This window comes from Coturnix japonica, chromosome 2 (assembly GCF_054131305.1).
Source record: "Coturnix japonica strain WE chromosome 2, WE-NBRP24, whole genome shotgun sequence".
Taxonomy (NCBI): domain Eukaryota; kingdom Metazoa; phylum Chordata; class Aves; order Galliformes; family Phasianidae; genus Coturnix; species Coturnix japonica.
This window is the reverse complement of record NC_140664.1, coordinates 18,847,669-18,969,564: the sequence shown is the minus strand read 5'-3', so window position 1 is coordinate 18,969,564 and position 121,896 is coordinate 18,847,669. Positions and strand designations below refer to the sequence as shown.

Below are 121,896 nucleotides of genomic sequence, written 5' to 3'. Positions count from 1 at the left end.
GCCTTTTAAAGAATATAGTTAAATTGTTCTTTATTCTCCTAGACTTCAGAACACACAACATACCATATTCCCAAATTCTCACTCCAGACCGCATCTGATAGACTTACACTAATAAATGTTGCCTCTCCGATAGCACTTGAAGTGTCTTGCATAGGAATATTTGCTCCATCCCAATTTTGTTCTTTATGAAGTTAATGTTTCCCCTTTCTTGTTCACTAAAGCCATCAGCACATCAATTAAACGTGAACAAAATGCATACCAAAAGATTTTCTCCCGTTAATTTAGAATAAGATAACTGGAGGACACACTTGTAAACTGCTCATTTTGTAAAACTATTCTAGATTGTATTACAAAAAACATTGTCTATATTTGAAAGGTAGTTTGCAGAAAGCCCAGAACGTACCATTGTTGAAACTATTGGTTTTCACATACCTCAACTGTGACACTTAATGGGGCAGATTTTGCAGGCAGCACCAGGCTGCTATAGAGACTGCAGGATGACTGAAGTCTGTATGGATGAGAGAGGAACTGGGGCTGTTCAGGTCAATCTTACCCACTTGCTATAGGCCCTGGCTGTGTACACACCACAGCTTCCTTCTTCAAAGGCGGCACTGAAGAAGCAATCCCATCTGAATTTCTTCCCAGGGTGCCACTCTTCTCTTGGCAGTTAAAAGATTTCGGTGTTCATCTCTTGATGGCAGAAATTATGGCCACCACTGCATCAAGCTTATTCAAAACATTTTGTATCCCCAACGTTGAGGTGGTGTGTAAGGGTTAAGGCAAGGAACCGGAAAAAAAAAATTCTTCTGTAACAAAAGTCTTTGGTGCCCCCTTGTGATAATATATCATCATCACCAGAATGCATGTATTTGAAATAGGTCTTTTTTCAGTGACAAAAGCACCTTGACCCTGAACATGAATTCACATTTCAGTTAGTTACTTGCGTAAATCATTTTCTAGAGTTAGTTATCTTGCTATCCGTTCCTTGTTCTATGACATGCTCTATGACAACTACAACTGTTTAAACTAAAGAAGAAATCCAGAACAGGAATTAAAATAATGAATGCACTAGCAAGCATTTCTGTTCAGAACACAAAACAACATCCATGCCTTGCCCTTCAGAAAATAAATCATGCTTATTGCTTGCCCATTTTGGATTCTAAGACTAGAAATATTATTTGACAAGATCTTCAACAGAAAGGCTAGAGAATAACTGCATCCCGGTGGCGCATTCTGTGCTCTACAAAGTACATAATGATACATATGTGTAGCATCTATTAACCTATGCACCAGGTAAGTGTACCAGATTCAAACCAGAGGAAAATACTTATTTTGGGTCTCAGTGACCAATATATTGGTTATTTAACCACCAAGCACTGCCACAACAGAGCATTTCTAAGAGACATGTTCTTCAGGCCCTAAGTATTTTTTTGCACACACTTAAAGACTTAGGAAACTTTTGTGTGAAACATGAACATGAGATTGGAGTCCTCCATTCAGCAGAAGTTAGAGATCTATTTCCATATGAAGCTCCTAGCATTCAGCACCAAAATCTAAGTTCATTCAGAACTCCATCTCATCCATATTTTCAGAAATAGCTGGCATCTTCTCTCAGTATCCAGTAGCACTCAACTCAATAAAGCCTTACTAACATTTACATTTCCAAGTCTGGGCAGATTCCACTACTGTACAGACTTAACAAAATTCAGAGTAAAGCATTTTATTTTTTCAAAGGAGATTTATTAAACTTTTTTTTTTTAATTTGCAATGAGCAATTCAACTCACTGGAGCTCAAGAAGTCATGGAAAATAAAACAAACTTTCTTTTCATTTAATGTAAGAAATAAAGAAGCAGACAGATCTCGCTGAAGCATCTGACAAGTAATAGCATAACCTGCCATATGTTTTGCATCAAAAAACCCTGTAAAACTCACTATAAAGAATTAACACTTATAGATAATATGAACACAGAAAACACTAAATCACTACAACACTGAAGTAGAGAAAGAAAAATCTTAACAGTAGGAAATATTAGGTTACAACAGGTTAAGCATCATCACTGGGAGTCAAGTGAATGGGGCCAAAGCCTTTTGAGTGGTGTGTAGCAACAAGGGGCAACAGGTAAAAACTGGAACACGAAGTTCCATACAAATCTGGAGAAGGAACTTCTTTATTGCTAGGGTGACACAGCACTGGAGCAGGCTTCCCAGAGAGGATGTGGACTCTCCTTCTGTGGAGATATTCAAGATCCAGGGAAACCTGCTGTAGCAGGGGGTTGGGCTGGCTGATATTCAGAGGCCCCCTTAAACCATTACAATTAGCTTAATATTCAGTAAGAATGTATTGAAGAAACTGATGTTTACAAAAATCAAGAGAGAAGAACATAGAAGTACTATACCTAGTACTACATCTGGTGACTAAATTGCAAGTGGGTATAACCATATAAAAGGAATACTACTCATGTGTGTGAGTCCATCCAAGCATTTCTGGGAGAGAAAGAAAAGCACTAGAATTATTCAAGATCTTGAGGTGGTTTTACCTGGAATACTAGCTGCATAGATTCAAGGAATAGATTCAAAGGGAAACAGTGCAGAATCAGTATGAAAATCAGAGGAAGAGTGGATGCATCTGAAAATTAAATAAATTACAGGGTATTTTGTCAATAACATGAAGGGTGAGAGGATATTTGTCCTATATAATCATAACATTTGGGGAAAAAGCTAGGGAATAGATTTATACAGTAGCTACTTTAATAGCAATGCTGGGGAAAAAAAAAAAGCAAATGGTTAAATAACTAGTAGAGTGACTTGGAATAGATCTTCAGTATAAAGGTAAATAGATAAGGTTCTATCCAGGTTTAAGACAGTGCTTGGTAAATTGATGTAAAAGCTTGTCACCAGACTGCAGGAAGCAGGAGTCCCTTCCTAATCTGTTATTTGTGTTTCTTCATGTGCCTATGGAAATAGAAATTACTTCTTGTAATAAAATTACCCTGAACTGCCTAAAGTGTACTAACAAATAACCAACACTTGGAAAAGGAAAAACAATCTGACAGGTGTTGGTGAGTTCCTTAGTTTAATTTATTAAGATAGAGTTACAGTGATAAAACTTAGTAACATTCTTCATTATATAAAGAACTCAGAAGATTTATAACAGTTTTACCCAAGTTCCATACCTCCAAGGAATGAACGATCAGAGACTTAAGTCATCTCAATTTCCCTCTCACAGACTACTTGAAATTTATGGTTGCTGCTCTGAAATAGAGATTTATGTAGTATAACTGCTGAAGCAAGGCCAGTCAGCAGCAAACAGCCATTTCTAAGAATTCTTCTTTAGAATTTAAACCCACAGCTTCAGCTCAAATCATCACCTTCAGAAATCTAAACACATTTCTACGGATATCCTTTGTAGGCAATACTGCTCCTCCCACTGCAGAACATGCCTGTCTGAAGAGAAATGGGAATGGCAAAAATGAGTTTTTCAGCAGTATATAAATTATATTACACATGAATTTTAACCTCATTTTCCATGTCTTTCCGAGTGAAAGATTCACTCATTTATTTCCCACAACCTTGACAGTAGTAAGAAAAAATTCTGCAGCTGGAGAATAGTCAAAACATTTCAGGAAACTTCCGATAATTATCATCCTATTGCTTCTATGTAAGGACCATATTTGCATCCTTTTTCTCTATGCTGGAAAGGAGTGTTAGCATGTGACAAACCTTAGACATAAAAGCTGCAGCAGTACTGAGCAAACTCCAAGAGTTAATTCAGCCAACAAGGAGAAAGATAATGGGCGTGAATCCCCAGACAACCTGAAACTCTTTTCTTTTACAAAGAAACTACATTCTCCCCTGTTGCTCTATTCAACTTTGGACTTATATAGTTCAGTGGTACCTGATAGAGGCTGATGTAGGAATACGATTTATGTATAAAGAAAAATACATTTTAATAGGATGTCAAGAATTTACTTCCACTCTCCTACCCTGAAGACTTCATATGTGTCAAGAATTTCTTTCACCCAAACTGTTAGAGGTAATTATAACAGGCCTTCTGATCCATAAACATATCCTTTAGCTACACGGTAAGTACATCACTATTACATTTCTCCCTAGTGTCAAGGCATAAATATCATTTCTTTTAAATAATAATAATAATAATAATAATAATAAATTATTGTGGAAAAAGAAGAGCATTTCTCCCTAGTGTCAAGGCATAAATATCATTTCTTTTAAATAATAATAATAATAATAAATTATTGTGGAAAAAGAAGAGCATTACCCTTAGAACAGAAATAGCAAGGAACTCATTTCATCTGAACACAGAGCACTGCAATATTTGTTTATCACGGAATCACAGAATTATCAAGGTTGGAAAAGACCTTGAAGATCATCCAGTCCAACCATCACCAGTACTTCCCAGATAAATCATATCCCTCAGCACAACATCCAAATGTTTCATGAACACCCCCATGGTCAGCAACTCCACCACCTCCCTGGGCAGTGCATTCCAGTGCCTCACCACCCTTTCCGAGAAGTAATATTTCTTAATGTCCAGCCTGAATCTCCCCTGATGCAGCTTGAAACCATTCCCTCTAGTCCATTCAGAAAGGCATTCAGAACCTCTGCCTTGTCCTTATCCTCTGTGATCACATTCCCTGCCTCGTCCAGTAAAGAATGGAGATTCTCCTTTGTCCTCCTCTTATAGTTGATGAATTTGTAAAAGAGTTTCTTGTTTGTTTTCACTCCAGCAGCCAGCTTAGATTCAAGCTGGGCTTTTGCCTCTCTGATTTTCCCTCCACACATCTTAACAGCCTCTTTGTAGTCATTCTGAGTTGCTCTTCCCTCCTTCCACAGGTGGTAGATTCTCTTTTTCTCCCGCAACCTTAAGAACAGTTCCCTATTCATCCATGCCGGTCTTCTTCTCCACCAACTCATTTTGCAGCTCAGGGGGACCGCCCACTTCTGCGCCTTCAAGACTTCCTTCTTGAAGAACGACCAGCCATCTTGGACCCCTTTGTTCGCTAAGACTGAACACCAGGGGACTGCTCCTACTAGTCTTCTGAACAAATCAAAGTCTGCCCTCCGGAAGTCTAAGGTGGCAGTTTTGTTATTCTCCCTCCATGCTCCACCTAGAATTGAGAACTCTACAATTTCATGGTCACTCTGTCCAAGACAGCCCCCAACCTCCACATCTCCCACCAGACCTCCCTGTTCCTCCTCCATCACAAAGGCACAAGACCATGGGTTCTTACAAGCACATCCCTCTCCTGCAAGCACTGGATTGCTACGCACCGACTTTGTGTTAGCGACCCCAGTTACACACCCATCCCCCTTCATACCTAGTGTAAAGCCCTCTGAATGAATCTGCCCAACTCTCAACCTAAGATCCTTTTTAAATGGTGGGAGAAGCCACTCCTATCAGTCTCTAGCCGGTCCAGTCTCCCGCAGACAGAGCGAAGGTCAAAGAACCCAAACTCCTGCCGAGTACACCAGGCTCAGAGCCAGGTATTAATCCACTGGCCCACTATATTAAGTCCCTCATTATTCCCTATAGCTGGAGGGATAGAGGAGAACACAACTTGTGCTCCCGAACCCTTTACCTGTCTCCCCAAGGCTCTGAAACCCTTTTTCAGAGTCCTTAGGGAAGTTCTGCGTAAATTATTACTACCAACCTGAAACAACAACAGAGGATAGTAATCAGCGGGCCGGACTAGGGAAGGAAGTTTCTTCTTTACATCCTTTACTGTCTGGGCCTCCTCAGTATTTCTGGCAGCAGCCTTGGCTAAGCAGAATACTTACCAGCACTGATACAGTAAGTCACGAGCTGCACGGACCCTAACCACTCCTGTCGGTCTCTGGTGGGCAGCGACGCGTCGCTGTCCTCCCTGTGCCCGTTTAAACCTCCCGCCGTTGCCAGGCAGCGCCCACGAGAGCTGCCGGGCCGCTCCTCTACCCGGGGGTTCCCTGCGCGAAGGAGCCGCCCGAGATCCCCCTTGAAGCACGCGGTCAGTCGCTGCTGATCGGTCCGGGACGGCTCCGAGTCAGGCGACTTCGGCGATCAAAAGTTATAAACCTAACTGTACAAGAGGCGTAGATTGCTCTTCTACTGACCTGCACTATGGAGCCTGAGAACAACAGAATTAATATTCTAATTATGCAAACAAACTTCAGACAAGCAACACGGTTTTTTTTTTGAGGTATCACATTTATATAGGCAGTATTTCTATCATATGTACTTCAAGGTACAACCTTTAAAGTAAATCTTTTAAAAATGAGTGAACAATAAATAAATTTCCAAAAACATTCTTTAAAAAAAACATGTTCTTTAATTTGTCATTAAGACAAGAATTGCATTTTTAAACACCTATGAGATGCTGTAAGCTAGACATTAAAAGACTACATTTAAGACACTTTATTGAATAATTAAGATGTTAGTAAGTGCTTAGCTACTATGTGACAGGTAAAACAAGACAAACTGTTTTAAAATATTCACTTTTTTTCAAAGAGGAAAAATATACTGAATTAAGATATATACATGTAAAGTTACCTTGATAAGCAAAACTACATCAAATTAGACTTCCAAGAGGTCAGTACTTAAGAAGAAAGGAGAAAGGAATGCAAGAAAGGACTTGCATGCCTTACAAATCTAGAGTCTCTTTAAATTTCTTTTGCTTTGGGCACTTCCCGGAGGAGCATCTTTTTTGTTCTTCTGTTTTGCTGTTAAACTATTACATTCTTTAGAGCCATGGAAAGCATGAAGACATAAAATACAGAACTCAAACGCACAGGCCTCTCTGCTACATAGCCCCCATTTCTTTACCAACTGATACTTTGCAGGATATTGACATCTTGGACAGGGTTTTAAAGCTTCATCAGTGAACAGAGTTTTAGCAACCTGTAGGAAAATGAAGGAGAGAAAAGTTAGCTCTCATCAATGTGAATTTTCTTAGAATTGAAAGTGATGAATTTCTTGGCTACCTACTTTTATGTATTCTTCCCTTCTACTGGTTGACTGAGGAACAGAATTGCATCTTCTGGGTGTAAGTTCAGTGTAAGACGGTGGTGTTTGCAGTACAGGAGTTCTGGCTTGAGCTTGAACTGGCCTTAGAGCAGATCTGTTGAGAACATTAAGTCTTGTGGCAGCATCTTCAGCTTTCAATAGGTATTCCTGTTAAAGTTGATAATTATAAGGGGGGATGAGAAGGAAGCAAATCAGAGCTTTATTTTTGTTACTTAAGTTTTTTCCCTTACAACAACACATTAGAAACAGAATATGTATAGTGCATGGATTTCCATTAAATGTTTGTTTAATGTAAAGAGGCAAGATAGGAACCACTAAAAACAAAGTCCCATGAATAGGGTAAACAATCCAACAGTCTTTAGAACTTCATTACCCTCTATTGGTCCTTGTGTTTCTGAAACACAATTCATCTCAATGGCAATTGCAAACCTACCAAACAAATTCTGTCTCAGATAAAGCAATATTACACTGAAGCACTGTGTGCACACAGGGAGAACCTCCTGGAAATGTGTTTTAAATTATACATTTAATTTCTAAAAACCTCTTAAGAACCATCTGTTTCTCCCTCTGATGGGCACAAGTACACCACGAAGAAGCTAAGATACTAGCAGTCCCGAAAAATAATTGGGAAGTAGTGCAGAATTCTAATGGACTGCAGACTAGAGTGAAATGAGAAATACCATGATATAGAGGTATCAGAAGGTATTTTAAAGACCCCAAGCTAGAATCACTTGATGAAAATATGCTTAGGGTGTAGGGGGAAGGAAATCACACAGTTTAAACACAACTATTCAAACTAGGACCACATGAAAAGAAAGAAAATCAAAGTGATGATGTTCTCATGTTAGTGTGCTAGAATTGCTGCTATCATACAATCATAGAATTACCCAGGTTGGAAAAGATCTTGAAGATCATCAGGTCCAACCGCAGCCTAACCATAGTACTCTAACTCTAACAACCCTCTGCTAAATCATATCCCTGAGCACCACATCCAAACGGCTCTTAAACACATCCAGGGATGGCAAAAGTCTACTGCCCCCTCTGTCTCAAATACTTGAACACTTGGAAATAAACAAACTACTGAAAACATTACCTTTGAGACAAAGCTTACCTCAGCTTCTTCTTTCAGCTGTTTCATGTATGATTTTCTCCTCCTGTCTGCACTTTTATCTTGTACAATGATTTCACGCCAGTTTTTGCTTACTTTCCAAATGCTGGAACAAACAAATGAAAAATTATCCACTCTCACAACTCTTCAGGGTGTGACAGAAAACAATATATGTACCTTGTTAAGATTTTCACATACTACTTTTGTAATTTTATAGTCTACTGCTGTGTACTACAGAAGACCACAGTATTGTCATAAAACAAGCTTAATAATCTGCACCGTTGCACAGAACACATAGAAGAATCTATTGAATAACTGCAGGATAAACAGCATAGCACATCTTTGGCTTGCCAAGTTAAATAAGTTTCTTCCCATGTAAGCCACTTAATTTTGCTCCTCAGCTTATATTTTTGAGCATTAAGTACTCTGAAAATACCTATGCCCTTACACTCCTACCCATTCCTTTAGTACTAACACATGACATTCTTAATTTCTTTGAATTAAATGACAACTTCTATTGATTTCAATCAAACCCAGAACATTAAGTAATATTTTTTGAGCTCCTCTGTCTTTGTGCTAAGAAATAACTGAGGAAATTAAATACACAAGAAAAATGATTGGGAAAATTGTAATAAGAATAATTGACCTTCTAAGTTGAAAGAAAAAAAGTCTGCTTTAAAACTTACAAGTAGTGTGATAGTTTTAAGTTAGTCTGTCTCCCCTTTTATTTTTACTTCTAATTCCTATATACAAGGTATTATTAGAAATATACATAAATAACCGCTTGATTACTCATGACAATCCCCTTTTAGTTTTCCCTAAATTACACAAAAGAATATATTGACAATTCCCATTATTCCAGAAATTACCCATATTTATATTCAAATATTTTCAAAATTTCATGGGATAGGGAGAGAGAAAGCAGAACAGCTGTAATACCTACCTGCATAGACTTTCCACTGTCAAAGCATCTAAAACAATAGCAAGAACATGTTTTAAATTTCTGTATTTTAATTCAGTTAAAATATCTAATTTTTCAAGGCCCATTTTCTTGCCAATAAGTCCAGCGAGAACATGTTCTAATGCAACTATTTGTGTTCCATCTGTATTCTTTGATACTTGGTCTGATCTTCGTCTTTGCAAGCAAATTTCATGGACTACTTGCAGAGCTGGAGTTCTTGAAAGATCTCCATAATTTACAGCTGAGTCTTCACTCATCTGCTCCTTTAAAGCTAATCCGTGGTCTTCTGCAACAAAGCTTCTTTCTTCCTCTAATGTATGTGCTGAATTAGGACTGCCATGATGGTCTTCTGCCTCCGACTGCGAACCCTGTTCCCGAAGAGTTGACAACCTTCTCACTCGTTCAATTTTTCTTGCCTTTTTTTTGCTATCCAGAGTTTTGGAACCTTCTTTGCGTTTTCGAAAGCTCTCTTGAAAAGAACCTTCATGATCAGACAGTGAGTCTCCCGATTTGTCCAGTTGAAGTGAATTATAGCCGCTATCCTCAGGTGTTGAAATATCTGGGTAACTTGCCAGCTTGACAGAGGGATTGTTTCCATCGGACAGTTCAAAGTTAAAGTTCTCTACAAGACTATCAATAGAAGTCAGGATCTTGCTATCATTGGCCTCGGGTAACACACTGTAAGTAGGAGTCTGAAGCAACCCTTCACTAACACTCACAAGGACACTCTCACTGAATTCATTAGTGTTACTAGCAGTAACATCCTTACCCTCAATTGGAGAAAAGCATTCTGTTTCCAGCAATGAGGGATCCTTGCATTTGGACTCATCTAGTGTAGAAGTCCTTTGTTGTGAAAAGGATAGTCGCCGTTTTGAGCAATCAGGACTAGAGCCCTCAGTTTCTGCGGTGCTATCTCTTAGGGTGTTACGACTTCCATCTTTCAAAGAGTCTGAAGCAGTTTGTGACAGTTTTTCTTCAGAGCTCAGAAAAGAAGAGAATAGTTTTTTCCTGTTGCTCCCTGAAGAACTAGCTTGTTTTTCACTACTTCCTTCAGCTGCACCGGCCTTAGATAAAAGCAGCCTCCTACGTAATGAGGAGCCTTTTCTACCCGTTTTCGGAGTCTCAAGAAAGTATGTACTCCTATTTGCTTCTCTTCTCTCTGATAAAGAGATAGAATTCATTTCATTTTCAATAGATGACACAGAACAGAGTTCGTCTCGATGAATATGGTCAGAATGCTCTTGTAGCAAAGATAAACTTGTTGCTCTCGGTGTTTCTCTATGTTCTACATCAGGATCTTTTAATGACTCACTGCATTTGCTGTCCAGAAATTCTGAAGTGAAGCGAGAGTCTTTAAAACTGGAGCATTTAAAACCACTGCTGGGAGACGTTAACCTATTTCTTTTAATAATATTGAGCGTTACTGAATGACTATCTGACATCTTCTGCTTTGCACTTTAACTCTGTAAATGAAGACAGCAGTGTTATTTCTGAAACAAACAATGGAAGTAATCACCAAAAGACACACAGAATAGTAAAAATCTACTGTGTAAATCTACCAATACATGTTAAAAAATTATTTTCACTAGTCTTAATAGGAACAGTGCTTATATGTGAGTACAAAGATAAACTACAGTCAAGGATGTTGTTAGATAAAATGCAACTTAAAATCATACTTTTAGTTAGCTAACTAATCTGCCAACCTTCATCCAAGGAAAAATGCTTTAAATAAGCAGCACAGTAACAAGAATCACACTTATGCTGAAATCACAGAGAAAACTTCCCTTTCATTCCAACAGGATTGTGGAATTTTTTTGTTATTATTATTATTATTTAATCAGCTTTATGTTACTGGTTCTTGAAATCACTAAAAGCAGCCCTCAAGAACTAGCAGAAGGTCTGATAATAGATTAATTAATAAGAAAATACCTTTTTCATTAAAAAAGATTTGCCCTCTGGGTACAAAAACAAACTATGTATGCTTATCTGCCTTAGTATTTAAATTTTATTTTTAAAGGTATGTGTTTTTGCACAGCTCTGTGGATAAACTAAGTGTTCTGAAGATTTACACTTTGGATATTGTTTATTGATTGTCTATACACCCTCTCACAATGTATGTAGAAAGTTCAGGAAGAACTTTGCAAGTACAAAAGTGTTTAAGAACTACTATATATTCTCCCCCTATCCAAAAATAACAAATGCTGATGCATACACTTAAGTAATAATTGTAAGAATACAGAATGACTGATTTTTGCCATCCAATAACGTGAAGTTTCTTCACCTTGCCCCAAATCACAATAGGTTGCTGCTTTATACACACAAGATATAATAGTCATAAAGGAGACATTGCAGACAATGCTATTATAAGGGTTGTTTCTCACAGGAAGAAAAAAAAGTCAAGAGCCTCAAAGTTTGAAGTGGCTGATTTCAGTGGGGTGTTGTTGGCCTCAAGACCTGGTACCTTGGAACAAAAAACTGGAATTCATCACTGAAAACAAAACTGGAATTTTTATAGGTGGCTTAAACAACAAGCATGAAAATATCACTATTCATATCACTGACACAGTCAGGACCTAAGCCACCAAATACAGCTGAGGCAAACTCAAACTCTTAGGGAAAGAAGGGGGAAAGAAATTATCCTGTGATGATCTAGGGTCAATTTTCAACCTATAATGAAGGCACTCTATAAGAGTTGCAATACAGAACATAACTTCATAGAATCACCAAGGTTGGAAAAAATCTCCAAGATCATCCAGTCCAATCATCAACCTACCACCAGTATTTCCACACTAAACCATGCTCCCCAGTACAACATCTGTACATTTCTTGAACACCTCCAGGGATGGTGACCCAACCACTATCCCAGGTAGCCTTTTTCAGCACCTGATCACTCTTTCAGAGAAGAAATTTTTCCTAATATCTAACTTGAACCTGCACTGGCACAACTTGAGGACATTTCCTCTTTCTTGTTGCTAGCAAAAAGAAAGAATAAGCCAACAACCACCTCACCACATCCTTTCAGGCAGTTGTAGAGAACAATGAGCTCTCCCCAGAACCTCCTCTTCTTCAGACTGAGTAACCCCAGTTCCCTCAGCCACTCCCCATAAGACTTGGGCTGCAGACCCCTCACAGCCTTTTTGCCCCTCTCTGAGCACCCTCCAAGACCTCAGTGTCCTTCTTGTAGTAGGGGGCACAAAACTTGCGTGTAGTACTCGATGTATGGCCTCACCAGTGCTGAGTACAGAGAGAAAAACACCTTCCTGGTCCTTCTGGCAGCACTATTTCTTACATAAGCCAGGATGTCATTGGACTTCTTGGCTACCTGGGCACACACCACTGGCTCATGTTCAGCCAAGTGGCAACTAACACCCCAAGGTCCATCTCCTCTACACAACTATCCAGATATATTGCTTTGTTGTCTACAGTTAGTAGACTGCAATGCCAGTCCAGAGGACCGTGAAACTTGAGAACAGTCTGTGAGACCCTGACATAAAGGTCTGTGGAACCAGACTCATGGCAGTACAAAACAAGATAGGTATAAATCAAAGAATGCACCTAAATGAAAAGAATTTTTGCAGAAAAAATAGAATTAGAAGACAAATTTGGCCTAGTTATTTTCCCTTTCCCATATATCTCTACGAGTACATTATTTTCACCTTACTGTAGTACCTCACCTTTGCACCTGCTTTTCCTCATTGCTTTTTGCTCTTTCCTTGGATACACTCATTTAGCAAAATGAGAATGGAGGAAATTTGAAATACCACAACACAAAGTATATATTACGTTTTTAAGCAGCATAAAATTGCAGGGGAAAAAAAGGTTTTTACTGCTGTTGGGATGATCAGAACGGCAGAGTTAAAGCAGCGTTGAAACCTTAAGCAGAAGTGAAAACTACAATGTCAGTGAGCCAACGTCCAGCAGGAGGAGCCTCCGAGCTTCCTATATGGATTTTGCCTGTATACTAGTTATATTCATAAAAAATACTAGTTATATTCATAAAAGCTACCTCAAAAAACATTTTCAGACTCATTTACTGCTTTATAAGGCACTCTTATTTGATCTACCAGTTTTGATGTATAAAACCAAGAGTTTACTACTTCAGGATCTTGAAGTAATTGCTGGAAGTGTTAGGCTCCTTTTAGGCATCAGGAAACAGACAAGCGAGGAAGAACAGACTAGTCATATAGTAAGGACATATCAAGCTTGCTAGAGAAGAAGGAACAAAAGACATGCCTGTCCCTTCAATTTCTCTAATAGTTTTTTCCAATTCTGTAGTCTTCAAATTGGCCCACAAGTCAACAGCAAACTTTCTGGCAGTTTACAGAACAAAGAATTTCATGTTCATAGAGCCAAACTAAATAAGGGCAGCATTTGGACATTTGATTGAGAATAATATATGACACACCTAAGCTTAGAAAGCATTCTAAAATGGAGGAGGAAAGAATGCTGTTTACTGGAAAGCAATGTGAATGGCTTCTGTACCACAGATGAGTTCTAGAATGGAGCTACCCAAGCTTGATTCTAACTTACATTCCTTGGTAATGCACCCAGTACAAACCTGCCTCTAACAAAATATTTTCTACCCTTATTTGTCACTGTCCATCCTGTTAACCGAACAGATAAAGGTGAAGCTTTGGTAATACAGATCTACTTTATCAGATGTTTCATTAGAAATCATACTTGCAATAAAACTGACTTTATCTGAAGTCTCTAGTCTTAGAGCTCCCAGATCTAATGCCATCGATACCTTAGTTCAATCCTTTTTGTCAAATGGGGTTAACTTACCCTATTTGTGAGGCAACTGAAGATCCTCCACAGCAAATATACTGAATTCAAAGCACTATTTAATCCCTTACCGACAGCCTAAAGTGAGACAGGGCACGAGTAGAAAAGAGAGGTACAAAAGAAACGTTAATAAGAAGTGGGACGACAGCTGAGAAAGCTTCCCCTCTGTCTATACATGCTTTCACTGCCACATCCACCTACCAGCAATGAGGATAACTGATGCTACCTAGGGAGCAGTGTCGGGGTGAGGGGGCTCTCTCAGTCACCTGGACTGCTGGACACGAACACACAGCTTCACCTCCTTATCTAGCACACCGCTGGGCTGAAGAAACCGACCATAGAGGCCCCCACCACCGAGAACAGCCTGAGGAGGTCGGCGGGGCTGCCAAAGGAGATGAAAGGCGAAGCTGCCCTCCCTCCCGGCCAGCTGGCTGGGAAAGGCGGGGATCCTGCCGCCTCCACAGCTCGCCGCCCAGCTTCAGGGCCCGTTGCCCTTAGTGAGAAGCCGCTTCGCTTCTCTCCACCCACACCGGCTTCTCACGTGCGGCTGCAGCCGCTTTCCCTCGCTTGGGTTTGAACTGCCCGCCTTTACCAACCGCTCCGTTCTGCCACCCCAGTAGCGCAGCCCTAATGCGAGAGCAGGGCGGGGGGCGGCCTGAGGAGCGCTGCCTCCAAGGATGCGGACGGCACCATCTGGGCTCCGTGCTCTCATCGTACTTTATACTCCAGCTCCGCGGCTCCCGCCGCTCCCAGCCCTCCATAAAGCGCCCCGGTGCGGCCCCTCTGCCCGTCCCGTTCTGTCTCTCTCAGGAGCCGGGCTGAGGCGTTCCCGCTGCTCACAGCTTCTCAAAGTCGGGCGGGAGGCACCTTCAGCGGGTAGCCCGAGCCCTCACAGGTGGAACGTTATCTGCACCAGGAACTTTAAATCTGAGATGTAAGGGTGCTGATTAATTCATTTTAATTAGCTTATTTGTACCCGACAGCTCAGGAGCTAGATAATCATACAGAATTTCTGTTTTATCTTTCACGGTTTACGCTTATGGCTCCACCAGAAACACTGTGAGATAAAACAGGCTTTAAATCGTTGGGAGTAACTCCGAATGTAACGCCTCCACCCAGGGCAGAAAGATGGAGGTTCTCCGTGGTAACTAAGGCTGAGCAGGGCGGGCTCCATCCCCCGCAGAGCAGGGAAACGGGGCGTCTTGGTGTACGGGTAGTGCGACCGGAGGGTACCTGTAACGGGTAAAAACATTAGGGTTTTCGCGCTGGTTCCTCGTTCCATTTTAGAATGCGAATTAAAGAGTTTAGAAGCGGAATCCAGGGTTTCCTAAAGTGCTTTCGGTAGCAATTTCAACGCCAGTTGGAAGAATTTATCTTCAGGACCGGCGTTTATCAGCCCGTCGGAACGGGGCTATACCCCGAGGGAGGCGGCGTGAGGCACAGAAGTAATGGACGTTTAAAAAGACTCCATCCCACCGGGGAGCAGTTAAATGATGGATATAATCAAGATAATGCATGATTTCCTCGGGACAATCGATATATATTTTTTTCTCATGGGGTATAATTAGTAAGTAGGTTTTAAAGCTTTAATCATTTCGTCAAACCCGTTTTAAAATACAAAACGAATGCGGGGAAAGATTATCGGCTTTACTTTAATTTCAGTGATTAGTTACTTCTGAGGTGTTAATTACTTTGTGTCCATCACTGGAGGAAGGGATCGTTCCGTTTTGGTTGGTTGATTTTTGCTCCCGGCAGCAGCTCCCACCTCGGAGGACCCGGGGCAGCGAACATCACTGCCGTGCACGTCCCGTTATTCTTACATGTGTTTTATTCCGGCACTAAGAAGTTACACTTAACTTTATTTTCGCACAGCAGCAAGACAAAGCCGATGAGCCGCCTAGAAATCCTTAGCACGTTGTTATTACTTCTAGCTTTCCCCAGGAGACGGTTGTTATTCGGCGTTCGGAAAGACGCATTTCCTCACATCAGGGAGATGTTATCTACAGAGCAGTATCTGTTATACGTTCTTACGGACCTGAGGACGTGCCATTACTCACACAGGACGCCCAAGGGGCACCCAGCACTCGCCCAGCTTTAGGGCTGAGCCGGTGACTAACAGCACCACGGCTTGCCAGTTTGTTTCAATGCGGGAATACATGGCACAGCCCGCAGGGTACCGAGATTTAGTTACCAGCGCCAGGCTCAGCTCACTGGCGCTTCCCACTCTCACTCCACCGAGGCTCCGTGAGCCGCTATCCGCTTTAAGCCCCACAGCGCCTTAAGGACGGCGATGCAGACCCGCCCCCTCCGGCTTTGCGTAGTGACGCCATCATTCGGCGCCGAGGTAACGGCGAGGAGTGTGGAGGTTGGTGCCGCTTTCGGCTTATCCCTGCCGGGTTGGCGGTGGTAGATTCGGGGTGAGGGGGGAGTGGGGAAAGGGTCGACCAAGCCCCTGGGGGTCAGTGGAGAGGAGACGTGGCTGGCGCTGAACCGAGGCGGGCTGGGGGGGGGGGGGGAGGATCATTGAATCATAGACTCATAGAATGAGCTGGGTTGGAAGGGACCTCAAAGATCATGTAGTTCCAACCCCCCTGCCTGGCAGGGCCACCAAACATACACCTTTACTAGATCAGGTTGCCCAGGACCCCGTCCAACCTGGTCTTGAACACCTCCAAGGACGGGGCATCCACAACCTCCATGGGCAGCCTGTTCCAGGACCTCACTAGTCTCCTAGTAAAGATCTTCCCCCTAACATCCAACCTAAGTCTACCCTCTTTCAACTTAAATCCATTTCCCCTTGTCCTGGTATTATCAGGAAGGGGGGAAAAAGTGCTTTCTTTCTCTGTATGGTCACAACCTTAAAACGTAGGTCTGCAGTAGTACCTACATGTTAGGTGGGGGTTGCTAAAAAATGAATTGTTTGTGGAGTAGTTGTCTGATATTGTGAAGGAATGTTGGTGAACCTGAAGGCAAAAGGTTAGCGTGCCAGGACAAACAGAAGTCCTTTCCAATGTGTATCATCTTATGTAGCATATATCAAACAGAGCTTGAATATTTTTGTATTTATTTTAAAATAACTTTTTCAATTTCTGTCAACTTTAGATGGAGATATTGAAATATTTGTGTAAGACAACAACAAAAAACATGTATTTTATTTGTTGTTTTTGCTTAGAACATGGATTCACAGAAGGACGTTCAGCCCCCAAAGCAGCAGCCAATGATTTACATTTGTGGAGGTAAAGAAAAGACATTAGTGGTATTCAATGCTCTAATAATGAGGAATGTGCAGTCATAGTGCCACAGAGTACAGAAATCTACATAACTGGGTTGTGGATCCTGATGATGCATTAAGCTTTATGCATTGATGCTCCCATATGCATGGATTACTTATGGTTATTGATGTGGAAGTCGTTCACTAGAACCTCTTGCTGTGTGGGGGTCCTGCATCTCTAGAGGATGATAGCAGAACTTTTATATATTGCATCTTGGAGACAAAGTTTTTTTGGAAATAGTGTTGTCATTCAACTTTCACTAATGCACAGTTGTCAAATTTTCTCTACCTAAACATAAGTTAATAAAGTGAAAATTGGAGCTTTTGAATAGCCACTTTAAAAGCCTCTGAAAAACTTAGGCTTAAGAAAATAAACTTGGTGGCTCGGAGGGGCTGAGAGGAAGGTTTCATTAGTGGAGTGTGGAATGGTACAGTAATGTTTGGATACTTTTTAGCAATCTAAGTTTGCCAATTCTTTTTTTTTTCCTTAACAGTATCTTAATATAATTCAGTTACTTATTAAAATTCACTGCAATTATTTTCTGTTATGCTTTGTTTGCTAGTAAAAGGAATTAGACTATTGTTACATCTGAAAGCTATCTGTGCTTTAGATATGCTGTTTTTGTTCACTCATTGCTATTCTCCTTCTCCGTCATATCAGAATGTCATACAGAAAATGAAATAAAGGCAAGAGATCCAATCAGATGCCGAGAGTGTGGGTACAGAATAATGTACAAGAAAAGAACAAAAAGATGTATCCTTTTACAAAGGCAGTCGAATGCATTTGGGAAGCTGTGGGGCAAGCTGTGTAAGAAAATTGACTTCAGATTTATGCATTCCCTCTTTTTGTTCTCCCTGACCCCTTTCCTCCCCTGGATCTTTCCTTGAACTGCAACGCATTTTTCTTTAACTACACAATTCCAGTGGTGGTTTTTGATGCCCGGTGATTTGACCTGAAGATACATCAATTTTATACTTCAGTTTAGTATTTCTGGCAACTTTCCTCTGTAAATCCATTGGTGTATAAATGCATAGTTTAGTGGTTTAAGATATTGAAATATTAAACTTTCCTGTGATACTACTTGCCATACCATCTCAATTCTGCCTATACTACTTTCAGAAATGGGTTTCTTCCTTAAACTTTAGTCAGAATGTGCAGCATTCTGTTAAATTCATTGGTATTATATTCATTTTTGAGTTAAGTGTTAACCTTGTTTTCACAGCTCACACCTAAGCCTTACCTGTGTTTCAGCTCTTCAGTGTTTTTTGGACTCCTGTGAACTGCATAAGATAATTTTGGTTTGAATAAATCCCAGTGAAGACATATTGAAAGCTACACAAAATCAGGTCTGAAATTTGGATTTGAACTCGACAGGACCCAAATCAGGATAAAAATAAATGTGTAAATAGAGATTCTCAGGCTGTTTTGTGACCTTGCTTGTACTCACTAAAATAAGCAGGTCTACAGTATAAAGAAACCCTGGATAAGGTAAAACTGAAATAACGTCATTTTGCTTTTCGGATGATTTCTCATGAGTCTGTAGTAAGAAGTGGTTGTCGTTTTGTACTGATAAGCCCAAACTTTTTGCATCCATTTTCCTGTTCAGAACATTTATATTCAGAATATTTAATACTAAAATACCCATAGCGCCAATGTGTCTTAAAAAACACTGCTGCTTTGTGTGTGGTGCTAATTTAGCCTGATTAAATGCTTGCAAATCCAAATTTTGCTTCTAGTGCTGATGAGGCTGTTGAAAGACAAACATGTCATTTCACTGTTATCTGTACGGTATGATACCACTATTAGGGGGTGTGCTGGCTGCTGCAGAAAGCAACAGGGATGGGTTTTAGTGAGGGTAACGTAAGGCTGTGGGCAGTGGCGAGGCCCAGGGCACTTGGAAGAACGTCGGACTGGATTTAGACTGGATGAAATACTACACTGAAAGCTGACGTTTTATGGAAGCTCAAACTCAACGGCTGTATTTCTGAAGGGAATACCCTCTCTGAAGTCAAATAATTATAAAGAACCTTTTTATGGAAATTATATTTAATAAAATATAAATTAAAGCAGTGTTATGTGTTCCTAATGGTCAGAACGTTGGAGAGCTGCAGCTCGAGGGACCCCGCGCTGACAGAGCCGGCCGAGCCCCTCAGCTATTCACTCACTACGCGGCGCTCTTTCGCCATCGCTCCGCTGTGCATGCGCGGGCAAGGCGGGCGTCCAAGGCGGAGGTGAAGGCTGTTAGGAGCGCGGTAGGTGTGTGTCAGGGCCGTCGTGTAACTCCGTGTCCTCCACAGAGCCGGCGGGGCTCTGCGGCTCCTCGCATGGGGGTGGCTGTGTGGTTTCTTGCAGCTTCTCCGTCTATTACCTCCCCACAGCGCCGCCGGCCGCCATGTTGTACATAGCAACGGCTGCTATGTTGCCATTGCTGCCTCTCGGTAGATCTCCGTGAAGAACAAATCGTGGCATCAGGTCATCAGGCAGTAGTTCTGCTGCAAGTAGTACCTTGTAGCATTAAAACACGGCTATTCCTTAAATTAGCATTGCTCTAGCCCCCAGAGATTGATTTTTCTTTTAATGTTTAGTGATGAGTGATGCGTCAATAATGTATTTGCTGGACCAAGGAACTACTAAAACATATCAAATACCTATTGGTCATCTCGACTACAAGTTCATTGAAAAATGTACGGATGTTCCATACCTGGAAAAGATTCTCAAGGTGCTAAGGTAAACGTTATCTTTAATGAACTTCATTACTAATTGTATTCCCATTCTATCTCTCTTGAACCTCTTTGTAGTTTTTGTATTTAAAACCTTGAAATTAAAATGCACTGTGAAAGTAATTGTGGTAAAAGCGTCCAGATGATTAAATGAAGAGTTAGAAATTCAAGTCCACAGTGGATCTGTGTCTGTATGTCTGCTGGAAAGTGGTTAACTGAGATTTTCTGATCAAAATCAAGAGGTGATAGATTTCAGTTAGAACAGGAAAATAACACTCTATAGTCACTGCATACAGACAAGTATGGATGTTTGTGGGGAATGCAGCATAATTTAGTTCCCTTGTGTAACTTGCTTATGTGTTCATTTTAAAGGTCTGGTGAAGAGGGATGTTATCCTGACCTGATGTTGTTTTGTGAAAAGCGTATCGAGCATTTAGCTCCAGGGAGCAGAGTTCTCAGAAAGGATAAGCCAGCAGCCACAGCAGCTGATTTTACAGCTGAGGAATGGGAAACAATTAATGGTGAACTGATGGTACTGTATGACTCTAGTTCATTGTGGTCAGTAATGTAACCTCTTTGTTTGGTCAGTCTTGACTGATTGTTCAACCTCATTTTGTGCTTAAGTAGAACACGATTATTTGATTAAATGAGGAAATGATAGGAGGGTTCTGTTGTGGTTTTCTTTGTTAATATTTATTGAGATGATGCTAATGACTCTTTAATACCCATCATAATTCTACAGAACATATTTGTATATTATTATTCATTTGGAAAAGCTCAAAACAATTGCAAACTGCGTATAGAGAATGCACTTTTCACAATCTTTTCATGAAAGAGCAGATCATTTTTCCATACTGTTCAGTATGGAACATACTGAAGATCTCTTTGCAACTGAAAATATTGAAGAAGTCTAAGTGGGCATAAGCATTTTAGATTATATTACTTTAGCCAAGAAAACAGAATCTCTAGTAGTGTCATTCCTTAGTAGCACCCCTTGCCTGTGATAAAAAATCCAGATGTGTATATAACAGAAACACAGAATCACAGAACTGTAGGGGCTAGAAGGGACCATCAGAGATCATCAGGTCCAGCCCACATGCCAAAGCTACAGGCTGCAAAGGTAGGTGTTCAGACAGGACTTGAATATCTCCAGAGGAGGAGAATCCACAACCTCCCTAGGCAGCCTGTTCCTGTGCTCCATCAGCCTCACTGTGAAGAATTTGTTTTGCATGTTGGTGTAGAACTTTTATGCTCCAGTTTGTGGCTATCTGCCCTTGTCCTGTCCCCGCAGACCACTGAAAAGAGGTTGGCCATGTCCCTTTGACTCCCACACTTAAGATATTTATGAACATTAGTAAGATCAACTCTGAGTCTTCTTTTCTCAAGGCTGAACAGACACAGGCTGCTCAGCCTTTCCTCATTGGGGAAATCCTCCAGGCCAGTTATCTTTGTAGCCCTCTGCTAGACTCTCTCTAGGAGATCCCTGTCTTTTTTGTACTGCAGAGCCCAGACCTGGACAGAGTATTCCAGGTGAGGCGTGATCAGGGCAGAGTAGAGGGGGAGATTCACCTCCCTTGACCTGCTGGCCATGCTCCTTTAATAATGAAGTGATGCTTTTTATGGCCCAGAAATGAACATGCTATGAATTGAATTATGTAGGAAAAGATAAAGCAGCAAAACTAATCTTATTAGAAACTAAGCATATCTATTTTTAATTAGAATCTATGAAAAAACAGGTGAATGCTTTTTGTTGCTTTGTAAATCTAGGTCAGTTGGAGGCAATTTTGTTTATAGCATGTTCTAATCAAATCATTCTCTTTCTTGAGACTAATTGTTTCCTGTCTTTTAAGGGTGATTCTCCAAGTGCTTCTGAATGATTAAAAGCACTTCTATTTTTTGCATATTTCTCTTTATAATGGTTACAATTTTGAGGCTCCAAATGATGAAAAAGGAATGTGTGCTTGTGCTGTGTTCATCATTAGGTTTTCTTGAATTGGGAATGTTATGAATAGAAATAACCCTTTAAACTTAAGGAACTTAAGCTTATGTTTAAGGTTTTAAAGCTTGATTTTAAGCTTTATTTTTAATCTTCATCTTAATTGCTTTTCCTCACGAAGAGCTTTGCATTGTAAGGATAGTTGCAGGGTCATTTTAGACTATGATGTATATCTGTTGTACAGCTTTAAGGTACGGAGTCTTACTTATTTTCAGAGCTGGGTGGCAGAAATGAATGAAGATGATAATAAACCACAGTTTTTGAAAAGAGGCACACTGCATGAAGGACAGGATAACTTGCCTCCCATTCGTTGTTCCAGCAGCTGTCTCCCCACTTTCCAGGTATCTTCAGTTTTCTCAAACATTACTTTTACAAAAGTATGTTAATTATGTCTATCCAAAATCAGCAAATTCAGATTTTAAGAACTTCTATTCATTGAACCTCTCTCTTACTAGATTTATTTTGTTAACCAGAAAATAAAACTCTTTAAGATGTCTCGTAAGAGTCCAGTGCTTAAACAAAACTGTCTCTTTCATACTAACATGCATCTTGTAATTATCTTTTAGTCTTGATCAAGAGTTAATTTCTGAAGCAAATCTTAAACACCCTTTTCTGTACCTGTACATTTCAGGGTAGTGTTAAAGAGTATATGCTAGGTTTATTTGGGAGGTTTTCTTTTTACTGGTGTGGAATCGTGGAACGTATTTTCCACAGATGAATGAAGAGTGAGCTTTATAACAGGATTTCCCTCTCTTACCTGATACAGAGGTTTCTGTATTCACAATCATGTTTCTGTTTCACACTGCCTTGGATTTTGAGGTTACATCTATACTGAGAAATAAAAGAGGATCGGGAACACAGCTTGATTATTTCTGTTTCTAATTGTCCATACTGCTTAATTATTAGTTTTGCTCACTTTTTCCAGGGCAGAACTAAGCCATGTTCTAGAAGTATGGGTTTAGAAGTATTCACTTCCATAAAACAGTGTGGATGAGATTTCAGCAGATGTAGTTTCTTTGCCAAACACAGTACTACAGTGCAGGGCATGCAACACACATTCCAAGTTTTGTTTTAGGAAACTCCTCTGTGATGTTATCTACACAGCCCTCATATTATTTTGGATATTCCAAATTGAAAAAGAATATTGGTTAGCTGGCTCAGAATAGTAACTTATATCACAAGGGACCCACAAGAGATCCAAGGCCAAGTTTTTGCATCTGAACTAAGTCCAATCTATGCATCATTTTTTGGTCCAGAAATTATTTACTGAGCCAAAGACCATGTGGGATCCGTTGCATTGAGAGTTCTAGCAAGAAACATGACTGTGGAAGAGGACTTTTTTCAGTCTTCTGCCTATAACACCAAGTACCAGAGAAAAGCTGGCAGAGCATGCAAACATAACCTGTTCGTGAGAGGCTCTTGGATGAGAACAAAAGAGGAATTCCAGACTCTGCTGGAGCCATGAAACCATGTTACAATGACCTCAAGAGTGTGAGACCTAGAATTTTAAGGATTTTTGAATTTTTGAGTCAACATTTCTGCTTTATTCCATTAAAGGACATACTGTAGTTCTCTTGCTGTATTAAAATTGTATTTGTGTGTAATATGTCATGAGTTTAACTATGTGCTCATTTAAGCCAGGTACTTCTTAGTTTGAAAAGGTATTTGAAAAGTTCAAAGTTTGTGACATAGCCCAGATTGTATACGCAATGATGTTGTTTTCCAGGAAGCCATATTTAGGGTTACCTTCTCCAAACATGTATTAATCAATCACTAAATGTGTTTGTCATTTTGTCGAGCTTCTTGAACAACTGAGAACATTATGTGTAATTCTGAAGTCACATACTACAAAAGCTTATGTAACCTCGTACTACAGAGAGCTGCAGGTGTTTATAGGAAGGCACACATTTGTGTTATGTAAACTGAGGTGCTTATATTCAACAGGAGAAGTATTTCCTTGTAACAGTGTCACCACTGATAAAGCTAGTTTTAAAGGTTGCTGCTGCTGCTTTCTTTGGTTCAGTTTATTGTGTGCTCACTTGCGCTGGTACAGATGTTTAGGGGTTGCACTGTATCAGATGCAACAATCAGATTGTTTGAACCCACATAGTTGTAAATCTGTAATCCTACATAAATTACATAGGTCTAACTTGGTGAGAGATGGATTGCAAAGTAAGAGAGGGGTTGAACAAACAGCAGAGAGTACATGGGAATATTTTGAACTGGCTGTTCCACAATGGAAACCTGTTTGGAACCACACCTTGTTGAATGTTGGAGTCAACAAGCAGGGAGAGACGTATCAGAAACAGGCTGACAAAAGTGGAAGAGATGCCAAAGGTGACTGCTATGGAAATATGTTCCATTGGGATAGGAGATAGGTTGCAATACAAGCCAGCTGAGTCAGTTATTGGGATGGGTTGTTGAAGGATAAATTATCCTAAGAATAAATTCTAGGCAAGGCAAATACCTGTGGTGGACCTTGTCAAAAGGCAAGAATGAGTGTAAATGATGTTGGAAATTAGCTCAGTTGGAATGTATCAAAGAAGTACAAAGATGCTATCTAGAAGTCAAAGCAAATGTTCATTTTATGCTTGTTTGGAAGCCTGCAGGGGCTGTGAGAAACTGTGTTTTGCATTCTCTTGGGAATGGCAAGCCTAAAATGAGGTTAGTGATTCAATCTCAGTGTTAAACATCTCATTACAAAGCTGGGCTTTCCCAAGAGTAAATAAAGTTCTTTGCTGTGTTGAAAGTATGGTCTGGAAGCTGGCAATTCAGTATACGTTTTAGAAAGAGTAGTGTCCTGTAGGAAACTTTTTACCCAGTGCCTCTGTGATGTGTAACAGAGCAGTGCAGAGAAAGTCTGATTACAGTTATACATCACATGCATAAAGATGTTCTTTAAAGCTACACGAAATAAGTATTCATGGCTGTGCTGACATTTGTCACGTCAGTGTTAATTAGTAGGGATATATATTACAGAAATTAAAAAAAGACTGAGTTTCATCTTTTGGAAATGATCTCATTGGCTGGTTGTTTCTTTTTCAGAATGAGAAGTTCCAAAACAAGCAAAGAAATAAGAAAAACGTACCACGGGACTACAGTGAATGGGATAAGTTATGTCAAATCCTTTATATCTTAATCTTTAATAACTCTTGTTTATTCATTTTATAATGAAACACAGTGGTTTGCTTTATTTTTTAAAGTATTGTCCAGGAACACATTATTAAGGTTATCTTTTCAGGGAGCTAAAGTACATCAATGAAACTTGGGTTCTTCATAACAGTTCTGTTAAACTGGAAATGATGCACTGTGGTGCTACCAACTGAAAGCAAGTTAGTCTGTATTGCTTCTATCCAAGTAGTGTGAAAAATTATGGGTCAACAGAAAATACAAATAAAATGTGATTTTGTTTAATATTTCTTCTTTTCTTTTTCCAACGTTCAAAATATAAAGTCTATGGAGTTACTATAAAGTGGGGAATTAAAGAGAGCTTAGTTTATCAAGTTTTCAAAATAAAATAATGGTGATGCATCACAGATTGATGCCCCCAAATTGCTGAATATGAAGGAAATATACACAATAGCAGCTTCCCTGCAGCTCTTCAAATGGTGCTGCAGAATCACAGAATCATAGAATCAGACTGAAAATACGGGCATTTCCAGTGCTCTTGGTGGGGAGCTTAATCTGGAGACAGTGAGGTGAGTGATGGAAGTTCTTAATATCTCACTCTGCTGACAAAAAACTCTACAGAAACCCTGACTGCTTAAAACCTGCATGTAGTTCGTTGCCATGGAGTCATAGAATTGCTCAGGTTGGAAAAGACCTTAAAAATCATTGAGTCCAACCACAACCTAGCCATAGGACCCTAACTAACAACCCTCCGCTAAATCATGTCCCTGAGCACCACATCCAAACGGTTTTTAAACACATCCAGGGGTGGTGACTCAACCACCTCCTAGGGGAGCCTATGCCAGTGCTTAACAACCCTTTCTGTAGAGATGTTTTTCCTGATACCCAACCTAAACTTACCCTGGCGCAACTTGAGGCCATTTCCCCTCATCCTGTCACCTGTCACCAATGAGAAGAGACCAACCCCGCTCTCACTGTAAGCACTTTTCAGATATTGGAATAGAGCAATCAGGTCTCCTCTCAGCCTCCTTTTCCCCAGACTAAGCAGATCCAGTTCCTTATGAGAACTTCCTTCTAGAGCATATTCTCCAAGCCCTTGTCATGCATATGTGCTCCAGAAATTGTGGCCTTCCTGCTCAAATGTGGTTAAATGAGCGGGTTATCAAAATAACTTCTGCAACAATTTATTCTTTCATCCCTTTTTACTCTATATCATTTGAAGTAATCGCTTTGTAATGTTACTTCAATTTTATGTATGTGCTCAATCCTTCTCCATTAGCATACTGATAATAGTGGATTTTCCAGTATAGTATATAGGAAATACTTTGGATAATGTGGATGTATGCATCTGTGTGAATATGTATGTATATTTGTGTATATGTATGTATGTATGTATATTTGTATGCATGTATATACACATAAGTACAGGAGAAACAAACAATAACAAAAGCAAAGGAGGTAAGACTAAACGTCTTTTACCTAACAAGTAATGAATAATTGATCATTGCCTTTATACCTGCTTAGCTTTGGTTTGCAATGGAAGTATAGCATTCTGTTCTAAAAATAGAGGGTTTCTGTTCTGCAACATTGTTGTATTTGTTATTTGTATTAACTGAAGGTTCGATGTGGAAAAAGAGTGCTCTAAAATTGATGAAAGCAGTGAAGAAAATAACTCAAAAGCAAGATTCTCTGTTAAACCAAGTCTACCTCTAATTGAAAAGAAAATCAACACAACTGGTAATGTCCTATAAGCATATATATATATATATATATATATTTATTTTTCTTTGATTGTAATACTCTGTTGTTAAATGTGAATGCAAATCAATTTGTATTATAGAGATGGCTTTATTTTTCAGCTCCTAGAGATGCTAAAATTTCATAGAAGTTCATGTTTCAAATATAATATCTTAGTCTTAATAATTGCATAAAAGATTTTATTGTGTTCAGGTTGGGAGAGCTAAGTAAAAATATAAAGCGCACTTCTGCTACTATAATCCAGTGCTAGAGGTTACCTAATAACCATCATCTTGTATTCAGAATTTTATGCATTATCAGATGAATCTAGGTTGTTATTATAGAAATTATATGGCAATTTTGTCTTTTTATAATCCATGTTCTTTTAAAAATAATACAAGGAATATAACACTCAAAGTGTTTTAGCTGACAGTATTTTGATTGTATCTATGCAAAGTGGTGGTTGTAACAAGTATCAGTATTTTCTTATAGGCATGACAGAGAAAGAGAAAATCTTTTTTGCTACTCGGGAAAAAGAAAAGGGCAATGAAGCGTTTGCCAGCGGAGATTATGTGGAAGCAGTGACATATTACACTCGGTGAGTCAAGGGTGTGTTCCTTCATTTTAATAGCTCTTACCTGTGAGTATTATTTTGAAAGCCTTAGTGACAATTAGATTATTTTCAACAGGGTGAAAGGATTTTACAGAAGAATCCTTATAGTGCTGCTGCATCCTGATATGAACTCTATTTTCAAGAAGATAAATCAGAAAGGAGTAGGTGAATAGGGGTGGGGCACAAATTTGCAGGTGTCACAAAGTTGTTCAGACATTTCAAAACAGTTGAGATTCAAGGGCAGATGGACAAAAATTATTAAAATATTAAAGAATGTCTGGAGAAAACATACTATTAGAAATTAATTTGAATTAATTATAATGTATGATTATCACAGCTTTTTGTTTAAAAAAACTGACTTAATAACCTGTGCCTAGAAGAAAGAAAAATAATTGTGTACAACATAACTGTAATTAGTAGCAGTCCACAAGAAAAGCCTTAGTTTCAGCTGGAACAGAATTGTTTTCTCCAGTGTCTGGCAGGACGCTGCATTTTGGTTCTAGGAGAAGAACCATGCTGATAACACACCAATGTTTATAGCTGCTGCTAAGCAATGTTGTACAGAGCCAAGGCCATTCTCATCAAAGGGCCCACAGAGCTGGGAGGGAACAGAATGAGAACAGCTGGCTTTTAATTTGTTCTTTCTTTTACCAGAGGCACTACTGCTGCCTCATTGCAGCAAGTGACTCAGCTCCCACTTCTCCTTGAGCAGGGTTGCAGAGTGAGCACAGGACAGGTCTTCAGTAATATTGCCCAGCGAGGTGGTGGAGTCACCACCCCTGGCAGTGATCAAGAGGTGTCCAAATGAGGAGCTATGAGATGTGGTTTAGTAGCTTGTGGTAGCAATGGTTATGGTTGGACTAGATGATGTTGGTCCTTTCCAACCTTGTGATTTTATGATTCTATGATTCTAACAGGCCAAAGGAATATTCCATGCCATATAACATCGAGCAGAAGGTGTTTTGAAGGGGATGGGAGCTCATCTCGTTCTCTTCTACACATGGGCTGACTGGGTGTGGGTTGGGAGGTGGTGAACAATTGCTAGTGCATCACTTGTTATAAACATATATATAGACATGTATATATATATGTCATAATTATTATCCTGTTCTCTGTCTTAGTAATTAGTTTTATATTCGTTTTTAAATTAGTGTTTAGCCCATGAGTTTTACTTTATTTTTCTGGATTCCCTTCCCCATCCTGCTGGGAAGGGAGGGGGTGAGAGAACAGCTGTGTGGTGCACAGTCGCCTGCTGGGTTAAAGCACAACTCATGTAGGCACTGAACTAAAAATAATAATAATAATAATAATAATAATAATAATAATAATAATAATAATAATAATAATAATAATAATAATAATAATAATAATAATAATAATAATAATAATATCTTGCCTTTATTAGTACTGTATTGTATTTCAAGTCCAGGAGTTTGTGTTTGCTGTTATATTGTTGTTGTTTTTGAGCTCACTGTGAAGTCCGTCAGCTTTTTTCTCTGGCTTCTTAAAACCTGTCTTGACTGGAGTTCAGCCCTCCACCCCATTAGGGACTGTTCTCCCTGCAACTGTGTATCAGCAAGGAACTTCCTGGGAGTGCCTTCTCTTCCATATTAGACACTGCTGCATTGAATTGTGTATGTCCTGGAGGGAGGCCTCTAGTAACTGGTTGCTAGTTGGACTTTATACATCTTGACACAGTTCTTTGAGCTCAACAGACCAGTTAGTTTTCTTTCTACCTTATAGGCCACTTAGGTAGTCCACATTTTACCTTTTTGGCCATGACAATATTGTTGCTGACTTCTAGAATCTTAAAATCTACTATGTCACGGCTGCTGCAGCCAAGGTGCCCAGGTGACCAAAAACACCAGTAACATCTTGGCCTGTAACAGAAACACTGTGGCTAGCAGGACTAATATGATTGTCTATTTGTATGAAGCACAAGTGAGACTGCATTTTGAATACTGTGTTCAGTTTTGGGCCCATCATTAAAAGAAGGGCATGGAGTTGCTTGAGCATGTGCAGTGAACAGCAGTGAAGCTAGTAAAGGGACTAGAAAACAGGACTTCCACTCTCTCGTGACTTAGGAAATGGGATTATTCCATCTGGAGAAAAGGAGGGTGAGGAGAGACTTCATCACTCCCTACAACAACCTGAAAGGGAGGTTGCAGTGAAGTGGGTGTTGGTCTCTTTTCTCAGGTGACACGTGACAGGGCAAGAGGAAATGATCTCAAGGTGCAGAGAAGGTTTAGATTGGATGCTTGTAATAATTTATTCACAGAGAGGGTGAACAAGCATTAGAACAGGCTGCCCTACTGGTTTAATGATGAGACTAGTTAGGTAGGTCAGGCTGATGGTTGGATTTGGTGATCTTGAAGGTCTTTTTCTACCTAACTGATTCTATGATTTTTGATACTCTAAAGATATAATTTGACAGTATGGTTTGAATCTATATGGATGAGCAGTGGGAGCATAGTTGATGGATAATTGCCTCTGTTCTTGCAAGAACAAGTCCCTAACCACTTTGATGAAATTAGTATCAGCATTAATGTTGTAATAGTAATGTTGTTCGCGGATTCCAAAAGTACATTGTTTCTATATTCAGACTTCCTAATGATGAGCCCAGCATGATCAATACTCTTTTGCAGGAGTATATCTGTACTACCCACTGCAGCTGCATATAATAACAAAGCTCAAGCAGAAATTAAACTTCAGGATTGGAACGGTGCTTTGCAGGATTGTGAGAAGGTGCTGGACATGGAACCTAGCAATGTAAAAGGTAGAGTTAAATATGTGTCTATGTATTATTTTATTTCTAGAAAATAAAATTGTTGTTTGTATGTGTTGCTTTCATTGAGTTGAGTTCCAAGTATGAGGAAGAAAGAAATTAGCTTCCCAAACTAATTTAACAGTATTCTGGAAGTCATGGAAGTTTTAAGCAGTCTGTTCTGTTGTTCTGTGATGGCCATTCCTATGCAACAGTGTGGAGCTAACTTCTGTTTTTTATATGATAAGTACATATCTCTTGTATTTGTGCAGTACATTGTTTACACAGTGCCCATACTGAAGCATTAATTACCTTAAAAGCAACACGAAAACAATGGAAATTGCTGGTTTAATTCTTTCTTAAAGTAAAGGCTTGATTGAAGCTAGCTGTATTTGCACATGAGGAGTGGACAAATTGAAAAAACATGAGATGCTTCACAGTGAAGCTGGTGAGGGGTCTGGAACACAAATCCTGTGAGGAGCAGTTGAGGGATCTTGGATTGTTCTGTCTGGAGAAGAGGAGGCTCAGAGGAGACCCTACTGCTCTCTACAACTGCCTGAAAGGAGGCTGTGGTGAGGCCTCTTCTCCTGTGTAATTAGTGGTAGGACAAGAGGCAACAACCTCAAGTTCTTCCGGGGAAGGTTCAGGTTGCGTATTAGGAAAAATTTCTTGTCCAAAAAAGCAGTCAGGCACTGGAATAAGCTGCCTGAGGAGATGATGGAGTCACTGTCTCTGGAGGTGTTCAGGAAACATTTAGATGTTGTACTGAGGGACATGGCTTAGTTGGGAATATTGGTGGTAGGTGGACACTTGGACTGGATCATCTTGGAAGACTTTTCCAGCCTTCATGATTCTATGATTCACAAGTCATGATTCCTATCTCAAAAGATGTCATGAAAATAGGTTGCTAAAAACTGTGAAGAGAATCAGTAATACACTCATTATGAATTAAATGAAGTAAACTTTACAAATTGTTCTACACTCACACTTTATATTTATAGAAAAATAATGAATTGTAATTCACTTTATGCCTTAAAAGTGTATATAATACTCTCTGTTCTTTCATAGCTCTGTTGCGCCGTGCCACTGTTTACAATCAGCTGAAGAATTACCAGGCAGCTATGAAGGATCTGAACACAGTATTATGCATTGAACCAGAAAATGCTGTAGCTAAGGTAAAGATAATTGACTTGCATGTGACTCAAAAAAGGTTGTAAGCAGTTGTAGAATAGTGCTTATCAAAAAAACCCTTGCATACTTTATGAATAGGGACCTAGGAAAGCAAGATGCTTTATTTGAAAGCTCAGTGTCAGGATGTGGTCCTTGCACATTGTCCTGCCCTGAGAATTTTTAGTACTAGACGGTTTTGATACTATGCTGCTCTTTGCTTGTCCATCGTGCTGCCAACCCTCAATTTTGGGGAATTTTCTCATCATATGAATTCTGTTTAGTTCTTACTGTTGGCACAGTTTAAAATACTAGCAGCTGCTGATTGCTTCTTCTCTCTTTGGAGCCACTGCTATTGCTTGCTCCAGAAATGTCAGAGGTCTAAGCCTGTATGTCAAATTAACAACCTATTGCATTCATGCCTATTCTTGCAGGTAACTTCCTAGCAAGAACAGTTCACGTTAGTAGTGTGACTAGTTCCAGTCTGCATCAACCATCAGCTACTTACCTGCTTATTTATCTTTTCAAACACGTCTGCCTTGATTTGACTGCTAAAAGAGCTCTCTTGCTTTTTGTTTTCCCCTTTATAACACTGATCTTCTGAGTCTATGCTGACAAACTCCACAAAAGTCTTTGTGCGAAGGCTGTGCTGAGACTTCTTATAATGGTATTCATTGTGATTACACTCTTCAGAGTGCAGTAGCTCTGCTAAGTAATGCTTCTCATTGCTGAAACAGATTTTGGTCCTTTGTCCTTATCTATCCGTGCCAGCTCTTGTGCCTTGGCTGAGACACCTAGAGGTGATACAGTGCTTGGCAGGACGTGTTTTTGAGTTGCTTTTTGCTAGAAGAATCCTCAAAACCCTGTTGGGCTAAATAGGAGTATGTAGAACACAAGCAAAATGAATGTTTGCATGCAGAGTCACTGAAAGAAAGATAAATAGCTGGAATTTTTCAACGAATCTTGGCTTTTTCCCATCCATGTTTACCTTTTTCATGTTGAAGTGAGTAATTAAATGGTACTTCTTTGTACCGCATTGAATACAGAACAAAAGGTTGCTTACTATTAAGTGTATTTACTCTGTTCTGAAAGTGGGAAGTGTCATCAGGGCATTTTTTTTGTTATTAATCCAAAAATACTTAAGGAATGAGAGACCTTCTGTCTAACTCATAGTTGTTACATGAAGAACAAAACTTTTCATTATTCAATAATGTCCTGCTACACTGCTAAGAAGTTGTTACCTCTTCTGGTTCTATTTCTGTCAGTTACATTAGTCCATCAAATGTCCATCAGACACTGAGTTCTCCATGGCATAAATGTTGATAAACTGGTTTTAGGCTTTTTCAGAGACTCTACAAAGTCTGTTTTCAGTGTGGCTTTTCTGTGTTGATCATGCCAGAAATCATCATAGTGTGATATGTTTATTCAGCTATTTATTTACGCTTAAGAAAAGAAAGATATATATTTACTTAGCTGCTTTATTCTGAGTTTCTAAGAGACAGAAATTCAGTGTTAATCATGATTTTGATAGTGACTGAAAAGTCATGTTTATTTTCTCTGGCTTCATATTGATAACATTTATCTGGATAATTCTTCAGGATCTGTGTTATGTTACTTAACAGAATGTATTTTCTAGATATAAAGGCTTTTGCTGTTACTGCTTATTTTTCTATTGCAGAAAAATCTTCTAGAGATTGAAAAGAAAGTGGAAGAACTAAAGCCTGGACATAACACTGAAGGCAGAGGGAAAAGAATACTTATTCAAGATATTGAGGATTCAGAAGGTGATGAAGAAAGAGGGGAAAATGCAGAAGAATCTGGAATAAGCAGCAGAGATAAAAGTAATGTCATATCATTTCCTATTAATTTCAATCTGAGGAAAAAGACTAAAACTGCATTCACTACTTGAAATAGACCTGAATGTATTGGGGTATGATTAACTGCAACGCAGCTGAGATGAGGCTGCTGGCATAGTCAGAGCTGTTGGCTTAAGGAGAGAGGCATCAGCAGCCATTGAGGACTCTGCTGTTGTTGTGGAATTCCAAGGTCACAGTCTGAACCAATACATGAGCACCTGACGGCCTGGAGGGGGGGGTGGAGGTCATGGGGGGGTGTGTGGAAAGAGCCACCCTTTCTGTCTCAGTGATGCTTCTGGAAGTGCGTGTGCAGTCTGAGCCTGTGCAGGTCCCCCTTCCCCCCAACCTTTCTCTCCTGCGGTGGGAGTACAAACAGGAGAAGGCTGCATTCCTCAGCTTGCCCCTTTCTCCAAACTGTTATTGGTAGGGGTGAATTTATTTCTCTTTGATATCTTTTCCTGTAGCGTCTATTTTTCGTTTGGGGGTTCTGTCATCACTTTGTTTGCTCCACAGCTGTCTAGTTGCTTTGGGGTTCAGATGCATGTCTGGGCTCCAGAATGCCACAGAAAAACATCTCTGGATTGATCTGCACCCTTTTTATTGGTTCCTTAAGGTAATTTGGCAAGACAGCGGTGGCTTTTCTGTTTTCCATGGCCTATGTAATTCTTTAGCTTGAAATTAATTCAGTCTGTTGTTTCTTCAGTTACCAAAATGTTCTACTTACATGTGAACTACAGACTGTAAAATGATGATTTAATAATGCACTATTTGCACAAGAATTTAGGGGAATATATCCCCAAAATCAATTGTTATCCACTAAGTCTTCTCAGCAAATACCTTGAAAGTAAGTCTAGGTCCTGTCCCTAGCCCTATATAGAAGTTAATTGGGGATTGCTTTTCATTCATGGTATTCAGATGACTAAGTGCTTCTTAGCTCCACAGGAAGACTCCCATTCATCTGATGAAAGGTTAGGCTTTTAAACCTAGGGAAGTTTGTCAACTGACATCAATGTCACATGTGTTATGTGATAATATTATAATATTTAAGGTTTTTTGAGATTTAGATGGCAAGCATCTTCATAGATTACTGTGTATTTTCACACAGAAACCCAGAATCACACTAAGTTGTAGGGGCTATATGGGACCTCTGGACATCATCCAGTCCAATCCCCTGCTGCAGCAGGATGCCTGCAGTAGATCTCATGGGAATGCATTCAAATGTGTTTTGAATACCTCCAGAGAAGGAGACTGCACTGCCCCCCTGGGGAGCCTGTTCCAGTGCTCTGTCACCCTCACAGTAATGAAGTTTGTATTGAACTTCCCAAGCTCCAGTTTGTTTCCATTGCCCCTTGTCCTGTTTCTGGGCACCACTTAAAAGAGTTTGTCCCTGTCCACTTCACTCCTGCACTTTAGATACTTGCAAACAATGATGAGATCACTTCTCAGCCTCCCCTTCTCCAGGCTGAACAGCCCCAGATCCCTCAGCCTTTCTTCGTGCAGGAGATGCTCCAGGCCCCTAAACATCTTTGTAGCCCAAGTTTTAAAGTTTATTCATTTCTTTTAAATTACATCTGGAAACAAATATGAAGACAATTCAGTTATTGAATAAATTTGATAGATTCAGTCAACAGCAATAAGTAGGCTAAGCATCTTAGTCTTCAAGATTTACTTCCTATACGATATTAAATTTACTTGCTAGTAATGACCAACTTCAGGTCCTTGTCATTATTACAGTGCCAATCGGGTGTCTCTTTAACATGATTCAGAACTATTCTTTGATTGAAGAACATCTTCATATATCAGTCTTCTATCTTGTGTCTTTGTTTTCTTTTACTAAATTGTTCTTTATGGGGGGATGTAGTTTAGGTTTTGATCGGGAAAACAATGTCTCTGCAGATGAATTATGTACTGTAGATGAATTGCACACTGTGTTCCATGCTGATCTTGAGCATGTAGAGTAGTTTTGCTTCTCTGAAGTAATGCTTTATACCCTTAAGTAAAAAGAGATATGCTCACAGTAACTGGTTGAGAACTTTCCAAAACCAATAGTGACTGATAACACTCTTTGAGTTTCTCTTGTTGATTTTCTAAACAAATTTTATTAAATGTGACCACATCCATTCTCTTTACGGTTCGAATCATTATTGATGAACTCTTCTATGAGGATGTTTGTGCACCTTGTTAACCATTATAATTGCTATTCTGCATTCCCCGATCCTCTTTTCAGTGTGCTTTTTGTTTTATTTTATTTTTATTATTTCTAGGATTGTAAACTCTGTGAAGAACAAACTCTCATTTAGCAGTGGTTTGTGTAATGTCTAGTATGGTGGGGCCCAACCCATTGTAGCTCTTAGACTATTACTAACTTGCAGTGTGCGAAATTAGGTCATGTTAAAATACACAGTATTGAAAAATAACACTAGAATTGAATTTGTAATGAACTTCCTGAAGTCAAGAAAACCCCTCAATTACAGCGTCAGTGTAAATGTTGACCAGTAGGTTGTTTTCCATTCCTTATGACTACTTCTAAGCAGAGACTGGAATTATTTAAGAAGTCTGTTCATTACGTGTTCTGGTTTAGAACAATCCAAGTTTCATTTCAGTCAGCTAACCCAAGAACAGCTAATACAGAATAGTTTAACTGGCACAGTGTTGTACAAAAGCAAAATATATATGTATATATATTAGAAATTATTAAACATTTATCTATCAAGATTAGGGCAATTCCAGTTGCCTTCATACATATCTAGTCCAGAATGGATAAAAACATTGAAACTATTACTTGGCTTCATATGAGATTAATTCATTGTGAAGTGTACTTAGATATTTTGCTGTTCATTCTGCATTTTTGTGCCATGCTTCTGAAGGAGATAATACCTTGTGTAGCTGAAAATTCATTTTAAGTGAAACATGATATAATCCATTTCATAAACATGTCGGATATTCCTTTCAGAGTATTCAATAACTTTTGGCTTTTGACAGCCTTCCCATTTTAAGTTGATTCTTTTAGTGCTAACAGGGTTTAAAATTCTTTTTTGGCATATTTAGCATTGCCAAAGTTTTGCTGAACAGAAGTCTCAAAATAATGAAGCCTCAAAAATGGAGGAAGGGGAAGTAGAACAGATTTTTCTTATCATTGTTCCCATTGCAGAGTATCTGCTTACCAAAAAATAAAAGTATTTCAAATTAGAGTGGATGAGATGGATTCAAAGCTTTTGTCTATTAGACACTAGAGAATCTAAACACTCCTGTATGTATCTGTAGGAAACAAGACTCCAGTAGTTCTGCTGCATATGGCATGAACTGTTTTCAAAAATCTTATGCTTCCCATCCTGTTTGGGTTAATTTCAGTTACATGTTGTGCATCAAGAAATGTACTTTCATATTCTATCAACTTCAGAAGTTTAGTTCAAATGATTTGAATGTATCATTCTAATATGACATGAATGATCTGAACTGTCTACAAAAGGCGTGTTAAAATTAAACTTAGCTTAATTTTTGAGAATGTTTTATGAAATTTTATTCCTCCTACGGGAAGAAGAATCCTAAAATGTGTAGCATCACTGGTTGTGTGTTCTGATTTTAACCTGCAAACGTTTGGATTTGGTCATGGGAAATCAGTGTTGCTATTTTAATATTCAGTATTTAAAGAGTTAATTCCAAGGTGAGCTCTGTTTCATTCTGATACTGTAGAACAGGGGTGTTCCCTTGTGCTCAGCAGGGAGAAATGAGATTTCACAGGAATACATTCTCCATAATCATTACAGATCACTTCTGAGTAGGAACTTTCCTGTGTTTTCTTAATCAGATCAATAGTTGTGAAATGCAGCTCTATGAAGAATGTTGTGCAGTATTCTCTGCACCCCCCGTTTGGCATGGCAGTGGTTTCTTCTGATGATGCAAGCTCTAACTCAGCTGATTAACTTCCTTGCAGAAATTGTCCTGCCAGTAAGAGGCGAGGCGGCTCTGGGGAAGGCTGAGATGGGGAACATACTGAGAAAGTTTCACAGTAAAGGAGGTGGCTCCAAGTTGGAAGACAGGGGAGCCCAGAAGCAGAAGGAATCAACTGAGAGTGGACTTAAAAAAGGCACAGCAGAGAAAAAAACAGAGAAAACAGAGCACGATGGTGAAGCCAATGGTTATTTAAACAGCAGCCAAACAAGTGAAAGCCCTGAAACCAGCCAGTCCACCAGATTGCACGGAGCAGGGTCACTGTCAGCAGGTGCTGCCCATTCGACTTCGCTTCCTCCTGCTGCCGCAAAACTGAAAAGTGAAGGAAACGAGTTATTTAAGAGTGGGCAGTTTGGAGAAGCTGTGCCCAAGTACTCGGAAGCAATTGAGTATGTCATCAGTGCAGGTGAGTGTGATACCTTATACTTAAATTTAGAATTGTTGTTTATGTGATTTAAAGGAGCTGCAGATGAACTAACGTAGCCTATCCCTGGATTTTTGGCATGAGTTACTGTGCAGTGAATACTTAGTCATTGCCAGTAGAGGATAATTCATGTAATGCAAAATGAGGAAGATGAGCAAAATATTCTTTTAGCTTTTTTGGGGCAGAGATGTTTGTATTTCTCTGTGTTTGAATAGCTAAGTATTCTAGGTGACATAATAAAGGAAAGCTCCTTCCAGCTTTGATTCAAGAGCAGACTGCATCGCTGCAGTACAACTTACTGTATACAATTGTTTTAATGCTTGAGTGTCATTTTAGTAATGGTCTTTGTAATTGTAACTTCTTTTAGGAGAACAGAATCCAGATGATTTAAGTATCTTGTACTCAAACAGAGCAGCATGTTACCTCAAAGAAGGCAACTGCAGTGACTGCATTCAAGATTGTAACAGGTAAATTGCAACCTTCGATGTAGAGCAACAACATTCCTGATGATGATTAAACATTTTATGTGATATCTTATTATTGTACTTTGAATCCCTGTATAATCTCACAGATGCCTTTATTTGTCAGTTACGTAAACAATCACGTGAAACTCAGGGAAGGAACAACATTTAACTGACTTAGGCAGCTTCTTGCATACACAAGTATGTGTAGATTTATAGTTTTTATTGTAACAGCAGGCTTATTTCAGTGATACTCATTAGTAACCTGAATGTGCAATCTTTATTAATCCGTAATGCTTATGATAGTGTAGGAAATTACTTTCAAGCATTTTTGAGGTTCATGTCTGCTCTGTTTTTGTGGTGTTTTTATTTTTAAAATATATATTCAGCTTAACTACGGACAACAATTACAGTTAAGAAACCGAGCTAAAATCCTTCCTGCTTATTATGGCTTTTAAGGATACGGGAGTGAGAGAAGATCAGTTGCCTTCAGTAACTTGCAAACACTGCCTTCAACTAAATTATTAGTATTTCCAGATGTCTTTTGTTACATTTTCTTAAAAGGGTTAGTAAGACTGAGGCCTAAATGGCCAAGAGTATCTCAAGATGGTTGGGATACTTTAGATTTTTGTTTGTTTGCTTCAATTTCTGCTACTAGAACCCAACTAGTAAAAAAGCCACTCTGAAATGTGTGTGTAACTTAATTAACTGAATATTTGACATACTGCATAAATTCTGCCAGACAAAAATGTAGAAATTTCATCTGAAAAAATTGACTCGATAACCATATTCACTAAAGGAGATGTAGATTCATACACAGTTGTCTGATAAAACCCAGATGGTGTACTTAGCAGCCAACAGATAATTCAGTAGTTTTCTTTCTTAGAAGAGTTCAGTCAAAGTCAGTAATGCAATGATTTTGGTTTTTCTTACTGACTGAAAGTTTATTTTCACATTATTCTATCACAGTGTTTTTAATCTTGTGTGTATTCAAGAACCAGTGATGATTACTAATCATAACAGAGGTGAAAGTAATGTAGAATCTGGGTGGCAGAACAGCCAAACTGCAGAAAGTAGGCAATGTCAGGTACATTTACTCCAGACAACACAATATAAGGAATGATTCCCAAATAAGTTATTGATTTAATCAAGTAAAACTTGAGGTAGTGCTTATGTTTGTGACATTAAGAGTATACAAATGTATTGAACATCTACTAAGTTTTAGCTGCATAAGCCTTAAAGATTTATGAAAAGCCATCTGTTGGATCACTCTTTGTCTGAAGTTTCTGTTTAGGGTGTTTCATGTTATTGTGAGTGAAACAGGGCTCCTACACTAACTTCATTTTCACTTATTTAATATGGTGGTGTGGCTTGTTTCATGGATGTATTATCTTCACATTCTGCCCTGGGAGACCAGTTGTCCGTTCCCACTAACGCTATTTTTCAAGCAATGTCTCCTACTCCAAATAATAACTGTGCTTTTTATGTCATTCTGAATACCAGAAGCCTGAATATTGTGTTAGTTGTTGTCTAAGTTACAGAACGTGGAGCATTTTTGCAGAGTTTTTTAAGAGCTGTAGCATCATATGCTTTTGTATTTTTCAGATGCATTCGTTAAGTAGAGTTGGAATGTTGGTATGCTTATGAAATAGAAATTGGAAATCTTTGTTCCAGAGGTTGTTGTTTCTCTAGTTTTATGGAGGAGTGATGGTGAAAAGCTAACTTAGCATCCAGGAAGGCCAATAACATCCTGGCCGTACAGAGAGCACCAAGTGGATGCAATTATCCCCCTGTACTCAGCACTTGTTACACGGCAACTATGCTATGTTATTATGTTGGATTTTGGTTTCCCTAGTACACAAAAGGTATTGATCAACTAGAATGAGTTCAGTGTAGTGTTGCTTAGGGGGCTGCGGGCTTTGGAACACTTGCCTAGAGAAGTGGAGGATGCCAGGTTTATTAAGCTTGAAGAATGGCTTTGAGGGCTCCTAGCAGCAGGAAGCAAGGACATATGAGGAGATCACCCAGAAGATGGAACCTGATTCTGGCAGTGTATTGTAGGAGGGTAAGTGACAGCAGGTAAAAGCAAACTGAAGAGGTTCTGACTGAGGAGAAAAGTAATAATAATAATAATGAGAAGAAAAAAAAACATTTCCTGATGGGGGACAATGGGATACTGTGACAGGTAACCCAGGGTGGTTGTGCAGAAATTTCCCCGGAGGTTTTCAAAGCTTGACTGGATAAAGCTGTGAGCAACCTTTGTCTAATCTCAGAGCTGACTCCACATTTAGCAGGTTAGACTGGAGACCTGTGAGTCTGAATTAGCTCAGTACTGCATGCCATCAAATTGCCTAGACTCACATTAATTTAAGTATTTCAGTGTTTATCCTTCTGTCTTATTAGCAAGAATCAGTGATTAGTTAGAGGTGATATTTAATAAAGCTTTTGTGGCCTCATCAAGTTACTGGCAAAGCAGTTGATGTTCAGAAGTTCTGATTGCACAGTATCAGGGATTGAGACAAAAATGGACAAAAGACATGTAAAAACCTAAAAGGCAAAAGCAGACAGGGATATATTCGTGTTTCATTGAATGTATTTTTACATTAATGTTTTCACATAAGGAAGAAGAATTAAATTTGTGTAGGCAAAAGCACAATATACTTGAAATTCTAGTAGTTCTAGGCATGACTTGAGAAAAACAACTTTTAACAACTGTCATTTTGTTACTTTCATTGCCAGGAAAGCATTAGCTCTGCAGGTAGAAGATGTGGATTTGAGTCTAGTAAGCTGTGGTAAAAGCACTGACCATTTCTTAACTGCATTTCATTTAGGGCATTAATAATGAACCACTCAACAGTGTCTTCCTGGGTTATGTTAGTGTAAGACAAATCTGAAATCACACAATTGTTCCATATAGTTGTGTGTATAATAAGATAGTTGTACTACTATTTACTTTTCCTGCTTTAACATCATATACCTCTTTTGTTTTTTTCCAGAGCTCTGGAACTTCAGCCATTTTCCCTTAAGCCTCTTCTACGACGAGCCATGGCATACGAGTCTATGGAGCGGTATCGACAGGCATATGTTGATTATAAAACAGTCCTACAAATAGACAGCAGCATACAAGCAGCAAATGACAGTGTTAATAGGTAAATGCACCTTGTACATATTTTACACATTAGTCCAAATAGAGGAATATAGATCATCCTTTCTGTATTTATCCCACAGCAAGGCCATCACAATTTGTGTTAGAACTAAAGGATTGACTGGTTACTTTTGTTGTTTTCTCACAGCTTCACAGTTGCCTTCTGCAGCAGTGAGCCACATTTTTCTTTTAAAATTATTACATTAAGAGGCTTTTTTTATTATTTATTTTTATTATTATTATTATTATTTTTGGACTGGGCAACTTCTTTCCTAACTTGTGGTTTAAGTCCATACCTTTTCTCTGACATTCCTGTTTCCTTAATTTACTAGCACTCTTCATGTGCCAACTCAGGTTTACGTTAGGTGTGAATTCTTCAGTATGCTACAGTTGTGCATACACTGGAGCAGCTTGTTGCAGTGATTGGCTACAAAGCTTAGAGATGTTTTTAAAATAAAAGTAACATAACAGATTGCTTAGAGATAAATTACAGTATCTTACTATAAGATACTGTATATTAATAGTTCATTATTATGATAGTGCTTATACAGTTTGATTCTCATTAACATGTTGAAAGTACATAAGTGCACAAATGACAGGATTTTCATGTTGATTTTCTCTCTTTTTTTCCTTTTATTGGACAAAAAAATACTTATGAAAGTGAAACAGAGATTAATTGTTGAGCAGGACTCCGTCTTCATGCAACTTTATGCAATGGAATCTGTTACTTTCCTTCTTAAGGCGAGGTCATGAGTGCTTATGTTTTTCTTTATACATCAATGAAGAGGCAATAGTATTTTTAAATTCTGCTTATTTAAGAAGAGGTGTCCAAAGGAAATGATGAAACTTTACTATCTTCTCTTTGTAGTCTTCTTTTTGGTTACACAACAAATTGTCGCTGATCTCCTGTATCTGCATTAATAATAGACGATTTCTTTTGGTGAAGTAACTTCCTGTGTTGGTATCTCTACAATTTATTTGACTTTTTTTTTTTTATTTTGGTTTTATTTTTAAAATTTCTTGGCTTATTTATCTGCAGATATTATTCTCTTGTTTCTTCTGACAGTGACTTGTAACTTGCTTAGTAATAAGCTTATTTCCTTCTTTTCCCTTAACATTCTTCCTTTTCTCCTCTCTAGGCCTTCCTTATGTTTTTAGCTTCACTGCTCATTATTCTTTCCTCCCTGGCAACCCATCACCTTATTTCAGCTGCTTCTTCCTTCTTGTCTTCTCTTCTGCTGGTAATTAATTTTTGCTTGCAAATTCTTACTTTCTTGAGCATAGACCTCCTGCTTTACTGAACTTTTAATATAAGTTATTTTTGAGTATTTTGTCTTTGTAAATTAATCTGCAAACAATGACTGAATTATCAATTTATAGTTCCAAAGTAATACGCCTTTAAGAATGAGTTTTGACAAAGAATGGTAGGTACTGCACAGCCCTTTAACACAGTGGGACAACCTCAAAAGAGATCTTTGAATTTTTTAGAAACGTCAGGTCTTAACAGTCTGCTTTTACTGGAGGATTTATTTGTTTTAACATTCCTGGAGGAAACTGGATGGTGATTGTGTAGGAAGCTGACAGAAAACCTCATCTTCCTACTTCTGTCTGAAAGTGGGCTCATTAAATTGTATTAAGGCTCATCTTGCTGTGTTCACCTGCTAAGTAAGTTTTTAAAAAACTCTTAAAACCTAAGAGTTGTTCAGTCTGATATTTCAGATAATTCTCATGTTAAAAATGAGTAGAATTTCTTAAGGTGAAGCCTTCACTTGCCACTCAACAACCAAAGTAAACTAAGAAAGAATGTATTTATTTTGCTGAAAAATCAACTGAGAACAAGTACAAAGAATTGTGAGTGTTTATCGTGGTTAGCTGATTTTCAGTTGTGTCTTTTATATTGGGCAGTATGTTCATACATTTCAATTTATTAAATTGAACCTTCATTCCACTTCTCTCAATTCTGAACAGAATTACTCTGTTATTTTGTGTGAGAAGAACCAGGAGAAAAAAAAAAGACTTTTAAATATGAAGTGTGTGGTTTTGTTCTCTAATAAAATTACCAGAGTAACTTTACTCTTAGGGCTGTCTAACTTGTGATAATGTGCCACATTTCTCTTAACACTTGTATTCAGACAATTCTTAACAATACCCTAAGGCTTTAGTAGAATAAGAACAAAATAGAACTTGCACAGATTTTGCTTTTACCCTATAAAATACTGCTTATTACTGGGATAGAAGAAATCCCAGAAGGGGTATATGTGGTTAATACAAAGCAAAATGTTCTTGTTCACTTAGAAAACAGATTAATTAGCTAGATCATACACATAACATCACATTTTTTAGTGTTAATAACTTATTTTCAGTACAAAATGGCATGTTTCATGTAGCATATAGCATACATGTTTCATGAAATATAGCACATAAAATCACGCATAATGTAGCTCCACAAACAGTGTTTGTATTCTATATATATATTTAAAATACTGCGTCAGTTTCTGTTTTAATGTCAGTGTCTGCCTGGACATGGTCCTGGGCACCCTGCTCTAATTGTCCCTGCTTGAGCAGGGAAACAGGACCAGATGGATGCAGAGATCCCTTCCAACCTTAACTACACTGAGATTCTGGGAAACAATATTAGAAGTGCTGCTGGCTCTTCTTTTGGATCCTAATAGGAAAATTGTTTGGTGCCAGCTGCTTTGAATCTAGCCAATGTATTACACTGAGGAGTTTTCTTACTTTATAGCCATTATTATTGAAACTTTTGTAAAGGAAAAAGTGAGGAAGAAAACTCTGTCTGGGTTATTATCTCATTTGAGTCACATTCAGGGTTACTAGATTTTTATTTTTTGGCAGATAATTAACATAGGGTGTTTTTTTGCACTACGTTAGATAGAAACGCACCTATTATACAAATTCCAATTTATTGATTTATATAGTATCAATTTGACTTGCTTTACTATGTTGAGAGCTTTTCTTTGTTAAAGTAGACATCAGACTTGCTCACTCTTGGCTCTTAAATTCATGTTGATATCAGAATGCTTTTTATATCGCTCACATTATTGTTTTTAGCATATGTTAATATTTGCTTGGTTAGGTTTTTTTTTTTTTGTTTGTATGTTTGTTTCTTAGATCAGTACAAAAGTTGCAAGAAAACCGTGAATTCTGTATTCATGTTTGTTTGGGTCTTTCTCCAAAACATATCACAGCAATGGGAAACTCCCAATTAATTGTATTTTGTATTGAGCCTCTCCTGTGTAGAAGCAGATGATCTATAGTCTACTGATTAAAGAGAGGCTGAACAGTTTGAATACTTTTATTTGCATTTTTAAATGGTGATGAAGAATAATCCACTGAAGAGTTTTTGTCTACTATAAGAAATGTAATTTATGACCTGCACTGGTTGTTTAGAAAATATTTTTGTGAGAGGTAATTGTGTAAGAGATTTTGTTTGACATGGGCAAATTTAGGTACCATGCTTATGTCTCAGGATGCTGTATTTTACTCTTGTTTCAGATAACATGAATTAGCAACTGAGAAAACTAAGTAATATAAATATCTGTTCCCCCCCCATCCTCACCCTCCCTATTTCTTTACTGCCATGTTTGAGGCAGCACATAAAGCTTGGTTGCAAAATCTGACATTTGCTTAATTATATAAAAAGAAGGCTGAGAGGGGACTTGATCCAGGTTTATAAATACCTGAGGTGTGGGAGCCATAGTGGTGAGGCTGGTCTCTTTTCAGTAGTGCGTGGGGATAGGACTAGGGGTAATGGGATGCAAGTACAGCATAGGAAGTTCCACACGAATGTGCACAAGAACTTCTTTACAGTGAGGGTGACGGAGCACTGGAACAGGCTGCCCAGGGAGGTGGTGGAGTCTCCTTCTCTGGAGATATTTAAGACCGGTCTGGACGCCTACCTGTGTGATGTGGTGTAGGGAGCCTGCTTTGGCAGGGGGGTTGGACTCGATGATCTCTAGGGGTCCCTTCCAACCCCTACAATTCTGTGATTCTGTGATTTATAGATCTGGCTGATGACAGTGTCCTGTCTGCTACATATGAGCAGAACAACTGATTTAAAAAGGGGAAAAGCCCAAATCAAATAAATGAATTCAGTAGTGTTAACTATTAAGACAGTCATTGTTGGGTTTTTTTTTTTAATAATCTTAAGGGTAATTGTTAAGCTTTGTGTGTTGCTGTGGTTTTTTTTTTAATTAGAACATTGTATTATTTAATTTGTAAGTTATCAAAGCATAAATTAAATGTTTGCAGAGTCATATTGATGGCATTTTTCCTTTTCAGAATAACGAAGACTTTAATTGATCAAGATGGTTCTAGTTGGAGGGAAAAACTACCACCAATTCCAGCTGTCCCTGTTGCTGCTCAGCTACACAGGTGGGATGGAGGAAGCTTTTCTTCAGAGGTTAAGCCAAGAAGTCCCACAGAAATCAACAAAGAAGAACAGTTGCAGATGAATCGTATGTATAGCTAATGCTATATGTGTACTAGAAAGTACTTTTAACCAAAAAATGGAATACAATTAAATGTATTAAAGAAATGACTTCAGAAAAATATTTACCAGAGAACTTAGTGAAAAGTCAAATTAGGTGATCTTTTATGTGATTAGGTTTGATACACTTGATAGAGCCACAGTTATGGTAATTATTTTTTGGAGGCCAGATGATGCAGTTTAGTTTGCAGCGTGTAATTTCTGAAGTTATGTAAAATATGGCAGAAATGGCTCATCAGCGGTGGCGTGCAGAAATCAAACTCACAGAGTAATTACAAAGCAGGTGTGTTGAATCAGTGCTGCACACTCACTGGGTGCAGGGGAGATATTCACACCTAGCCTGCATAGCAGAGGGCAAGAAAGGCAGATCCTTAATGAGGAAGCTGCTTACACATACATTAGATATCCAAGAAAAGGCATTATTACAATGAGTCCCCAGAGTGATTGACATTCCCTCCTTCACTCCAAGTCCCATCTCTGTTACATGTGCGTATTCTCGCTGGGCTTTCCGATGAAGGTTGTCATGTTTTTTTCTTGGTCTTGGTTTAGGATAGAGTATGCTTGGCTGCCTCTGGTTGGTTGCCTCATTGGCCACAACTCTTTTCACCAATACACTCCTTCTTCGTTAATTTGTGGTTTAACTGTTTGAGCCTGCTACCTTGCATTCCAGATATAGGAAAGCTAATGATGTTATTTGGACAAAAAACAAGAGACCACTGTCTGCACTAATTGTCTGAGTCTGTATAAAAGCATCTGCTATCGGCAGCGAGAACCTGGCTTAGCAAGGTCAAATCTGCAGCTGCCGATTCAACACCTCATTGAATGCACATAACTTTTAGCCTAATTTACTTCCCTTAGTTCAGCAGTGTGTTGAGTCCTATCACAAGTCAGTGGTTTCTCTGACCTAATATTACAGCAGTTAAACTTATTTTTTTGTTTGTTTAAGGAACATGAAAGATGTTAATGTATATTTTAAGCTCAATTAAATTCATAAAAGTTTTACTCCACTTTTTAAAATGTTCAGTGACTGGAGCATTTCCATTAGTTGTGCCTGTTGTTACTGATTTATCACTTAAAGATTGGACAGTTTAGCACTTAATTTTGAAATCAAGCAGAAAACTGGTATTTTACATGAGTGTGTTGCTATTAAAACAAGCTACGCTTTTATATTTATGTTTGTACTCTGGGCTTTTTCTGTTATTAAGGGGTGCCATTAGTTGTTTTTTTCTTTTCATTGTATAACCAAGGTATGTAGTCTAAGCCATTTATCTTAACTAGGAGGGATTAAATTTGCATCTTTACAACATTGTATAACTTTGAAGAGAAAGAATTGGAAGATTAAAGCAAAGAACAAAGATAGCAGTTCCTTAGGTCATGTTTAACCTGTTCTGAAATGTTACTGTTAGCCATCACTGTCACCACAGTGGGATTGTGGGATATAAAACGCTTCTCAGTCTACTTCAGGAGTCATTAAAGTGCAATCAGGATTGATGTTTCACTGCAGATATTAAAGCTGTGGTCTAATCCAGAAGCATGTGCAACAAATGATGTGGAAGGAAAGACCATTATGAAAGAGCAAAGCATTTATATATGCATAGTTTGGTGTTTTCTAGTTGCTTGAAACACCTTTATCAGAAAACTCATAAACAGAATATTGTTGATCTCTCAGTAACCCCAACTGATGTGATTGTTTGTCATTAGCTTAACATAGAAATTGATTGATTGGTTGCTTGCAGAAAGCATATTAGGAAACATTATGGCCTTTTTGGTGTGATGGTGAAGATCTAGAAGGTTTTTAATGCCTCTGATTACATTTCTGCTGCTGTAAATAAAGCCAGCATTTTGGTGGTTCATCCCACTGTACTAGGAAGAGCAGGTTGGCAGGGGAGGATGAAAGCAGAGTTGTCTGTTGCGTTCAGATTATTTTCAGCAAAAATAGCTACCTTGGTGTATTGGAAAACATGTGTTTTGTCAAATAGGTGCATGTATCTCATAACTTTCTTAGAGCATCAGGAAGATGTGGGACAGAAATCGGAATGTGCAAACTGATAAAAATAGTCCAGATGCCAGGCAGTTATTCTTAGTCTGGGTAGATTATTCAGCTATCTGTAATGAACCAACCTTCTTATGTAACACTGTGATCCTTTCCTTGTGTAGGTGAGAAAGCTGAGGAAAAGTTCAGGACATTAAAAAATGAAGGGAATGATTTGGTGAAGAGAGGTAAATATGATGAGGCTGTAAATAAATACAGTGAATGCTTGAAGTTAAATTCCAAGGACTGCACAATCTACACAAACAGGTAAAGATCTAAAATCTACCCCTGCTTTGTGGGATAACAATGCTTACATTTTTGCACTGAAAACATGGATTTTGCGTCACTTCAACCACTTTTTAAAAGGCATTTTTTTCCTCTTGATGGGAATTTCTAATAACAAAATTGATTTTTCATTAAACCTCGTTGTCTTCCAGGCAGAGCAGGTATTTATGTCTGTGATATCAATATAAAGATTTTAAGATGTATGTAAAGTAACCAAAGCGAAAGGTGTTATTAAAGTAGCATCTTACAGAATTGTGTGAGAATACTGATTGGATATTAATTAAAAACTAACGTGCAGTTGCAATATACCAAATACAAAGAATAATAATTTAGAGAGGATGTACATACTGAAAAGATAGTAGTAGAAGCGTAGTCATGCAGCAGCGTTATTGTAAAGGTTGACCTGATTCTATGGCATAATTCTTTATGCTGTAATCCTGTCAGCTTCTTCAAATTAAGTAGGATTTTACTAGGCCAGTTCCTGAATAGGAGACTTCCAAGTAATAATTAGATGCAGAAAGTGCTTATTTAATATGGAGCACTTTATTTTCACCCAGAGTGGTTGCATGCAATCCCTGTTATATACATCCCCATACCGTCATATTAAGCTAAAACAGACTCTGCTTTTAAAGTACTTATACACCTGCTCAACTTCTAGCATTATTCATACATGAATTTTAACTGGAATTGGCTCTAATTCCATCCAGTGATGTCATTAATACTTATGATTTTGATGTATTTAAGGAAGAAAAGATGTACTGTAAGGAGAAAAGAATATAAAACAGCATATTGATATTGTGTGAAATACTGTAATAAACATTAAAGAGAGTCAGATACTGTTGGCATTACAGTACGCTAGAATTTACTTATATTGCAGTGTATTCTGTTTTTCTGTGTTAGAGCTCTCTGTTACTTGAAACTGTATAAATATGAAGAGGCTAAGCAGGATTGTGATCATGTCCTTCAAGTAGAAGATTCTAATATTAAAGCTTTTTACAGAAGAGCGCTAGCATACAAAGGATTACAGGTGAGGAAAAAGAACATGGCAGGTATTCTTAAGTACTTCTAAACTTGCTTATCCTCTTCAAAGGCAATCATCAGGTAATTAAGTCAGCGAGTGAACATAAGCAAAGTATGCAGTGCTGATGATGTATTACTTTGTAAAGCATTAGGCATATATAGAATATAAATATTTTTTGAACATATAAATCTGCACAATGATTTACAGTAATTTGAGAAAAGACTAAGAATATTGGAATAAATAAGCTTTGAATTGACAAATGACTCTAACAAAAGATAGTAAGAACTAGATGCATCTAATTTGTTAAGACATAACTAAGCTGGAGGATGTTAATTGTTTATGATTGCATCTGTATTTATATCACAAAAGCTGCAGAGGGATTTAATGATTTTTATACACTCACTCAGATGCAGTTAAGGAAACACTGGGATAAAGATGGTACTTGTTTGATGAATTAGGCCGATAATGTAGGATATGGGATGGGCTATGCATACTCTTACACCCGGATACAGTTTAAAACTTAGGAGGGCTGGTTGTTTGCTGACCATTGTGATCATTGTCAGAAGTCTGTTCTGGAACCTCATTTCTCTGTAGCTGTGAATATTCAGATGTTTTAGCTTAAATGGTAGCTGTTTGCTGAAGAAGGCACGCTGTCCCCTTGCTGTGTTCATTTGCAGATGAAGTCCACAAGCAAACCAAAGTTTGCTTGTACAAGTTAACTGGTTATGAATGAAATATCTTGGATAGAAAATAGAATGAGAATGTCTGTCTTCCACACTTGTAGTTTCCATTACTGCTGGGATGCTGAGGAAAGATGTCAACTGATGATGTAATATTGTTTTTTTTAGGGTTTTATTTTTTTTTCTGTGATAATATGACCCTCAATAACCTTATGACACTGATTGGGAACAAAGGAAATACTGGCTCCCTCACTATTCTGTGCACAGTCTTTTACTATCTGCTGTTACATGTTATCCTTATTTTTTATATTCAGCCCCCAGGGTAACTTGGTTTGTTCCATGTGGTATTTCAGCCTTCCTCAGAATTGGTGCTGCTCTGAACTTTGTCTCTCTGAAAAATTTAATACTGAAAGTCAAATCAAAGGGCAAGACTGATTCTGGTAGAGCAGTGTTCTAATACCACTCTGTATTGATCCTTCTGTAGTTTATCCTAGAATTCTTCATGTAATCTCAGTCTTCCCAACTATAGCCAGGAATTTCCTATGTCAGCTCATTTGAGATGAGCGGTTGAAATGATGCCCAGAATTTAAGGCATAGTTTTCATTTAAATTTAATTTGACCTTCTGTCAAAGCCTGCAAACAGTTGATGGAGTTGCACTGAGAAGGTATTAAAATGTTGATTGTTTTTAAAAGCAGCAATCCTCAGTAGTCTATTTTCTAATACAGGGAAATGTTTTTCAGAGCATATATTAATTCATACTATATATTTAATATGAATGTATTTAGTCATAAAGTATTCAAACTTATCCTTGGTTTCCTCTTTTCTACCTTTAAAATTACACTGCATTTTGATTATTTTTGTCTATTTGCATCAAGATTTTAGCATTTTTTTTCCTTGTGAAAGCCAATATGATAATTGTAATTTATTTTTCCCATACTGTATTTATGAAAAAAATATTTTCCTTTTTACTTACAGAACTATCAAGCCAGTGCTGATGATCTCAAGAAAGTACTTCTAATAGATCCAAATGTTCTTGAAGCAAAAAATGAGCTAGAGGAGATAACCCAGCTGCTCAGCTGTGGCAGCACTGCTGTCACTGACAGTCAACAAAAGCAAAGGAAGAAAATAACCATACAAGAGGTATATCTGTTCAGTTTTATAAGCAGGCAGTACAGAATCCATGCATTTGAAAACATAATACCAAAGCATTTAGGTGTTAGTTCTGAGCTCTACACCTGCTTTAGGCAGAATTGTATTTTTAACATATCAGAGGATGCTCACATATATGTTCAGCATCCACTCTCTTCTGAATTGAAGCTTTGCCTGCTTCAAGGTGCATTCAGAAATACAACATAAGTGAAAAAAGTACATTAAGACAGCAAGAAACTTCAGCATGTGCTCCTTGTAATCCTCCTTAGATTTTGAAATAGCAATTTTACAGGATATGGCTGTCCAAGAGCAGTTTTGCTTTTGAAGTCTGAGCTACTCTGGCAACCTCTGGTGAAGGCTGTTAGCAACGTGCCAGCTGTTCTTGTGCTGGTAGTGATGCTTCTGGTGTGAAGGATAAAATCCTTCCTTGAAAAGCAATGGTATGGAAAAAAAAAAAAAAAAAAAGAAGCACGATTTAACATTATATATTGGATTAAAACAGTAGCTGTCCAGAATTTTTTGAATTAAGTGGCAAAGGGATTTTCTTGGTCACCTGATGTTTTGGATTGTAACTTCGATGTTTTTGATTGTAATTTACCATTGGTTTAGGAATGTATTTTTTTCCCCTTTCCTGTTTAAAATATATAATTTCCAGTCTATGCTATTAAACTGAGACTGTAATTTGGATTGTGCAATTTCAAAGTGATGGTGTAATGGAAATGGCAGTTACTGCCACAGCAACAACTTGTTTTATTGACAAACTTCCCAGTGTCTCGAGTTTGGGATTTTGTGTAACTGTTGTAAGCTGGGAATAGTGTTAGTTAAGCTGTGAGTTGTGACGAAGGGGCTGAGAGTGTACAGAGAAGCTCTGGGCAGTGAATGCAGTGCTTGGAGACCTACTGACTACATTACTGACATTGGTAATTCTTCCAGGGCTGAGGCAGGAAGCACTGATGTTTGTTATTGTGTAATTGTGGCTGCCCATTTAGACAGTTTTCCCTATCTTATCTACATGGGGATGCCATGAAAGCAGACTGCAAAGAAAATAAAGGAAAATTTAATTAGAAAGAGATTTAGCATTATAATTCCATTTGAATCAAGCTATAATTTTATAGAAGACAGCTAGATATCTCCCTTGTTACTAAGGATTATTTAAAAATAAAGCAAAAGCTCTATAAGCCCAATGCCTGCAGAGATGGCTAATTTAGCTCCCAGTGCAGCACTGTGATGTGGAGTGCTGTGTCTTCAGACTTTTCCAAAAGCCTGACAAGCTTTTGGAGAAACCCTGTTCAGTGAGTTGTTTTGGTAGGTTTGTACTGACTCAACAGCTCCTGATAGTTTGAAGTGGACTTCTATTAAAGTAGTTTTGTGGTTGTAAATGTTGTTGGCGCTGCAACAGGTCGTCCAAAGATGTGACTGATGTCCCATCCCTGGAAACTTTTGGGGTGGGGCTGAATCAGGCCTGGGGCAGCCTGCTCTAGCTGTGATGTCCCTGTTCATTGCAGAGGAGTTGGACTAGATGGCCTTTAAAGGGTCCCTTCCAACTCTAAGGGTTCTGTAATAGTGGAACTCGAGGCTAATTTTCTAGCAACTGATTGATGAAGCTCTGTATAAGCTGCAAGCTGAGGAAAAGTGGGAATACAGGCAGTTAGACCATGATGAACCTTCTGCCTCCACAGCAAGTCCACAAACAGCAGCCTGATGCAACTGCTGTATGCTTGTACTGTTCTGCAGTCACAGCAGTGAAGCTGTAAATGAAAAGCATATGGAGACTAAAGTTCAGTTCTGCTTGTGTTGTGCAACTTCGCATTCAGAATATGTATACTGTCCGTCTTAGCTCTCTCACAGTGTTCTTCATTTGTCTTTCTACAGTGAAACACCAAGCAATGAAATGAATGCAAAATACAGACTTTTGACTGAGAAACCTTTAAAAATAAACAAGGGTTGTACCGTTCTGGGGGCAAGGGGGACACAGAGGAACATAGGAGCCTTTATTTTGTGAAGAGTAAAATGCCAGCTTTAATTTAGTGATGTTATTGTTGAATATACACGTGCTATGTATGGAATTAATGCCATTTTTTTTTGTGAAGGTAACTGATGAACAGGAAGAGGGGCAGCTTGCGACATCAGAAGACGCATTGGCTGATGATGTTGGCTCTAAAGAAGCAGTTCAGCAAAGTGTGCCATCAAAGACCTGTGAAAAACTGACTATTTCTGAACCATCCAATGCCTATGACTTTGGTCAGATGGTAAATGCAGTGAACGCCGCTAAGGATCAGTCTGCTTGTGCAGATCTTCTTACAATTACTGATCCAAAGAAACTGCCAGTGCTGCTCAGTAACAAACTTGATGGAGAGATCTTCTTGATTTTCATCCAGTCGTTGGAACATCACGTCCTTGGAAAAGACCCTGGCCTTGTATATCAGCATCTTTTCTACTTGAGCAAAGCAGAAAGATTTAAGGTAAGAGCTTAGGTTAAACGAGCGCTTAAACAGAAATCTATGAGTTCCGTATTTCAATAGCAAACAATTGTGATATTGCTGTCAAATGTTAGGATTTCCAGTTGCCTGTGCCGATTATAACCCAGTATGTTTTCTCAGGTTGTGTTGGCTCTTCTCAGCAAAAATGAAAAAGGAGAGATTCAGCGACTGTTTGATTTGCTCACAGACAACCAGAACCATCAATACTCTTTGGAAGAACTTGACAGCCTTAAAAAGGTTTATGAACTTTGAGAACTTACAATTTATTTGTTGTGTGGATGGAGCTGTTGGCCGTAAGATGTCTGTATGAACTCTGCGAACACACAAGGGTTGAAGTCGGTCTCTTCACGGACTGTCTGAATTCTACTTTATTTTGACAGCATACACGTATTTAGAACTTGCTGCTCTTTTTTTTTTCTTTTTAGTTGTATACCATTTTAGTCCAGAATTTAATGCATGTCTTTGTGTTCAGTTACGGAGTTTGGCTTTGGCGTCCTGATTTTATTTAGACCTGGAAATATCTATTTTGCATTTATATATAGCTTAAAATACCTCGATGGTGCAGTAGAAATACACTGTCAGTCATCACTTGTATCGCTTCATGGGGTGTAAGTTCTTGTGGCAGAGAAGCACCTTGAAGACAAACGGGTCCATTGGCAGTAGCTTTGCTATAACGAACGTACAAGTATAAATGTCTTTCAAATAAACTGCACAGCCCATCTGTTTCTTCACCCCCTCCCTCCACCAGCCTGTACAAAACAGATGTAAATATTTTTGGTGCTGGATAAAGATGAATGAATAATATATTAGCTTGTCATGGAAACACTTTGGCTCAAAGAAATTAATTATTAACTAAATGGGTATGTTTTTTAAACGACAAACGAGTCAGTTTTAGTGCAGGGAGAATTTTGCTTTCTGTGTGTGTGGAAGGATTGCTGGTTTGCACAGCTTTCGAAGGCACAAACGGCTGCATCTGACAATTAAAATGTTTAACTCCGAGTCTGTAATCACATCACTTCAAATACCAGCTATTGCTGTTTACAGGCCTATTTATAAAGCCAAAACCAAGGTGGACCAGTGGGGTTTGTGTTTGCTTTCAGGCAGTATTTCTGTTTTATACTTCATTCTGACAAAGCTCACTTTTTCTAGAGGAAGTGTTAAAACTTTTCACGTGCCCCAATGCCTTCTTTGCACATTTAATCCAGATTATATCATATATTATAAGTGCTTCAGAAGTATCATTAGGGATGTTGTTGCGGTGAAACCTTTTCTCAGGTTAATTGAAAATCAATTAATAAAGATCTTTTTTCCTGAAAAGTACAATTTCTGGATTCTTACTTCTGCTTCTGCCCCCTTTGAGCTCACAGTTCAGGTGTGGTTTATGAGTTTGGTTTTGAAGAAGAATACCAAGAATGAAGTTGTTAATTCCTAAAACGCTGTCAGCACAACTGATGCGTTTTGTTCTTAAGCGTCCTCTTCCTGTGAGATCGCTGTGTGTCTGAGAGAGCTCTGTAGCTCTATAGCTCTGTAGCTCTATAGTTCTATAGCTCTAGCTGGTTGCACTGAGCCAACGAAGTGCAGGTATTGTGGTCATTGATTCCTGCGACGGTCGTCTCAATTGTTCTCACCATAGCTTTGTGTGTTCTAGGTGGCAGCAGTGCTGCCTGTGGCAGGAGGTTGGAACCTGGTGATCTTGAGGCCCTTCCAACCCAAGCCATTCTATGGTTCTATCTATGCATAGTTTAGACTTTGAGTGTATTATTTGTTTAGTTTTTATTCATTTCACTATGTATTTAGAAAGACAGTACCCACTGAATTATTTTACTAAATGGAATGATATTGCCTTCTGTAGCGGACATTCAGCTTTACTGCATTGATTACACATATTTCTCTTGTGGTAGATTTCTCTTGTGTTTCTGCAGGGCCTGCTGCTGTGGGAGGAGCAGCCAGTGGAACTGTGGTCCTAGGCTGGCAATAAGCCCAGCAAGCAGCAGAATGGAAACACCATGCAGGGTATGCACAGTAACCAGGCATGGCATGAAGGGTCATGAGTGTGAATCCTTCCTTTTAGTCCAAGTGGAGAAGTAGCAGTTTTCTTCCCTTCTGCCAGAACCCCTTGTTTTTGGGCTCACTTTTAAAGAGCAGGTAAGTATCTCAATGCTTGTTCACAGCACACCTTCAGCATCTTGAGACAGCTCCGTCGCCTGGGGCACACTGATAATTGATGCAGCAAGTTCTGCAGAACAACAAAACAACCCCTCATCTTCAAAGGCACAGGATGAGGAGCAGGAACTGGAACGTTCCTGCAGCACAGGAAATGGCTGAGCCGGCAGCAGCCCTTGAGCTCTTCGGGTATAACCTGATTGGCCTCCCACGCAGCATCCAGCCAAGTGCCACAGCCAGGATCCTCCAGTGGCACCCCAGGTGTTACATGGGAGCTTCTCATGCAAACCAAACTCTCTGTAAGAGGCCGACACAGCCTCACTCTTGTAGCAGAGGGCTCTCTCTGCAGTAAACCTACACTAATGGAGAACAGAGCCTTTACTCTATTTTTATAGACTCAAAACAATCCAATGCCACTTTAAGCTTAGAATGTATGAGACAGCGCTGTGTGGACTGCAGCACGAATTAACAACTGTGCTTTAACGTGGAATATTAAAGGACCAATGATTATTTCAGAGCGACTGAAAATCCCACCTTCTTTTAATAAAGCTGCTTTGTCAGGAAAGAAGAAATAAATAATATCTTCTCAATTTCCCGCACAGCAAAACTGAGGAGTGGAGAAATAAAGTCAGGTTTAAATTCACAGAGCAACATAGAGCTCCAGTTCCCAGCTGTAAGCATCAGGTGGCATCGCTGCTCCTTGGTGTGCTCTCATCCTTCCACAACCAGAATGGAAAAAGCCAGAGGGAGCACGCCTGCGCTTTCAAGGCTGCAACAACTTCTTTATTGCTATTGCACAAGGCAGATTCAAAACAAAACTGAACCAGATGCCCAAGGGGATGTTTGCAGCTCCTGTTCTACAGCAAGGAGCGAAGAGCTTCTGGCTTAAGGCGGCTCTCAGCAGAGGTCACAGGAGATCATGCAGAAATTGAACTTATAGAAACAGTGTGGCTTTGAAGTCCATTCACCCACTGGACTGTGCATGGCACATACAACAGAAGCAGGAGTGGTTCAGCTGAGACGGTGGCAATTTACTCCAAATTCATCCTCCTGCCTAAAGCAATCAGCTAACACTTCAGTTCACCACCATTACAGAGAGCTTCTACACAGGCCTGAAAAATCACATCAGGATTCCTGCACTGATACTGAGATGAAAAGCAAAGGCTCCACAGAATGGTAGTGGTTGGAGGGGACCTCTGGGCATCACCCAGCCCAACACCCTGCTACAGCAGCTCCTTGCAGCAGCCGCACAGGTAAGTGTGCAGGTGGGCTCTGAGTATCTCCAGGGGTGGGGACTCCACAGCGTGTGTGTGCAGCCTGTACCAGTGCTCTGTCAGCATCACAGTAAAGAAGCTCACGTTCCACTTTGTGCCTGTTGCCCCTTGTCCTGTTGCTGGGTGCCACCAAAACGAGCCTGGCCCCATCCACTTGACTCCCACCCTTCAGATATTTATGAGCACTGATGGAATCCCCTCTCAGCCCTCCCTTCTCCAGGATGAGCAGCCCCAGCTCTCACCCTTTCCTCACACAGCAGAGGCTCCGTGAGGCCGCCTGCACGCTGACAGGACCACTCCAACTCAGTACATAGACATTTATTTCAGATATGCAGTTTACACGCATATTACTGAGCAAAACTGAATTGCAAATATACAAATACCGTAACAAGCATTACCCAATGACGTAACTGGCACTAGTGTTATAAGCATGTAATGAAACTGGTGAGGATAAGTCGTGGAAGAGAACCGCGGCACACGGCGTTTTCTTTTCATCCAACCCAACTCCCAGTAGCACCATAATGGCAATACACTGAACACAAGACAGAACATTGGTAACTGTTTTTCTGATATTCACAACTGTTTTTTTCCCCCTCCCCCTCATTTTTAGTGATTTACATAGCAAAAAGAAAGAAAAGAAAAAACAACATTGGACAGTGCAGGCGCTTTGGCCAACTTCAGCTTGTGTTTATCTGTACATCTTCTGTACGCAGAAGAAAAGTAAGCCAGCATGTCTGGACGCCACGGTGGCAGCCGGGCAGTCACTGCCCTGCACTCCAACTCTGGGACTGAAGATGCACGTCTTGCAAAGAGATGTCACGTGAAAGAAATCATTCACGAAAGCCTGAGTGAGTCTTTGGTAGGCTAATACTCCGCTATCATACAGTTCTCTACCAGTCATTTACTCGCTAGGATTTTCTATGAGGATCGAAGGTGGCCAAAGAGGACATTCTGAAAATCCTCCACCAACCAGGCACTTCACACCCAGTCTTTTCCAAGGCACCGAGGATTGACGGGGCACCGCATTCCCCCCTCATGAAAGGTGGCTGCATCTGCTTCTCTGTGATGCTCATCAATCAATGGATCGTTACCTTCCAGGTTTTACACAATACGCGGCGGCCTCATTTGCCACACGGTTGGTTGTGTGGATAAATAAGTGAGCCCACTGTTGTCCACAGGTGATGTCTCCATCCCACCATGTATTATGTACCAATTTCTTCTGCTTCAGAATGCTGTAAGACACCTTACCCTCGCTCAGAGCTCCTGACACAGGGCCGCACCACCTGGAGGTACGCGATCCATTCCAAACAGTGTGTCCAGTTATAAACCGTTAACCATCACTGTGGATATTCACTGCTGAAAGACGTTTGTACAGGTCTCTGCAAAACTTCTGCTTCCCTTACAGTTCTTGGTTGTAAGTCACTAATGCTCAGCTAACACCCACTTATCCCACATCCCCTATTTTTTGAGCCAACAGTGCAGGACGTATTATTTATTTTAGCATTTACCATATCAAGAATTACCCAATTTTCATCTAAATACACCAAGTATACGCTTTCAAGCAAAGTTGTGGCAAAAATAAAAAATAAAACATGGACGTATTTGTACTGCTGTAATGCACTTGTTAAAGCCTTCATGTCCCTTCACACAGGTCTAAGATCTGTATGAAGTAACTCTGCCTTAACGGACAGGTATATAAAATGCAGCTGTATCAGAACCTCGCTTCTGCCGGTCACCTGAAGCTTAACGGAAGTCGCCGCACGTAATTAAACCAGCTTTCAGACAGGGCTCATTAGTGGTAAATGTGTTTTTGCAGCATTTTTTGGCTTAAATTTCAGTCTGAATAGCAGTGCTTAATTCCACAGCACGTTGTGAATGGTTGTTGTTCGCTTCTTTCAGAGTTTCATCAACACCTGGACCTAGGTCTGTTGCAGATCCATTATTAATGCTTTCCTCAGCGATGTAACTCAGCTGCTGAACATCGGTGCCTGCGGCTGCTGGGACAGGCGCAGCGATTCCACTCGCCTGTGGGGAGTTTTCCAAGCGGTCGTTCTCCACCTCAGGGAGCACGCTGACCGTGGTGAAGCGAGTGTGATAGTCGCTGGAACCGTGGCTACAGGAAGTTTTCATACTTTCCATATCTGAGCAACTGAACTCAGAAAAATGACTCGAGTGAGAATCTGCTACAGATGGAATACTGTCGCTAAGAGAGGGAGAGTCAAATTCACTGGAGTTTGTGCTTTGTTGTTCCAACAGCTGAGCATCCATGTCCTCTCTTGTCTCATTTATCTTCATGCTACTCTTCTTTCTCAGCTTCCCTTTGCACTTTTTCCCCGCTGTTGTTTCTTTGGACCACTTGGTGGCACTCGATTTACTTTCTGGCATGCCGGCCGACGAACACGCAGCGTTGCTCCGACCTGCAGCGCTGCCATCATCAACACTGCTGCTTCCGCTGTTGTGTCTGAACTTGGCTGGCTTTGATTCAATATCCACTTGCACTTCCATGCTGTTGCCTTCCCTGCAACAAGAACAAACCTGAGTGTGAGCAGTTACCTACAACACGCAGCTGACACAGTGGAACAAACTCTTGCAGCTTTCCAAAATACACTGCAAAAGCAAGTGAGAGAAACGTCTCCGGTTTTTGTTCACCAAGTAAACAGCCCAAACAGAAGCAGGCAGCCTGAAAATGAAACACTTTACTGAGCTACAAAGATTGTGCTGCTCTTTGGAAGTAAGCTTGGCAAACAGAAGCAATTGTGTGGAATTCCATTTCTAACAAAAAAACTGTTTCTTCAGAATTTTAGACAGAACCGCTGAGGCATGCTTAGGATACCTTTAGTAAGCAAGGCTTAACCTTCTCTTTTCACCTTTCTCTTACCTGTCCAAAGGGATATAGGAGTTGAGAATGGATCCTGCCATTGCTTTGGTACTGGCATTATCACTAACTGTTCCCAGGCTCACCGTGCCAGATTCTCCACTCAGGCTGTAGCGCTCTTTCTGTACATCTGCTTGTACTTCCAGCCTTGGTGAGGAAGAAAAAGAGCTGCATGAGCTGCTACTACAGTTAAAGCACCCTAGCTGAGAATTACCATCACCTTGTAAAGTTTCTCCGCTGCGCAGCAGTGAGCACAGTCACACAGTTAAGAAACAAAATCAGATGAAACTGCCAACAAAGTAAAATGTTGCACACAAAACCGAGGCTCTGTGTTATTTCCTCCCCAAAAGTTACAAAAATGAGTTCCAAGCTGAGCTACAATTCCTTTGCAGATAACGTACCGTACTCCAAAAACAGAGAAAACAATTGAAAGGACACACAAATTCACAACAGTTCCCATGTCGTCCCACTGCCAAATCCTGACTTATCAAATAACAGAACAGTGAGAACTGTGTTCTGTACTCGGCTTTGTTGTACTGCTACCAATGTCAACAGAAATACCAGAAACTTGAAAACACAAGTAGATAAAACAGAATAATAAGCGTCTTTCCAAATGCCTTCTTGTGTTCTGATGGTGAATTGGAAGTGTTTGCTTTGCTTTACTCTCCCAGCTCCTTCAAGAGGAGGACAGGGATACCTCAGCCAGCAGTCACAGCTTGGAACACCTGATCGAGACTAAGGAAGCTCTCAGTGTTACTCTGCCTTCCTTTTTCTAAGTAGCCTGGGCCTGCAAGCTATTTAAATTTGATGCTAAACACTGCTCATTTTCCTAAGGAGCAAATTCCTTCCAGAACCCTACACATGAACAATCCTTTCCAAGATACTCCCTGTCCCCTACAGACAGTAAGACCCCAATTCACAGCAGACACTAAGGCAAAGCTAAGGTGTTCAGAAGGGGTAATTCTGTACTTCAGACTTCTGAGCAAGTCAGAGCACACAGTGTTGGCATGAGACACACACAGAGTAAATCCCTGTGTAAGACCAGAAGTGCACCAGCCTATAGCAGGGGGTTTGAAACTGGATGATCACTGTGGTCCTTTCCAACCCAGGCCATTCTATGATTCTGTGATCCATTCAGAGCTGGGTGCTATATGGCAGGAAGATGTCTCTTACCTGTTAAAGCAGTTAACCATTGCACTTCCCGAGAGACTGCCTGTGATACTAGCCCCAGCCAGTGCCATGGTGCTGGCTGTTTCGCTCAGGTTGTCTCGAATGGCTCCTATCCGATCCATGTGGCTGCCACTGGCACTCAAGCTGCCAGTCAGCCCGCCAACGCTTCCTTCACCTATACTGGGGTTGTGACGTGCTTCTGCAACTGAGGTGGTATCTAGACAGAAAGGAAGAAGGAAGGCTTGTCATTGATAGAAGCAGAACTTGCTGATTTCCAGAACGTGACCATGGAAACTGTTCCTGAAGTTATGCTGAGAAAAATGGTTTATAAAATACAGTGACAAACGGACAGCTGTCAAAGAAAATGGGACCTGTCTTGGAGCTGCTGTAATGGTTATATCACATACAACAAACTACGGATATCCAAAATCTGTCCATGGGTGGGGCATGTAACACGGAGTCAAGGACCATAGAAACCCAGTAACAAAGGATATCATCCAGTAATTTAAAGAAACAGCAGCACCAGATCAGCAACTAAAGGCATTTAATTCTTCCCACTATAGGTAAAAAAGAGGCATTTACCACCTGGTCAAGAATGAGAAAGCTGTTACCTTTCACTTAGTGCTGTGTGAAAAGCAGGACAACAGCTTACACAGAATTCAAACCACAAGACAGCTGATGGTCTTGCTCTATGTCCACATGAGCAAATGCTGTATTACAGCACAGCACAACACAAACACAGAAGCCACTCTCTCATCCCAGAGCTCATCGTTTAGCAAAGAGCAGATACAGCCCTGACCGTGCTGTACCTCTTCTGCAGGTAAGTGCTCTGCCTATCTGAGGCTATCGACTGTAAGTCAGTCACAGAGTCCAGAAAATAAAACAGTTTTCTTACCTACAGCTGCATTTGTTCCACCAACATTTATATCGTTCTCATCATCGAATTCTATCCTAACACCTTTTCCATTGCCCGCTGAAACACCACAGCCTCCACTTCGGCACAGGGAGATCGGCACCACTCCATACACATAAGCCAGCATAATAGGAACACCAATACCTGTAGAGGAAAACACCACCTTGCGTTAAATAAATGCAACTTGTATTTTGCACTCCCTTATGAAAGTGATTTCATAGTCTACATTTACTTAGCATTTCACACTTCGAAGAAACTAGGAGAGAACAAAAGTAAGAAATACTGATAAATCAGGTGAAGTGACAGCTTCATTGGGCACAAGGGCCCTCTCTCAGACCTGGAAGGCAGAGAAGCATATTGCCAGATGAGTTACTATTTCCAATGTCTATAACCCCTTTTATAGACAAAAAAAGGAATATACTTAATATTCATATAAATTTAGTCGGACTTTGCATTCACTGAAGTCAGATGGGGCTTTGCTATTGATTTTATGGGACTCGCCATCATTACTACTGTTGGATCTTTCAGATTTGCTAATGGTGCACCATTGTTAACATACAGTTTAAAAGTCTGGCTCCATGGCCAATTTAAACTATTACTGGCTAAAAAAACCCCTTTCTTCCAAAGGCCACAGATCTTCCTTTGGACCTTATTACTGGTAAAAGGAGGAACCCTGCACACACAGCTGTGTGAGGGACCCCATCAGGGGACTGATCTGGCTTCAAACTAAGTGATGAAGCTTAATGTCAATCAGTTATCTACAGCAGCAGCTTGTTATGCAGCCACAAACGTGCCTCTGCTGCAAATAAAGGGAACCATCCAGGCAGTGCTGGACAATTCTATTCCTTTCAAACTCAGAGCTTCTTCACTGTGATTTTGAAACTAGATGGGTAAGATGACGAATATCGTGTAGCATGGAGCCAGACCTTCCCCTTACGCTATCCTCAACCATGCTTATTAAATAATGACAACATTCAAATTGACTCCACAAAAATAGCAAGAAGTTTGTCAACTACTGTAAAGTTAAATTTAAAATACTGTTTTTCTTCCACATTGAGCCAAGTTTGACAGGGATTATTTAAATTATTAGAACATGAATAGACTCTGTGGCAAAAGCTTTGTCTTAGTCATTTAGAAGAAGCTCTAACCAGTTCAGTTTTAAGAGAGAGATGACAACACGATAACTTCACTTTGCAAGATATAAATACTAAGCTCTTCATTTCATGCCGTGTTTCCCTATGTACTCTATCCTCCATTCTACCCCAATAGACGTAAAACCACCATCCTTATGTGTTGTTTTTCATTATTTTTTATGTCTTGATTTCCGTGCCTGCAAAAGGAAACCGTAAGTCTTATCTCAGCTGAGTGTTTCATTCAGGAGTGGTTACGCAGCTCAGGTTGCACGGCGTTACCAGTATACAAAATAATAATATTTGCTTACCTACAGTTACTGCAGCTACAACTGGAGAAACAATTACAGATAGGGTTACACCGCCTGCTATTGCCAGGTTCCGCTTGTGCTTTGAGATGTCTTTGCCTTCGTATCGATTGTGAATCTTGAAAGAAGAGGAGAATGGGTTTTTAGAGCATTGCAATAATCAATCATACACCACTGCAATGACAGAAAAACCGACATAGTTTAGAATCTGTATCCAGATCTCCTCCGTACACACTGCATTCTATGCCATGATTTACACCTAAACCTACCTCAAACAAAGAAAAATGCTTACACAGCTTAATTTTAGGCATAGAAGTTAGAAGCCCTCCAGTTCAGCTCCTAAGCGTTTACTTTCAGCCTCAAGAAACCTAAATCACCCAACAGCTTTCGTAGTTGCTGTTTATTTGTTGGATCACGGCTCCAACTTGCATGGTTGAGAAAAGTAAACGATTTTGAAGATCAAAGGACTGCCGCCTCCAAGCAAATTGACGCTTCCTATTCCCTGTCATCTTTCCCCCAAACAATATGGAGTGAAATTTTCACAGATAATTAGACCTGTGGAAACACAGATTGAAGCAACAGAGCATGCAAACCTGGCAGTACGGCAGCATTCACCAAACACAACCTGGAGGGAGGAAGAATGAGAGCTCCATTGCTCTGGCACCCTCTCATGACAAGCTGCTGAGGAAGGGACTATTTCAGCAAACAGCAGCAGAAGTCTCAGAACGATCTGGTAAACAAAACCCTTATTGATGGCTCGAGTCCGCCATAACTCTGAAACACTGTGTTCATGTTTCAAACTCAACTGCAACAAATCATGAATTTGGAAGGCCTTCAAAAATCACTCTTTTGCCCAGATTTCCTACTTTGTTTTTATTTAATTCACTCTAAGAAAGCAGCATTTTAGGCACAAGTTCATCAGTCAGAACTCTCGGTTAAGACAAAACTACAAATGACTGGCAAGTCTCTATCTTAATAGCTGGCACGATGCTAAATTAATTCTCAGTACATCTAAGGAAGAGCAAAGAACAACAAGAGGGTAACCACAGCATTACTTTTTTTTTTCCCCCATCACACTGTCACTGCAAAAAGAACACCACCACAAGTAGAACTTTTAAGTTTTATAATGTGCTGTGCTCTGTAAATTAAAGGTTAAATTTGCTAGGATAGCAAATTTCCTTGTTCTGGAATAAAATAAGGACCTGCATTTGTTTGGGCAAGACAGGCAAGGAAAGGGAGGAGAAAACACTGCGGTTCTACATAAAGAGATTGCACGTACTTGCTCTGAGGTTCATTACACTGAAAACAACATGGAGTGAGGGAGCACACAAGCATGGAACATACCTGGGAAGCCTGCTGGTAGTAGTTTAACAAGAAAAAATGAATACTACCACAGCTATAGATCCAGGAGGACTTGGTGTTAAGGGGATCCATGAGCCATCAGCAGGATCCTCCCAGGTAATTAATTTTACTGTCATGGGCAATTCCACCCAAACAAAAGGAACACAACAAAAAAGAATGCATAAGCAGTCTGGATTTCTTAAAAAAACAGAGTAACAACCTCTGTGTCTGGGAAGACCATGGAGCAGATCCTCCTAGAAGAGATGTTATACAGCATGTGAGGGATGTGCAGGTGATCTGAGACAGCCACCACAGCTTCACCAAGGGAAGGTCATGCCTGACCGATCCAGCGGCCTTCTATGATGGAATGACAGCATCAATGAACAAAGGAAAGGAGACCAATGACATCTACCTAGACTTGTGCAAGGCCTTTAACATGGTCCTCCAACACATCTTTATCTCTTAATTGGAGAGACATCGATTTGAAGGGTGAACTATTTGGTGGATAAGGAACTTGCTGGAAGGTCGCAGCCCAAATAAAAACATCAGGCCAAAAATAAGACAGATTCCAGTAACAGCGGAAAAGTGGTAGGTTACCAGATGCGTATCTATGAAAATGAGTGACAATAACCAGTGCTTCCTATAGCAGTACAAGCACAAACTCCCAGTGCAGAAGAAAATGTTGCAGAAGAACAAAATAGCTTCCTCTATTGAAGAAGCGCTGTTAAAAGAATGGAAAGTAGGTCAGATTACTTTCAGTGGGTACAAAGGAACAGCACGAGGGTGTCAAGACAAAAATCAAAAAGGTTAAAATGGAGGAGACAAAAAAGGAAAGGACAAAGCTAACAAGGAAGTTATTCTGCACGTACAATGCCAGCAAGAGGAAGACCAAGATCAATTTGCTATTTAACAGAAAGGAAAGACAGCCAGCAGATTAAACCAGAGCCTTGTTCCATTATTTTTTTTTCCTTCAGATGTCTCCGAAGATTTACTGTGAGCCAAGTGACCAGTGACAAAGGAATGAGATCTGTAGGAAAACAGCAGGTTAGAGCACAGTCTATCTGAGCACAACTGATCTGAAAAAGCAGGCCCGACTTCAGAGCCGCTAAGAATAGATTTCTGACAAACGTTATTCATAGGGAATCTTTGAGGGGAAAAAAGAACGAAGAGAAATGTTATCCAGGAGCAAACAAGGACCTGCAGAATTAAAGGCCAATGAATGGAACTTCCTTCCACTTCCTGAAAACCAGCAGCTTAAGAGACAACAGTGTAAAAGCAGGAAATAAAGCAACCATAGATTTTTCAAGTGGAGACCACGTCTGTTTTAATTTCTTTGGTGAGATGATAATTGGCCAAGATGACAAAGAGAAAATCTCACACAGAGGCTTGAAAGTTTTCTCACGTGACACCCAAGCTGCTTATAATGGCCAAGACTGAAAAACAGCCTAGAGAAGACAACCATTACCTTCACGTGATGCCGACAGAAAACCACCAGATTTACTTATTACTCCCCAAACTGTAACTTTTCCCCCTGCTATCCCTTTCAAGAGATGTATTCAATATTTTCATCCATTTGAAGATGAATGGAAGAAACCACCAGCCTGTCAGACTTACAAAAATGCCAGGACTTGTACTAGCACTGAGAAACTGGGCTGAAAGAACTGGCTGCATTACAATGGGAATGGGTGCACGACTTACCTCAGGAGGAGAGCAAAGCATGACCACTGTGAAAATGGGCATGGGTTTGTTGTACATAAGATCAAAATAGCATGGTGTTAAGAAAAGGACATGTTCCAGTTATATGAAGAGAATCACCCTTTCATTTAACTCAGCAGCATTAAAGCTCAGCTACATTGCTTTATTAAAAAAGGGATTCTTTTTTTCCTTCCTTCTTTCTAAAGACTGCTCAGTTCCAATGGACACAATGGAAACTAGAAGTTAAAATAACGAGGTAAAATGGAAAAAAATACAGAAATCCTTTTTCAGAGCGTTGTTCTACCTGTTTTATGGCCAACTACACATAAGCACAACTGAAATCAGTCTTAAGCAATCTCTTCTCCAGCCCCCCCCCCCCCCCCCCCCCCCGGTGAAGACAACCAACTGAACGCAGTGTATTACCTTCCGTCCCACATAGACAGGAATTCCAATAATCATAGCAGGAATAGCGATGCCAGCTATCAACGCAATTCCTACAGGAGCTCCAACAAGTGTCCCCAATTGCCACAGTATTTTCTTCTTACGGCTCCATGGTTTCTTCCCCCAAAACGTGCAACCTGATGGGCTGAGACACAAGTAGGAAAATGGTAAAGAAACCGCAAGCAGACCGACATAACTACGCAGCACTTAGCTGCTATCTAGTTACAAAACCGCTGTCCTCAGGTTCAAGTGACAGATACCAGAACATCAGTTATCACTTCAGATTTTTTGAGAGGCTTTACAGCATGTTTTGAAATGCAAAGGAAAGCACATTGCATGTTACCACACCCAGTCTGTGGTTCAGAGGTAACGTAACAGAGAGTTGCTGTGCAGCTTTATGTGAACGCAGTACAGCAGCTGTAACAGATCCATAAGAATAGTGGCTATCTTCATTTATAACACACAGTACACATGCAACTTAGAAATGTATTTCATAAGAACAACAGCACACTGACTTTTAGATACTTGCACTGAAAACTGATTTAATTCGCAGATACAGATACTTCAACTTTGATGCTCTGCTCCAACAGGAAGAAAGCCAGACTTACAGCAACGTGCTTTTATGTAACTTGAAAAAATAAGCTACCAACCTTAAATAGTGTAAATCCGAGATCTCTTTCATACACAGCCAACAGAATTCACAGCCACAGACAGCACAAGTCATATGATTGCAGCTTCCATCATTCATTTTTATTATATAAGCAGCACAGCGTGGGCATGGCTTTATGTCATCAGCTGTTTAAAAATGAATATTAAGATCTTATCGGTTATCTGGGCAAACTGATTTAATCAAAATACAGACAGATCCTTGGGAAAGCTGAGTGAATCACCATCTAAGAATATGGAGAAGGTTTACTGTATGGTTTGCATTACACAAACCATGATTTGGCGATAACTTCTGACAGCTATTTGTGTTTGTAAGCCCTGGACCAAATAGCACTGATCAAAAATAAAACATAATGGTCCATATTCCAGCGATTCAGTAGTTAATGCACATACTGTTTGAGGATTTTCTAGGCTTAATGGCATATATTAGAGCCAGACATTAAACATGTATGTTAATACAGGACTGAAAACATGGCCTTTCTAAATATAATCCTCTTTTACATTTCATGCCACTATGAATCTTTTATTTGAACTCTGTCTGCGCTGCATTATGCCGTCTTATCATAAACCCACCTCCTGTTCTACATTAACTGCACTTCTTTGGTATCACTATCCTCTTGTTGATTTCTCTTCACAGCAATACTTATTCCATAGAAAAAAACTATTGTAGTAAAGAAGAAAATTCCAGAGGTTCCCCTTGATCTTAAGTCAAATATTTAGAAGCTGTGGTTAAGCAGTTAGCTCTACCATCAGCAAATAAGAGGCCATAGAGCAACAATGAAATCCTTGGTACAGTGACACAACCACAGTGGTGATCTTCACCCCTGCCCATTACTGGTCAGCACATGCACTTTGAGACGAGCTATTTACAGCAGACAAAGTAACTTGCAGGTCCCCAGTGCAAAAGTCCCAGTCTCCTACTCCTGTGCTAACAGTGTGGACGAAGGGAAAAGGGATATACCTCATGCCTGATGTAAGGAATAATCAAAGAGGTGAGGAACCAGCAGGAATTGTTTATCTGCACCGACTCCCGTGCAGCCAGGCAGCAAGCAGCTGGAACAATGCACCAGCTACTCCCATATAGGAAGACAGACACTATCTATAGGGCAGTAACTAAACAGAGCACAGATGTGCTAGAGCTACTGGTACTGTACTAGGAAGGTATTTAACAGGCCTGATGTCCTAATCACACGTACCTGCTGCTCCAGACTCCTGGCTGTAGCTGATAGACGAGGAACGGATTGTTCTCAGGCGCAGACTTTGAGCCCTCTCCTGGCGAGCAGCATCACAGGTCTGGTTCGGATGCCAAATCTGCTTACAGTGATAGCAGAACTCTGTTCCACAGCCTTCTCGTCCACACGTAAGTTTGGGACAGCTGGCACATCCAAACGCGATCACAGCGTATCTTGAATGATTAAGAGGGGCAAAAGAGTTTTGTTAACAGAAGTGTTTCTCATCTATAGATCAAAGCTAAAGAGAGCTGCCAGAGCAGCTGAAGCAGCAAGGAAGGCTGTGGACACCAGGAGCTGGCACCATGCAGCCAGCAAAGGTTCCTTACCACCTCAACCCTTCACATGCACACTGCTGCTCTGGTAGATTAAGACTGCACAGAAACACTCTGATCAATGCAACGCTTTGCTCTCTCCAACCTTTAATGGCTTCAGGTGGTACCGAAAGTACTGCAAGTGCTGAATGCAGGGCTGAGCAGATGAAGGTCAGAAAGCAGCAGAACAAACCCAAAACAGGTGTTCAGGCAACTCAGAAATGCATAAATAGATGGGAGTCTGGGACATTGTTCCCGGCTCTACCCTGACAGCACTGAAGAGCAAAAAGCTCCCATAATACTGAGACTTACTGAACTGTTGTATTATTTTGTAGCCAAACACAGCCATCAGCAATTGCATTCAACGATGCTGCCACAAATCACAGCTGAAAATAATTCCTGCCGCAGGTTTCAATGTTGACGTTCATACAATAGAGATACAGACATATTACAACTCACACTATACACACACACCTCTTAATTGCTACCCCACTGTGGTACCGCTTTATGTTAAATAGAAATAGTCCACCCCCCGCTGAGAACACTCAGATGTACAGTTCAGCTCATACTAACAGCCCCCCTGAACAGACCTGAGCAGATCTGTAAGCACAGCACGGCTTACGTTTATGGCTGTTCACAAGGAAGTCGCCTCACTGTACAAAGTTAAACTGTACGTTATTAGCAGCTCCTTCATGTACAGCAATTGCATAAAATCCATGTGAAACACTCGGTAACGTTACTTAAAAAAAAAAAAACAAAACTATTTCTGCCCAAATTATTATCTGAAAATGTAGCTGTTTTAATTTTGGAGCTGATAGATCTGAAGCTTCATAAAGTCCTATCGGTTTCATTCATGACTTAAAACAGCAGGTTGGAGAACAGGCGGTTTCAACCCCTAAGTTACAGACGATGTAGTGACAAACATGATACATGCTTGCCTGTTTGCAAACATTTCTTGCTTTCCAAGTAAAAATTTGTTCAATAATTGCCAGACTCTTTCACATTGTTGCCAAGTTAATCAGCTCCATTTTCCCCAATTACAGCAACTCGAAGAAATAATTGCTTTGTAGGCACACAAAGCAACTCTGATCCAAATGCTTCCTCAACATAAAGGGATACGTTGAAGATGTGCTAATGCTGCACCCAATAGCCTCGAGCCCAGTGCATCCCACTGCTGACAAGGACAGGGCACATCCCTGATGGCAACTCCCCTTTTGGGGCTGACGTACCAGCAGACCTTCAGAAAGGAACCTCTCAGAGCACAGCAAACCTTAGGTCACACTGTGCAAGATTCCAGGCTTCGACTCAATGCCCTGCATTCATTTCTACAGCCAAACTCCAGGAAACAGCAAGTCAAAATAATGGGAGAAGAGCAAATGATTGCAGAAATGGTGTATGGTGAAGGAATGAAGAATGTGTGTTCTGCCCAATCCACTCCTTGCCTGAGAAAGATAAAATCTCAGGATCACTGCTCTAATAACGTCAGCAATGTAATCTCTGAGCAAAATCACTGAATAATTCAGGCAGAATAAAGGACACAACACATCTGGAATACGGATTCACCACAGGCTTGTTCAAATGGCATCTGACAACTTGCATGCTGAAACAGAATCCCCATAAATCCAGCTGGAAGGAAGCCCAAGAGGTTTCCTCATCCGTTGTCCTTCCCATGGAAAGATCAGCTACTGGCCCACATCCCTACCAAGGCACTGCAGGCAGCTGCAGCTGGCACACACACCCCGCTTCCCTCCTTTCCCACCCCCTCGGCCTCTTCCTCAATTTGCACTCAATAACTAGTTTTATTAAAAACATCTTCTGATAGAGCCCATTTCTCATGCAGCATTTCAGTATCTAAAGGGGGGATGTGAGAAAGGGGACAGACTCTTTAACAGATCTGTTTTGATAGGAGGAGGAGAAATGGTTTCAAACAACGAGAGGAGGTTTAGACTGGATATAAGGAAAAGGTTTTGTACAATATGGTGGTGAGGCACTGCCACAGGCTGCCCAGAGAGGTGGTGGATGGAGGTCAGCTTGGATGGGGCTCTGAGAATGGGAGTAAGGCAAAACACAACCACACTATCTCTTGTTTCTTTGGGACAGCTGTGATCAAGGACATTCCTATTGAGAAGTACCCAATGGTGTATCTGTAAGAACTACCTTCACGGTCCCAAACTCTTTAAATAAGCTTTGCGTTTTCTTTATATCGAGTCGCCAATCACGTCTGACCCACATCAGCAAATTCAGCTTCACTTAACAGAATTCTGCTTTCATACCATCTTAAATGTTTCTTACCATAAAGTTACGTTTAAAAGCCTTCTAAACATTTAGCACTCTGACCATTACCATCAGAATATTTAACCCATTTAATAACCAACCCTGTTTAATTTCTTCCCTCCCAACACTCCTCCCTTTCCATTTTCTTATTGCTCATTTGTGAGGCTTTAAAACAGAGATACCACGCTCCAATTGGTTTTAGCACGTGCTGTACATCCAAACCGTAGTCACGGCTACAACCTTTAAATGCTACAGTAATGCAGAAGAACCTCTCTAAAAAAAGCATCTTGCTGAAGAGTGGCATTATGAGCCAGCAGCAGCACAGAAGCACAATGAGCTGCATGGCAGTGCTCAGCCTACTCGTGTCAGAGCCCAGAATGGTTTCAGAACTGTTTGAGTATTAAAGCAAAGTTAAACATTACGCTCTCCAGATAATAAGCAGGAACAAACTGATGATTATTGCACATCACAATCCCGCTGACAGGCAACAAGTGGTGCGTCAAGCAGCCACGAGACAGCAGATAACTGAAGCTGGAGCAGGCTTTTCATAAGAAGAAAATCTTCAACCATATTTCATTGTTTAAAAAAAACAACAACAAAACAAATACCCTGTTTTCTTTTCCAAGGAAAATCCAAACAAATGGACTAAGTCAGAAGTGCAGCCACTTGGCTGTCAGTATGTTTTTAGTCTGAGCTCTGTGCCCTTACCTTAACAGCACACCTCAAGTTGACACACGCATCCCCCTACCAATGCATTTCATTACACCACTGAAATTCTCTCTGTGCAGAACAAAGGAATCCTACACAAGGAAAAACTGAGGGCCGTGGGGTGGGGGTGGTGGATGGGGATGGACAGACTGTGGTGGGTTTATTAGTTGTTGTTTTTAAAATGAAAACTCTGTTTGCCACCCACTCATACAACACAAGAAAATACCAAAGAAAGCAATTCATCTTCCAAAAAACGTAACGCTACGCGTGTGTGTTATCCATTTATGCTGTCACTTATTTTGCAGGCTCTGAGGAAAACATACCCACAGTCTGGAGCTGGGCACCACCTACAATCAGGATCCGCAACCAGCCATCGCCTAAGCATAAACTCTTCGTATTTCTCCATCAAGATGTCGTCATTCAATATCAAACGGATATCGTGAGGATTGAACCGTTCGGAGCATTCTGGACAGCTAATGTTAACTCTGCTCTCAGAGATTTCTATCCGGAGATACTGACGCAGGCAATCCACACAAGACCTATGGTGACAAGTCATTATCTCTGGGAACCTGTCCTTGGAGTGCCGCAAAAGGCACAAGGGGCATTCCATGAAGTCTCCGCTTGGCTTGCTGCTAGAGGTTGTTCCATTGTCGGAAGAGGTACACGTGGAGAAAATAGAGTTCTTGTCTGTACACATTTCTGAATGGATGCTTTCAATACTTGCGATTCCATCAACACCTCCATTCAGATCCCTAGACTTGCGTTTTGTGTCTTTTTTTCTCCGGAAAAGAGAGCCCAAGGAAATCCTTCTTTTCTTTGGTGCCTTTTTGACTGAAGGCAAACTCACAGATGAAGCTGAAGACTGGAGGTCCCGATCGGAGCCCATTTGCCGATGTAAACTCATGTCTAGGTCACTCATCAGAAGTGGGTTAAATCTCACACACAAACCTAATCATTTTTAAGGATCAAAACAGAGTCAGAAGTCCTAATATTATGTAATCCAGCACGGGAGCTGTCATGCAGAAAATCCACACGTATCTTTCTTTGCAGTAAATTCTTCACAGGAATCCCCTGCATTGGGAGAGAAAAAGGAGAGATTAGAACAACATCCATCACTTCTGGTTCTGAAAGATCGTGACACTCTAATGATCTGTTATTCATATTATACTTCTCACCCAGTATATTTCTTTCTGTCTGCTTTTTCTACCCATTACATCCTTCTCGTCTTAAGGAGTCTGAAAATTCCCCGGGGGCAAGGAACATCTTTATTCTTAAGTGGTGCTGAGAAGTCAACTTTACTCCCCCGCTCCCTAGGGATGTGCGTGAATGCGTATAAAAATCACCATAATCCAAGGTGACAATTAAGTAAATGCATAACCAGTTCCTGCACAAAGCATGCTAACAAGCTGATAAGCATTGGAAACTTTGTTTTCTCTACTTTACAAGTGATAAGATCACATATAAGGTTAAATAAAACAAACTAAGGATTTCTGTGTGCTCTGAATTCACTTAGACAATCAGCAGAAAACAAGTCACTGTGGCTAAACAACTGATGATATCCTCAAATCCTAAGGGTTTGCAGGGAAGCACACAGACGCATTCTTAGATGTAAAGCATCTGAATATTTCAGGAAACGGAGCTGCAGAGTGACAGCCAACGCTGCTTTGCCATTCAACTTCCATACTGCAATTCAAGTAAAGACTAGAGTTAAGGTGATGACATTTGAATTTTTCATGATATTTCAAGTGAAAACCAAAACTTAAAGAAAAAAACAAACTCCCAACACATACTAAGGTTCAGTTAATCTCTCCATACAAGACAAGAACTTCTTCTGTTGATGGAACAGCTCCAAAGAGAGGCAGAAAGATGTCCTCCCTCTGACAGAGGAGACTACGACAAGTAGCAGACCAGCTCCAACCAAAACCACCAACAATATTGCCACTTCTTGGTAGCCAGGCCCCTTCAGACCATGGTCAGACTCTGGGCAGCTGCACTGTATGGGAGCACTACCCACCTCAGGTGTCAGAATTTGAAAGAAAAGCACAACACATACGCTTCCTGGGCTTGTTAAAAAGAACTTTTGTATATTTCGGGTCACTCAGCCCCTTTTTTAATCTTAAAAAGGAAACATTAAAAAGCCACTGTGTTCAGAAAAATATCTGTGGAACACTATCAAAGAAACTCTTATTTTCATTCTCAGGGCCTATCTAAAATAAAGGCAGCTTCAGGAACATAACAAACCCTCCCTTCCTAAGAGAACATAATCAGCCTAAAATCTAGCCAAAAGGAATCCCAGAACCCAGCATGGCTGAGGCTGGCAGGGCACTCTGTGTCCTTCTGGCCCACCCCTGCTCCAGCAGGGACACCCAGAGCAGCGACACCCAGAGCAGGGGGCCCAGGCCCATGGCCAGGAGGCTTCTGAACATCCCCAAGGAGGAGACCCCACAGCCTTACTGGGAACCACTCCCCGTAAGACTTGTGCTCCAGACCTTTCACAGCTTCACCGCCCTTCTCTGGACACACTCCAGGACCCCTGTTGTATATTATATTGACACTATCATAGATGCTGTTTGCAGTTGCTAGGTAGTGAAAACGTATTAAAGATGCACAAATCATAGCCTAATGCTTTAGATAATTCTGTTTGTATGTCTAGAAGAGCACAAACACATGTATATGATTACACCTACGTTATAACTACTTAGTACCATGCTGGTACTACCAGGAGGGTGGAAAACACCATCCTCATCAAGCCAAGAGAACCCATAAAGGATAGAAACAGAAATCAAAGCATTTATTTCAAGTAAGGTTTGCTTTTTTTTCTTAACTAAAGTAGGAAATAAACCAGAGTAACCCAACCAAGTCTATAACTATGTCCATTCCCCCTCCTCCCTTTCTCTGGGGAGGAAATGCATATTACAGCCATCTCTGTCAGTTCCAACAGATGTACAAAATCAAGAAATAGCAGTTCTGGTGGTTGAACAGATGTTCATTCTTACTTTTTAAATAAACAGATTCTCCCGTGCTCTAAAGGAGACACAAAGTCCTGCAGATCTCTTTGCATAGAGAGATCCAACAAGCAGTCTCTCAGATGTAGCAGATCCGTCTTCTAAAGAAGGCTGAAATTCAGTCAGGACTATTAAACAGAGAAGCTGCCAGTTACTCTGAGACAATCATCAATTACTCTCTCTAGATTTAAGTGCATGAGGTTAGTTTAAAAAGCCATATTCTTCCCTATACGGTAATTCTGGATTGTCATTTTTAGTAGCTTTTGAAGATGACTGCTGAAAAGACTCTGTGAGTGATTTATTACAGGGAAAAATGAAGACAAATCTTACAATGCTAATTACAATCAAAGCTGAACGGAAGCACAAAAGCCTTGCTGGTGTAATATGGAGCTCTTGACAGCTCTCAGGCTGCCCAACCCAGCACAGCATCTGCATATTTTTGCTGACAGAAGAAAGAAAAGTATTTCATTCTGTACAGCAGGAGAACACAATGCCTGCATTATTCCCGTAACAACGAGCCCATACGGAACAGATACACTGTGAGAAGAGTCGAGTTGTGAAATCAAGAGACTTCAAAGGAGCTGAGATGCACAATTTGGATGGCAGATATCAGTAACCCGACTCTGAGCAGCAGCATTCATTCCAAACTCTGTGCCACTCTCCCTGACCTGTATATACAAGCAATTAGTATGGGAAAGGGATTAACAAACACCCAGCTCCTAAAAATATAAGTTTAGCACCATCCTCAACACTTCCTCAAAACACTTAACAGATTACACATAAACATGTTTGTGGCTTCCTGCCATGCCTAAAACCCTACCACAAATCACAATTCTAGCAGTTCTTTGTGTTCTGCTCGTGGCACAGAGCACCACAAGGCAACTTTCCACAGCACAAAAACACCTTCTAATGTGAAGATTTCCATAAGCACAAACAGTGCTTATTGACACCACTCATTTACAGACATAGCTCAGCACTTGTTTTCTGCCTGCTCCTTCAGTTGTTTCCTCAGCAGGTTTCCCCAGCAAACTACCTCCACTTACCCAATATGTTCCCTTACGAAGTTCTTGTTGGCCACGCTGCCTTAAGTAAATGCTATTGCTAACCACATAATGAGGGAAGAGGGAAAGGAAATGTGAAAACCTTGCAAATTGTTTTCTACTTCGAGATGACTGAAAAATGTCTTCTGGTATGGCTCTCTGCAATGTAACCTTAGCAACTCACCAATATTAAAACTTCTTAAGAAATGCTTTAAGACAGCCAAGTTTAACCCTACTGAAATTGCAACAGCAATGAAGTCCTAATTCCACGGGCTAATTTTTTTGCAGAATACCTTCTGTCCTTGACTCCTTCAAACACAGAGGCAACATAGACACTGCACAGCTGCAGCTACATCATCACTACAATCCTTAAGAACTGCCTCACATCACCGGGGCTTAAATTACAAGTTTTGACTTTTCCTGTTGCACCCTTTACCTCAGGGATCTGTTCCTCCCTTTACCTCAGGGATCTGTCCCTCCCTTTACCTCAGGGATCTGTCCCTCCCTTTACCTCAGGGATCTGTCCCTCCCTTTACCTCAGGGATCTGTCCCTCCCTTTACCTCAGGGATCTGTCCCTCCCTTTACCTCAGGGATCTGTCCCTCCCTTTACCTCAGGGATCTGTCCCTCCCTTTACCTCAGGGATCTGTCCCTCCCTTTACCTCAGGGATCTGTCCCTCCCTTTACCTCAGGGATCTGTCCCTCCTGGTTATTTAACCAAGCATCAACTTGGTTTCAGTTTGTAGGCTTTTTCGGGATGCCTTTTAACTCCGATTCCTAATACAAGGTAAAATTAAAGTTTAATTATTTGGATTAAACTAATAAGATCGTTCAATCTGAGAAAGTTAACGGATTTGTATCAAAGAATTTCTCAAGCTTTGAGAAAGTTCCCAGATCTAGAGAAAAAAAACCCTGTCTTTACCAAACACTTACAGTGATGTATTACAGTATGCCAGAATATAAGATGCAAAGTCAAAGTGACCTAAATAATTCATTCACCTCACACTGAGCTGCGTAGGACTATTTTAAGCATGTACTAATGTAAATTTTCCTTCTCTGTGGTTTTCCAGAAAGAGGGCACCAGTATAGCAAGCTTACATTTGACACAATGATCCAAGCATTAAGTAACTGATCTTTCAGACACTTGTGCAGGAGGATACCTCCACATTCATGCCCCCTACACACATTCACACACGCGCTTCACTTCAGGCACAGAGACCACTCCTTACTCAAGTTACCAGAGCTCCTATTACCAGCAGACCTTTTTCAAAGTGCACATTACTTCATTATTTAGTTAATCAGGCTCCTGCTTCTCTATCTATGGTGGATTCACTGATGGATGCATAGAGGCCATTTTTCAGAAATGGGACTTCCAGATTCACATTTGGCCAAAAAAAACAACTCAGGCAAAATCTTTAGAAATGTCACAACAAATCTCAAAAGTTACATATCAACCTTAACAAATGGAATCGTTTCAGTAATTTCTGCTTTCAAGCACCGCTCCAGGCACTTCTCAATTCCACCCTGGTGTTCGTGGCAATTGGAGGTGCCAACAAGATGGCGGCCACGTCCCCTCAGCACAGCACTGATGAGCAGAACAGGAGGGAAAGCCTCTCGGAACAGCAGCCTGACACAAGCAAAAGTGAGAAAACTCCCAGGAGGAAAAAGACTTGCTCTAACAGGTGGAAATCATAGAATCACACCAAGGCTGGAAAAGATCTCCAACATCATCCAGTCCAACTACCACCAATATTCCCCACTAAGCCCTATCCCTCAGGTACAGCATCTAAATGCTTCCTGAACACCTCCAGGGATGGTGACTCAGCGACCTCCCTGGGCAGCCTGTTCCAAAACTTCCATAACACACAGTCAATTGGCTTTATAAATCTTCTAATGATCAGGACAGGTTTGGAAAAAAAAAAAACCACCACTTTGTTAAAATTAAATGGAAGTATATTTATGAGATACTAAAAGCAGGTGGAAGGCCAGCACTGCTCCCAGGTGACAAGCAGCATTTCTTCTCAGCTGTTAACCTACACCTCAGCTGGGTGATCACTGAAGCAGAACAAGACCTCTGTTTGTAAATACCTTTCAACAAACATTATAGAGAAACACTGTGGTTTCTCTTATCAAGTCTAGAGTATTACTTCAAATCCCAAATCGTGTTATAAAAGAATTTTGGTTTACGAAGCTACAATTGTACATTACTTAATAGGAATAGCGCTTGCGCAGCAGAGATATTTTAACCTCTTAAAAACCTAAATGCTACATGGTAATCATCACCACCTCCCAGTTTACTTTACAGCTCATTTTTCTTTACAACCTCGTGTCAATGATCCGGAAATGTTATTTTCACTTACAGAACAAAGCCATGATTGTTTGTAAGACAGTGAAGCACACAGACAGCAGACCCGCTTGGGCTCAGAGCCTGGGACAGTGCCTCTGTCCAGCCACACAAGCCAAGAGACTGACAGGAGTTAAAACACACACAGTCCTGCAGAGTAACTGCAGCAGAATTGATAGAAGTTAACAGTTACATCATTTTCTGCTTTAAAATTCACACTGGTACGTAGCGCATGATCACCCGATCCTAGCAGCAGAAAAGCCTGCAGTAGTTAAACTCCTTCCTTACTGACTACCTGACCGAGCAGCACATCCCATATCATGTGTCCGTGACAGCTGCCGTTAGGGAAGGAAGTCCCGCAAGCTGCTCAGCTCATTCTGAAAGTCGGAGTGACGCAGCCAGCGCTGACACAACCACTCCCTCCCCCTTGCACAGAAGAACACGCAGTCCACGGGCCTCCCCAAAGCCTGACTGTTTAGAGGCTTAGTGATGCTTTTTGGTCACCGCCCTTTCAAACTCCAAAAGGACACTCCACAACCAGACACAAGCAGCTTAGAGGAGAAGCATCTTTGCTTCCACAATTCAGATGCTCAGAAAAAGATTTCTTCTGCACAGATGCAGATTATTAGCAAGGTCAGCCGTGGTAAGGTGAAGGTCTGCTGATATTCTCCTAAGGGCCTACAGCGTGCAGTTGATGACAAACAGGACAGAATTCCTTAAATTATATATAGGTCAGTTTTCCAAACCAGCAGCATTACATCTGGATACATCGAGCACAATGGCTGACACAAACCAACAGCTGAGCGGAGAGACTCGGCTCTATTTATGAGCTTCCCAGCCTACATCTGTAGCAGGGAAGACTAACAGGATCAATTTTCTCTTATCTAACTGAGCAGAGCAGCCTCAGCTCAACCATGCTCTTACTGCAACAACAAAAAGAAGCTGATTCTATGCACTGTGGTGCTGCTATAAGCAAATGTACACCAAATTCAGCCAACTCAAACCAGTCTTGGAAACCTTGGAGGGGGAAACAAAAATAATAATAATAAAAGGAGGGAAGAGAAACAAAACGACGCAGAAGTAATTTATAGTTTAAACCACTTAAATCCTCATACAGACATGATATATCCTTGCATACGTGCTGGTCATTTTGTCTTTTCGTGCAATGACAGGCATGTATTTTCACTTCCGTGGAATTATTTGTTTATATATATAGACACTGAAGTCATGCTCTAAAACATCTGGCTGGCTGGCGGTCTGGAAAGTGGAAGCAACACAGGGAGATTAAAAACTGCCCAAGCTGCCGACACACCAAAAAGGGGTTTTAATCCAACTGCATTAACACTTTCATTTTAACTTAGTACTCATTCTTTCCATCAAGCTGATAAGAAAGGTGGTCTGTGTGAGTAAATCCTTCTGACAAAGGGCAGACAGATGACCCTCTGCAGTGCCTGAGACTACAACAACCCAGAACAAACACCAAAATACCACATAACAATAACAACAACAGACATGAACCAAAAACCCTCAGAACCACATAAAACCGAACCTTTTCTCACTTTAAAAGAACATACTGTAAATTCTGCTTTTAAATTCCTAATCATCTCTAAGTGCAATCAACATGAAAGAGCGAAGGAACTGCAAAACAACTAGAATGAAGACATAGACAGGTGAAACAGTAACAGAAAGTTTGGGTTCCGCAAGCGTTACCAACACAGCAAGTGGAAAACATTGCAACACTTCTGAGAGCTTAGGTCATTTCTACAGAAAAACTGCTTCAAAATGAAAATAATTCAGACTTCTGCAAACTTCCAGAACACGTAGATGTGATTTCAGGCCTCTAAAACCAAAGTAACGCGTACCCTGCTGTAAGGCAGGGCAAATATCACAGCAGCAGGATCTAAAACCAAGAGCAGGAGCTCCAGAGAAGCTTAAACAGCTTCTGCCCCACATACCACACTGCAGGGATGGCAGCCAGGGTGCAGAAGAGGTAACAGATCTCAGGCCCTGGCTCCAACTGAGTGTTCAATCTGGCAGCAGGAGCCGGGAGTTTGTCTAGCACTGAGGCAGGGCATTAGTGAACAGCTGACTGACAGACAGCACCTTCCAGCTGCCTTCCAGGTTGTCTCTGGCAGACCTAACACCTATTTTCAGGGTGGGGAAGAGAAAGAAAAAAGTACCTTACTAGTCTTGAAATATTTTTGCCTCAAAATAAGATGCCTTGTAAAGTGTTCAGGTATGATTTTCCAGCTCTCCAGTGGTATTTTATCCATTATTATTAACAAAACGGATACAGAGATGACATGCATAACATGACTATGCATAACATACTATGACTATAACATACTATGACTTCTTAACTCTGCCATGGCTGATTCCACAACACCGCAAGCCATCAGACAGCAATCCCTGCACCAGCACAGCACCAACCACTTCTGTTCACAGAATCACAGAATTGTAGGAGTTGGAAGGGACCTCTAGAGATCATCGAGTCCAACCCTCCTGCCACAGCAGGTTCCCTACACCACTCAAGAAGTGAAATCAGTGCACAAACTGGTGCAATGCACTCAATGCCACTGCTGCCTGGCCTAGGGATTCAACAAGCCAGTACACAAACATCAGCTACGAAGGTCCTGTGTGGAGAGATTTATTTCAGTGAAAGCTATAGTTAAATTGTGTCATCTGAAAAACAGACCAAGACCAAACCAGAACGAACAACGAGAAAGAGACAAAAACAAAGACAGGGAAAGATCTCGCCAGGGAAACAAAAATAATCCCTCCTGCCAGGAACACTGCCCTGAGCTTCCAGACAGGAAACACTCCCTGCCTCCAGAAAAACCATTGGCGTCAGGAAGCAGCAGAAGTACCACGGAACTTATCGCACGGCCTAACCTGATGCAGGGAGAAACAGGAACAGCACCGAGAGACGGCAAAGACAAAACAGCCACAAAACACACAGACCCCTGATTACCAAATAGATGAGGTGGAAAGTTCAACCTTACCACATTATTTTGGGGACAAGTATGGAAAGGGTTCTTCCAGCCCCACCGAGATTGGGGCAGTTAGAAAGAGACTGGGCTGAAAAGATAGAGCCTGTTCAGCACAGACAGGGCAAGACAAGGGGAGTGAGCCGGAATTACAGACGGACTCCAGAGGCATTACAAATAGTGCAAATGCTAGTTCAAAAGCACAAAGGAAGAAAAAGCTGAATGGTGGCCATCAGAAGGACATCTGATGCTGCACCTATACTGGAAATGCAGTATGCGCCAACAGGAGAAGCTCTTCTGCCTGCACAGTTACACCACCTACAACATCACGCACTATGCCAAAGAAACAGGCTGTGTCAGCATGCAGCAGGATTTAGCCTGGCTGCTGTGAGTTTTTCCAAATATTTTTCCACTGACAGCAGTGCAGAGTAACCGTAATGCAGACCTGGGGCTAAGCAGACTTCCTCTATGCAGAACTCCGCTGTTTGAAACAGCTGGAAGAGATAGTGGAAGGGCACCCGCTCTGCTTCAAAGGCTCTCGTGAAACCTCCTTGGTCGTCAGTGCCTCATTAATGACCATTAAGGGAGTGCAACACGGGGATGGTGAATCTCCACAGCGGTCCCACACAGCACAGGTCTGCACGCCAACAGTAGAGGAATGCAGCAGCAACACACAGTGAGCAGCTGCTGGAAAGGAGAGTAAGGGTGTGTCATGGCATACCTGCACTGCTCTGCTCACTGCATCATTCCTAGAATTAGCAAGCTACATTCCCTACAGCCCAGCCCTGCTTCTGAAACAGCTCCCCATCTCTATGCTTCTGAGGGGATTCAAAGTGTTACCCCAATTCCCCTCCTCCCCCCACATACACACCCGCATACCTACACACAGCTTCACACCTTCCTTCTGTCAGCACAGCAGCACAGCACAGAAGGCTGGTACCTTCCTCTTCACACAGCACCGCCCTAAAGAGCTTTTCCCCAGCAGCGATGGAAGCACGGTTGGACAGGCCCCTTTGTGTGACACATCGCCCATTTCAAACAATTGCAAGAAGAAAAAAAATAAAAATGAAGCAAGCACAACACAATTCCTAGAAAAGCTGCTGTGCTTATTTTCTCTGTTACTGAAAACAGCTTCGACGCTAATTATAACTTGCAACTGTGCTATTTCAGGTTCTGAGGTAAAGGCAGGCTTTGTGGTTTTCAAACAGCAATGCTGGTTCATGCCTTCAGCTCGGTGCGGTGTTTAGTAAGCCTTAAAAACAAAGCAAAATCTAAGGCAGATTTAAAAGCTTCCTAGATCACAAAAACAACCGATCTGGTGGACTGAATTAGTGCAGAACACGCTGCCTCGGGCCAAGACTGCTACTTAACCTGAACTTGAGCTGAAGTCCTCGCGTGTCAGGATGAATTCTGCTAGAAAAGACAAAGTAAACAGTTTGTAAAAGCTCCAACAGCTCTGGTTTATTTTCTTTGTATGAGCTGCAATCCTCCTGCTCCAGTCGGAGTCTGTCACAGTGACACCCCGTCCTGCTCCCATCGCCTCACACACAGCCTGCAACCAGACACAGCTCACACAAAACAAGGACCTCGCACTGAACCTATCTCACAGGCTTTGGTGTGATTTCCATGCCAGATAGACTCGTTTAACCAGCAGTAACAAAGTCAGTCCTCTGCTTATTGAAAATATAACACTGCTTTCTCTGGAAGATCATAAACCCACAGAGTGCCTTTAAGCCCTCGCCTTCTTCCTACTTCCAAGTTAATCACCGTGAATTCAAAATTACAGATGGTTTTTCTTGCTTAAAAACCTCTAGTTTAGTTTTAACAATGGGAAAACCCCTCAAGCAACGCGCTTAGTTCGCTCCTGAAAAAATATCCAAACTCCAGAGAGCTGTTTAAACCAAACCCAGTTAAATAACTGAAAGCTGCATCCTGCACGCCAACTGTGTCAGGCACAAATATTTATAAAATAACCCAAAATGTCTGTAATAAACGGGAAAATGCACAGCTGTCAGGTACATTTCTGCACACAGAAGACAGAGCGTGGGTCAGGCTACAAATGGCGCTCGCACTGATTTATCCCCCCTGCAAACTCTGCTTCGGTTCCAACAAGCCATCAGCCACGACGAACGAGGTGACTGAATGTGCGCAATGCTAAACCTCGCCCCGGCTCTGCTGACGTCAGCCCTTCCTTGCCAGCAGATGCTCTGGCAGGCGTTACACACACAGCCATGGGGACTTCACGCAGATTCCCCTGTCTGGAGACCAACGCAGCAGAGCACGAAGAGGGGGAGGACAGACTGATGTTCAGACAGAGCTCAGCCGTACACAGCACAGCCTCCCCGTGCAGCTGGCTTATTTGTCTGGCTACAGGTAAACTGCACACCAGGCAGAGCCTAGAGAAGGGCAGAGCAGCATAGCCAAGTGCTGAGGAGGTGGCAGAGCAGTGGCACATCTCTATCCTCGCACCAAGCATTGACACAGCAAAGCCCCACCAGCACACCCCATCACCCAGCCATGCAGCCTGCCCCAGGGCAGGAAGGGGACAGGTAGGACGGCCTTTGTCTTCTCGTCCACCTCCAAACACAGAGCAGATACCACTGCCAGCACTTCTGCATGATGCAGCACCACATCAGCCAGGGGAGCCCCAACAGAAGGCTGTGACAGCCAACACAGATTTAAAATGGGATTTTTACAAACCTGCACGCAAGCAATGCTCCAGGATAGCAACATTTCCCTTCCACAGCTCCTGAGAGAAAAACGAGCACCTCACAGAGAAACCAGACAAACCAGAAAGAATGTAGACATTCAAATGAAAACCAAACCCAAAGAGCTTCAAGTTTCACATTCACAACGGGCAAAGTTTAACTTTCAGATAACCCGGTGACATTATTGAACAGTACCCACCGTTATCAGGAGTTCTCTAAGAGACCCCAGTTCCAAGAGGGTGTGTGATCTGGACAGGCTGTGATTATGTTCACCATCTCCCAGCAAGACCAGATCAACGACCAAAGAGACCAGTAATGCACGGGGAAACAATGCCAGAGGTTTGGAGCAAACTCTAGTTAGGGCTGCAGGAGCCCTTCCCCTCAGCTGCAAGGAGTTCTGCACAGGTATAAACCCAGGCTCCGATCCCAAGCCAGCCCTTCCCACTGTCTGTTGAAACAAATTCAACAACTGCGGTGTGGGCTTTGGAGGGGGATGGCAGGGAAACAGCCAGAGAAAACAAACTATAAAACCAAACCGAGTTTCAAGAAGGGAGTATTACCATCAGCTCAATTCTTCAAGCAGCGCAGAGCTGCCTCCGGTGAAGGTGAAACATCTGTGCAAGAGATTCATTTTCCCCAGGCCTGCTTTGAAACGCAAAAGGAGACTTCCATGGAATGAGTAAGTATCCTTGATGGCTGCTCTGCATTCAGCCTGAAACGTGCTCCTCTAACCTCGCTGCGCTGCGAGATGCATGCGGTTTCCTTGCTACAGCATGAGACCAAAATGAATCATGTGCTGTAACTGCGCCAGTACAGAGAATAACACAGTCGCTGTTACTGAAAACTGGAAGTCCTCTGCAAAAACTCCACTTGCACATCTGTTTCCACTGTACAAAGCGAGGATTAACTTCATTTTTCAGTGAGTCTGAAACTCGGTAATCTCACCTGAGAAACGAGGCCTACAAAATGCACAGTTCTAACAGTTCAGAAGTGAGATGGTCTGATCAGAACATAAGTTATTAAAATACTAATTCTTATGACTTAATACTTATTTAGAAGCTTCAGGTCTGCTGACTGAAAACATTTAAACACCGAACTGAAGGGGGACAAATGATTCCTCACCATTTAGAACTGAGCACAGTGACAGAAGGGCTCTGCTGCAAACTTCTGTCCAGAAGAACCCTCAGGCAGATCACCTTGTAGCAACTGCAGCGGTGTTACTGTGAGAGCTGTGCAATGCAATTTCAGCAAGCACAAAGGCCAAGACACATTCAAAAGGATTTTGACACCAAAACAAGTGGAGAATATTAATAATAAGCACAAATAAACTAGAATAATGATGTGACAAACCAACTCCGCTATCAGTCATGAGACCACGTCCAAAAGGAACTGTTCTGTCTCACATCACAGGACTCCCATTATTTACTCATACTAGGCAAGCTTGAACTCAAACTGAAACATACACAGAGCGAAGCCTTTTTACATAACTGGTCAGGCTGACACTGTTCCATGCTAAGAAGATAACAGCTACATTCAGAAAGATATGACTGTTGAAATCTATGTTTTCATGTAATTGGAGTGGTTTGTATCTGCCCACACTTCCCCATTAGAGCTCACAGCCGCTTCAGCTCTGTTTGTGGCTTTTCAGCAGAACAGAAACACGTGCCAGCAACAACCAGCAAGTCCTTAAGATCTCACTGCCCGGATACGACCCGGCTCCCTCTCATTTAACACCCTCCAAGAATCACCTACTCTCCTCCAGAAATACAATCCTTGGGAGCTCTACTGCTGACACAGAGGAGGGCAGGAAGAAAAGACAGAAGAAATATTAAATGGGAGGAGTGAAAGCTTTGCTACCAGTGAAGTCATAATTCTGCATAACAGACACACTGGTGAAACACACCAGTTTGTCTGGTTTACACACTCGTTTCACCTCACCAATGATAACGGTGCACATAAATGAACGGGAGGGGGAAATGAGACCAATTATTCTCAAGACTGCAGGAAAAAAAAAAAAAAGTGAAGGTTTTTAGAAGTTGCCTTTTTCTCCATTATAAACACAATTATTTTAGATCAGGCTGAGAAATTTAAGCAGCATTTTCTACTTCTTCCTCACACCTGGCTCAATAACAAAGTATTTTCAGTGGCACAACACCTATACCTCCCACCTTATCCTCCTGCCTTACCAGCAGCTTTTCCAATCAGTCTTAATTTGTTTAGAATATCCATACCAGGGCATCAAGAGGAAACCTTTTCCGTTCAGAATTCATTACTTCCCATGAGGTGTTCAACTATGCTACACAAGATCTTGACGCAGCCATGCCCTATGTGGCAGCATGGGAAGGCCATCATAATTACTCACAAGTGATGTAAGAGAGAACCTTTCAGTTTTCTGCCCTCCAGAATGTCCCTCTCCTTACAAACACAGTGCTACCTCATACCGTGTGGAGATGTGTGCACACAGAGCTGCACAAAATTAAGGAGATATTCAACATTGCACATGTGAGTACTCAAAAATTCAAGGTATATCAATGAAAGTGGTCTATAAACATGATATCCACCATCCCCTGTCCACCCACTGGTTGTGCCATGGATACACTGCAGCACAATACAAGTGCTGGCCCAATTTCAGCTGGTATAAAGGCTGGAGATGAGTATCTGATCCTTCCTCCATTTCTCTGTCATTCCCACTTCCAGCACTGCTTAAGGTGGATGCGTGGACTAACAGAGGCCAGCTGCCTTGACTCTTCAAAAGGGATGACAATAGCAGGACACGGGGAAATGGTTTTTAAGTTGAAAGAGGGAAGATTTAGGTTGGATGTTAAGGGGAAGTTCTTCACTAGGAGAGTGGTTAGGCCCTGGAACAGGCTGCCCAGGGAGGTTGTAGATGCCCCGTCCTTGGAGGCGTTCAAGACCAGGTTGGACGGGGCCCTGGGCAACCTGATCTAGTAAATGTGTATGTTTGGTGGCCCTGCCATGCAGGGGGGTTGGAACTACATGATCCTTGAGGTCCCTTCCAACCCGAGTCATTCTGTGATTCTGTGCCTCCTACCCCAGCAGCTGGCTGCTTCCTGCAGGGACACAGCACCATGTGCACCAGCTCTGGTAGCAGAGGCTGGAAGAGCAGCGCTGTTAGGATGCACTCAGTGCTATAGCAGCCATCTCCCAGATCTCAGAAAGGCACCAAGGCTGACAGAAGTGTCCTAATAGCTGAATCTGGCTGCTGAGCTGCCCGAAGGATCACACAGACAGACCGTTCTTTCTGGAGCTGGCCTTGCTCCACGGACTCCTCGTTCTCCATCTTCTTAATAAATGAGGCCCCATACCTTACATGTCGTACGTTTTTTTGGTTTACAACAACGTTATACAACACTGAATTCACAAATACCATACAAGTCTGTCAGATATTTTTAACCAGACTAACGGCTTTAAAAGTATTAAAACAAAGTCTTCGGAGCGCTCTTGTGAAATCTGCATGGTAATTTTTGTGACAGAAAGCTATTTCTCCTAATTTGCAAAATGAGAAGCAGATACTAAGGCCAAAATTGCCACCTGGAAAAAGACGCTGCAGGATGCTCAAGCTGTACGGCTGCTTTGTGTTCTTATTGGACAACATACACTCAAGGATTCTGCTAAGCACTGACTGTAGTAGCTATTTGCAAAACCACTCCTGTATCTAGAGATGGGTATAAAGAAAAATAAACACCTCAGAAGACCACAAGGGCCCTGTCTGAACCAACATGTATATGCTCTAGAAGTGAGGCTTCTCATCCTACCATTTTCTACCCTAAGTTTATCCCCAGCAATCTCCAAAAAAGGGAGCCTGTTTTCTATAATTTTATTTAAAAGTCAGCAATACCTTTTTCCTGTGGCTAGGACATAAAAATGTCCTCTCGTATTCATTTTATACAATTTAGTAACACGCAGACACCAAAAGAGAAGACTTAACTGGCATTAGCTAGAATTAGCTTCTCTTTGAGACTTCCATTCCCAAATCACATTTGATTAATACTGGCCAATGGGTTTCTAAAGAGGAAAACAAATCTCTGAGAATACCTTCCCTCAAAAGGACTACAGTCCACTGCAGCGCTGCTCACACTAGGGGCCGTGGAGAGGAGAACACAGGGAACCATGACATAAATCCATGCTCCCGCAGAAGCCAACGCCGGCTGATAGCTTAGAGGGTTATCCAGGGCTAAGCCTCACTGAGCATTGCCAGCCCTCCTCCCCCAGCAACCAAACCCACACAGTGTTGGGCCGGCCCAGATGTTGGCCAGGATGACCTGGCAGGGGTTAGAGCTCACACCTGTGAGCAAGTCTTCTCTTCAGTCCATTTTCTTCTGCTGATAAATGCTAGTTGTACGTGAGACGTTTAGAAATGTAGGTGCCACACCAACTACTCAAAAGAAAATCTGCCCATGGAATTAAAATGGAATCACATCTCCTTTTTAAGAAAGAAATAACCACCGCTGCTCCAGAACACAGGCTGTATCACTTCAGCAGAGCAGCTGCAAGGGATTATATTCTTAAGCATTAAGAACCTCAGAAACAACATTGGGCATTAACTTTTGTGTTTATCGTAGTGTCCAGGTTGAACCACAAAATAAAGATTGCAGATCAATTATATTTTCACTGAAATAAAAAAAAACCCAAAGCCTGCCCTCGCAATGTGAAGTATTAAGCAAACTTCATCACAGGAAATACAGTCACAAGTATTGTCTACACAGAGCCATAACCTCCTAAAAACATGAATTCTTTGTTGCTTATCTCATGACAGCAGCCCTAGTCAAAAAGACAATCTACCAAGGCCACCTCCACTATGGCATGCACTTTGCACACACATAGGCATGGTTTTCCCTGTGCAGTTTACAGAGCACGAAGCACTAAGAGAAAGGAAGCATCGCTCCTCCTATACAGACTGGGGTTGACGTACCACGCCTCACCAAACTCCCACACAGGCAGAGGGACCGTACCATATCTCAGTTAGTCTGGAGTTCACACCCACTGCCAGCCTCCTCCTGTAAGCACTGAGCATTAGAACCACATAATCGTTAAAAGTTGGAAAAGATCACTACAATCACCTAGTCCAACTATCAAACCAGCACCATCACACCCACTAACCCACATCCCAAAGTGTCACATCTACATGTCTCTTGAACACCCCCGGGGATGGTGACTCCATCACATCACTGGGCAGCATGTCCCAGTACTTGACTACGTTTTATGCAATAAACCTTTCCTAAAGTCCAATGTTAACTTCCTCTGGCACAATTTGAGACCATCACCTCTCGCCTTAAACCCACAACAACTTCTCAACGTGGTCTCAGCTGCCAGCACTGTGATACGTAGCACACCAGTCCTGTCTCTCATCACTGCAGCCATCTTTAAAAACATTTATAAATCCCACTGCCATCTGGATCAGAAATAAAGCATGTTTTTTCCTCGCTCAAATCATCCCCATAGTCTCTTAAAAATACCCACAGGCCACGCTAGTACAAAGTATAGAATCACAGAATCACTCAGGTTGGAAAAGACCTTAAGATCATCGAGTCCAACCATATCATGCTTCTCTTTTTTAATCAGCTGCTAATTTTACAATATTGTATGACTGATGTTGCTGAAGACAGAGCCCTGAAGTTTTTCTCTGCTCATCAGAAGGCGAGGCCTGGCAGCCTGGGGGGCATCCCAAGCCATCCAAGAACATTCCCATCCCATCCTTTGAGGAGCCACACACTGAGGAAGACAGACAGCTGATGAAAAAGGACAAGGGTGATCCTGAAGCAGCTAACATTTCAGTTCCAGCTTCATAGAATGCAACAGAAAGCAGTGGATGCTTCTGGATGGAAGTTACCTATGGTTAAACACCTGATATAACCTTACCTCCACAGAGGTGCTCACTGTGGAAAGTATTTGGAAGAGTGAAGGCCTTGCTTTGGCTTCTCCTTGGAGAAGAGGCCTTCTTTAACCAAGAAAGGAAACCACACACATGATGAAGCCTGCTACACAATAATCCAACTAATTCTGAAATACAAGTTTGAAAAGGATTTAAATACTAGACTGCTGTGATCCCAAATTTAATTAAAAAGCCATTTCAACAATTACTTCATTTGATTACGTTTTCTAAAAGAAACTGCAAACTTCCATCTGTCTGCTAATTCATGAATTTCAACATGAAATACAGCATCATGAAAAATACTCTGCCTGAAGTGTTTATCTTTTCCAGGTATTTTCTTGAAAGGAATGAGATTTAACTTTCAAGCAAGATATAATCTGTATTAAAGGTATAGTGAAAGAATATAACGTCAGGCTCCTCAATGGAGATGAAGGGTGCCCATTCCATAAACCCAAACTCCTGCAAGGCTATTTTCAAGCACAAAACTAAGCCAACCTCCCTGCCAGTATCTTCTAGCATCTTCTGATCATTAACCTTCTGTATTATTATTCATGTAAAAATCAAATCTCTCACTGCTGCGAAACCTCCACAGCTCCTATGGTAATGAGCCCAGCAGTCTAATGAAACACGGTTTAAAAAAATCACCAAGTTTGAAGGAGTGATTTAATTTTACCCCAGTCTTACTGTCTAACTCCTTGTTCCCACATGATTTAAAACAAAACACCATGACTTGCAACCTACTCCCACCTCGCCCATATCTGAGCAGAATTGCCACCTACAGACACTGGAACCTTGGGGCAGCCAGGGAAGGAAACACATGACCAGGGGCCAAAAGGGAAGAACCACATCAAGCTCTGCACTGCTTACAGCCACACACAACCACCTGCTGTACAGTGAATTACATATTTTCTAGGTTTACAAACAGTTGAAGGATACTTATTTCTGCTTTTGTCCCTACATTAGCAGAAAAACAGGAAATGAATCAGACTGAAATAATAAACCTTGAGAAGAAACATGATGAAGTTTTTTGGTCTTACAGAAGAAGGACTTCTTTTTTTAAAGTGATAGAAATTTAGACAAACTGATCTGTTGTATGAGGATTTTAATAGATTGCTCAGAAAGCCTATGAGGATCTCTTCCTTTGCTACGGCACAAGACAAATATCTTCCAGTTTCTGCAGTATCACAGTTTCAAGTAGAGACCAAACAAATTAAGTGACCCCTATGGAAGCTCACAGAGTGAGCGAACAGTAGCCAAGGTATGAGAAGACAGGGGGGCTGCCAAATAAGCCTCAGTGCATAAGGTGTTGAAGTGCTAAGGTGTTTTAAGTGCTACAAAGCTTAAGGTGTTGAAGTTGCTCCTCACATTGTGATGACTGTTCTCCAATATCTTCATCTCACTCTTCATTCTTCTACTAATTTTTGTTTCCTAAGGACTAACCAGACAATTCAGGAAGGAATGACAACAGCAGCAATAAACATTAACTTCCAGTTCCAAAATCCACTTCCTAGTACAAGTGCAAAATCCCGTCCTCCCTGAGGACTGTTTCTTCTGACCTCTCTCACACTTAAATAAGAGAAGGAGGAAAGACAAATAGCGGGGACACCAAATAAAGGAGGGGAAAAAAAAGGATTTCCACAAAAATAAAAAGAGAAAATGATAACAGCAGTCAGAAGCCAGGCTATTTCAACACAGGATGTCACAGGACATCGCCAGCTGATTGCACAGTACAATACAGAGGAAGAACAGAGTCAGGCCATAACCCCACATACATTGCAGCGTGATCACTTCAATTTCAGCTTCGGATTAAAATGCTTTTCCTCACGACAACCAGAAGTAGCCCACAAGGAAAAAATGAACAAAACCATGTCCTACCCAGGTATGGCTTCTGTGCTACTAACAAGTCTTTCTGCGTGCTGACATCGTATTTTCCTCTTATGTCAAGTATTACTGGAATAGAGGTAAAATCCCCCCGGAGCAGGCTGGATGGCTTCTGCTGAAGCTGACACTTGTTAGAGCAATTCCATCCCAGGCTGCCAAGCTTTCACAGCCACCTGAAGGGGTCAGAAGGGAAAAAGCCTGCTTAGCTATCAAATTTGCAGAACTAAAGAAAAATACCGTATATTGTAATAGCAGTCCAATTACTCAAAATTACTTGTTTTGCTCTAAATCTTCTATTTCCTCATTATCTTGCATGCCTCAAAAATAAACTAATTGACTACAAACTGCACTTAGTTATCCTGTCTGGGTAGGAAGGCCCTACAGAGGAGTCTAGACAGGATGAATCACTGGGCTGAGGCCAATGGGACAAAGTTCAACAAGATCAAGTGTAGTAGGGTCCTGCACTACAGCCACAACAACCCGAGGCAACGCTACAGGCTTGGGGCAGAGAAACAGGAAGGCTGTGTAGAGGAAACAGATCTGGGGGTGTTGGATAATGCTCGGCTGAACATGAGCCAGCAGTGTGCCCAGGTGGCCTTGAAGGCCAGTGGCATCCTGGCTTGTATCAGAAATAGCATTGCCAGCATGAGCAGGAAGGTGATCATCCCTCTGTACTTAGCCTGGGAAAGACAGGGCTCAAGGGAGACCTTATTGCTCTCTACAGTTGCCTGAAGGGAGGTTGTGGTGAGGTGGGGATCGGCCTCTTCTCCCACACAGCAATAAGACTAGAGGGAACGGCCTCAAGTTGCTCCAGAGGAGACTCAGGTTGGACGTCAGGGAAAGTTTCTTCTCCAAAAGAGTGGTCAGGGGGTGGAACAGGCTGCCCAGGATGTGGTGGAGTCACTGTCCCTGGAGGTGTTCAAGAACATTCAGGTGTTGTACTGAGGGACGTGGCTTAGTGGGGAAATATTGATGGTAGGTGGACAGCTGGACTGAATGATCTTGGAGGTCTTTTCCAACCTTCGTGATTCTGTGATTCTATAGCTGGATAGAAGGACAGCTTTTAACTTGATGCTCTAGATTGCAGATGCTCCTGTAACACAAAGCTCCGCCTTTTAAAAAATGAGCATTTATACACAGTTTTGTTTGAGGAACATGAGCTCCCTCAAACCTAGTACAAGTCTGTTGAGAGATAAGCCAAGTTTGTAGCCTGACAGTTACTAACATTACCTTCATGCGGCATAAAGTTGTATTTCCCTTTTCTAACAAATACTCTTTTTGAAGATATAACATTTAATAACACGCCCTGATTAAGGCAAGAGGAAATCAGATCACATCCTGACCTAGAGAGAGCATTTTTATATAAAACATAGGCCTTGTAGTCATATCGAATTCACACCAGGTCTGGCTTGCCAAGAACAATAAAATAAATTGCTTATCATGAACTCGGAAAATGCTTCTCTCAACAAAAACTTCTGTGAGGCAGAGCTGAACTGGTAGATATCTTAGAAATGTCGTTCTTTCCAGAAGACTGGTGTATGCAATGTATTACAGAGCACAACATTAGAATGGCAGAGCTTAATAAAAAGTTCTGATAACAGACCAAAGGGGAAGAACAAGTTTGGTTTTTGAAAACACTAAATACATACTTCTGAAACCTGCAGAAACACACATGCAGTGCACCCAAAGTGGTAGGTGGGTAACAGAAAGGGGTCCTTGCAAGTCAGAGCTGCAAAAGAAACTGACTGTCGCTGAAATCTAAAAACAGAGGTTGAGGAGCACTTAGTATTTCAGTGATGAAGGATAATGAAAACAAGCAGGCGTCCAAAACTTACAAACAGTTGATCTGTGTGTATGCATAAGCTTATTTGAAGATCAGATATCCACACGCATCCTGATTTAGCAGCCTCTGTCAGTAAAAGCTATTATGTTTTAATCAGATTCCTTAAGTAACATCCCAGTTAAGAAAACTATGAGGACAGGTGCTGTCTAGTCTATTTTGGGGATACTCCAGGTAAGGACTCACTGAAGAAAAGACGCTGTCCTACAGTGTTAGTGTAGAACACTTCAGCTCCATAATCTCTTCTCAAGCAGGGAGCTTACCTGCAGAGAGCTTTTTATTAAAAAAACAAAACAAAAACACAACCACACAACACAAGAAGGATATGCAATAGAGAAAAATAAATCCAATAAACTTCACCCGGTACTCATACAGGACACCCCTGACCTACCAGCTGACAACCCATCATGTGGCAGGGGGATTGGAACTTGATGATCCTTGAGGGCTCTTCCAACCCAATCCATTCTATGATGATCCAGTACTACTAATTCTTTTCCTATGCAAGACCCACGATGAAAAATTCATATACATATGGGTAAGGACAAAACTGAACAAGGTAAGTTACATTTCGGTTTTACTCATTTGAGAAAGGAGAGTGAACTTAGCCTGCTTTTGAAGGAAGCTCTTTGAAGTCAGGAGTTTCACTGTTTATCTGCAACCATTTATTTCCTCCTGCAGTTCCAAAGAAAATAGCTACACAAATGCATTAGAGGAAGCAGGTGTATAATTTCATTTAAAAGCTATTTAAGATTGTTACAAATAAATCTTGTGTCAGTACAGGAGAACACAGCCTTCAATACTTGTCTCTCTACATTACAGAAGGAAAATAACCTCAGAGTTTTTCAGAGAACTAACAACTGCTGGCTCTATAATCCAAAACAGAGAATAAAATGGCCACAGCACCAGGAAAACACTTCAGAGCAAAATTAGACGTTCTGTTTAAACAATAAGATACCTTTAAGCTGTATTTTTCAGACCTCAACTGAAGCAAGGGCACGCACTTCATTACATCGATGGCTGTAGGTTAGTAGATACCGAGAGGGAGAGAGCAATAAGCAGGAGGTGGCCACAGACTTAACATCTTAAACTACTGAGGCTATTTGCTGCATTAACAATGTCCTGAGGGCAGCTGCTAAGCTTCCAAATTAGCACACTACACTATTTTGTGGGAGTAATTCCCAAAACTCAACAATTTGTCAGACCTCTCTTGACAAGCCAGACACGAGCCAACACAGAGTACAGCAGACCTACCAGAGGCTTAACGTAAGGATGGGTATAGCACCTCACCGTTAAGCAGCAGATGGTACGGGGGAGGAGAATGTAAGCAGACAGCCAGATTAAGTCAAACTGGAAAAATAGAACCATCCTATTGAAAACAGAAACCCATGTAATAAGAAGTAAAAGGCATCGTGACTCACCTCATTTTTACAATTTAGGATGTCATTTATCCCAAAAGACAAGGATCTCTTGTTAAAAGAAAAGCCACTACTCTTATTACAACCGTCTGTCACTTCCCATTATAACATCCTATTTCCAAATCAGCTTAGTTGCTGCCTCTCAAGCAAACTGGGCTGAAAAGTTCTATGCTAAGGATCTTCAGCACAGTTATTTCTAAAAAGCTGCTTAAGCAAATTCTTTAAGCTTTTGGATTTTATTTTTTTGAAAGTTATCATTGAAAAAACAAATCCAAAACTTGAAATATTTCCTATGGAAAGGCTAAGCAAGAGTATTGCTTTGAGACCGGGACTGGAATTCTGACTTGTGTATTACCATCCCTGGTAGCATTCAAGAGGTGGATGAGGAGCTATGAGATATAGTTTAGTGGCTTGTGGTAGCAATGGTTATGGGAGGACAGTTGGATTGGATCATCTTGTGGGTCCTTTCCAACCTTGTGAATCTATCTAGGATATACATTTTACTGGCCTTGGAATGAATACTGGCAAGAGAGGAATATGTAATTTGTAGCAAACAGCACACATTTTAGGTGTTAGGAATCCCCCTGCACTTGAACCAACCTGGAACTGAACAAGGTCTACCTTTCATTTCCAGATACACAACACACTAGGGCCAAAGTACCCCAAAATAGAGACTGCAAACACTAGAGGAAAATGAGTTAACAAGCGTAGAGAGCGGATAACAAGGAGACCGCACAAAGAGCAGCAGAACCGGGAAAGCTGACAGAGGGAGCAGTGCCAAATGAAAGAAGAGAAAGGCATCAGATTAGGTACTGAAAGGGTATAAATTCAGATTGAGTTGGAAACTTCTCAATGAAGATCAGAACTGATTACATTAGAATAGGATTTGGATAAAACACTTGAACAGGCAGAAAGTAAAAGGTACACTGCTGGCGACAAGAAAGAAACAGCAGAAGAGGCTTGTGCTGCCAAAGCGTGCCTTCCTTTACAGCCTGGTCCTCCACAGCAGGAAGATACTCACAAAACCCCCTGCACACAAATGGATCATACTGTCTAGGGCCAATCCTGTAAAGCATGACGAAGTATTATTAGATACGATGAGCTCAAATACCAAAGGCCTGCTTAGCAAGAGGTTGCAAACCCATCAGTACGACTACAATTATTAACAACTAGGAAACCACACACAAATCATTAGTAAAAACTTCAGGGATTAAACCTGTTTTCTTCATGCAGTTTAGATATGTGGGCTAAAGCACCTTACGATGGTTTAATTGCATGACTTTTACTTCTTCCTCCCCTGTAGAATCTTTGCCAGATTCACACTTAGCAGGTCACTAGTCAGTATTCCATTTGTTTGTTCTTACTGATCATCCTCCTTATAGTAAAGGAAGAACAGAACAATACTGAATACTGTGCAAGAGGAAACCAATTTCCTGACAGGCCACTGCAGAACACGTCAGATTAATGCTGATGAAACCCTATAATATTACATACATCCCACTGAAGTAGAATGGTTAATATTCCTCTAATCAAATAAGATACTAAAGCATATGGTTAAGGATGGAACCATTTACCAGCCTCAGGCGCTAGATCTGAGATGCCCAAGAGCCTCAATTCTATGTTATACAGCAAGTTATGTGTCCAAAGATGTCTGCGCTATCAAGTAAGTAGAAGTATGCATACAAAAAAAAAGCCAAGAAATACCACTAGTGTTGACCTATGAAGAGTTCTCCTTGGCTTCCAACAAAGATCATATCAACCACAAAGCAGAAAGATGAGATAGCTATACACAGCCATTATTCAGATGCCTTAATCGAGGAAGAAGAAAATTATTTCATTCTTCTTGTTTTGTTTACAGTACATCTACAGACTAACTGAAAGAAAACAGTTGCCCTACGGACAAGGTGTAGTGTTGCCAAACCCAGATCGACTACGCAGCGTACAGGGCAAAAAGCATTCTGAGGATCACTTATTTATCTGGGGGAAAAGCAACAGACCAAAAAACCACAGCTTTATAATTAAGGACTGCAGCTGAATAAGGATAGACACAGAAGGTGATTAGGCTATGCTTGCTTCTTCAACCTGAATTCTGGTATTTCTCAACTGACCTGAAACCTCAAAATGACACACTGCAGGCAACAGAGGAATCAATTTCACCTTGTTGACCTTTATTGTTAATAGAAGGTGGCAAAGAAGCCATCTAATTGCTGCAGAAGCCATATCCTGTTTCTAGTATTTCTAGTGCACTCAATCATGGCTTCCAAGCAAGGAAGCTACACTACCAGCATCCTGGAGGCATCCTCCTCACCTTCATCACATGAAGAGGAGCTGAGTTTTTAAATTCTGCCCTCTATTGAAAGCTGTGCAGTTCTCCACCTACAAAACACACTGTTTTGCACAACGCTCATTCAAGAAATACACACACGTAGACGATACCAGAAGTCATATCTCAGTTAAAGAGCTTCAGAACTTCACATTCACAGGACAGTGAATGTAAACCTGATCCTTCCACCCTTTAGGGGAAAAATCAACAACTACTACTCAAAACAAAACCTACTCAATCACTAAAACAAATTTTATCTCAATCACCAAATAATGCAAAGTCACTCAGGTTCAGGTGACCGCCCTGCCTGCAGTTTCATACTACAGAACCAAGGCCCACGTTTCTGGGAGTTCAACCCTGCAGGTGACTCGTTCTGCCTTTAGACCGATTGCTTTCACAGTGCACTTGGGAACTTATACCACTTTCAAAAGGAAACAAACAAAAAAGAAAACCAACCACCAAGAGAAAAGGATCGATCTGCTTTCCACAAATCGTCGCATTTCAGTTTGCTGCATTGCCAGCAGGAAGCTCGTTCCTTCTGGGGTTCTGATTTGCCTCTCTTGCAAACGATTTTTAGCACAATGCAACCTTACTGAGGTGCGTTTTCCCAGCCTGCAGGAGGAACACCAACCATATTAAGATGCACATTCTTTACCTTTAACCACCAAAGGTGAACAGCAACATGTTCATATAAAAGACAGGAGCATACTGTGGCTCCACAATCCTTGTGCCTGTGCCATGTCTTTGTGTGATGGCTTCAGAAGACATATAGTACAAACATCCCCAGTTTTTAAGGGGTCACATCTAAGCCACAGCTCAAACCCAACTTATTCCGTATTTCAACCCAAATTACACTTAAAACTGAAAGGTAATACTGTATGACTCAAAACAAGAGGAAATGATAGGAACTAATTACACAGCCCTACAAAATAAAATAAATCACACCTTAGGAACAAAAGCAGGAGAAAAACACTACACTGATAAGAAAAGCATGTCCTCGCTCATTCTTTACTCAAACAACACTAGGAGATGGTAATTGATTAGGGCAGGGTGCAGGAGGTGGGAAGAACCCATTCTCACTGCTTACTGTTTGAGAGCAAAAGCTGCAGAGCATTGCTGGGCAGGACTAAACAAGATGCTTCCAGATGCTTTTATTTCTTAATCCGCCCTCCCAGCAAACAACAGCTCCTTGCAAAGATTCGATTCAATGACAAAAGATAACTTTATCTGGCACATAGCAAACCTTATCTCTACTAACTAAATTAACACTGAAAACAGGGGAGATTGTTTCTTTTCCAGACACACAGGCAGCACATAATCCCAATAATCCAAATTCTTGCAAAGCAGGATCCTTCTCTTTGTTTACCCTTGTTCTCTTTTCTTTAGTGAGTTAATCCGTTACCTAATTTATCGTGGAATCATCTTTAATTGTTAATAATGGAAAGACTCGGGACTCCAGTGCTGAGCTTACACAGCTCTCTCCTATCCTTGCCCCAGCTGAATTTCTGCCTGGTGTCAGGTCACAGAAGACAAAGTCCATTTTTTTCTGCAACTATCCACCAAAGGCAAAGTCTGAACAAAAACACACTACCACGTAAGGGGGGGAAAAAGCCCACACCAAACAGAAACAAGAAGGGCAAGAAAGAAAGGGGAAAAAAAGTAATTACTCAAGTAGGAACTCGAGGAGGAAAATGCTTTTGGTTAATAGATACAGAAAACCCCTCTGTCCAAATGGAGATTGTTTAAAACCACAGCATTGTGAAATTAAAAGAATACGGAAGCACAGTAGCTTTGCAGGTTTCTTCTCTATGCTGTCCCACAGATAAACCTGCACTGACTGCAGGTTTCTGACTGAAGGAAAGCAGCAGTCTGGCTTCGCAGGCTACAAGCACCGAGACTCCCGTTGCTTAAAAAGGATGCAGAAGTTTGATACCTCCATCTCTGACCCTGAGTAAAAGAGCTCCTGGGCTCTCAAGATGTATTTTTAGCAGCATCACATAAAAGGAAAGCGTGACGCCTTTCTTTTGAAGAGGCACAGTCAAACAAAAGCTGTGTACCAGATATAGCTTTACAGGTAAAACTGAGATGGAAACTACTGCTCTCCTCAGGAAGCTGAAGCGAGGTCTTCAACTCAGCAGAAACCAGCGAGTTTGAAAGTTTGGTTCTATTTATTTTTTGACTTAAAAGTAGAGGAATATGAAGTCGGAACACCTCCAACAGGATGCACAACAAAGAAGCTGAAGATAAACTGAGCTGTGATAAACATTTTTCTAACACGTGTTCTATAAATGAAGATATTAACCTTGGATACACTTCATCTTACAGATATTTCTTTGAATTCATCACCATATTAGATCACAGAATGACCCGGGTTGGAAGGGACCTCAAGGATCATGTAGTTCCAACCCCCCTGCCTGGCAGGGCCACCAAACATACACATTTACTAGATCAGGTTGCCCAGGGCCCCGTCCAACCTGGTCTTGAACACCTCCAAGGACGGGGCATCCACAACCTCCCTGGGCAGCCTGTTCCGGGCCTAACCACTCTCTCAGGTTTTCCACTGTGGAAAAACATGGAAGGTAGGCCCCAATTACGGCACCTCCCAACAGCTGACCAGAAGGAAAAGCTCTGTGGCAGGCTGTGCTCCAGCTCCCTTGCAGGCTGGGTGGTCTCACTGCAGCTATTGCTTCTCCCTAATCAAATGTTCTTCCACTATTACATCTCTGAGGGACGTCAGGGTGCTCCCTACGTAAAGAATTCCAACAAGAAGGAACGATCATAACTTGTTTCATCAACCACTTTTTGTCAGCATCTTCGCTGAATACACAGTCCCCTTACAGATGTTCACTTAATACTTGAATGAAACATTCACTGCCTCAGCGCAATTAGATCTCAAGACAGGGAAAAGCTGCAGTGTTGAATATGAGCATATGGCATCAATTTTTAGGTCATAAAAAGCCCAAAGCACTGGGAGAAAAGCAGTCATCATCTATCTAGCTTAGACAGAGTAAAAGTCTTCTACTTCCTATATAAGATATAATATTTTCTTTCTGAGTCTGAGCCCTGACCTGCCAAAATTTTCCTTCTCTGGACCAGTTTCACTGTAATGTACAGCAAGTTCTGTGCCCTATGTGCTTTCAGCAAAGGAAATGGGAAGATGACACATTTAGTCATGGCATCACCAAGCCTTTTTCCACAGGAACGCAACCATTAGATATGTCATACACATATATAAACATATGCGTATAAATAAAGTGCAGCAGCACTAATATCACAATGTCATCATATCAGAGATGTCAGCCAGGTAACACTGTGAAGTCCCCATGGTTCAACTAAAATCTTCAGTGCCAGCTCAGCATGCAGAGCTCAGCAGAACCCCAAGGCACAGGACCAGGCCGCACTCATACACAGCACTAAAGGAATCATGATGAGGACAAAGTACCGTGACTCTTAGGGCACACTGTTCCTCCACAGCTATTCCTCTTGCTGAAGCTCTTCGTTCACTAAACGGAACAAGTGAAGGGGACAGCCAGGGACTCCAGTTTAGAGCAAGAGCTCTAATCTGCCCTATGGGAGCAGCTTGAGGACCTATGGAAAAATGTTTGTTTAACAGTCATTTATCTCAACTATAAATGGAAACAGAACTGACAGAGTCCCACAACAACGGCTTGTCCTGGACAATAACAGGATACTTGCATTAACGGAATGGAGCTCTATTTAGGAAGCAAAAAGAAGAAAGAAAAAAATCAAAAACAAGTGACTATAGCAAACTGAAATGTAACAAACAAAGGTGCCCTTCAAATGCCTTGCTGAAGGCAACATTAGAGGATATTCTGGCCTCTAAAGAAAGGAAGTTTTAATGGCTGAGGAAACATTGGTATACGTGTAACTTTTATTTAAGCTCATTTCATTTGGACCCTCTGCCAGGTTGCTTTACATTAAAGCAGCTCTTGTATCAGATTGCCAGTCCAGTGTAATATAACTAGATGTGAAGGGAACCCGATGGAAACTCGTCCTTCAGCTTTAGAAGTTTTCTATGTCACCCCGCACAAGGCAAGTACAGGTGCAGTGTTTTGACTGTTCAACAAGATGCCAACAGTCACCCATCAAATGACTGACTAAGCCACAGTTTAAGAGCAGAAAAGCCTACCACAATGTTTCCATGATTTCTCCTACCTTCTCTTACACTGTGGATAAACCCCAACGTAGGGTAAATCTCAAAGAACTTCCATGAAAGCCCAGCCGAACAGCTGCAATGAAAGGCCTTCCCCGTACCTCTTAATGAAGACCTCAGAGTGACACCGCAAATCATATCTTACGATTCAGACATGAGGCTTTTCTTTCTTCTCCAAACTCTTTCAACAACTCAAACCAGCGTGAGCCATGCACGCAACAACCTGTAACCGAGGCCTGCAATATTCTAGTCCTACATAATACCCACAGTTCTCTTTGGGAATCACTGCCATGTTTTGGATTCTCGAGTCACGGCTGTACTAAGAGAAAAAAATAAAGAGCCACAAGTACCAGGGAAGGCCCAGCAACCGAAACCAAGGTGAGACAGTCCTGCAGTGCCTGAGAACTGCCAGAAACGCATACAAAACAACCAGAGAGCAGTTTAGAATGAAGCATGAGCCTTCCTACAACTCAGATAAGAATGTCTCTTCCACTGATCCCGTCAGCTACAAAAATACCCTTACAAGGAAGTCTTGACTGTGAGGTGACTGTCACCTTACAGAAGCTTGGAACAAATCAGTCTACCCATAGATATCAGCAATAGACAAAAGACCTACTTATATAATTTACCACAGAGCGCTAAAAATGAAATTAAATAAGAGTGCCCAAAGAATCTTTTTTACATGGACACTTAAGAGGGAAGGACTGAAATTCTACTTTAACAGAAATAAAACCCACACAATAGTGTGACGGAGCACAGATCCTTTAGTTGAAACTCACAGCCATGTATTTGGGGTTTTATTCCTCTGTGAGTTAAAGTAGAAGGCAATATCTGAAATGGAACCTATGTGCAACAACAAAAGAACTCGGCTTTTTCTTTAAAGATTCCTTCACTGTAAAAGACAAACAAATACAGAAGAGACGTTAGATCAGATCATGGAAAAAACTTCAAGTAATCAGAAATTAAAGGAAGTCTGCTCTTGTGAAATATGGGAATATTAAGAAACTGTATTTCCTAGGAACTGATGGAGCTTCCTTCATGTTTTCTCTTACAGGGAAAAAGAAAGCAAAGCCACCAACACGCTGATGAAACCAAAGCACAAAGCTATGACTTCTGCAGGGCCTGATGGAACATTTTACCTTCCTGGCAGCAGCCACCTCCAGGTGATTCAGATGCATTTAACAATTTATGGTCCTACATACAGCATTCTCAGCATCTCCAAGCTGTGCTACACGTGTAGCTGAGTGAACTGGCACATCTTCCACCAGTTAATACAGAATGGACAACAGAAATGCAGCTCGAAGACAAATTCAAAAAGAGGGGGGGGAAAAAATGACATTAACTTCCTCAAGGATAAGCCGAAGTTAAACTGGGCATCTTCACTGCTCCTCCACAGTGCATTCGCTGACCCTATGGATCAGAGCAGCTCACAGCTCAGCCGCATGCCAGGAACCATGCTGAGAAAAGGAGAGCCTGAAACATGCATCGATCCATTTGTTCCAGTCAGGTATTCAAATCTATTCTGCTAATCTGGTACGCTGCGTCCAGGTCCAACTCTGAAAACAAATCACAAAGATAATTACGGGTGTCTGACCACAGGCCAGAGTAAACTGACCCCATAATAGAGACCACAAGCTTGGCTAAAAGCCATCAGTGGTGCAGAATAGCTGAGTTGTACTTCAGAGTTCAAAGACCTTTCCTAGCACTTCCAAAGCAGAAGTCCTCCGAAAAGATTCTGGCACCCTACTTTGTTTGTCTGGAAAGGGAGAAAGGAATCTTTGCAAAGAATCCTTTTGATAAGCCTAAAGAATATCAGCTTCACTGAATAAAACAGGATAGCTGGGATTCAGAACCACCTCCTCAATGGACAAATTCAAAGTCTAAAGGTTTGTCACGTGGAATAACATTAAAGACTGTTAATGAATAATAAAACATGTTCATTTTCTCCATCAAAAGACTGCACCAAACTGACAGAAGAATTCAAGGCCTGGAACGTATTCACACAATACAATCTTACCTAACACGTGTACCAACACTCACTGGGAACGCTACGGGAGTCTTAGTGATTCATTTACTACTGCAGAGCCCCGTGTTTGTACACACCACCGAGGTAAACAAACCCACCTACCGACTCCCTTCCTTCCTCCCGAGCTCCAACCAGCACAATGAAGCCCAATCTGACGATGTCTTTATGTAAGAAAAGCATTATGTTTGTCTGGTGGATGTAAGAGGAAGCCACACTTAAACACTTAGATTCCCCCTCTCAGAATCGCTGCTGTCCTCTGACCCCAGAACAGCTGCCGACACAAACACAACAGCTCCAGCTCCGCGTTTGGTAGATGCTGGACTTCATAAAGCAGAGCTGGAACTCCAGCACGGTGCAGAAAATGCGCATACAGAGGTTTCCTGTAAAGCCTTTAGCGCAGTGATTTTAAGAGCAGCATCGCTGCCAACACGCTCAAAGCTTTCATTTTCACTTTCCGCCCCGAGCCGGCCTAGTTCACACGCCATTAACACGAAACGTTTTCGCATATTTCACAAAGTTTCGAGCAGAAACATTTCGGTATTTACAGCTCGATCATGGCAGAGCTCCACGCAGCAGCAGCGCCGCCGCCCCGCGCACAACGGGCGGTCACAGAGCACAGCTTCACCTCGCTCCGAACGTCGAACCGAACAGCCTTCCTACCCAATTTAACCACAACAAACCCTCATCCGACTGTGAAATACAGGAGAAAAATGTGTTTTTGCTGTTTTTTTTTCCTAAAAACTTTTTTTCTTAACTCTTAAGGAAAAAATAACAGATCATTTACACGGTGAGTTTGTGAGCTGGCTTTTCCACTCTGCGAGACCCGTTTCCCAACCTTCGCCCTTCACAAATAACGCCGTCCTCGACGACAAAGGCGATGAAGCATCCATCCATCCCTCCATCCACCCACCCATCGCTCCCAGCCCGCACTGACACGGCTCTCGGCCAGCGACCACGAGGGCACGAAGGCTACGAGGGCCGCCACCCCCCGCCCAGCCGCAGCTCTGCCTGTCCCCGCTCCCCCAACACACACGGGACACGGAGCAGCGCCAGCGCCGCGGGGAGACCCGGGCACGGGAACACCCGGCCCGACACCGCCCACCGGCACCACTCCGCCCCCGCACAGGGAAGCCCCGCACACCGGGACCGAGGCAGCGCCGGGCCGGGCCTCCCCCGTATCCCTCGAGCGGAGGCGCGGCGTCCCGGGCGGCCGCACGTCGTTACCCACCCGGCGCGGAGCGCGGGCCGGGCCCCCTCCTGTTCGCCTCCTCTTCGCCTTCCTCCTCCTCGGGGCGGGCCGGGCTCCTCGCCCCGCCCGGGGGGGAACCGAGGGGAGACAATGGGCGCGATGACTTCACCCGGCAGCAATGCGAGGAGCCGCTGCCGCCCCCCGCCCTCAGACGCCCCTCGGCCGCCGCTCCCCGGCCGCTCCCCGCCCGACCCCTCGCCCCGCCGGGCTCGGGCCCCCGCCCACGGGCGGCCCCGGCTCGGAAGCCCCGCTCCGTTCCGCTCCACCTTCCCCTCCGCCGCGCTCGGGGCGGCGGCTGCCGGCCCCGGCAGGAGGCCCGAGGGGAGGCCGCCCACCCGCCGCAGGGCTCCCGCACCCCTCGCCCCGACCCCCGGTACCTGCGAGGCGGCGGCGGGCGGGAGAGAGGGAGGGAGGAAGCGGCGCCGCTCCGCCCGCCGGGTCCGGCCCCACGCAGGAAGCGGCCGTGTATGTGTGTGTGTGTGTGTGTGTGTGTGTGTGTGTGAGAGTGTGTGTGCGGCTTGAGGGGCGGTGCTGCCTGCCGAGGAGGCGGCCCCGGCGGTTTCCCGACGCGCTGAGCTCAGCCGCACGGCGCCGCCCACGGCCGCTGGTGGGGCGGGCCCGGCACGGAGCGGGGCGGCATTGCAGGGCCAGGGCTGAGGGGAGCCGGGCTGAGGGAGGGGTGAGGATAGGGAGGTGATTGTCCCTCTCTACTCTGCTCTTGTGAGGCCCCATCTGTTGTACTGTGTCCAGGTGTGGAGCCCTCAGTACAAAAAAGACATGGAGATTTTGGAAAGGGTCCAGAGGAGGGACATGAAAATGATCAGGGGGCTGGAGCACCTCCCCTATGAGGACAGGCTGAGGGAGTTGGGTTTGTTCAGCCTGGAGAAGAGAAGGTTGCAGGGTGACCTCATTGCAGCCTTTCAATACCTGAAGGAAACTTACTCCCAGGAGGGGAGTAAACTCTTCAAAAGGGCTGACAATAGCAGGACACGGGGAAATGGTTTTAAGTTGAGAGAGGGAAGATTTAGGTTGGATGTTAGGGGGAAGTTCTTCACTAGGAGAGTGGTTAGGCCCTGGAACAGGCTGCCCAGGGAGGTTGTGGATGCCCCGTCCTTGGAGGTGTTCAAGGCCAGGTTGGACGGGGCCCTGGGCAACCTGATCTAGTAAAGGTGTATGTATCTAGTAAAGGTGCCAGGCAGGGGGGTTGGAACTACATGATCCTTGAGGTCCCTTCCAACCCGGGTCATTCTGTGATTCTCGCCATCAGGAGCGCCCCAGCCCAGCTGCTCGGTCAGCCTTCTGTCTCCTTCTGCTGTGACCTTCACAGCTTCTCCTCAGGACTCCCCATCTCTGCAGGAACGCCATGCACGCTTTAGCTGGGCTGCACTTCTGGGCCAGCCCCATACTCCCCTCTGTGCCCTTTGCTGCACAGGGAGTTACCTGTGTACATTGCTATTACAGTGGTCTTAAGCCTTGTGCCTTTTTCCCTGTCTGGTTAATCATTCATACTTCAGAGTAAATGCAGTGCCCAGAAGCAGGCTTTGCCCCATGTTCACATATACACAGTGTTGCTCCTATGAAGTAGAGATAGGTCCGTTACCCAGCCTGTATTTAACATGTATGTGTTGCAATATAGATGACGTGTACCATCATTTTTCTGTGGAGCGGTAGCAAAATTACGCTGGAATTTTGGTATGTTGTCCACAAACCATGCAGTTCCTTCTTTGTTTCCCAGCTAAATAGGTGAGTTTCTGAGGCTTCTGCACTGCAGACATGCACACGTCATTTCAGGCTCATCTATAGTGCCCTTGCATGTGGCTGGACAACATATGCAGAAAATTATGATGTATAACCTTGCAGGGAAATGTCTCGAATGCTTTCATATGTATTAAATGTGGTGCACAGAAATAAAGGGGAGAAGTGAGGTTGGTATGAGGGGAGAAAAAGCAAAAGCAAGAGTGAAGATGAATGAGTTGCAGAGGATGAAGAGGGGGGACAGCACACAGAACAGCCTGAAAAGTGAACACGTTTTGAGTAGAACCAGAACAGCAAACGGTTTTACCAACTCAAATGTGCAGCTGTCAGTTGCAATAAAACAAAGAGCAGCCAGAAGAAAAGCAAAGTAATGCAGTGTGTATCGGTATCTACATGTCTGGAGGGATTCAGCCACTCAGTAAGAATATTCTGAGGTCTCTCGGCTAATGGTGGAGAACAGGAGAGCAGTGGAGGCCAGGTTTTTTAAGTTCTGCACTGGGAGTCAGAGTGGTCACTGCGGCAGTTTGATGGTTTCCCCTATAAACTGATGAGGGACAAAAGAGAGAGCTCTATCCAGCTACCTCCTAAGAGCCACACAGCAGAGAGCCTGCAGCTACGTAGGTGCCTTTTGACAGAAGCATTCTGAACAGTCAATTAGCAAAATGCAGAAAGCACAGGGAGGAAAGAGAGCCATTCCTGCACAAGCGGTGCACTAAAATAAATGATAGAGGTTTGTTTTGATTTGTAAGGAGGATATGTTTATTTTCTTCTTCGCTTCCTTATTATTTGCACAGAGCAGGATGACAAAGAGATACTGAGGAAAAGCAGGGACTGCCCAGATCCTTCTGCAAAGAGGAAATAGCTCATGTGCAGTACATTTTGTCAAGTATACAACGTTTATGAAAACACACGATCCCGTCTTTCCAATTCGCTTTCTGGAGGACATCTCAGATAGAGGGGTATTTAATTCTGCTGCTGGCAGAAACGTATAAAGTGCTGTATCAGAATACAAGCATCCAAACAAAGCATCTGGTGTATGTAAGCACACACAGCACACTGTCAAATGTGGGATGGCAAAGATCATAGCAGCGCAAACAGAGGTGAGAAAGAAAAGTACTTCTTCCCTTAGTGATGGGGAATGAAGAATGGAGTTGTTGTGGATAACCTTCTCCTGTTTTGGTATATTCTTCTCAGTGCCCATGTTTGTGTGGACCACAGGTCTCAGCATAGTGTCAGTACTTACATGTGCAGCAGTGGTATCTTGTAGGAAAGGGTACTGTGCCTTGGGATGGGACATGAAATGTTTATGTCCAAGTCTTTTAACTCGTTTGGAAGAGCTTCAAACATGGTGGATAAATGATTCCGTCCCTCTGATCCCACACCTATCTCTCTCTCAGAAATCTCGTGACTGGTTCAGCCTTCTTAAACAGGAAGTCTCCAAAGCCAAGCTCCTTTTATTATCTGTAGGTAATTTAGTATTTCCTACAGCCTCTGCCATCATCTGGTCTCCACTCTCTCAGAACACCCTTTGTTTGGGAATTCACTGCTTTCCTACATCTACCAGCTCAACTCTCCCACCAAAAACGTATTTTCTGTAGAGTTTATCTTCAGATCCTTCATCCTACTAATCCATCTCGCAGTATTGCCTCATAAATGGCCACATTTGTATTGAAAAGTGTGGCAGAAAATTGATGTGGCAGCAGGAGCAAGTGGCACGAGGCAGGCAGAGAACTGCTTGGATCGATTTTGCTGCTGGAGAAAATCTAGTGTAAAAACACACTGTGACTTGCACCTGAAGAAGAGAGGACAAAACCTCTTGACCAACTGAAACATCACTGTTATCCATTGGGAGCAAAATGTGTCTCTAGACCAGGCATGAAAAAATGTGCAGCAGTGAATATCAACACATAACTGATAAAAATACTCTTATATATCATTATAACCAAGATACAAATTGCACAAGGACAGGAATAGGTGTAGAATTCTGCCAGGTTTCTATTTAATCTCTGCAAAATCATTTACCACACACTGATTATCATCAGTTGTATTGAGTGGAATAGGTTAAATACTACATACCATGGGAGAAATCCCAGTTAGGATTTTTGTCAAGTGTAATTAACCTGAAGATAAAATGAAAGGATATTTAAACTCGGGATACCTATGATAAGCATTATAAATGCTTAGGAGAATGGATTAGTATCAAATAGAGCAAGATGAGGTAGATGCTCTCATTGATCCGAGCTACAGAATGGCTAAGTACCAGTAAATAACGTGCAGGCTGAGAATTTCCAAATTCTCAGCATGTCATAAAACATTAAAGATGAATCATGCTGCTGGGACAGGGGCTTTTCTTGTCCATCTGGTCCTTTTTCTGGCCTTAAGTTGTGCCAGGCGAGGTTCAGGTTGGATACTGGGAACATTTTCTTCTCAGATGGAGTGGTGAGGCAGTGGCTCAGGCTGCCCATGGAGGTGGTGGAGTCACCGTCCCTGGAGGTGTTCCAGGAACATGGAGATGTGGCACTGAGGACGTGGTCAGTAGGCATGGTGGGGTTGGGTTGGGGTTGGACTTGGTGATCCTGGTGGTCTTTGCCAACCATAATGATTCTATCATTCTATGATTCTAAGGCTCCCATGGCCACTTCAAACATCAGCTATCTCAGTTTCATCATCTGATTCTCGTAGTTCTCGTAGTAGTCAATGAAGAAAAAGCAAGGGTAAAAAATTCAAGATACCTCAAACTACAGGCCTCAGAACATGCCTGCTCCAAGAAGGAAAATCTGCTTTAAAGCAATTTAAGAAGTAAAATAGAGACCTTATTGTCCTAGAGCCTGATACTGCATTGTCTGCTATGAGCAAGGCCAGCTCCCTCAGCCTGTCTTTGTAAGGGAGGTGCTCCAGCTCTGATCATCTTTGTTGCCTCCTCTAGACCCCCTCTAACAGCTCCCTGTCTTTCTTGTACTGGGGGCTCCAGATCTAGACTCAGTACTCCACATGGGGCCGTACAAGGGCAGAGTAGAGGATAATCACCTCTCTGTCTCTGCTGACCACTCCCCTCCTGATGGAGCCCAGGATACAATTTATGAGCTTAACATTTTGTGAACACCTGAAACTCCAGTTCTGGATAAAATGTTCAAGCTCTGGAGACTTGTGGAAGTCAGGGACCTATGGGAGAGAAGGCGTGAGGTGCTTGTGTGATACCTACTTTGAGCTAGCCCTTATTAGAGGTCCGTCACTCCATATATCACAGAATCACAGAATGACCCGGGTTGGAAGGGACCTCAAGGATCATGTAGTTCCAACCCCCCTGCCTGGCAGGGCCACCAAACGTACACATTTACTAGATCAGGTTGCCCAGGGCCCCGTCCAACCTGGCCTTGAACACCTCCAAGGACGGGGCATCCACAACCTCCCTGGGCAGCCTGTTCCAGGGCCTAACCACTCTCCTAGTGAAGAACTTCCCCCTAATGTCCAACCTAAATCTTCCCTCTTTTAACTTATATCCTTGGGTAGCTTTAACTTGTTAAAAGAAGAAATGAAAATCCAGCAGGAGTTACATTGTGAAAAGCAATAGACTGTCGTTTCTATTGCACAACACTCCGGTCCCCTGGGCTTTCCTCCTCTGTTACTCGGAACAGACTGGAACTTCTGTTTTTGGGGTGTGAGAAGCGTCATGCTTAGTCTCTGCCCAAAGGTGAAATTGTTTCTGGAAAGCTTGAGCAAGAATGTTTTTGCTGTATTAAGCATGAGGACAGTGGGATAGGGGGTAGGAATTGTATAAAGGCAAAAGTGCTAGAGGTTGTTTTAAATAGCTTCTTCATCAACACTGCTAGATATGAAAAGATTAAAGTCATGGTAGGAATAGCCCTGCTTAGGAAAAGGACTATTCTTTTTCTAAAGTTGGTCTCAAATCAGCACATATGGTCCATCTTCAGCAGAGCCAGACAGCATTTATATTTGCCCTTCCTCCAGGAGTTAATATCTGCTCTGATTTATCTGTACTTAGATTCACAAACATTGTACATTCATACTTTTGCGGCGACACATTAACTACACCCCAAAGTCCTAGTTACTGCTTAGTCCTGGATGGTGTGGCTCATCTGCCATGTTAACTATATGTTCCCTCACAAACAAACTCATGATAAAACATCCTGCCCATTGAGCTGCTGCCCAAGGGCAGGGGACATGAAGGGAGCACACCAAGATCCTTCCCAGTGCCAGTGGGTGAACTCTTCTTGCAGAGCACTGCTGCTGTCCTCTACATGCTGGGGCCACCGCCAGTATTGCAATTTCACTGCAAGCATTGCGCTCATGGCTGTGCCTGTCTCCCTGCCAACACCTCTGGCAAGTTGGCTGTTTACTGTTATTACCCTCAGCATAACCACTATGAAACAGCAATTGCAGACTTCACCTCTTGCCCAGAAGTCTCTGTTCTCTCCTTCTTCAACCTATCCAGATACTGATAGAGTGAGGTAGGAACATCTTCTTCCCTCACATGAAGCTGGCTCCACACAAATCACTAGCAGAGCAAGATCTCGTGGTAGAGGGTCCAGAGAACCATCAGTCTCTTCAGCAGCTCTCAAGTGATCAAACACCTTTTCTGGACAGTCATTGCACGCAGAGATGGCAGTAATTGCAGTGCTGTGAGATCACTCAGGAACACTACCTTGCTAAATCTTTGTCAGAGGGCTACAAACAATTCTAATGTTTGATTAGCAGCATACCAGGATGTGCCTAGTTTGGCCGTGTCCAGCATGACTGGAAAATAACTGCTGGTCCCAAATGTCCTTTTCATGTGCAAGGAAGTATCTGAAGCAGCCCAAGGTTTTCAGTCTGATCACCAATCAAACTGAGCTACAGAGAAGGAGAAATATTAACAAAGACCACTGCTTATTGTAATGCTATCAGCTGCAGATCCAGTCCTGATGGGAATCTGTTTTCCTACCTGTGCAAGAAATGAACCTGAACTGAGCAGATGATCCACGAAGTGCTCAGCCTGAAACTTCAAGAGTAGCCTCTGTGAGCTCCAATCCTGGGGTGAGGTGAAAGGAAGATGGCTTCTCCTCTGCCATGCTACAAATGGGGTAATACAGCTCCTGCATGGCATGCCCACTTTATCCGTCCTCACAAAGAAAAATGAATTGATGTGAAATACATGCAATATCTGTTTCAGAGCAGAGTTGTTAATTTCTACAACCAGGTGTCTTCAGTGAGCCTCTTACTGCCTTTCATGTCAGAATTTGCTTAGTCTCCCGAAGTAATCAAGGTAGAATTGGACTTGGATCCTCTGAGGTCTGTGCCTACAGAAGTTACAGTGTGTTGTTGGTATTGCTTCCTTTATTTTTTCTTGGCCCATCTTCACAGGGTTTCTTTGCCTCGATTCTTTTCTATTTTTGCATTAGATCAGCTAAGTACATGACACCTATGACTTCACTCATCCTGCAGCCCTTTGTCCCGCTCCCCCTCCCTGCACTCAGTTCTGGCCAAGGCACACGGTTGGAGATTTCCTCTCACCCAAGGGTAATGAGTCACAAAGTTGAGATGGTCAGAAGGCAGGGTTAGGGTTACACCTGCTTTTCGGGAGATCATTTTCTCCCTCAGATATCATTCCTAATTCAATACTCACTGCAGATGCAGCCTACCAGAAGACCTGCAGAAGTGAGTCCTCTCTGGAGACTGCAGTGCTACTCACTACTCTCTGGAAGCTGTTTTTCCACCACGTTTATTCCTGAAGGACTTGAACTGATATTTGATGCTGAAACTTGATCAATTTTTAATATCTTCTTTTCAAATTTCTGCAAACTTTAACCGCTAAGATAATGCAGGTTTCTACTTGAGGCAACAGAAGTGCAGTCACACTGCTCAGCAAGCAGGCTCTGTAACACTGCTGTGGGGTTTATTTGTAACGCAGGGTATGTAGATGTATCTGGGCTAGCTTTAAATAGGCTCAGCTGGCTGTGCAACCACAGTGCCCAGCGGAGAATAACATCTCACCTTCCTTCCAGCCTGGAAAATGCTCCATGTTGTTGTTGCAGCATTGATGTGCATAGTAAGTGAAATGATTGTGGTGCTGAGATCCTGCTCTGGACCTTGCTGATAATTGTTCCGTCTTTCACTGCATTAGGGAGTGCTGAGTTAGCACAGAGCAAAGATTATGGGATTTGGTACAACATTATTTTGTGCAATGGCTTCTTGCTGCATAGATCTCTGCTTGTGTGGACCTTCTGCAGTGCCAGGGTTGTATGCTGTAAGCTTCAGGTCTCCCCAGTTCACCACCTATTTTGCTATCAGATCTGAGACCTTCAATGTGGGGTCTGATATTCTTGGTGAATGAAATTCATTATTACACCCAGATACTTAGCTGATATTTACAGAAGGCTGAATGAGTTTATGATCGATAAGAAATTCACATAACTGCAGGGGTGAGGGGGAAAGAATAAGCAAATGATGCAATCTACTAACCACAGGCAAGGGAAGAATTTACACTTCCACAAGTGCATTCAGGCTCTGTAGTAGAGCAATTCGTTTGCAGCCTCTGATATTGCCCATTGCTAGAGACAGGGCTCAGTGGAGTAATTACATTAGTCATAATGACAGATATTTCAATGGCATCAATTTAAATCCTCTTCATGGTGCTGTATTACAGGTTTACAGCAGAGATCTCATGACACACTCCTGCTTCTGATTTCCCACCTGCCTTGTGACAACTGTATTGCTTGGTTACATGAACCAAACAGCAAGACAAAATGACAATAAACTTATTTTTATTATTTTTAGAGCTCTTTCTCATCTGTCATTTGCCTCCTATATTCTTTTGTTTGTGGGGTTTTACATTTACAAGGGCTGAATCCATTTCCTGCCTTTCTATAGGCCTCAGCACCCGGAGTTAGGATCTGAAGGTCATACAGTGCTGTTCTGAAGAGTGGATACACTAGAAACACTCCGCATTCTGATACTGAACTCACAGGTTAATGTAAAGATTTTATCATGTATCCAGCACATGCCATTTGCCCATAGTATGCTGTAGCAGCATGTCAACTGATTATCATTAAAGAAGCTGCACGAGTCCCTTTCTGTCTGTGTACAGTGTACAGAATGCACAGATTATGGGCTGAGATTCACACTTAGCATCTGAAAACCTAGGAAAGATGAATTGTGCCCTTGGATTAGGCAAGTGTAAGGAAAGGTATCAAATGTTTCTCCCTTCACAGTGTTCATAAAAATCTAGATGGTGATTCTTGCATAATTATTTGTTGTATTAAATGCTCGTGCATTTAAAGTGAAAGGCATTGAGAACACCCCAGGTGGGATTAAAGGACTCACCCTCGACACTAATAGGTCAGGAAGAACCCAGAGAAGAGTGTGTTAACACCCTTGCAACATTGGGCCCATGGTGCCCTGCTTTCTTTTTGTCTTGCTGCTCAGCAAAATGCAGGATGCAGAAATAGCAGCACCAAATATAGACTGCGGGAGGCTATTTTAGCACAGTAGGAAGACGTGATGCCAATAAACCTATAATTTGAATATGTATTTTTGTTGCAAGGTCTGGTGTTCTGTTTGACACGTGCGCATAGACATATATAACAGGAGCAATGTGGTTGTCAATGCTGGCTGTCCCTGAAGTATTGCAGAATTATGAACGAGATGACAAAGTGCTGCATTCAGTTGACAAGTCAATTTAAGCAAAATGCTCGGGGAAAACTGATTTTTATCTGTGGAAAAGGGGAAATTGATGGCAAGTGGAACTTCATTAATGAATGCCCTGATTTGGAGAGATCAGGAGATCTATGCCACAAATGCAGTTGAGCTCAAACCAAATGAGCAGTTAAACATGTTGAGCTAGTGTGATTTCAAGAGGATTAATCCAGAACATTTAATATTATGTTTCTGGAATCTGAAATAGACACTCAGTGAAGATAAGACTCTTCTATACCAACTAGCATAGAAATATTCAATCAAGTACTGAATGAAGTAGCAGTGCAACAAGAAAAGCCACAGGTGGTATTCTGAATAGGAGTCAGTTAAATCCGTGGGTATCCTGTCTGCTGTTCCTGCTGCTAAAGAAAAGAACCTAAATGTAATTCTGAGCATTTCCATTTCAAGGCTCCTTTATCCCTGTTACCCAAGGATCTATTCACATTAGAATGTACCAAGTAGCAATTTTCTGATCAGTAAATAAAACTAACCTTCCGATGTATATCCGGTCCTGGTGCCATTCTCTAAGAGCCAGGTAAATGAAAGGCAGTTTGAAAACAAAGATGTGTGAAGACAACTCTTTCTCTTCTCTCGTATGCAAAAATAAATATGGAGGAGAGCTTTGGTCAATGGCGTTCACCTTCCTTTGGGAACCACACAGAGCTATTCCAAGGGCTTGGCAAAGTTTTCCGCCTGGTTCTCCACAGCTTGGTCACTCCCCCAGCTCTTTTGTCCCTTCCAGTCTTGATGGGACTGACAACAAATTCAATGGGATTATTTTCCCTTGGTGTTTTGCAGGTTCTTCCTGTCCCTTCTCATTTTTCAAATGAATAATCATGCTTACTAACATCTTAGCCAAAAGGCCAAGACTTCAGTACAGTGTTTGTTGTTTGCTCCTGCCTTTAGGTCATTAGTTGAACAATTCAAATAACCACGTCTTAACCCATATAATGCACAACTACTATCCTTTCTGGCACAGCTATCGTAGTGTCTCAGCGTTAGCATACAAAGAACAAAACCAGCTCTTCTCGAGCTGTTTCAGAATTTCCAACTGTGACCTATGGAGAGCTGCCTGGTGGTCCCCACAGACCATCCGATCACATGCTGCTGGCTCCTCATCTTTTCCAGCTGCTTGCTTCTAATAAAAGCAAGGGAAAACGGTGTTCTACAGAAATAATGAATGTGGCTGCCCCGGGGGGATTGTGTGAATGTGGACTGTAGGAAAGATGAACTCCACAGTCCTGAAAGGAGGGGGAGACAGAGTTTGTGAGGCTCCATCTCTTTGTTAACCTGGCATCTACCATATAAAAACATCAGGCACTCGAGTGGCCCTTTAATTTCTAGTTTGATTAACCGCTATGGGGCCATTCTTCACCCTCATTGTCCTCCTTGTAGCTGCAGTAAAGTGTTACACAGCACATTTCTCCCAGATCTATATTCCTGGAAGCTGCATATCAACTAAGATGTGCAGCTCCTGCAGCAGGGCTATTTTTCTATCAATGCACAACTTTTTAATACAATTGAACTCTTCATCTAATTACTTCTTCACCCCAGTCTGAAGTTTTCTCAGCCACTTCTAATAGAACTGCAGGCTGTATGAATAAGCCCAGCCAAATGGGAATTCTCTTTGCCTAAAGACCAGATTTGGCCTCTACAGAACAGTGTGTGTAGTAATGAGTGTTTGATTCCTTGATTCCTTTGGAAACTGGAATTGTGTGGAAATGTCACAAGAATATGTGCATCTTTATTTAAAGAACTGTGGTTTATTTTTTTGCTCTGGGCTGCTTAAAACCACATGGCTGAGGTATTTTATGGTGCAGCTGTGAGAGATGACTCCAGAATAACCTCCTTCACAATCAAAGGGAGGCATGGAAAGCAGCAGATCTTCAGATAAGAGAAAAGCCCTTCATAGCTGTGCTTATGCCTGTCACTTGCTTTGTTTTCCAGCGGAACACGGGGGTCAGCTCCTCGTGTTCATGGGACTGTGCCATGGGCTGCAGAGCCGACGGGGTGGTCTGGCTCCACATGCAGCACAATGAGGGGCTGCCCTGAGGCTCAGCTTCCTGCCACCCTCCTGTCCCTGCTCACCATCCACCATGGCCACTTTTGCTCTATCTCTAGTACAAATCCTAACCCTCACATGTCCCTAGGATCGCAACAGATCTAGTACTGATTAAAAGAAGGAATCAAGTACCTACTGCCGAAGAACAAACCGCTTTTCTTCCAACAGCAAACCCAGTGTGAAAAAATATCCTTCATCTGGCTGATGGCAGCGATGTATCAGTGGATGTTCACACTCAGCAGGGCACTTACTGCTTGCTTTTGACAATTATCACCTCCCTGGTGCTGCAGCACTGGCAGGGGGCTGGCTCTCCATCGCAGCTTATTACAGGCACTGCTGAAGGGACTGCGGTCCTTTGCTCTCTCAGAGCAGAGCTGCAGCCAGCCCCAATCTTGTCCCAGCTCTGCTCATCCCTCTCACCCCAAAGCACAAACCCCATTTCTCTCTAATTCTGGGCAGGAGGGAGCACAGGTCTGACACAACGCGCTCTTCCTCCACCATGTGTTGGCGTGATTGCCAGAGAGCAGCTCTGTGTGTTGCTTGGGTTTCCCAGCAGAGCTATTTTTAGGGGTGCACGACACTCAATCTCCAGGTCACATCTTGAGATATTCTTTTAATTCTGTGGTCGTCGAAGCTGGAGATTTTACAGCGTTGAAAATGAAAGAACTGTACAATAACTTGCAGATACACTTAATAGCCTTTTGCAGGAGGTAATAGTCATTTTTCAGACCATTGCAATGAGTGTCAAAGAACACACACAGGCACACAATAAAGAGACAAAGAAAGCCTACTTACTTCTAAAGGCCTTTTGGAAGCTATCATAAGATCAAAATGGAGGGTTTTGAAATACATTTTTACCAGGCAAAATCTAATGAGGCTGATTTTTAAACAGCGTAGCACAATTGCATTGATTGCTAGAGATATTTGGATAATTACATGTAGAAGTGACCATAATTAGCCAGAAATGAGCAAGAACCATGCGAACGTTCCCATGTACAGGATTTTCTTCATTTCTTCTATGACATGTTCAATGCTTATTTCTTTAAACCAACAAAAAGGTGCCATTAGATCAAGGAAAGAAAATGTAATAGGCCCACCGGTCCAGATATCTAAAACATCCCAAACTTTTGCAATGGTTCTTAATTGTTATCCATGACCTTCAGGATGTTTCTGGGAAGACTGGGGGTCCGTTGTTACAGTAGCAATGGCCAGTGGACATCTCAATATGCAAATGTGGAGGGGGAGGAATTATGCATTTTGCATTGAAGTTCTGCCTGGCATGGTGTCAAAAAGTCAATTTCAATGTGGTAAGAAGAACAAAGAACAATTTTAGGAAGGGTTTGATATTTTATTCATATTTAGATTAGGTCCAGAGCGATGCTGAGAATGTTAATTGGTCTCTCTGAAGAGACAGACATTCTCACCAACAGAGAAAAAAAAATAATAATCTCAAGCAATTGGGTCTTTTTTCTTCACTTTTCCTTTCCTTCCTTTAATCTTTTCCTAGTTAAAGAGAAACTGAAGAAAGCTGGGACAAATGGCAAGAAAATGAGCACAGGAATAGAAAAGACCTTAATAACAGGCATCCGATGAAGGGAGTTGTGGACAGCAAGGACAACAGTCAAAATTGGTCCCATCGTTCTGCTTAGGAATGAGTTGGCCAGGCCCTCTCAGAATTGTTTGTGATCTATTATAATTGCTGTTATCATTATAGCTTTCTAAAAGGAGAGAGGAAAGTTGTGTGTGGGAGTTTATGGCAAATTTAGAGACAAACTGGTGACTCTGCAGAAGCTTTCCCCATTTAAAAGCCACATTTGGTGGTTGTAAGAATCCTCTTTCTTTAAACAAGTGGTCGCAGTGATAAAAGCTTCCCAGCAGAACTCACAGCCTGAAGTGACTGTTGCTGTAAAACTCAACAAACTGCTAGAGCAGAGTTGTGTTTTTGGCACAGCTCATCCCCGTGTTGACAGATGTGCAAACTCCCTCTGTAAAATTCACCCGTGGTGCTGCTGGACATGGTTCTTAAAGTAAATAAACCAAAGTAGATTAGACTGAAAGCTCCAATTTAGGGGTGGCAAGACCAGCGGCACTGTGCTATGCTGTTTTTCAGCTCTGACAGGCCATCTCCTAGGTTAATGTTGGTTTTCCAATATTCAGTATTAATCCAGTTGGCTACAGCACTCCAGTTTCCTGGTGTTGTTCCATCTCTGCTATCATTTCATATCTCTTTTGTCTTGTTTTTCCACTGTGCTCTGTTGCTTCCTTACCACTGCTACTAAATATGGCACAGGTATACTGTAGATGTTCCTGGGGGCTCCTGGCTTTGCTGAGACATGATGCCCAGCTCCATCCCATCTGGCTTGACTTTGTCCCGTCAGCCTAAGGAAGAAGGGTAGCCATGTCATAACCTACTGTGAAATGCATCCTTTTGTTGTGCTAGTGCATGATAAACCAACCCTGCAAGTCAGGTGAGTAGTAATGCCATCTGCTGTAGCTTCCAGTCTAGAGATAAAAAAGTACAGGCAAGCAGAGAAAGAGACTGACTGTTTAGGAAGCCTTCCTTCCAAGTCAGGGACTACCTGAGATGGCAGTAAACTCTCCTGTGATCATCTTGGGCTGGGATGAACAGACCAGGATAAATCCAGGGTACGTCTGGTTTTGGATACTTCCATCAGAGGAATGAGTTCAACTACTCATTGGGATACCATACCAGTCTATTTATGTCTGTCTATGGATACCACCTAAAGATACAGTATCAGGAGTGTAATGTTCTAATTTAAGTTTAAAAAGCTGTTGTTTAAGACAATGCTTGGTTTGCCATTTCAGGGAGCAAATGAACTAGAACTTCGGATGGCCCACGGCTGTGTAACTCCGTCAAAGAGCTGTTATAGTACATACCAGTGAAGGTGCCTGCTCCAAGGCTATGATTACATTTGGCCCATAGTATCCATGCTTGCTTTGCAAATGAAGTGACTCTGCTCATAAGGTAAACATACAGCAAGCTCCAGGAAAGATTTTGGAACCAACAACATCTCCCATGTAGCTCAGTTTCACATCAAGATGTCAATAGCTCCTTTATGAGCTACTTGGGATGCATCTGATATATACTATTTCCCCTTTTGCTAAAGTGACACTGAGACTTGCCTGGATGCTTAGAAGTCAGTCCGTGTGCAGCCTTTGGTGATCATTTGTACCACTTACCTTGGCAAACTTTCATAACCCAGAGAGGTTCAACTGCAGTTAGCTTCAGTGGTGTAAAACTAATTACTTTTGTATATTCCTGAGCTGTAAGCACTAGGCGCAGCTATTACGCTGTAATATTAGATTAAACTGAGTACATTATTAGCTTTATCAATGATTCATTACGATCTTAATGCCAGCTGAAAGGACACAGAGTACCCATTTACTGGTGTGCCTCTAGCAAACACTGCAAGGCTCACAGGTGCTCTTTTGGAAGTGCCTTTATGAAGGGATAAAAAATACTAGAAATTTCCTGAGTTGGGTACATATGTCTCAAGTAGATTCTATCAGGAATATGAAATATATATACATTTAAATTCCGATTTAAGGTTCTCAAGATGTGACTCTGAACCATATGTTCCGTGCAGCCAGGATTAATACAAAAGCAGTGTGACAGCAGATAAACCACAGTGTGAGAGCTAGACCATTTCCCTGCATTGCCATTCTGATTGACAGGTGTGCTCAGGCAATCTTGCTTGAAGGCTGCAGCAGCTCAATGCAGCTGGGAAATAAGGTGGAATGGGGAAAAGGGACTCACAGAGTCTCTGAAAAGCCTGTGGTGTCTGAGTGATTGCCTTCCCTTGGCCATCCCTTCCCCGTCTTCCCATCATTTTGGAAGGAGCTGTCTCTCTCAGTTCATTGCTCCATCAGTTTCCTTTGCCGAAAAGTCATTCCTCTTCCACTCATGCATTCACCACAGTCCCAAAGGAAGGATGGGCACTTTGAGCACTATTAATATAGAGTGAAATGCTAATACCAGCTAGAATCAAGACAATGGGAGACATTCTTTTCCTTTTTTTTTCAGCTCAGAACAGTCATTTCAGAGTGTAGATCTCAACTGGTAAAGATACAGCATTCAGCTTTGAGGCTTCCCAGTCATTTTGAGGCACTGGTCTGTGGTATGAACCCATGTCAGCAACTGTACATTCACCCCTGTGGACTTGAATCAGATCTTACTACGCCCCAGTTTGTCACTGGTACAACCACTGATTTCGGTTAAATTACTCTTTATTTACACTGGTGATTATGGAGAAAGGCAGGTTTGCCAAGTACAGCAGATCACACAAACCCGGTCTTTTTCTTCAGGGGAGGTTACAGTGTTAGTCACCCATGAAGGTGCGTTGATGTGTCAGTCTGTACGTGGTACAATCAGGCTTTCAAGCCAGCGAGGGGATGTTTGTGTGGGTTTCCTGGGAAGTTCAGCTCACTTGTAAAGCTTTGTGTTTATCTTTTGTAAGAATAGTTAAAATAAACCATTGTTTCAAAAATGAATCAATACAATCCAACAAACCACACTGGAAGTTGGAAGTGAGAGCTGCTGTGCATAAGACTGACAAGGAAATATATACATCCCAGGAACAGCCCACAGCTGTTTACAGGACATCTCTATAAGGACTTGAAGGATGGAAGTAATGCCATGTGTCTCAGTATACACATATGATAAATAATACTCACTGGAAGCCATTAGATTGTGTCTTATGGAGCTGAAAGTCCTGCTAAGAAAGTAGGCAGTTATTCACGATGACAATTAAGATCTTTGGGGCCCTGGCTGGGGTCCTCTGGCCCATGAGCAGGGGAGTCAGTAAACCATGCACAAAGAAAATTACACTTCCTGCAATTAGGTTTCACTTGACTAGAGAGGAATCTGTATTTCTACTGGAAATACAGTCTGGGGCTTAATGACTCAAAAAGAACTGAAAACTACCGACTACTGCTTTTGTCATTTGCAGATGAGAGCAAATTACTTCATATCCAAGCCTGTTGCTGAGAAGAGTTTATGACGACTAGATTAGGTGCTCTGTCCCTGGAGTTGCTCAAGGCCAGGTTGGATGGGGCCCTGGTCAGCCTGAGCTGGTCACTGGCAACCAGCCCATAGCAGAGAGTCTGAACGTCAAGATTAAGTAGAACGGACAATTTATTAAAAAGATAGATAAACAAATACATTTAAAAAACTCCTATCAAAACGTTTCTCCAACACATTTCAAATCAAACTTATTTAGAAGGGTAATTTCCCAAAGGCTTCCAGGAAATTTGTCTGTTCCCTTCATGTGTGTTGTGGCAATCCCACCGCACTTCACCTTATGTGTGGAGCAGCTCCCTGATGAAACCTGGAAGCTCCATAATGCTGCTCACAGCTCCCTGGCGCTATGACACTAGCAGGAAAACCAGCCGCCATATGTTAGCTGGGCTACAAAGCAGCTGGGGAAAGGCACTGATTTGCTAGGTACTCAAATGCATGTATTTATATAATTCTATATATACTCTATGCACATACATGTATTTATAACATCCTGAGTTTTAAAATCAATACGTATGTTAATGTAAATACATTTTTTAATGTGTGTGTGCATGTAGCCACACAACCATATGCGTTTGAGCTTATTTCTTCTTCATCCCCTTCCTTCTCTATTAATCTCCTTGGATCGCAAGCTTGCTGGATCAGATGCTGTGTCTGTGCTGCACTGCCTCAGTACATCTTGTCTCGGGGGGGAAATG

At 41.7% G+C, this 121,896-nt stretch overlaps 4 protein-coding genes and 1 long non-coding RNA gene across 19 annotated transcripts; 3 read left to right on the top strand and 2 right to left on the bottom strand.

The window, feature by feature from the left end:
* Positions 1-6,178: 6,178 nt before the first annotated feature.
* On the bottom strand, positions 6,179-14,802 carry FBXO43 (F-box protein 43). Of its 2 annotated transcripts, XM_015856004.3 has the most exons (6): positions 14,078-14,802; positions 13,877-13,954; positions 9,074-10,554; positions 8,134-8,236; positions 6,984-7,169; positions 6,179-6,896 (listed from the first exon to the last, which is right to left on the bottom strand). In XM_015856004.3, the coding sequence occupies exons 3-6, from the start codon at positions 10,531-10,533 to the stop codon at positions 6,648-6,650; spliced, it is 1,998 nt and encodes a 665-aa protein (XP_015711490.2). In that variant the 5' UTR covers positions 10,534-10,554; positions 13,877-13,954; positions 14,078-14,802; the 3' UTR covers positions 6,179-6,647. The 2 variants fall into 2 exon arrangements, with proteins under 2 accessions (XP_015711490.2, XP_085393302.1); XM_085537176.1 differs by lacking the exon at positions 14,078-14,802 and having other exon boundaries at positions 13,877-14,065.
* Positions 14,803-16,201: 1,399 nt separating this feature from the next.
* POLR2K (RNA polymerase II, I and III subunit K) lies at positions 16,202-18,228 on the top strand. 3 transcript variants are annotated; one of them, XM_015856005.3, is made up of 4 exons: positions 16,202-16,241; positions 17,049-17,112; positions 17,809-17,901; positions 18,072-18,228. In XM_015856005.3, the coding sequence occupies exons 2-4, from the start codon at positions 17,052-17,054 to the stop codon at positions 18,092-18,094; spliced, it is 177 nt and encodes a 58-aa protein (XP_015711491.3). In that variant the 5' UTR covers positions 16,202-16,241; positions 17,049-17,051; the 3' UTR covers positions 18,095-18,228. The 3 variants fall into 3 exon arrangements, with proteins under 3 accessions (XP_015711491.3, XP_015711492.1, XP_085393303.1); XM_015856006.3 differs by having other exon boundaries at positions 16,212-16,272; XM_085537177.1 differs by having other exon boundaries at positions 16,212-16,293.
* A 1,104-nt stretch (positions 18,229-19,332) lies between these two features.
* On the top strand, positions 19,333-54,583 carry SPAG1 (sperm associated antigen 1). 8 transcript variants are annotated; one of them, XR_014942474.1, is made up of 20 exons: positions 19,333-19,404; positions 19,734-19,875; positions 20,241-20,400; positions 22,080-22,205; positions 24,910-24,977; positions 26,612-26,730; positions 27,223-27,328; positions 29,989-30,119; positions 31,176-31,282; positions 32,953-33,115; positions 37,065-37,487; positions 37,873-37,972; positions 40,963-41,115; positions 42,251-42,352; positions 45,411-45,586; positions 47,776-47,917; positions 48,836-48,962; positions 50,613-50,777; positions 52,877-53,248; positions 53,387-54,583. XR_014942474.1 is itself a non-coding variant. In XM_015855995.3 (19 exons), the coding sequence occupies exons 2-19, from the start codon at positions 19,736-19,738 to the stop codon at positions 53,516-53,518; spliced, it is 2,910 nt and encodes a 969-aa protein (XP_015711481.2). In that variant the 5' UTR covers positions 19,333-19,400; positions 19,734-19,735; the 3' UTR covers positions 53,519-54,583. The 8 variants fall into 8 exon arrangements, 6 of the variants coding, with proteins under 6 accessions (XP_015711481.2, XP_085393297.1, XP_015711480.2 ...); XR_014942475.1 differs by having other exon boundaries at positions 19,333-19,875; positions 22,049-22,205; XM_015855995.3 differs by lacking the exon at positions 42,251-42,352 and having other exon boundaries at positions 19,333-19,400.
* Positions 54,584-57,006: 2,423 nt separating this feature from the next.
* On the bottom strand, positions 57,007-105,146 carry RNF19A (ring finger protein 19A, RBR E3 ubiquitin protein ligase). 5 transcript variants are annotated; one of them, XM_085537174.1, is made up of 11 exons: positions 105,029-105,146; positions 91,619-91,797; positions 72,091-72,838; positions 68,439-68,647; positions 67,227-67,371; positions 66,559-66,721; positions 63,103-63,217; positions 61,644-61,805; positions 60,752-60,965; positions 59,582-59,725; positions 57,007-59,221 (listed from the first exon to the last, which is right to left on the bottom strand). In XM_085537174.1, exons 3-11 carry the CDS (start codon positions 72,684-72,686, stop codon positions 58,531-58,533), a joined length of 2,439 nt encoding a protein of 812 aa, XP_085393300.1. In that variant the 5' UTR covers positions 72,687-72,838; positions 91,619-91,797; positions 105,029-105,146; the 3' UTR covers positions 57,007-58,530. The 5 variants fall into 5 exon arrangements, with proteins under 5 accessions (XP_085393300.1, XP_085393301.1, XP_015711486.2 ...); XM_085537175.1 differs by lacking the exon at positions 105,029-105,146 and adding an exon at positions 104,631-104,806; XM_015856000.3 differs by lacking the exon at positions 91,619-91,797.
* LOC107310411 (uncharacterized) lies at positions 86,268-91,516 on the top strand. The gene is made up of 2 exons (XR_001553585.3): positions 86,268-86,352; positions 86,908-91,516. It is a non-coding gene; the product is annotated as an uncharacterized LOC107310411 (long non-coding RNA).
* Positions 105,147-121,896: the final 16,750 nt, after the last annotated feature.

What these genes read in the sequence shown, in the direction of transcription:
- POLR2K (XM_015856005.3), top strand. Translation starts at nt 17,052, where the DNA reads ATGGATTCACAGAAGGACGTTCAGCCCCCAAAGCAGCAGCCAATGATT. An exon ending in AATGATTTACATTTGTGGAG is followed by an intron (nt 17,113 to 17,808) that starts GTAAAGAAAAGA and finishes CCGTCATATCAG; the next exon opens with AATGTCATACAGAAAATGAA. An exon ending in CAAGAAAAGAACAAAAAGAT is followed by an intron (nt 17,902 to 18,071) that starts GTATCCTTTTAC and finishes ACACAATTCCAG; the next exon opens with TGGTGGTTTTTGATGCCCGG.
- RNF19A (XM_085537174.1), bottom strand. Translation starts at nt 72,686, where the DNA reads ATGAGTGACCTAGACATGAGTTTACATCGGCAAATGGGCTCCGATCGG. An exon ending in TCGGATTTACACTATTTAAG is followed by an intron (nt 66,722 to 67,226) that starts GTTGGTAGCTTA and finishes CTTGTGTCTCAG; the next exon opens with CCCATCAGGTTGCACGTTTT. An exon ending in CTGTCTATGTGGGACGGAAG is followed by an intron (nt 63,218 to 66,558) that starts GTAATACACTGC and finishes TCTTCTTTCAAG; the next exon opens with ATTCACAATCGATACGAAGG.
- SPAG1 (XM_015855995.3), top strand. Translation starts at nt 19,736, where the DNA reads ATGAGTGATGCGTCAATAATGTATTTGCTGGACCAAGGAACTACTAAA. An exon ending in GCTGTCTCCCCACTTTCCAG is followed by an intron (nt 22,206 to 24,909) that starts GTATCTTCAGTT and finishes TTTCTTTTTCAG; the next exon opens with AATGAGAAGTTCCAAAACAA. An exon ending in TGCACAATCTACACAAACAG is followed by an intron (nt 47,918 to 48,835) that starts GTAAAGATCTAA and finishes TTTCTGTGTTAG; the next exon opens with AGCTCTCTGTTACTTGAAAC.
- FBXO43 (XM_015856004.3), bottom strand. Translation starts at nt 10,533, where the DNA reads ATGTCAGATAGTCATTCAGTAACGCTCAATATTATTAAAAGAAATAGG. An exon ending in AGCTGAAAGAAGAAGCTGAG is followed by an intron (nt 7,170 to 8,133) that starts GTAAGCTTTGTC and finishes CAACTTTAACAG; the next exon opens with GAATACCTATTGAAAGCTGA. An exon ending in GAAGGGAAGAATACATAAAA is followed by an intron (nt 6,897 to 6,983) that starts GTAGGTAGCCAA and finishes ATTTTCCTACAG; the next exon opens with GTTGCTAAAACTCTGTTCAC.